A 134,142-nucleotide genomic window follows, 5' to 3' on the forward strand; every position below is an offset into this window, starting at 1 on the left:
AATTTTTAGATAAAGCTATCTCGTTAAAGCCAAGAACTTTACCTTTCATTAGTGACAATTGACTTCAGACAGTGAATTTTGTGACTTTTTAATGGCTACAATGATTTTAAACGGTGAACGACGACATTGATGTGAGATTTCAGGGTGGAGACAAACGGCGGAGGAGACATGTTACCAAGAGAAGAAGCTCCTGATAGATTGAATTGGAGAGACAACGGCTCCAGATCTTGTCAATAAGAACCGATGCGAGTTCGTGTTGTAGAAGAGGAAGATCGCAGCAGTGAAGAGCCAATCCGGCGGTTCTAATCGGAGAAGAAGGGTTGGCTACGGCGGCGGCGATGTGAGATTCCACAATTGATTTTTTCTCTTTAGTTGGAATAAAAGTTAAACCTATTGTTTGGTTAAACAAAAGGTAGAAGAGACAAATCACATGAAGAAAGTGTGTCAAAAGCAAGATTGTCTCTAGATGTAATTGTAAAGTGATAATGTGTCTCTAGATGTAAATTTCTCCTTTATGAGTTTGCTATTACAAGCAGAGCCACATTGCACTTGAGACACACATTATTAGGTGTGAAAGACATCAGTACCCTTTGACCAGAGATAGAACCAACTTACTTGCTAACTTGAGTTATCCAAACAATCGTCTCTCTCCTCTAATTTTCCCTTTACCAAATCGCGAACCCTGATTCTGCAGAAAGTTCCCAATTTTCAGATTCCAACAAGAAGACTAAGAACTCTAAGACATCCTCGGAGCTGGGTTTTCCTTCTCTGAATATCAGCCTCGCTCTCATCTCCATCCCTCCTCTCCTTTCGATGTTGCATCCCATTTAAATTGAATCTCAGATTGCTACGGTCCCTTAAGCTATCTCTTATTTCTTGCTACTCTAGTTTCATCTCCCCCAATTCGGCCTTGGGGATCCCGATCTCGAGTTTCTCTGAGCCTCTATACTCGTTGCAGGTCATCATCTCAATGCAAACTCTTAGCGTTTCAAATCTCTCTACTTGTGGTTGTTGTTGTTAGGTCTAACGTCTCAATTTTATTTTATTTCAGTTTCCTCTTGTTTTATGAAAGAGAGACATTTTATCTTAACTATTCTGGACTATTCAAAAAGATTCCATTTTTTCAACTCTGAATTGTTGGTCATTGTCTTAACAGAGACAAGTATATTACAAAATACTGAGACAAGGATTCCGGCAAGATTCCATTTGCATTACAACATGGTACATGGATTGCTTATTCTTCTCCTTTCCAACAAAGCCATGTCTCTGCTCTCAGATCTCGTCAACCTCAACCTCTCAGACACAACCAAGAAAATCATTGTTTAATACATATGGTTCATTCTCCCTTCTCTCTGTTTCTATCTCACGACGACTCTCATTATCTCTGTTTCTTGCTATTGTTGTGTTGATGATGTGGACGTGTACAGCTTAAAGCTTGTCCATTTTTTAGTTTTTTGTCTTCTGGGTATGTGATATTTCCATATGGGTTTTGATTGAACAGGTTCAGCGGATATGGCATGGACATTAGAAGCAAAGCCAGAGTAAACTGATAGTTTGTTTCATCCATACCCGAGAGAATTTGGGAGGTTTCTGCTCCTTCGAAGGCGTGATTAGATTCCATTGGGCTGCCGTGTGGTGGTCATATTGGCTCTAGTATCGCGTGTTCTTTGCATCCATGCTGCCGTAAACGCAACCTTGTCCACATATCTTTGTCCACACTACCTTAAAGTGAGACATCTATAGTGACCAAGCTGTTTTCTCTGTCGTTGTCTTGTCCATGGATAACTTCAAGAGATGTAGTAATCAAAGGATGGAGACGAGACTGTGTGACTAAATGAAACAGAGTCTCCCCTGTCACCGCCGTGGTTGTGGAGCCTCTCAATGCTGCGATTCAGATTCATCAATCATGTAAGCTCATTCAGAAGAAAGTTTCGAGTTTTTTGATATAGTTTTTTTTTAAGAAACCTTGTCCACAATACACCTTGTCCACATTACCTTGAAGAGATATTTCACTTGATTAACATCTTAATGAAGATGAAGAGAGGATTTTTATGGCTTACTACTAATACATCTTATACAGAAATGCTTCATTGAATAATTATTCTAATGTGTTAGAGATTGAGCAAGCTCAGTTTTGATTGTTTCAGTTGTTGCTTTGAAGAAGAGAGTAGAAAGCATCAGGAAGACAATCTTGCTCCCTTGACTGTGAAGAAAAGAAGGAGAAAACTATTACTTATAGTTCCATCAGAAGATCCTGATCAGAGGCTTGCACAAATGGGCACACTTGCATCTGCTTTAATAGCATTGGGTACTATCAAATACAGTGACGACTTAATTTATGTACATGTCCATTACAAAAGCTTGTCCACAACTTTAGGTTTTCAGTCCATGTATTCTCTATTTTCTATGTCCATGTCCACACAATTATTTTTACAAAATCTTGTCCACAACTTTCAGTTTTATATCCATGTATTCTCCGTATTCTATGTCCATGTCCACAATTTTTGTTTTTTATGTCGAAATGTATTAGCTAGTTTTTTTTATTATAAGCCGTTAGATTGACATTCTTTTTTTTATCGTGTGGCCTTTATTATAGCACAGAAAACAGAGAATACAAAGTCTTTCCATTTGTCTTAGTAAGGGTAAAATTGTCAACAAAATCTCTTGGTTTCTGTGATTGTGTGTCACAAGTAGAAAGTAACTTTAGATGTAAAGTAAATTCAAAATGTGACTCATTATGTAATCAACTCGAATAAAAATGTGCACCTGTATGCCAAAATTCATTTTACTTAGATTATACAATTATACCCTTGGATTAATCCAAATTTAACTTCTTCTTTTTTTGACAACATCGAAATTTAACTTAATTAAAATATAGAATATTTGTTAATTGTTTTGTTAATACAATTTTATAAAAAGAAAAGGTAAAATACAAAAAAAAACATATGGTTAACTTACTTTTCACTCTCTTCTCCTGTTTACTCTGCCGAAAGCTTCCTCTTCTCTTCAATGGTGATATCTTCTTCTTCACACTGTTAAAATATGTCATCGCTGTTCTCTATTCTTCTTTCCTGTTTTTTTTTTCTATGTTTCTTCTTCCTAGTATTTGTTCTTTGTCGTTTTGTTGCACTTCCATGGCAGTTCACCTTCGTTTTCTTCTACTAAGAGCATCTCCAAAAAGAAACTCTATTTTAAAGTTTCCAAAATTATATATTTGAAGTTTAAAGGTGTTCTACACCAAAAGCAAAACTTTAAATTCAACTTCAAAACTATTTGTATTTTATAATATGTTCCTTATATTTGTCATAACTAATTTGAATTCATAAAAATTTTGTAAATAACTAGCAGATATATAAACATATTACAACAATATTAATAAATAAAATATTCTATTAAAATATAAAAATTTAAATAAAAATAACTTAATTAATATTGAACTTCAAACAAAATACCATATTATTCTATAAAATGAGTTTCGAAATGCATATATGATCTAGTAGTGCATTTCGAAGTAAAAATAGCTCTCCTCATTTTTACTTTGTAGATTACGAGCTAAAAGTTGTTGAAATCGGGTGATATTGATACTTGTAAATACAATAGATCTGAACAAGAAAGTAAAAGAGAAACATAAAATATTGCTAAAAGACTAATTTCTTTTCAATGATATTAATACTCGTGAATATATTCGATATGAACAAGAAAAAATTGTACGAAAATACATCAAAAACAACAACAACAACAACCATCTTAAGTTACACAAAAAAAATTTGGACAATATTTGAAAATTTTGAAGGTTTCGGATCAAACTTACCTGACTATTAGTGTTGTTGTAATATTTAAATTTGTGTAATTGTTATGTCTTCATGTAACTTTTTAAATTTTTTTTGCTTAGTTTCTTTTGTATATTTTTGTTGTCTAAATCTAGTTTAAAATATTTTAAATCTTATTTTAAAGTTTTATTTAATTTTATGTGTAAGATTTAAAATCTGTATAAAAAAATTAAAATATTTATGAGATATATTTTTTTAAAGATTAAAACAATAAACGAATAAATATTTATGAATCATAAAAGTGGTGTATGATTGTAGGGACCAAAATGCAAATAAAATATGAAACTTCAAATTTGAAGTTTTGAGTAGTGAAACTCTATATTAGTGAAACTTCAAATATAGAGTTTCACTATTCAAAACTTCAAATTTGAAATTTTGAAGTTTCTTTTTTGAGAACAAAAAACTTCATATATGATGTTATAGAGTGTCTTTTGGAGATGCTCTGAATCATACTCCAAACCTTCAATTGCATCAAATTCATCTACCTCTCGATCAATATATGATTTTTTTTTTCTCATTCACTTAGAGCCCTATATTTAGATTGGTTTGATTTTCATATCTTTTAATGGACTGTTCACATTTTTTATGAGCTTATGAGTACTGATATTCACTGGATTATACGCTCAAACCAACCTTTAACTGATGATCATTGCTGGGTATGTGTGTCAACCTCCATGTTTCTTAAACGTAGAACATTAGTATCTTCTGTTTCTAGTTTACAAGTTAGTGAGTACATTGTTATACTTTGTTACAAAGCTCCAGAGTTGCTCCTTAATTGCTCAGAGTAAACAGCATCAATTGATATCTGGTCCGTAGGTTGTATTCTCGGTCAAACAATGACAAGAGAGCTTTTGTTTCCGGTTAAGAACTCTCTTTCTCTTACTGTGATTCTTTTTAAGGATTCTTTTTTTTTTTGAATGAATGTTAAATTTATTCACAAAAAAAAAGCCTTATTACAACTAGTGCATACTTTGTTGCAAATCAATTTGCATACTAAACCTCAAAAAGATAAGACTATAAGCTAATTACATTCATGTTTGAAACCAAAATTGCATTAGTAGCACCTCCATCCCTCTCCCTCCTTTCTTCTGCACCAAAGTGATTCTTAAGGATTCAAGCTTGGGGTTCTTAAGGAGTGACAACACAAGGAGATAAGGAGATACGTTAGACAGCTTCCACAGTACCCTGAGACAAAGTCAAGTTCAATCCTCAAGACAAAGTCAAGTTCAATCCTCAAGTTCAATAAACTCATCACAATGCTCGTTTTGTCTTGCTCTGTTTTCGTTATAGAATCTCTGATAAGTTATGATTATGTCTGTAATATGAAAGAACACAATGAGAAATTGAAAAAAAGGAACAGCCTTTGAGCTGTGTGCGCAAAACCAGTCGTCTTTTTATTTTCTTCTTTTTAGAGCTGCACACTGACTTTAATTTTCTAGACTTTTAAGTAAAATGAATATTCAAAATTATAGATTGATTAGAAACCTTGGACCTTTGTACTGAAAAAAACAAGTAAATAATCTGATGTCTAAGCAAACAAATCAATGAAAAGAAAGAGAGAGATAGACTGTGTGCTAACGATTCAATGAAAAAAAACTGAGAGAGAGAAGGAGACTCTGTGATTGATTGCAAGTTTTCTTAATGATGATGATGGGGTCTAAATGTGCCTAACCAAGATAGCTGAAGTGTTTGCTAGAAGAGGATTCAATGAAAAAAAAAACAGAGAGAGAGGAGGAGTCAGTCTTGCAGAACAGATAAGAGATACATAAGGTCTTTCCGTCCTGATGGTTAAATGCCTTGGGCAATTGTCATGGGTAATGGGTTCGAGAGAGGTTTCTATATTTTCTCAAATTTTAATTAATTAGATACAGTAAATATTATGCGATTTCCATATTTTCGTAATTTTTAAAACTAAAACATTGAAAATCAGAAGGATCCAAGGTGCAAAAGGAGCTCCTACTAGGCCTGACGGGGAAAGGTTGGTAGCCTTTAGCGCTATGGCATGTCTGCTTATGAAACTACCCGTCGAGACCTGCGAAAGATAAAGGAGAGATAGGAGCCAGTTGCCAAATTCTCTTCGCAAAGTTGATATACCATGGATTTGACCCATTTTCACCCATGGTATATAAGTATTTTACTATCTATATACTATATATTTCATCCTACTAGGTATGTTTTCAGGTTCAGAAGTATCTTGGAGTAAAGTAATGATTATGGAGCATTTAGGAGCTTAAATGAGATTTCATCCAAGCTGACCATTAGAGGTCTCGATACGAAGGAGAGACAATCGATCGATGCACATCCAGTGTCGTCGATCGATACAGAAGAGACGCCTCGACGATTGAAGATTATGATCGATCGATGTATATCCTGTACCATCGATCGATGTACATCCTGTACCATCGATCGATGCCGAGACGCGGACGCACGACCTAGTTGCAGCCGACTTTAAACCCAAGACTTCATCAAATTACAAGAATACCCCTGACGAGTTTTTAACCTAATAGATTATATACTTGCATAAGTGTTTAGAGGCAGGAGAGCTTTTCAGCCACCTTTTGTGTTTTCTTATTTTCAGTAAAGAGTTTTAGGAGAGAATATCATAGAGAGATTTGTGATTGGAACTCCATTTGATTCATCTATTCTATTCTATGCATTTTTCATTTACATTTTGTTTCATGAAATCCTTAGCTATGTCTGAGTAGTTCACTTGTTAGATTCAGGGTTCAAATAGGTTAGAGGGATTAGCCTCAACTATAGATTGCTAAGTTGTGGTATTTATTGATAGATTGATCTTAATGCTTGTTCTAGATTAGCTACCTAGAATATTGAATCTAGGAATCTGCATGAGTCAAGCAACCTTGACCATCCAGTCCTGAATCTAATATGTCAGACTAGACGATAGGAAAAAGGCTACCGCTGAACCAGGAAGCTAGTGTTCATTATCAACTTGCGGCTAGGGCTTAACTAGAAGCATCGATTGATACTGTCTTCTGATAATCGATCGATCTTGCGAAAGGTGTATCGATCGATGTCCCTATAGGACCATCGATCGACACTTTCTTGTGGTCAATAAACAACAGTTGAGATCCAAAATTTAGTTAGTTAACCAGTGAAACGTTGCCATTGCTGATCACTGTGTTAAAGGGTTGAGTTCTAACATATCATACAAGCAACTGATAGGCTTCTATAGGATTATAATCTCCAATACCTGAATAGAAACTTTGCATCTAATATCTTTCCAATAAGTTACACCCCCAATCATCTTGTTAGTCGAGCAATAGACTTGCTCATTTAGGATTGCTATTTACTTTTAAACCAATAAACAACAAAACCTTAGAATTAATAATCATCTAGATTTAATAGGTTCCCTAGCTCCTTGTGGATTCAATCCCTAAGTACTACAATTGAACCTCTTATTTGAGAGAGTAATTCACTCCTTAGGATAATTAGAGTGGTATCAAAAGTCACAGTCAAAAAAGATATTGAGGATTGATTCCTCATCTCCACATCGTTTGTAGTTGAGCTCTGAGCGAACGCCTCTAGTAGCAAGAAGAGATCCTACTGGGAGTGCATCTTTTGCAGCTCGCCATAGGAAGAACTAGATCTTAGGTGGTATATGGACCTCCCAAATCAGCTTCATCCAATTTGTTGCCGAGTCTCCAGTGTGGGGGACTTTCTTCCTCATCAACCGGTGCCCTGACTTGGTGGAGTAGATTACATTCTTCTCCCCCAGCCAAACTCGCTTGTCTGGTGGTTGAAGTGAGCTTGGGATGATCTGTCTGATGGTTTCCTCATAGAGAGGTAATTCTTGACGTATTTTAGTCAAGTCCCAGCTGTTTGTTGAGTGATCTAGGAGGTCAGCAACCTTTAGATGTTGAGCGCTGAGCGTAATGGGGCCAATTGGAGTTGCTACCTCTGTGCTAGACAGCCATGGGTCAGACCAGACAGCGATGTCCTGTCCGTTACCCACAACATAACCAAGACCCAGTTTCAGAGCCTCTTCCCCGCCATGATTCCATACCACCCATGAGATGAGTTGTTCTTGTTTGTGCTCTCCATAAAGGAGCATTCACGGAATTATTTCCCTTGAGAACTTGAGCTAGCAGTGAGGTTGGGTTAAGATTCTCCAGCCAAGCTTTGCTAAAAGCGAGTCATTCTAAGTTTCTATATCTTTAAAGCCCAGTCCTCCTAGCAATTGAAAATTAATAGTAAAAAAATTATTATTAATTAGAAGACTTCCAGAGATGTCTTCTGTCAGAAGACTTCTCTAAATGTATTCTCGATTTTTATTCAGTGTTTCTGGTCAAACATTTGATTACGAAAAAGAACTTCTATAAAAGTATTTTGTCATAACACTATACAGACTTCTTGCGATAGTGAGAAGACTTAATGTGACTGTTAGAAAACTTCTTCTAAGAAAAAGTCAAATATCTGCAAAACTAACATGTTTATCAGAGAAGACTTCACTAGAAGTCTTCTCTGGTATTTTTAAGAAAATTCAAATACAAAAGTAAGCAAATATTTTCAAAGGAAAACTTTTTAAGAAGTCTCCTGTAGAGTAGACTTCTTTAGAAGTATTCTTAGTAAATTTACGATTGCCAAATGACCTAAATGGAAGAATTCTTAAAAAAGTCTTCTTTGGAAGACTTCTGAGAATTCTATGAGAAGTCTTCTACGTCAGTGTTTATTAAACTTTCATTTTCTCCAAATTTAAAATAAATTTTATAAGATTTTCTTGTTAATTCATGTGTATTAGTCAATATTAAAGCTTCTGAATGAAATTCATAGCTTAATTGGTGATAATTATAAGGTTACTAATATTCATGTTTATTAATGTTTCTAGTTAATGAGAGAAGTCTTCTACGTTAGTTTTTGTAAACTTGTATTTTCAAGAGTGTTAAGTAACTTCAATATATGTGTTTTAACTTTCAAAAGTGTTAAGTAACTTCAGGAATATCAAGTCATGTGGTTTAATTTATCTTCTTAGATCATAAGATATACTTTTAACTTTCATGAGATTTAAAATTTCAACTTTCACTTGAAATTTCAATTTCTTGGTTAAATTTTATTTTCCCGCTTATTTTTATTTCCCATTTAATTCGCGAGAAATTTTCCGAGAAATCTTCAGGAGAAGTCTTCCGAGAAGTCTTATGAGAGAAGACTTCTGGAGAAGACCTCCAAAAAGTATTCTGAGAGAAAACTTACTGTGTTCTCTGGTTATGTTTTTAAAGAATTTTCTTAAAAAATCTTCTATGATTGATAATGTTGAAGGAAGATTTCCGAGAAGCCTAATGTGATTGATATTGCTAAAAGGTTTTTTGGTATGTTGTATCAATAACTTCAATAATGTCAAATAATGTTAGCTAAATAATATTGTAGACATAAATATATTTACCAAATTTCTTTCATTAACATCTCTTCAATTTTACAAAAGAATCCACAACTAAAAGAGTACACATACAAATCACAAAATATATCATAAACAAAATTATTACACATGGAGCAAGAGATCATTCCTCAACATAGATAAGCTTGAACTCCACTTAACATCATCCTTTTGTACCACTTTTGACAAGCAATCATGTATGTGAAGTCTTTCGGGAAGTCTTCCTGAATTAGGAAAACTTCAGAAGACTACAGAAGACTTCCTAGTCTTCCGGAGTCTGACTCAAATCTGAAAAACTTTCATATCTAAAAACGTTCAAATTGCTTCAAAATAGAGAAAAACTTCAAAAATAAGATTTTATGCTTGAATAATAAATAAAACATTCACATTAGATTGAATCTATAACTTTCTAGAATCTAATGTATAAAAAGCACAAAAATACATATCCAAAATTTATAGATCTACCTTCAAAGAAGTGGAAACTGAGAATCAAGTTTGGTGTTTTCAAGTATAAAGAGATTAGAGAGAGGTTGAAGAGTTTTAGAGTGAGAAACATTACATTTTTGTTGCAGTCATTTGAGAGGAAGTGAGAGAATATGCGAATTTTCTTAATATAAAGAGAAAAAAATCAATTAGGTTGAATATTTTCGGTTCAGAACACTTATTTGGAAAAAAAGTCTTTTAAACCCTAAATTTAGTATTCTTCTGAGAAGACTTCCCAAAAAATCTTCTAATCCATTACATGTTAGAAAATTTTCCCAAAAAGTCTTCTGAATCATAAAATCAAATAACTAACCTGATAGCAACAAACATTTCCTTAAATCTATACTATAGTAAAAGTTAAATAAGAGCTCCTCTCATGCTGTCCATGTCCTCAATAATAATCAACCAATAAGAGAAATCCTTTATGCCACGTCATCTATGCTTAGCCAATTCTTAAAAGAAATCGGTCCCCGGGCTTTTGGGATCTTCGATCTCCGTAAATCAGTTCTCTGCGCCTCATATACAGCCCAGGTGAAAAACACTTGACAAACCCTAATCCTCTAAAACGTCCATCTACTCACTCATTCCATTCAATCTGTCTTCTCAGTTTCATCTTCTTTGTAATTAATCAAACAGTTGAGTAATTTGTATTGAGAGGGAGAGAAACAGGCGATCGATTAGGGTTTGTGTTCATCGTAAATTTCTATAACAGTCGGAGGCATGAGCTCGACGGGGAATCTGATAACGTCAATCCAGGGCCTATCAGCGAGCTCCGGGGACTTATCCGCACTCCACCGTATTCTCAAAGGAGCTGAGGAGACGCTCCTAGCCGATTCGGATCTTGAACTCTCTACTCTCGAACAGCTCGAACCTTCGAAGCATTCTCTCGGCTACCTTTATCACCTTCCATCTCCGTTACCCATTCTCCTCTGCAATTAATCGTTCCTTACACCTCCCTCTGTTTCTCCTTCTTTATAAATGCTTTCTTCTGAGCTTACTACAAATCGAAAGTCGAAAGCCTCCTCTTAGTAATCTTAAGCCACAGCGATGAAATCCAACTGAAAGTCACCCGTTTAAACCGGAAATTTTCATGTCGCTTTGTATTTCACATCTCACCACGTCCATCTCGATCCGAATTACAATTCCGACTCATACATTTCTATGGGAGGCAAAAAAACGCAGCAAAAGAAGGAACCTTTATTGGACTGGAAATGCTCATCATTGACGAACAGGTTTGTGATTTTAACCCAAAATTTTCGTCACCTAATCAGTATTATAAACCCTGAATTATTTATCTCCTGACAGAGCACAATGATGCACGGGTCTGTACCATCAAGCAGTGTTCAAATACTTGCATCAAACCATGAAAGATTTACAGCCTTTGTGGACTGAAAGGTGATCTCTATGGTTAGCTGTATATGTATTTATATTATCTTTGAGTTCTATTGTTCGTCTGCGTTTTAGTTATCACTATTTACCCCCACGTTAAACTTATACTCTTTGTTAAAAAATGTTGTAGATTTTGTTGGCCACGTGAAGGTGGTGAATGGACAGCTCCCATCCTTGACGAAGTGGAAATAGCAAACACACGGCGTCTTATGATGAATGAATGTATGTGTTCTATTGACTCTCCCAACATCAGTATATAATATATGTATTTAGAAATACTGAATTCTAACGATTAGGAGATAAGAAACTGTTCAAAATCTGAATCATATCTACACAATCAGTTGTATTGAACCTAACCCTGGTAGTTATAATCTTTTGCAGGGTACCTGTTATGAAGCTGTACTTTTGGGACAAGACTGCAACAGATTTCTGCAAGAAATTCATATCCTATGAAAACACTCCCACCATGCTTTACCGACTGTTAACACAAAACGTCTTGGAGGTAATAATTCCTCTCTTTAGATAGCTAACTCACTGCTAATGTTTTTGCAGCATTTATTTTTTTGCATGTTTCGACCCTCTTCCTCTTTGTAGTCTATGCTTTCATTGGATCAAATTTCTTTGAATGATTATTGTTTCTCTATAGTATTAATTCCTCTCTTTAGCTTCTCTTGCATTGGTTTGTCTTAAGTTTTGATATCAATTTTGTGATTTTTATCATCTGCGATAAAGCTGAAAAGAAGTGGCGTACTTTAGCTACCTTTCCTTTGCTTATAATTATATTCTTTTAGTTGAGTATGAAACCAAGAATTTCAACTAATCTGTGGTTTGGTTCATGCTACATGTTTTTTTTGTTCTGAACTATTTTAGTTTGCTTGCTTAGGTTGTTCTATAAATCGTTTCCTTTCTGTAATTGTGCATTGTCTCAACACTTTCAAACACATGCTGAAAGAAGTAGCTATCTATGTACTCAGTAGGTTTGATGGTAACTTCTGTTAATTTTCAAAGGCGGAGCATTGCGCTTATGCATAAATGATTTACAAGTTTTTGGAGGTTCATGACATTGGAAAGACACATGCTTCGTACTATATAGTTTATGCTTTGCACATGGATTCTAAGGTGGAAAACGCCACTGAGATCTTCAGTCACAAAATATCTAGGTAATGTTCTTCATCATGGTCCTCATCGTAGTTTCACAGTCAGCTTTTGTCACATGGCATGATTTGATAGTGTTAAACTTTGTGCAGAAAGGCAAAGTCTATGGAAAAGTTGAATGATTCTTACAAAAATTCATGGTGAGAGCTATGAGAAGATCCAAACAGCTGATGAAGTAAGCTACTTAATGTTTCTACCTACCAGGAGGATCCAAAAGAGAATGACCTCTGTCAAGAAGTTGTGGCACTATATTGTCTAGGGGAGATAATCAATAGTGAGTCTCAAATTAACTTTTACTTTTGGAAATCAATAAGCTCTCTTACATGAAAATGACCTCTACAGATAAAAGAACGTTTGGATCAGAAGCCAAAAACCCAAAGCCGAAATTGTAAGTCATTCTGTATTTCTCTGTTTTTTAAATCTTCAAGCATATACAAATTTTACCAAAAAATCTAACTTATTTTGTAACTCCCTATGATATGTGCAGCTCATTCATGGCACCTTCTCCTGTGTACACTGACACTACATGCTTGGAGGTAGAACACAAATGATCAACAGGAACACCATTGTACGGATCCACTTGTGGGAGGAGAATGGTGGAGGATATTTTCCCCAGCTGCATTTGAACATAGAAGAGAGAAATAGATCAGGAGGGAGACGGTCCCGCCTACCGGCCGAATTCTCAAGTGTGCCAATACCAGCGGAGAAAATAAGTGTGAGACTGAGAGTCGGAATATTTTAGCACTTACGGATCATATCAATTTTCAAAGCTAGGATCATGCAAAAAAAGGAGTCGTAACTGAGCTATACACTCCTAGGAAATGGTATGTGGTCTAATTTAATTCTTCCCATAATCTTTTGATTAATCTTTAGCTTGCTATCTTATTTCCTAAGCTGATTTTTTTTGTTGTCTGGTTGTAATTAGCAGGTCCGCCACAAACAAATTGATCACCTTAAAGGATCATTGCTTCTGTTAGTCTTCCATAGTTGTATTTAGCCAAAAGTATGATTGTGTTTATCTTTCAACGTTTTCATTTTTTGAAACATAACTATGATACTAAAAATGTTTGTTTAAGTAGTTGTTTCTAAATAATTATTAGTATAAAACAGCGGTGGATATGAAACTATTTTACTAAATTCTTTTTCATGTTCCACCGTCTGTCTCACTTATCACTTATCAGTCGTACTCATGTATCTATAGTACTATTTTTTTTCATCTGATCACTTTTGTTTACTTTAAACTATTATAATTACTAACGTATTTCTATGGTTTTACCCGAGCATAAAAGTTTCAACTGTAAAAAAACATAACATTACTAAGGTATTTCTTTGTTAAAATACTTAACATTTTCTAATAATACATGTACAAATAATAAATACACCTATCAGAAAAATATACTAACAATATTTTTGATTAAAAACTCTACAACAACTTCAACTTAACTATTAGAATAAAGATAAAAATTGTCTGAATAAGCTGAGAACAGAAGGTTAATAGGCTTCAAAGTTAATTTATATAGTTTTTTTTGAATACTGCATTACTGACTATTATTTAACGTTCATATAACATAAGAGGTTTCATTATTTAGTTTGAATAAAGTATTGAGATTAAATCATCACATACTTGGGTGGAGTTTTAGCAAAAGCATGTCGTCGCTGTAGAAGAGGATATCTAAAAGCTTCCCGATGTTCCCCATCCTAGCAATAAAAACAAGTCAACTGTAGTTTAATAGCTTCCATAGTTTTTGGGGCTTTATTTGTATAAGAGAAACTTAGACACTGAAGCAAGAGAGGAATGAAAAAATGAATATGGTCCACTCAGCTATTTTTATAAATCAAGCATCTAAAATAGCAAGATATATAACAAAACACTACTATCAATTAGATTAAATATATGAACCACAAAACATTAAAAAAGACTTATGGTTCATATCAAACTCTATTATCAATTAGATTAAATGTAACAAAACACTAGCAAAGATAAAAATGAAAATTTAAACCAAAATAAACAGGAATAATGATTACTACATGCAACCAAAACACTAAAAATGATCACATAACAATTGAGGAAGAATATTTCCAGAAGTAGTTAGTATTTTTTTTTCTTGATTAACCTAAGGGTATCTCAGACGTATGAAATGGACCAGACTAATCTCAAAAAAAAAATGCAACCCACATAGAACCGGTATATATCCCCAAATAGTCTCAAATAGTTAATATACCTTTAAAGGAAGAAACAACAATTAATCAAACAATCAATGTTTTGTCCTAACAAACATGTCATATTATATGAAATACGACAATACCTCTATCAAGAAATTAGCCAGTCATAAGTTGAACATTTCAAATAATAAAAATAAAAAACAAAGAAATGTAAAAAATGAATCAAATATTATGTTAATAAAATTTAATATTATATATTGCATGCTTCTAATTCATTTCATGTTACAAATATATTAAAAATGGTTTCATATCTATTTCGGTATTCAAAAATTGATTTCACGTTATGGACATAATCTATAATGATATTTTAAGTGTACTATTGGAGAAATATTTTCTTTCTATTCATTTATTTATAATATATTTATATTTTTCAATTAAGAAGATCTAAGCCGCATCGAAAATAAAAAAAAATCATATTAGTTATACTAATTTTTTAATTAAATATAAAATAAAATGCAATTTTTCATAAACATAAAATGATTAACTTTGAAAATACATAAACCGCGCGTAGCGCGGTGAGAATCTCTAGTATATATAAAGTACTAAAACACTCCACTCATATATGTTGAAAACAATTCAATTTTAATAAATCCAAATTTACATCATATAGAAATGTCTATAATTACATGATTTCAGTTTTCCTGCAAAAATATATTGTTTATAAAATATATAAACTATTTTTTAAGATCTTATGCATGAGAAGACTTCCATTAGAAGACTCATTGGAAAGTCTTCTCATAAAAACTACACAAACCAAAGAAGACTTCACGAGGTTATATTCGTAAAAGTACATACAAATTTTTTTGTTTGGTCATCAGGAGATGCTTGTAACTTTACTAGTATTTTGGGTTATTTTTGCATTTGATTGAATTTATGGTAAACTTTTATATTTAACATCAAATTGTAGGTCATATTTGGAAATTTCTCTTTCATTTATCTTGTTGGATTTGATATTTATCCTTTATATACTATTTGAGAAGCATTTTAATATTTTTATTATGATGATGTGTTATCACTACAATGATTTTTAGAATCATTACAAAAATATGTTTATTATTACTAGAATAATTTCAATGCATATCATTCTTTATTTGGTCAAAAATCTTAACATATACTATATTTCTCATTAAACTAAATATATAATCAATTAGTTATCTACCAAAAAATCTTGCTCATTATTTCCTTAAATAAAATTATAGAACTATCTAATTTGATTAATATACGACGATTAATGATATTAAATAATAAAATATTTCATAACAAGTTTTGTATGTTATATTATTTTTTATTTAATTTGATATTCTTAAAACTAGATAAAATTTTACATTAATTATATAATATTTTATTTTTGAATTCTTAAAAACAACATTAAATTACTAAAATTGCTAAAAATTATATATCAAAACATTTGTGATCAATCATTTAAAAGTTATGCTATAAAAATACAAATGATCATAAATCCATATGAAGTTTCATTTAATAGATATCCAAAATAAAAAATAAAAATAAATCTATTTTTAGATTGTTTAAATTAAATTATATACCTATATTTATAAATATTTTAATTTAAAAATTTTGAATTATATATTATAGTTGAAATGATAAAAGTCAAACATTTATACAATCTTAACTTGATCAAATAATTAAAATATATTTACGCTATTTTGTTATTTAAAATAATTTAAAATATTTATATATATATATATGTATATTTATTATACTTTATAAATAGCTGCCATAACACGGTTTATTACATAGTTACATTTGTTTTGGTCGCTTCAAACCATTATCAGTCAAAATACGGTTTCCTTTTCTACTGAGTTTTGAATTGCTCTAAATTTTGACTTTGAATTTAATCAATTAGATTTAACAATGTTATTCAATCCAAGTTTATATGAATCCATTAAAGGCAGTATCTACCATATATTTCAATGCTCCCTACTTCGGTTTGAACCTCTGATTTGGGTTTTTAGTGGTCCCAATTTTATATGCCAATGCAAACACATAAAGAGATAAAATATCTATAATTCATGAACCTCTCTGTTCATCACTATAGACCTTGTGACCAGGATTATTAATTATTTTTGACAATATTTTCTTGATATAGGTCGTCCCGACGACCCAAAATTCCCTAAAATAAAAATATAAAGTATTTTCTATATATAATGTTGTATTGACTCACTTGTTGACGAAACCATTTGTGAATCAAACACACACAAACAAAAAAATCAATATACATCATTTATATCGACATGTCGGTCGTCTTTTCAAGTTTTCTTTTGTTCTTCACCATTATCATAAAGTCGGCCGATTCATCAGCTCTTCACAAAGATGAATGTAATACAAGAATCACCATTTTCTTAAAAAAATTTAGAAAAATCACAGGTAATTTGCAGATATTGTGGGTATAAGTATTAATTTTATTTTGGTTAAGAATTATGCAGTAAAAGCGCTTGGAGAGATAGCTAATACACTTGGTATCAAGACACTGAACCTACGGAACGGAGATCCTTGCCATTTAGGAATCCTTAAGTTTGATGATGCTCAGAATCCGGAGGGCACGAACAGCATTATTTGTGACTGTACCTTCAACGACAGCACGACATGCCATATTACAGAGTTGTGAGTTTCTTTTTCTAATGTATTTTTTTGTTTTCTTTTTCATCGAACCAAAGTATCTTGTGGTTATCAGGAAACTCAAGACCCTCAGTCTTCCTGGAAAACTTCCACCTGAGTTAGTCAAACTTCAGTATCTGCAATCTATGTGAGTTCTACGGCGAATCAAATTTATAAACAATCGATTAAAAGGAATCTAGATTTCAATGGTGACCTTATTCTAGAAAAATAATATTCTGCTGAATCATTTTTTCTCAAATAATACATCAATTATATTAAGAGAAAATTGTCAAAACGGAACAAAAAAACAACATAGTTGTCCCTATTGTATAAAACCATCACTAAGTTGTCCCTATAGTATAATATTTTTCATAATCCCAAAACTAACATTTCTTTAATCAAATTAAACATAAATTAAAGCTATTTTTAAAAAGTTTAATGGAAAAAGATAAAAAAATAAGGTAATCCCATAATGTTTTAGAAAGGAAAAAAATGTAAAAAAAAATTTAAAAAAAGAACACACGACACAAATCAAAAATATCCCGTAACCAAATTGCATTTGGTTTCTAAAATCCTCCAAAACTATTCTTTTAAAATCCTCTAAGGTAGAACTTGATTCCAATAACAGTAGTCTACCTCCTTTATCATCAGCCAAAAACCCATCTTGTGCTTGCACTAAATTCCCAAACACCACATATTGTATAGATATGCATCATAGAACAAGAATTTTTGAAAATCACAAGCCAAACTATGGAGAAATCATAGATTGATGAAGAAGAAAAGCCAAAATCATTTTTTTTTATTTTGACAAAGAAAATCGACCAGGACACATTTTAGAAAATTAAAATATTTTTAGAATATTTTCTTAACTGAAACTTCCTTAATTTTTGGAAAAACTGGTTTTTTTATCCGTAGAAGGCACTTTCTACACTGTGTAGAACTATGACAAAAATTCTGAATAGAAATTATAATTTTTACTTTTTGTAGATGTTCATGTTAAGTTTGGATTTCGCATACCCGGAATTTTAGAATACTTCATAAAAGTAGAAAATGCATTCAAAAGAAAAGTACCGATATTTACAATTAGTAGAATTCACATTCTTCATATTTAGAATTTTAATCATTTTTAGATTTTTTCTTCTAAAAAAAGTAGACGGACTTTTTTATTCTGGAATTCGTTTTCTACTAACCCATTTTCCGTAGAAGACGAATTCTACTTTTAGTGGAACGTAATTTTAAAATTTTATTTACAAAGTTTTTTAACCAAAACAAAATATGTGTTTGTGTATATAGGTGTTTTATTAATTGTTTATAGTTTTAATATTTTTTTGGATTCATAAATCTATTTATTTCATTAAATTTCAGAAATGAAAAGGGTAAAAGAGAGAATAAATGGACAAATATGGTTTTATACCATAGGGATAACTCTGTTGTTTTTTTGTTCCGTTTTGGCAATTTTCCATTATATTAAATAGATTGTCAAACTATTGACATATATGTTCACATTCATTCTTCTTCTTTCCTCGGGTAAATTTATATGAAAATTATTTAAGAAATATCGTATGGAAAATAAAATTTATATTATTGATCGAATTAATATTTTTGGCCCTTCAACAATTTTTTTAAAAAAATTTGTTAGCTACATAATTTGTTTACTAATGAACTGGTCCCATTCTTAAAAGTATTTTAGGATAAAACATTATTTATCACATAAAAACCTAATGTTTAGGCCGAAAAATCTCATGCCTACTATTTGGTTACAATGAAACTATGTCAGCTCGATTTTATATCATGATTTAGCAATTTAAAAGTTAATAATGGTTACGAGAAGTTTACGTTTACGTATCAATCTTATCTATCTTCGATATTTTTCTCATTTTTATATCATTTTGATTATTTGCTCGATATAAATATTAATTTTTGAGTTTATTCTCCTTTCTTTCTTTTATTTTAGCCTGAGATTTAGAAATTTTTTTAAGATTCAAAATTATTAAAGAGATACATACTTATGTTAAGATATGCGCCTTGTGTAGAATAAAAATTTTATATTTATTACTTATTTTATATTTTTGTATATTTTATGAAATAATAAAATAATAATTATATAATAAATAACTAAGAAATCAGTTATTATTATGTAATAAATTGACTTGCATATATAAATCGAATGACCGCTCTTGTTTATTCGCAATCATTTTAGATTAAATAAATCAAAACAATTAATCTTATCTATCGTATATGATATATAATTAAATTTAAACGACATGAAGTATATTTATATATATATTAACATAAGCACCTATTAAAATAAAATTATTTGTTTATATAATTTTATTATCATTTTATCTTATTATAAAAAAAAATTTAACACTGATCACAAAAGTTTATGTGAGACTTTTAATAGTTTTAGTAATTTATACTCGTTTTGAAAAATTAAAAATACACTATATACAAAAAAATCTAAATTTTAATATATGATTAATGTAATTGTGTAATTTATTTTAATAATAAAGAATTAAAACAAATAATAGAAAGTATAATGATTATTATCAAATCTTCATTATTTAAAATTATTAATTACTATATATATCATAATCACATTAGGTAATTCCGTAAGTTTTATTTAAGGAAATAATATATAATAAATTTTAATTTAATAAATGAATGGTCCATAATAGACATACTATATAATATAACATTCTCTAGCAATTTAATTTTTGACTAACAAAATTCTCAATTGATTTTTAAGGAGCCAAGTAAAAATTAACATTCCAATTATGTGACAACTCAGCATGACAGTTTTTTAATTAGTACAAACTACATGTTCTAAACTTTTTAAATGTTTCCTTATTAATATATAGGGGGTGTTAAACCATTGATCATTAATTTTTAACAAAATAATTTTAACAGTTTTAATAATTTTGTCGTTTCTAAAAATTTAAAATATAACATATACGAAAAAAAATCTATATTTTAATTTTATAGATAATTTTATTGTTTAATTTATTTTAATAATATAAAATTAAACAAAAACAATGAATGAGATATAAATTGTTATCAAATCTTTATTATTTAGATACATTAATTGTCATATATATATATTAGTGATATTTGGTAATTCTGTAGCTTTTATTTATGGAAATAAAAAAATATAATTGTACACTTTAATTAATTTTATGATTAGTTTAATGAAAAGTATAATATATACTTAATTGGACCAACATATTTTCTAAAGATTCCGAATTTTATTTTGGTGATGACATGTGGCTACACTTAAAAGTTATAATGTTTCTCAATTAATATATAAGTGATTTTATTTTATTTTTTGAAAAAAGTTAAACTCGGATCTATTAAAGACACAAACCTAACCTCCGGGTGGAGATACAACCCACGGATAGACCCTCACCTGGACACTCAAATGAGGCGAAAGCAATAGGCCATATCTGTGTAGCCAGCGGAATTCAAACCAAGATTCGCCGTATTAGATTTATTTCGCTCAAGCGCCACTGGACTACCACCGCCGGTTACTATCTAATTTTGATGAAGAACAAATTGACCAAAATTTATATAGTACATTACAGTTTTCATTTTCCGTCATCAAAATATCACCAGTACCAAGAATATTTTCATCATTAAAATAATAAATGTCAAAAATATATTTGAAATACTTAAGTACATTCATCGGTTAAAACTTGAGTAATTCAAATTCACTGTAAAATTATTCATGACACAAATATGGATTCTCCTAACATATTGTAAGAAACGAATAAGTTAATAATTAATCAATAAACGAAAAACTAAGTTAAAAATGCTATGGGTTTAAATTACTCTATTAAATGTATTATATAAGTGATATTTTAGAAAGACATCTTTTCTTTGTGATACATAATGAACATTTTTTTATAATATGGTATATCTCAAAAAGTTTCCATAAATGTTATAAATGCTGTAGAAAATGTTGATTCTTCTTTTAAAATTTTTTAATGTTGTACAATTAGAGTTTGATTATGATTGTTTACAATTTTAATTTTATTTAGATTGTAATTTGAGTTTGAGATTACTAAACAAAACCGTTAAACTCCAATTACTAATTATATTATGAAAACTTCTATATATTTTTAGACTGGTTCTAAAGGATTAGCATAAGAAACTAACTATGACATAACCATATAGTTTATATAGAAAATTTAGAAACATTTGCACAAACTCATTTTGCAAAGATGTCAGTTCGAAAACTAAAATCGAGAGAAATAAAAATAGTAAAAATAAGGTGAATTACATAGAACGAAGGTGAACAATATATTCTTATTCTTTAGCGAGAGACGATTGTATTTCTTCGTCATCGATCGGCTTCACCATTTGCATCTAATCCAATGCCAAATGCATAGATGGAAACCCATACAAAGAGGGTTACTCATTGCTCATAGTGGTGTGTTGAACTCCATGTGAATGGGTGGATGGACTTGGTTCCTTCCTAGAGATCCAAAGACCATGATTCCCGATTCCTGCTCTATAACAAAACCTCCATCCAAAGTAGACTGATCGTTTGTCCAAGATACATCCATTTGACACCTTGTTCTGTGTTACATATTCTTCTCTTCCCGGTTGGTTGATTGGGAATTCCCTCGTGTCTCTTGTCTTTAAAACTGTTAGTGCAACATTCCAAACCTAGGTCTCTTGAATAACCCTCTGTAATGTGAAAAGGCGAGATGTCTATTGATGAAAAGCTTATCATTTTTGGCTTTCCGTAAGTATGACAAAATCCTTGAGAATTTTGATAATATTTTTGCCGGTACGCCTTCTGCTGATTTTGTAAGTAGGAGGAAGTCAAAATTTCCATGGACGGAACCACTCAGGACTTGTTCTGGAACTGATGGAATATCCGATAATTCCCACGTCTGGAGGACACATGCATTAGAATAAGAAATGGTTTATGGATTTCTCATCACCTCCAAATCTGGGGTAAAGTGCGTTTATAATCTGATACAGCCTGTGAATAGGCTTTCTCCCATCACTCAAGCACAAAGTTCTATTGGTTAAAATAACAAGGCCTCATATTCAGTATCACCATCATGTGTATTTTATTGTCGAAATCACATTGAAATTGACCATTTCTTAGGTTCAGTCCATGCACCCGACCTTCAACATTCCATATGCGAACTCTCAGGAGCAGAGAATCAAAGCTTTAATGCTTCTGCCACCAAGGTGGACAACCCTTCCAATAAAGGTGAGTTTGACTCACTCGGCCATAGCAATCATATCAAACTTTGGGATCCAAATGATGCCATCATCAAGATAAAGTCGCCTTCTCGCTTGGTAGGAGCTTCCTCCTTGACTCATCATTCTGGTGTATTTACTCATCATGTAACACAAACATAGAATGACCACATACACACGAATCTACCGTGACAATTAAAAACGAAAAAATGAAGTGAGATTAGACTTTAGATCTTTCAATAACTCTACTGATGCCTATCAGAACCAGCAACAGAGATATATGAAGTAGATCTACAACCAGTTCCAGAGCAGACAAGTAAACCTCGAAAGAAACATTATCTTAACCGGGAACAGGTGGAACTACTCACCAGGGAGTAACAATCAACATATCATTTGTTAGAGAGGAGAAAAAAATTTCAGGCGGTGGAAAGTAAGGAGAAGGGGGTTTTTCGAGTGCTTCGGTTGCGGATTCTGAAGTAGCTTTCATGGCTCTTGTTGAGATTATGAATGATGGGACTCTTGTTTCTGGTGGATGGGATCAATCGGATCTTCAGATTCAGGCGATGAGGGGAGGATATTTTGGTAAGGAAGTTCAGGAGGTTATTGGAGGGGACGATGCTGGTTGTCTAAGGGAAAATAGGGGAGGGTTAGAAGTGGAGGGGGGGGGGGGGGTGGGGCTCAGCGGAAAAGGAATCATACTCAGCAATAGAAACTGATGCTTTGTCAGAAGAGATTCAACCAGAGTTTGAGATTAAAGATGGTGTTGCTGATGTCTCTATTCCGGAGGAGCTGTTGGTGGATGTTGATCCTCTATGGAAATTTTTTGTGGTGGGTATTATATGAATGATGTGCCTCACATAGGTTCCATTCATTCCACAGTGAACATGATTTGGGCTTTACCGGAGAAGGCTTCAAAGATTGATATTCAGTTTATTGGCAAGAAGACTGTGTTATTTAGAGTGGAGGATGCTCATGTTCGCAGCAGAATCATTAGAAGGAAGTTCTGGCATATCTCGGAAGTTCCCCTGATGTTGAATGAGTGGACTCCAGAGACAGCCAAAGCCCCACCGGATCTCTCAGCAATGCCACTATGGGTTGATTTACTTAAACTCAAAGAAGGGTCTTAGTTTTCTATCCAGGACGGTGGGCAAATTCATGAAGTTGCATCTCACTACTGAATATTGTGTTCGCCTTGATGTTGCAAGAGTCCTGGTTGAGGTTAATCTGGAGAAGCCACTGTCAAAGGAGATCTACTTTAAGGGCAAAGAAGGTCAGGATGTCACTGTTTGGGATGAGCTTCCCATTTCTCCCTCCTAGTTGTGGTGTTTGCTCTAAATGGGGTCATCATGAGAAGGATTGTCATCTGGAAATACCAGTGGAGATTCTGAAGAAGCCACAGGAGAAAGAACAGTAAGAGGTTACATGCGATAGAAATCAGAAAGTCGGTAAACTATCTGGCAAAGAGGTTGTTGCACAACTACTTAATGAACTAGAAAAGTTTCCAGTAACCTCTGTACTACAAGAAAGGGTTGTGAAGGATTTTGGGAAGGAGTTGAGGTTGTTTCTAAACAATCTTAGCTCTGGTGCGGAACCAGAGAAGTGGGTTACTATGGGAGGGCAGAGTCACAATAGCTCTCAGGGAACAAAACTTGTTGGAAAAGGTTGTCTCTCCAAATAGCTTTCACCTCCTTCAAGGTATACGTGAGGAAGGGGAAATTGTGGAGGATGAAGAAGTTATGGAGGACAAGATATATCAAGCTCCGCTGAATGAAGAGGAACAAATTCATGAACGGGAAGATATAGCTGGAAATAAAGAATGGGACATAATGCGGTACATAAAAGAAAAGGAAGAGGTCAGTCGATGATTGCGAATACTAGAGGATTGGTGAATGCAGTGATTAACAACCAAAGCAAGAAGCTTTCCTCTAGTAGGAACAGATGACATCAATCTTTGCATGTTATATGCGTGGATTCAATCAACCGCGCAAACACAATGCAGTAAAATATTGGGTTAAGGAGGAAAAAATAAATTTAGGTTTTTTGGTGGAAACGAGAGTTCATGATAATTTTCAAAAAGGTCTTTACTTATACTTTCTCAGGCTGGCAATATTTGCACAATTACAGCCATCATTGACTGGGAAGGATTTGAGTTTGCTGGTTTGAAGCTGTTGAAGTTGTGCCACTTATGGTTAGTGCACATATGATAACTTGTTGGGTGTGTTTAAAAGATACATATGATATATATCTCTCTTTGTTTATTTATGGTTCAAACTGTATGATGGAACATAAAGAGTTATGGAGGGAGATGGATCTTCCTTGAAGTTGTTGGAGATGTTGCTTGTTCAGATAGGTTCTGGCGCCCTGAAAATTCCAAGAAATTACTGGGTGGTTTCAGAGACACCAGTGAAGTTGAGAGAGACAAAGAGTTCTTTCTTATAATAGAAGGGAACACCTCATTTCGAAGGAAAGTAATCAAAGAAGAAGTAAGGCGTTTACCCGAGTTGGGCTTCTTCTTTGGTGAGGCATGACCTCTATGATTCATAAGCTTCTTGGATGCTTTGTGCCTTTGAGATCAAGGCATCTTGGAGTTATTTTATTCAGGTAGCCTTTTGGAATGTGTCCTTCAGACTGTTTCTTATCAGATGGCTTTGTTTTGTCGAGCTTTGTGCTGCTACTATAGGTGGCACAGCTACACACTGAACTGGATCAATCAGGTGTTTTTAATTGTTTTCAGTAATTGCTGGAGATATCTGAAAAATTGCTTTAATCTGTCATGCATCATAATCATGAGTATCTCCAAGCAAATCATTTTTATTAATCATCTCATCATTCATTTGTAAAAGCTAAGTCTCCACAGCCATTTTATCAACCTTGCTATCGCAACCTGTCAGTGGTTCCTCTAGGTCTAGCTCTAGACAGTATAATTTCTACATTCTAATTCGCTTTATCATCTTGACTAGAGGAGATTTCAACATACCTTGGATCAAAGTGTTTCTTGGATTGTGATGAGGAAGAGATTTAATCTCGAATAACCGTGCTGGTGTCACAAGCAGAGGAGACTCATGCGCGTGAGGTAAGTGTGTACGGGATAACTGATTTTCCTTTGAGATGTATGAGACTATCTTCCCCAGATTCACAGAGCAGATCTGCCAGCAGTAGCAATTTCTCATGTTTCCAGGCGCTTAAGACTGTCTAAAATTTTTTTTTAGCAAATCAAAGATTGTCTTATCCATTCCTCATTTTTCAGAAGGGAGAGGGAAGAGGGAGAGGACCATTAAAGGGGGGGGGGGGTGAATTTTGATCGTAAGTTTGGGAGGGTCCAGGACGCTAGACACGATCATCTGACTTGAAAGCTCTTGAAAAGTCGGTTCTTCCTCTGTTTTGTGGATATTCTAATATCTTCTCTTGATCACGGGCCTGCATGATCATATTCCAATTCTCTATGCATTAATACAAAAATCAAACCACAACACTAAAATATGATAAGCCAATCATATATCATTTGGAACAAAAACGGAATTCTGAAATTCTTCGATGTCTCAATGAAAAATCTTCCATAAACAACAAGCCAATAATATAAGAGCATGATTAATGGGAGGTTCTTAGGATGAGGTTCTTAGCAGAATATAAGAACCCGTCTCTTAACTTTTAACTAAAAAAGCTAAGAACCGATTCTTAAATAAGATTATTTAAGATATTTAAGAGTCGGTTCTTAGCTTTTTTAGTTAGAGACGGGTTCTTATATTCCGCTAAGAATCCCATCCTAAGAGCATGATTAACCCGGAGTTCTTAGGATGGGGTTCTTAGCGGAAGTTAAGAAACTGTTTCTTAACTTTTAACTAAAAGAACCAAGAACCGGTTCTTAAATAAGGACTTTAAGAACCGGTTCTTAATTTTTTTAGTTAAAAGTTAAGAAATAGTTTCTTAACTTCCGCTAAGAACTCCACTCTAAGAACCCCGGGTTAATCATGGTCTAAGAACCTCCCATTAATCATGCTCTAATAGCCTTATACCGAAACCTTTTGACCACCGAATCTCATTTGTACTTTTTATCAGATCATCTGGTAAACAAAGGAGTTACCTTTCTCTCCATTGATTTTTTCCCTGATTTGTGTCCCCTTGATCCATGACCGAGAACAGATCTGAAAAAACAAGATCTACCATTTGAACCAAAAATTTAGATCAAGGATTATAAGCCCTAATTACCAATGTTGTTGGGAGAGCATCTTTTTTTATTTAAGTAATTTAACTTTAAAAAATTTTCTGATTATTAATTCTTTAATAAATAAAATTCAAACTCAAGGTTTCCACGGTCTGGTGTTCTACTCTTTAAGAGATTCATAGATTATAATTTGAAATAGTCCTAAAGAAATCAACAAAATCTTTAGCAATGACTAAAGTTTCATGCGAGTTTTTGCTATTATTGGCAGAGATTTTTGCAGAAATTACCTTTCAGGAACAATCCCAATGGAGTGGGCTTCTTTGCCATACTTTTCTTCCATGTCAGCTCTCTCTCTCTCTCTCTCTCTCTCTCTCTCTCTCTCTCTCTCTCTCTCTCTCTCTCTCTCTCTCTCTCTCTCTCTCTCTCTCTCTCTCTCTCTCTCTCATGATTTGCTAGTAACTTTGAGTTTTCTGGCAGGTCGCTCTGCGCGAATCATTTGACTGGGCCTTTACCAGCTGGTTTACAAAACTTTAAGAGTCTGACGTTCCTGTACGTCTCAAATTGTTTCTTACACCTCTATCTTGTTTGGATTTACCCTCTGTATTAGTCTGATACTACACTAATGTGATACAGAGGAATTGAAGCCAACCAGTTCTCTGGTCCAATTCCTGATGAGCTTGGTAGTATGACCAACCTAACAAAACTGTAAGACAATCTTTGGCTTTGCAGACATCCAATCAGTTTCCAACACTGATATTTTTTGAAACTGTGTTTTTGCAGGCATCTTGCATCCAATCAATTTAATGGAAGCTTGCCAATCACTCTAGCTAGACTGGTGAACCTTAAGGATTTGTAAGTTGTTGCTTACTTTTGATTCGTAACTAAAGATGCTCAACTTTAATTAGTAAATTCGCTTAGGAGGAAGGAGTTGTGTTTATTGGCACGTATATTGAACTTTTTCTTGTTGTTCCTTCTTACGATGGATTGTTTGGTTGTGAACTTACTTTCCATTTAGAAATTCTCACTTCAGTTTATGAAAAGTTTTCGGAAGCTCTAAATTAGTTGTTTGTTTTCATTACTCAGTAGGGTAAGTGATAATAACTTCAGTGGTACCATCCCTGCATATATTGGCAACTGGTTTGGGGTTCAAAGGCTGTAAGCTCGTTCCTTCATTGCTTATTTTAGTTTCTCTTATAGTTTGTATTTACGCACAATCTAACTTGTGTTTATGATCAGCAGACATATACATGCAAGTGGACTGAAAGGGCCTATTCCTGAAGCAGTTGCCCGGTTAAAAAATCTTAATGAACTGTAATGAACCACTTTCAATAGATTTGCAAAAAAAAAAAAGACAACTGAAACAAGACTGATGTTTTGTTTTATGCGAATATATTCATATGCAGGAGAATTAGTGATACGACTGGGATAAACGTATTTCCAATTCTATCCAGCGGAGCCATCCAAACCCTGTACATATCTTCCACTTTTCTTATTGGTGCTTTAATTTTATTAATGTCAAACTAATTAGGTCTCTGTCCCTTTTCCAGGACTTTGAGGAATGTGGGTTTGTCTGGTCCAATTCCATCTTACATCTGGAGTATGCCAAACCTAAAGAATCTGTAAGTTATTTTTGATGACATGTGAAGAGCCTTTGTGTAAGATAGTAATTTGTCTAGCTTTTTATAATATCCTTTCCACATTTCTCTGCTAATGAGTTTGCATAAGACTGGATTCACGTACTAAAATGATATTTTTACAGTTACATATGCACATCTATGTGAACTTATAGACTCATGGGTAATAATATTAAGAAAGCATCGTAGAGAGAAAAAGACTTATAGACTATACGTATGAGACTAATATGCAAGTATGAGAGTATACTGGATATATACAATTATGCGTTACTAAATAATAATAGTAATATTATTACATGTTGTTTGCTGAAGTGATCTATCTTTTAACAAGTTGACTGGTGGAGTTCAAGAACTAGAAAAAGCACCCGCAAATACGTAAGTGCTACAATTTGAGATCTAGAGTTTTAAAGCATTGAACACCTTTTAATGTTGTTAATACCACAAAATCACGCTCGAGTAATATATTGTTTCAAAATTTTGTTTCAGCTATTTGACTGGAAACATGCTTTCGGGAAACGTTGGATCTGCTCTGTCAATCTACGAAGAAGCCAATATGTACAATTCAAAACTTCAATTGTTTGTATAGCTCGAAAAAGCTTTACATCATCATGCCAGCTAATCATTTTCTTGGTTTTTAATATTTGGTAAATCCTTAAAGTGATATCTCTTACAACAATTTCTCATGGTCTTCTACCTGCAAGGACAAAAGGTCTGAACACGATATATTGGTATATAAGATATATCTTCTATCGACTTGTTTATCACCTACCAATGTTAATTAAATGTTTAATTCCACTTTCTGTTGAATCAGTAACATTAACACATTCCGGAGCTCATATTTGAAGAACAATTTGTAAGTACATTCTTCTACTTTATCCTGCAACAATCCAGAAACAAGAATAGATATCTTGTGCTGATAAGATGCCTGATTACTATCATCTTCTTTTCCTAAAGAATTGGACTTCTTCCGTGCGCTGGTCCAATGAACTGCAAGAGATGTAAGTACCTATTGAGCCCGTATATGCTTATGATTTTTATAATATTCGTATCATATAAAACAAATCAGACGTGTCTAGTTTTTTTTTTGACGGTTACAGTCGTTATTAATTGTAGATCAGCGCTCACTACATATAAATTGTGGTGGAGAAAGTACAACGGTTACAAACACTTCGGGTAAAATCACTTATGAAGCTGATAACAGTGAAACAAAATCCGTGACAAATCAACACTTTCAAAACTGGGGAATCAGTAACACAGGTCTGTTGTCGAATGACATATACACCATTTCCACTAGTTTAACTCTACCTGGAGGCTCCCCTGATTTTTATAAGACTGCACGTCGATCTGCTATTTCTCTGGTTTACTATGCGTTTTGTTTGGAAAATGGAGCCTACAATGTGAAACTCCATTTTATGGAGATTCAGTTTACAGACGAAAAACTATACAGTCGTCTAGGCAGACGCATATTTGACGTCTATATTCAGGTAAAGCATCAAGTTTACTGAATATTTGTTTTCATTAATCAATTATGTCAGATTGGAAGTTTATTTCCATTAGTCTCTTTCCTCGTATGCTAGGGAGAATTGTTTTTAAGGGATTTTAACATAAAAGAGGAGGCTAATGGAACTCTAAAACCTGTTGTGAAAGAAGTGAGCTTGAACGTGACCGACCATGTGTTAGAGATTCAGTTATATTGGGCAGGGAAAGGGACAACTCTCATTCCCGAAAGAGGAAATTATGGTCCTCTTATATCTGCAATCTCTTTGTGTCACAGTAGTAAGTAACACACACTGCTTGAAACTCCAAATTATTTAACTGTCAAACGTGTTGTTTTACTCTGAAGTGGCCATAACTTCAGTTTTTAATTGGTTCCTGCCATCTAACGATAATCTTATCTTTTAAAAATTTTAGGCCGGGAGCCACAATGTGGAGGTTCAAAGACAAATAAAAATACTTTGTTTATACTTCTGTGGCTTGTTTTATGATGTAAATGTATATATACTTACATTTCTTTCATTTGCAGCGGAGATAACAAAGCACCACACTAAGAATACACTAATTTTTGGGGTAACGGGTGCCGTTGTAGCAATTACTATCTTGGCTTTTGGGTTATATGCTTTGAAAAGATGTAGAGGAGACAAGAACACGACAGAAAGAGGTAACAGAGTTCAAAGCGTATGTGAATCCATTCATCATATACCCTCATAGCATTGTTAATGATTTTCTCTTGGGAACCTGATCAAGTAGATCTGAAAGCCCAAGGTTTGCAAACTGTTTGCTTTACGTGGAGACAATTACAAACTGCAACAAACAATTTTGATCAAGCCAACAAACTTGGAGAAGGAGGTTTTGGAACCGTATTCAAAGTAAGCTAAAAACAGATATCTGAGTAAATAGGGCTGTTGTTGTTTTGGTTTATGATATCAGAAACTCAATGCAGGGAGAGCTGTCGGATGGAACTATCATAGCAGTCAAACAGCTTTCTTCTAACTCATGCCAAGGAAACCGTGAATTTGTGAATGAGATAGGAATGATCTCAGGGTTGAACCATCCAAACCTTGTCAAGCTTTATGGATGTTGTGTCGAGAAGAATCAATTGCTACTCGTGTATGAATACATGGAAAACAATTCTCTTGCGCTTGCGTTGTATGGTAAATAACAGTCATTCATCTTTTCTTTAATTTTAAGTCTATTCGAATTCTAGTGATGTCATTTCTAGTACAAATATGTTAACACATGTAATGTAATATCATTTTTTGGTTTACCATTTAATTGTAGGAAATAACTCTCAGACATTGGACTGGGAAACAAGACAAAAGATATGTGTTGGAATCGCAAGAGGGCTCGAATTCCTTCATGAAGGATCAATGATCAGAATGGTTCACCGTGACATAAAAACCACAAATGTCCTTCTAGACGCAGACCTAAATGCAAAGATATCTGACTTTGGATTGGCTAGGCTCCATGAAGAAGAACACAGTCACATTAGCACCAAAATTGCAGGAACCATGTAATTATAAAACATAAAGCAAAAAAAAAAAAAACCATACCATAGCCAAAGATATGTTTCATCCTGGGGTTGTTTTAATGCCGCAGTGGATATATGGCTCCGGAATATGCACTATGGGGTCAATTAACAGAGAAAGCAGACGTGTACAGTTTCGGGGTTGTGGCAATGGAAATTGTTAGTGGGAAGAGTAATGTTAAACCGCAGGGAAATGATGATCATGTCTCGCTTATCAATTGGGTAATCATTGAGCTTTTCTATCTCTTTAATCCATTATATTCACATTTTTATAGTTGAATATGTGTACTTGTGTTTCTATGAGTTTACTAACCCCTTCCTACATCAAATCTCAGGCGCTGGCTCTACACCAGACAGGAGACGCAATGGAGGTTGTAGATCCAGTGCTCCAAGGTGATTTCAACAGTAAAGAAGCAGTAAGGATGATCAAAGTTGCTCTTGTCTGCACAAATTCATCACCTGCCTTAAGACCAACTATGTTAGAGGCCGTGCAAATGCTCGAGGGAGAGATGGAAATAACACCGGTAATGTCAGATCACGGTTTATATGAACACAACTTGAGCATCTCAAAGATGAGGGTCACTACTACAATTGGTAGCTCGAGCACGTCAGGCGTGACAAATCAAACAGCAACCACAATGAAATCTGATGCTTCTGGTTGTGATCTCTATCCACTATACCCTGAATCCATGATCCTGAACTCCACATCAGATCTTTCTTCCTCATCACTATAATGTCAAAAGCTATGCACATTGCCTTATCTTTAAGAGAGAAAAAAGCTTGTGGAGTTTTCTTATTTATCATATCATTAAAGCTGTCTACAGCTTTACTATACTAGCTCAATTAAAATCGATCCAAAACCATTGGTATTTTTATGACTATATGTCGAACTCTTATTACTATACTAGATGTGGACCCGTGCATTTATTTGAGTTTTTAATTTCATGATCACATAAAAAGAATGAAAATCATTTTTCACATTCGTTCTTGAATTTTTCAGTATATATTGGTGACTTACTTTTGTAGTAATAACTAAGGTCGGCCCGGGCTACGCCCAGGTTTTTTGTTTAAATTTAAATTTTGATTATATATTTTGTATGTTTATTTAATATATAAATAGTACATTCTATTAAAAATATAAGTAGATATATTATTATAAAAAAAATTTAAGATTTTCATTGTTTTTTGTCTTACGAATTTTGAATTTCTATATCCAGTTTTTTTTTTTTTGTTATTGAAAATTATATAAGGTGATAAGCAAAATGAACAAAAGTTAATTAAATTTAAGTTATGGTGTTTAATTGGTTGGACTATAGATATATTTCATTTCACTTGCAACATTATAACTTTTTTTCCAATTACCAAGTAATTTAATGGACCCTTCCCCTTTAAATCTACAAAAAAAAATGTAAATTGTTTGGTTATATTTTTTAATTTTCAATTAGTTAGTTTTCCTGTTTTAATTTAATATTTTGTAGTATTTTTCAAGTGAATAATATTGTTTAAATGTTTTTTGTTCAATGTAGTTATTTGGTTTATATTTGAAAATAAATTTAAATTGTATGAAACCAAAAAAATTCTCAACTATAAAGATAATGAAGATAGATAGAAATTGTTTTTTTTGTTTGTCGTTGAACTCCAATAATTTTTAATTTGGGATGATGAATTTTTAAATATGTTTTTAATATTTCATGTGATCCTCATATATAATGAAGCACTGGCCTCAGGCATTTATTTATATATAAAATCGTTAACATCTCTATGAGTAGCTAAGTAACATATGAGACCAATGAAAATATTTATTTTTGAAGAAACTTAAAAAAATATGAAAACAATTGTTAATTACTAAAATTGTATAAAGAAATAAATGTTTTCACACTAAACTACAATAACTTTCTGTACCGTTGACAGTTTTAAAATTGTTTTTTCAGCTTCGGCAGCACTTCATGTTGGCACGGCCATGTATCGGGTTGTAAGGTATCCAATCTAGAAGAGCATACTCGAAGGAGATTCGTCTGTTTGTTACTTCACGACAATCCTTCACAATTGCTTCCAGCGGATAAGACTTGGCACTTGGTACATTTTTTTCCCGGTTTGGATGGATCATGTAAACTGAAGAAAAGTTCAAGAATGAGTAATAATCAAAGAAAACTAAAATAATCAAGAGAAGTTTGTGTAAAAGATCATTTTAGTTATGGAACAACACACGAATAAAGCAAGAAAGTAAGCTTATAAGAGGCAAGCTTCTCATTTATGTTTGGAACACTACAAATGTAGATTTTTGTAACCATTAGTTGTCCGATTTCAATGTCCTTACTGAAAAGGAAAAGCATACCAAGAGTGACTGCTAGATATGTCTTATTGTTTTAACATTTCATGCACTATATCATATATGAAAACATCACGTGCCAGTTTACAGTCATATTAACGACTCATCAAACATACACTTGTCTTGGCTTTTGTCAATTAATTTTATAGTGCATAGATAATTAGACGCTTAGAAAGAAAGCATGTATATAACTTGACAAAAAAAGAAGAAGCATGTATATATGGCAAATATTACCTTATTCAAAAAACGATGAGCATCAAGTAGTACTGACTCTAGGTTCAACATCGGCTCACCCATCCCCGTTCAGAACCACCTATGTCACCCTGTGCTCGAACACTTACTCGATAGCCAGCACCTAGACATTTAAATTTACAATTAAAAACTCAAGCCACATTTACACTGTACCAAGAAATCTTCTCACGGGTTTGGATGGTTCCAACAACTAAATCCAGTACAATGATACACTCTCTCTCTCTCTCTCTCTCGCTGACCTTGATACCAAGTGAATATATTTACAGTGTTACATTCACAGAGAAACTAAAATAACAAAATAAAAAATCTTATTATTTAGTACTACTCAATAGCAAGAAGAATAACTAAATACAATCAGACCTTTAACACCTCAAGACTAAGCACAACCTTGAAAAAGATACATATACTCCAAACAGAAATTGAGAATCTTATAAGATGGTAACCCAAGGGTCAGATTAATATCAGAGAGAGGAAGAGAGATTTGGATCTTACGGGGTCAGAGAGCCGTGAAAGATAGATCCTTTAGTTTTTTGATGCATAAACATACGTCTATTGCCAAACGTTCTTCTTCTGGTCTTCGACAGAGGAAAAATACAGCAGCCCACTGTCAAGAAAGTATTGGAGTGTTCGGAATGTGTTAGTAACTAAGCAAGCAGGCGTCATGAACAGACTCTAAGATCCTTGCATAATACAGACACTTTAGAATGTCTACTTACGCATATGTCTCTTCATCTTTCTCAAGTGTAAAGTCCTTAGAGAATGTTCTGGTTTACCTCTGTGATTAATGCAAGCTAGGGAATCACATCAACACAAAGAATTAAAAAATCATTGGGAAGTATAAATTAGCAAAAGAAAAAGCAAAAGGAACAATGACTTACCAATATCAAAGACACTTTAATATCCTTGGATGAAACCAAACACTTTCTTATCGTAGTGCTGCGTTGAATCAAAGGTGTTATTTATAGGAGAAGATTCATTCGGTAATCATGGAGGAGGGATAAAACATGAAGCCATAACTCTGGAACGTTTCAGATATGGAGAGGAAGCGGGAATGTCTCATCGTAGCCGTGCGAGAAGAGGAGAGACAAACTTCGTGTCTTTGCTTCAGCCATATTAGGGTTAGAGGCGAAATACACTTTATCGGCCGGATACACAATATATCTTAAATTATATATAATCTTAATAAAATATACTTATGTATTTAAGACAACAACCAACCTAAAATGCAAATAAGAAAATTAATCAAAATTAATATATTTACAAAAAATAAATATTATAGTTGAATTCAAATAAATAGACAGAATCTAATATGTCCAAATGACAACTAAATTGACTGTAAAAACAACAAAACCAATTAGATAAATATTTAATTAAAAGTAATATGATATAATTAATATAAATTATATATATACAAATTATAAATTAATTTTAAATTAAAAATAAATATTAATTAATTATTATATTATATTTATTTTATAAACATTTATGTCCGTGCATGAGCACGGGAAAATCACCTAGTGTCACAATATTAAAAAAAAAGATTATTATCAAGTAATATTTTGTAATTATCTTTTGATTAGGATTTAAAAATGGAAAATTACTATTAAATAATATTTATAATTACTTTTTCATAAAATTTGTTTTTAATATCTTAATATGTATTTTTTTTAATTATGAGATAAATTAACACATGTCACAATCTTAAATATATAATTGACATTTATCGCGATCATGTTAATTAGCAACTTTGAAAAACCAAGCTTTATATAATAAGATGGTTTTCTGAACCATTGTAAAAATAATTACAAATATTTTTAGAAATAAAAAAAGAAAATAATAATAATTACAAATATATATATATTTTTTAGAGAAATATATTATCAATATATTTTTTTTAAATCAGGGGTTTGAATAATAAAAACAAAAAATAGTAATATTTATCATTTATATTTACTACTCGGTGTAAATATGTAACTTTGAATCATTTCATAAGGTTTTTATTGTCTTGGTCTTCAATCTGTGATTAAACTTCTTGTTCTTTATTTAGTTTGTATAAAGGGAATTTTATAAACATACTTATGCTTTTGAAGAACAAGGGGTGCTTTTGATTTATCTAATATTCGTTCAAACATGTTTACATTGTTTGCAGTTGTTTGAGGAACTTTTTCTTGATTTTCTACCTATAACATAGCTGATGTTAGTACTGAATATACTAATTTATTTATTTAGAGAATATATAATAGAATTTACTAGATTTGATTTGCAGTTCTTATATTACTCAAATTATCCTAAGGAGTGACTTTTACTCTCTCAAATAAAATGTTCAGTTGTAGTACTTAGGGATCGAATCTACAAGGAGTTAGGACACACAATAAATCCTAATCAATAGTGATTAAGTTAGGTAAATTATGAAAACTGTAAATAAGCAAAGCGAACAAAGTAGTTGTTCAGTTGATTGGTTTGAGGTTTGTAAATAATTAAAAGAAAACGCTAGACCTAGGGTTTCAGGTAATCATGATTATAGGTATATAATACTCAGGTTGTCAATCTTAAAACTTGACTTCTTATGAGAAAGTATTCCAGCTTTCGCTGTTGAATCAATCCTATTGACTAAGTTCAATATCTCAACTGTTGCTTGTTGATATATATGGATCGAGCGTCGATCGATGCTATGGTAAAAAATCATCAAAACACACATAAAATATACCAAAAATCTATAAACAGTTTTCAAAATCTTTTTTAATCTCTCATAATTTTCATTGGATCTTCATTTTTTTACACTAGCCGAGATATACACTTGTTTTAATAACATTTCTACAAAAAAAATCATTAAAAATGGACGTAAGAAATACCCGAAAGCCCAAAACACATTTTTTGAAATCGTTTTAAATCTCTCGAATTTTTATCAAATCATATATTTTAAACACTGCCCATGATATACACGACACTTTAATGTTATTTTACAGATAAAATCATCTCAAACGAACAAGAATTACCTGTCTTAGGAGTTCCAAAATCGCCAATGGAGGTTGAAGAGGAGGAGAGAGTACGGAGAAGAAGAAGGACATGTGGACCAACTGAACTCTCTTTGGTTAAGGTTGTCTTGTAGGCCATGTAGGTAGTTGAATTGTGGTTATTTTATTTAATTGAAGAAAAAAATAGAGAAATGCTATTTTGGAGAGTACAAGGATGTTGCTAAAGAAAAAAAAGAGTACAAGGATAAAAGGTAGGAGAAATAGAGAGGGGGCAGTGAGAATTCATTTAGGGGGTACGAGATATATGGAGTTAATCTCCCTCACTCCCCCACCCAGCAGGCCGTAGTTAAACAATAAAATATTGGAAAGTACTCTAAATTACCCCCACTTCCAAAAATTCTATTCTCACTACCTCACCACTTATCTCACTATCCCCTCTCTTTTCCCTTTCCTTTCTTGCCATTTCTTTCTTTATTATATTTTCTCCTTCTTTTCAAATTCTGCGGGACCCATTATTACTTTTTATTTTTCTTTATTTTTAACTTTTTTAGTCATGGATCCTACCTTATTTTGTATACCAAACTGATTTTCTTTTTTTTTTAGTTTTTTTAGATTTTTTTAAGAGATTATTAATGATTAATATAACTAAAAATTATGAGAACAAACTTTTCACTAACATTTTCTGTTTATATTTAAATATTATTTTAAAATATAAAATAATAAAATAATTTATTTTAGTAATATTTTAATCAATAATTAATTTCAAAAATAAATTTAATAAAAATAATTCTGTTAATTATTTCCTAAAAATTAAACTTTAATCTATTGTATAAGAAATTTCTTATTGAATCAAAAATAATTTCAAAAATATTTGTATAAATCATTTCAATAATATTTCATAAATACAATTTAATAAAATATATATGGGAAATTGCCAAAAATAGCATTTTGAAGATACCACTTTTCATTTCTACCTTAATCAATTTTACCATTAAAATTTTAATTGGTAAAATACCTTTGTACCCTTCATTTCATAGATTTAACCTAGATCTATTTCTCCTCCAAATATTTATCACGATCTCCGGCGAACTCCACAATCTCCGGAAACCTTGGTGATCTACCGTGAACTCGGCGATCCCCGGCGAACTCTGGTTACCTCCAGCGAATTCGGCGAGATAACAACCACAATTTTATTTAGACAGCCGTCAAAATGGTGCTTCTTCGACAACACTGTGTGAGACTCTGAGCAAGACTGAGAGAGCGATAGTCATGGAGATTAGCGAGGAAGAAGAGGACTTCACATCTATTGAAACCATACCTCTTTAATCAAAGAACGATTCCGTTATCAGTCTCTCACCGAAAAAGTTCGTTCTTTCACTCTTTCTATCTCTTTGTCTCGCTACATTCACTCTCCCAAACGTTCAAGAAGATCAGAGCGATCCCGTCCGTCACCACCAATCGGTCACCACCTGGATCTTCAAGATCTGAATTCAACAAGAAGGCTTCTCAGATCGGTATACATATCCACAAAACGTCTCAGAAGACCGCGAGGCTCTCTAAATGTACGGTTCAGACTTTGATTTATTCTTTCATTCTTCGAATAGTGTATTTAGTCTTTAGGATATGTTTCGATTCTTACGAGATTGAGAGATAGTTTCTTGTATCTGCCTTGTAATGAATGAAGCTGGAAATGATGCCAGAGATATTGTAGTGACTGCAATTGAAACTTTAGTTGAATCGCAGTAGAATTAGGCTTTAGGATGTTTGGATCTAAAGAGATTGAGACATTGTTTCTAATAGCTGTCTTGCAATGAATGAAACTTGCAATGATTCCTGAAAACATTGTTTCTAATAGCTGTTGATGAATTGTAGTGGAAATAATCTTTAGGATCTGTTTGATTTTTTTGACCAAAAAAACAAAAAGGATCTGTTTGATTTCTAGCAAAACTGAGACAGTTTTCGACAACTATCTTGTAAGGAAAGAAGCTTGCAATGATTCTAGAATACTTATAGTGATTGCAACTGAAGTTAGTCTTACTTATGACATTAGCTGGTTATCACAGTGGCAAAAGAATCGTCCATTTTCAATCACCGGCTGTCTATATACGGGAGCTAACAGAGTTGATCAGGAATGATATCACGGGGCTGAACATGGCTCTCTCTGATCTGCAGACCCTTCAGAACATGGAGATCGCTGATGGGAGCTATTCACATGACAAATTTGGTCACTACAGAGCTGTTTGTGATGACTTGAAAACCAGACTTATGGGAGCTACAAAGCAGTTTGATCAAGATGTTCTTACTGTGAGATCAGAGGTTAGAGTTATAGATTTTTTGAATTTCTGACTTTAAAGAGTATCTAACTGAGATATGCTTTGTCTTCCTGCAGAACATGAAGCCTCATGAAAATTGGAAATAATTGTTTTAGCTAAAGCCTTTGTTGTCATCGCTAAAGAAAGCAAAAACCTTCAGTTCGCTTGGGATCTTAGCGCTCAGATCCGCAACTCTCAGCTGATTCTCTCCACTACCGCTGCTTCCAGACGTCCCGTGACGGTTCTTGACTCTGAACCCACTATCCGCGACATGGCTGTCTTGCGTTACCAATCTCAGCAGCTTCATTACAACAGCGCCACTATGATCATGAGGCTCAAGGCTACTATTCAGTCTTTGAAGAGCATATGAGTTCTGTTACTGAGAAGAGTGCTAAGTATGCTCAGATTGCTGCTGAGGAAGTGCCCAAGAGTCTTTACTGACTTGGTGTTCATCTCACTACTGAGTGGTTTCAGAACTCTGAGTTACAGGAGAAGCTTGCGGAGAGAAGCTATGCTGTGGCTTCTAAGATCACCGATAACAGTCTTTACCATTTCTGTGTGTTTTCTGATAACATTGTTGCTACTTCGGTTGTGGTTAACTCCATTGCTCTCAACTCCAAGGCCCCTGAGAAAGTCGTCTTTCATCTTGTCACTAACGATATCAACTACGCTGCGACGAAGTCATGGTTTACTATGAACATGGACAACCTCAGAGGAGTCACTGTTGATGTTCAGAAGTTTGAGGATTTCAAATGGCTTAATGCTTCTTATGTCCCCGTCCTCAAGCAGCTCCAAGATTGATACACAAAGTTACTATTTCCTGGATACAACGACGATGTACGCACACCGATCAAGTTCAGAAACCCCAATCTCAATGCTCAATTATACTTTTTTATAATGGCTTATAAAAGAAACTGTAAAAGTGATTTTCTTTAATAAGCAAAGAAATGATGGAAAGTTGGTTAATTTGGTGATTTATAAACTCTTATAAATAGATTTATAAATCTTGTAAATTAGTTTATAAACACTTATAAATAAATGTATAAACTCTTATAAATAGCTTATAAGTTCTTGTAAATAATTTTATAAACCTTTATAAATAGTTATATAAATATTTATATGGTTTTAGAAACCTTTATAATTTTTTATAAACCCTATATAAACTCTTCAAAACCCATTAAAACCTTTTATAAACCCTTACAAATCTTATATAAATTTTTTATAAACTTATTTAAACCATTTATAAAACCTTATAAATTCTATATAAAATCTTTATAAACACCTGTAAGTGATTTTTCAAACCCTTTATATATTCTTATAAACCATTATAAACATTTTAAACATTTTGTGATGACTTGAAAACAAAACTTATGGGAGCTACAAAGCAGTTTCAAGAGATTCTTGCTGTGAGATCAGAGATTAGATTTGTAGTATTTGAGTTTCTGACATTAGAGAGTATCTAATTGAGATATGCTTTGTCTTCCTGCAGAACATGAAGCCTCATGAAAATTGGAAACAACCGTTTTCCACAAACAAAAAAAAATAACGCAGCAGTAGATCATTCCTTAGAGTAATGCAAGATTTGTACCTGAGCTTCTTCTTTTGGAGATGAAATGTTTAAATTCTTTTAGGAGTTATGATAGTTAGAGGTGATCTTCCAGTAGAATGTGGAAGGGGGAGATTAGCTAATATACAAGAAGAGATTATAGTTGTTTGCAAAGTTGCTAGTGTACGTGATTTTGGCGACTCAGGTTATTTGAATTGCTTGTCAATGGTCTTCCAGCTCGAGCTGAGATCACATATGCTGCAAATGATTTATATAGTGTTATAAACCGTTTATATAATTTTATAAATGATTTATAAACCTTATAAATGATTTATAAAACATTATAAATGATTTATAAAAACTTATAAATGATTTATAAACAATTACAATTCATTTATAAACAATGTAATGATGTGGGAATCATGATAACTTTGACTCCAATGGTTTTTAGTAAGAAAATAAATGTTTATAAGATTCTATAAAACATTTGCTAACTTTATAAAATCAATAACTTACAAAATAATTTATAAAAGTTTTTATAAATTATAAACATTTATGGTTTCTAAATGAACATTTGTTTATAAATCATTTTATAAAGGTTTATAAATTAGTTTATCAGGCATGATTCATAAACTAATTTATAAATGATTTATGGTTTCTTTTTAATTTAAATTAATTCATATTAAGGTTTATAAATTAGTTTATGGTTTCTTTTTAATTTAAATTACCCAAATTAGTTTATAAATTACCCAAATTAGTTTATGAATCATGCCTGATAAATGATTTATAAGTCTTTATAAATCGTTTTATCTGAGTTCATAAATATTTATAAATCATTTATAAGAGTTTAGAATTCAGTTATAATAATTTATAAATCATTTTATAAAGGTTTATAAATTAGTTATAAATATTTAGAAAGTAAGGGTTCTTCTGGCTTTCCTTCGACTCTATATAAATATTAAGACATAAGGGTTCTTAAGTAAGTGATGTTACAAAGTATGTACCCAAAGCAATCAAAAGAGGTTTGGTGTTAAGCCAATTTACACTATATTATATACCCTGAAAATGAAACATGCTCTCCTGGTTTAGCTCCAGCAGGTGGTAGCAATGGTTCCACCACTGAGTGGTCTTCATTTGAAGCACAAAAAACCTGTAGCAAAGAAACCATTAACAAAAAAGAAGCGCAAGTGTGAAAAGCTTACAATACTTTGATCGTTGATTAACTGGATTGATGCAGATAGAAGAAAGTCTTACCATCCTCCTGACATAACATCTCGTTGCTATTCAGGTTTGACATTTGTGATGAGCGCAACAAGCCGGTTCCTCGTCATCATAACAAATCAACCAAGGAACAACAGATAAGTAAGCTTTTAAGTTTCAAGAACATGACCATTATATCGAATGATAAACCAAAACTATACGCATACAACCAAAGATTCTTTTATTTTTAGTAAATTAAGACATCACTATACCATACTACACTCACACAACACCTACCAAAACATACAAGTAAAGCGACGTATCCATAAGCACTTCAAATTCACAAAGCTTTATACAAAGAAGAGTATACACAAACATATACATACCAATACATGACCATTCTTTTGTTGGCTTTTGTATTGAATCTGAACGAGAGCATGTATACAATTAAACACAGATAAATAAAAGCATCAACAATCTTAAGAGAATGAGTAATAGAGTACCTCTCTTGGGCCATAAACAGTTGCAATTACTTTTTAATTACCCATCTAGAAAACAGCAGAATTAGACAAGAACAACAACAAAAGTTTGAGTTTTAATTCATGCAAGTGCCAAATTAGAACTGAGATGAAAGATAGGAATAAGATCCATGTTTACCAAAATTGTTTGTGAGATTGGGGCTGATCTCAATCAAAGCTTCTAGTAACAAAATGAATACTCTTCTAGTATTCTTCCATCGATGGCTATGGCGGAAGGGAAACAGTGGTAACAGCCTTCAATCGCTTCAAGAACCAAAGTTTTTGGATTCGATGAGGATCATATCGCTCATGGAAGCTTCGGTTTTGATTGAATCGCTTCTTCGAGCTGTTAAGTTTTGAATCTCGTAAAGGATTCAATATTGTAGAGGTTTTGAATTGGGATTCTCTGCAATCTCTTTCGTCGCCGCTGCGTGAGACAAAGAGACGGCAGATCTAGACGGTGACTCCGAGAGAAGATATATTTCAAAAAGAGATAAGAATCGATGATTGAAGAGAAGATAAGGTAAGGATAGTATTGTCTTTTGTTCATTAATGAAAGTGGTATTTGTGAAAATGTCCCTTGATTTATGGTAAAATTGAATTGTGGTATCAAACAAAGTGTATAAGTAAAATTTCCCCTATATGTATTTCAATATTTCTTTAATCAACAATTAGTTTCAAAAATAATTTTGATAAGATATTTATATAAAATCGGGTCAAATAAATATATTTCAAAATAACAAATTTAAATTAAACATGTATTTCAATAATTAATTTCGAAATAAATATAATAAAATACTTATATAAATTATTTTCCGTAATTTAAGTTTTTATATCTTTTCTATAGACTTCAAATGAAATAAGATATTTCATATTGTTTACTATTTTTATATTTATTATTGAATTAGCAATCTATATAACTTATAAATAATATTATCTTTGTTTTATAAAAGTAATTTTGACACTTTTTTCTTGTTTTTTAAAGAGTGTCATTTAAGAATTCCAGTTCCGTTATATTTATTTTAACTTTAATATTATATACAATAAAATTAGATTTTATAAATTATTTTATTTATCTTAAAAAATTTTGATTAAATAAATTATTTCATATTTAATCAACAGTTAATTTCAGAAATATCTAAAAATATTATTACAAAAAATATTTCAAAAATGCAAATTTAATAAAAATGTATTTCAATAATACTTTAACCAAGAATTAATTTCAAAAATAAATTAAATAAAATACATATATAAATTATTTTCTTATACTAAAATTTTAAGAATAGTGGAATTTTTAAAGAAATATATAAATAATATTTAAAGAAAATTATTTATATTTCCCTAAATTTAACATTGTTTTGAGGAAAAAAAATATTAAAATGGTGTTAGACGATAATATGGGTTGTGTAGAACGTTCTTGGTCGTTTAAAAACACCTAAACTGATGAAAAACTAAAGTTTTAGGTGTATTGATATAAAATAAATACGAAAATGATGTTTAAAGACGATTTTGTATATTTCTGCTTATTTGCACTCTTTCGAAGCAAAATAATACACTACGGTGGTGGGAACAACACCCTCGTGATGGGTTAAAAATGTTAAATCGATGAAAATTAAAATTCTATGAATTACTGGAATTACTAGTACTACTAAATGAACTACTAGGTACTATTGTGAACTATCTTAAACTACCTTAAAATACTTTGAATTACTATGTATTATGCATGTTTATAAGAATCTTAATTTTCGTCTTATTGTTTATTTTTAGAAGATGTATATCATATATTACGTGATAATATGTCCATATTAGGGTTTATTTGTCAAATTAGACTAAAATACTCTTAATTTCTCAAGTTGATAGAAAACTTCTCATTTCTATAGAAAACATTCTTATACTTCTATACTAATGTCTTGATGGGAATGTCATAATGAGATGAATAACAGAAAATCTATTTTTTAAAACTCTTTTCTGGCAGTATGTTATATACAATCTAAAACTGTCTAAATACATTGGTATTACTAATAAATTTGTCTTTTTGATGTTGTATTACTAAAAAATGTTGTATTTTGCAAAAGTATTACGAAGAATATTACTACTACTTTGAGTACTACTTAGTGTAAATATTCAAACATGTATTATCTCCTTTTCAACATGTTTTAGACGTGTTTTTTTATTGAAACATGTACATATCATCTTACATAAGTTATAAGAACCTTAACTTTTGTTTTATTTTTTATTTTTAGAAGATGTATCTCATATATTATGTGATTATACGTCTATAATTGTGTTTATTTGTCAAATTAACATAAAATACTCTTAATATCTTGAACTGATAGATAACTTCTCGCTTTCATAGAAAACATCCTTATATTTTTATACTAACGTCCTGTTGGGAATGCCATAATAAGAATAAATAACAAATTAAAATAAATTATTTATATAAATTATTTTTCTTAAACTAATATTGTTTATTCCTTTCAGGCATTTGTTTGGTTTAATAATACTTAACAAACCTAGTATTATTTTAATAATTTTAATTTGTACCTAAGAAATCCAATAATCCAATTTTTTTTTGTACATAATAATACCTAGTATTCAATTCAATTAGCCCAAACCTGTTTCAATCTCGTAAAACTTTATAAAACCAAAATATTAAATTTTACACATTCAAAATACAAATAAAAAGCATAAGAAAACTGCCTTTGCCCACAAAATCATTCCCTATCACATCCCCTCCAAACTACTTATGCACAGAGTTCCACCTACACACTGTAACATACAAGCCAAGGAACATGATTAATAATTGAATACAGAACATATCCAAATCCAGATGAGCCACCAAGACATACGCTAACCACCAAGCCTTCACATATAAAATCCAGAGTATTAAAAAGTAGATGAGGTAATGAGTAAGTAACTAAATGCTATGAAAGTAAGTAATACCTTCAGCTAATGTATCTAAAGCAAGATCAGAAAAAATGCTTTCAAGGGGTCCATTAACAACTCTGTAACAGGAAGAAAGAATAAAATCAACAGAAGTCGTGCATAGTAATATTGTTACATGGGATGCCTCTTTTCCCTATTCTAGTATCTCTCTTAATTATACGAATACCACTCCATAATCTTTTCAATGCTCTGGTAGTAAGCGCTGTCTTCAATCCATTTCATGGTGCTTCTGATCCACACAGACAACAAAAGAAAATTCATCAAACAAAATCCAAAAAGGCACATTAACATAATTTAAAATGGACTTTTTGCAGAATTGTCCTACAACTTAAAGTCAAACACAAAACTAACCTCCCTTTTTTTGAAAATTGGTTTTGCCCTATTCACCCCACAAGTTCATATAATTTACGAAATGCCATCAATTTTTTTTTTCTTTTCGAAAATGGCATTTTTACTCTCTCACCCTCATCATCTTCAAGTAATTACAAGATTGCCATTGTCATCAATACCACAACAACCATGAACAACCAATTTGAAGCTCTTAATGCTCCCAAAATCGATTTACCCTTCTTCTTTTTCCATTCTTGTGAACTAAACACAACATATCTCTCACTTTCTCTCCACAATAAGCTAAAAAAAAACCCAAGATTTTGATTCTAAATTTTTTATGGTTCATAGAGTCATAGAAGCTAACGATTCTGGGTGGATTACTTTCGTTTGTGATTCTGTGTGCTTGGAGAAGCCTTATGTATGCTAAGGAACATATCTCACCAATTTAAGGTATGATATCGAGTTTTTTTCCATATCTGTTCGTCAGACGACTTACTTGGGAAGTCGTCTGGCTGTAGACGACTTACCTGGAAGTCATCTGGTCAACGCAGAGTTTATTTTTGCAATTGACTTTGAAATCTGTAACCTGAGACGACTGAAAGTTAAGTCATCTGTTTTTGTTTGGTTTCAAAAAAATTTCCAAATAACCTAGACGACTTACATTTCAGTCGTCATAGGTTAGTTTTGCATTTGACTGGATAATTTCAGAAGTTTGACTTCCCCAGACGACTTACATTTCAGTCGTCTGGCGAAAATTAAAATAATAATATTTTTTTAAAAGTAAACGGCTTACAATTAAGTAGTCATAGGTTAGTTTTGCAATTGAAAAAAAAAACTTCAAGATTTAATTATACACAGACGACTTATAATTCAGTCGTCCACGAGACGACTTACTTGTAAGTCGTCCAGGATTTTTTTCCGAGATTCTGGTCAAACCTCGTAAATCCTGGACGCCTTACATTTCAGTCGTCTCGTGTACGACTGAATTATAAGTCGTCTGTATATAATTAAATCTTGCAGTTTTTTTTTTCAATTGCAAAACTAACCTATGACGACTTAACTGTAAGCCGTCTACTTTCAAAAAAAAATTATTATTTTAGTTTTCACTAGACGACTGAAATGTAAGTCGTCCAGAAAAGTCAAACTTCTGAAATAATCCAGTCAAATGCAAAACTAACCTATAACGACTGAAATGTAAGTCGTCTAGCTTTTTTGGAGTTTTTTTTAACCAAACAATAGTAGACGACTTATTTTTCAGTCGTCCGAAATAACAGATTTGAAAGTCAATTGCAAAAATAACCTCTGCGTTGACCAGGCGACGTATAGTTTAGTCGTCTGGACAACTTAGATTGAAGTCGTCCGCATCTTCTCCGCTAGTTTTTAAGTCTTGTACGTTAGTTTTTGAATAATTTGTATTTTTAAGAGTGATAAGTAACTTCAAGATATGTAAAACTCATATTTACAAAATATGTTCTCTCCCTTAGTTTTACTAAATTTGACTAAGTTTTTCAACGCAAACTTATAAAAAATATGATATGCTTTGACTAGTTACTATTGTTTGTTTCCATCTCTTAAGTATTATTGTTATAGACAATAATGATGACTATTGTTATGAGTTGGAAGAAGAGTTAAAATGCTTCTTAAAATGTTGTATCAATATGAAGCTACCAACATTCTTGTTTATTAAGATGAGAAAAAGGCCATTGGAGTTTATTATTGCATATGAGAGATCCAAAGATAAGAAAAAAGCTACTGAAGTCTATTATTTCATTGATTTGTAAATGTGTAAACACATTGTTAGCACATTTAATACATCTTTGAAAACATTATTACTGATTTTACAAAAAATTCACAACTAAAAGAGTAGACATGCAATTCACAAAACAGACCACAAACAAAACTATTATAGATCATTCCTCTACAAACACAAGCTTGGATTCCACTTGAGTAGACAAGACCAGACGACGTTTAAGAAGTCCAGACGACTTCTAAGAAGTCCAGACGACTTCCAGGAAGTTCAGACGACTTTGTTAGAAGACTTTTAGGAAGTTCAGACGACTTCCAGACGACTTTACAGGAAGTCCAGACGACTTTTAGGAAGTCCAGACGACTTTTAGGAAGTCCAGACGACTTTTAGGAAGTCCAGACGACTTCCAGGAAGTCCAGACGACTTTGTCAGAAGACTTCCAAGAAGTCCAGACGACTTCCAGGCGACTTCCAGACGACTAAAAGGTAAGTCGTCCCAGAAGTCTTCCAGATCTGAAAAACATGCATATTAAATCCAGATTTAAAAAACCTGCATATCCAAAAACGTTCAAATGGCTTAAAAACAGAAAAAATAAGTGGAAGATAAGATAAATCTACCTTTACAGAACACACAAAAATACATATCTAAAAATAATAGATCTACCTTTAAATTATTGGAAGATGAGTACCATCTAATTAAAAACCTGCAAAAAAGATAGATTAGTAAGAAAGACATGAGACAAAACTGAAAAATTCATATAAAGTTTGGTGTTTTCAAGTCAAACAGATTAGAGTGGGTTTGGAGAGTTTAAGTTTGGGAAAAAAGTAAGAACTTTATACAACAAGAAGTTACCAAATGAAGAAAAATCAGACATAAGAACGTACCAAAACGCTCAGATCTATTATGAAAGGGAGACTTCGTCAGAAGACTTCCATGAAGTCCAGACGAATTTGTCAGAAGACTTCCAAGAAGTCCAGACGACTTCCAGACGACTTCCAGACGACTTCCAGACGACTAACAGGTAAGTCGTCCCAGAAGTCTTCCAGATCTGAAAAACCTGCATATCAAATCCAGATCTGAAAAACCTGCATATACAAAAACGTTCAAATGACTTAAAAATAGAGAAAATGAGTGGAAGATTAGATAAATCTACATTTATAGAACACATAAAAATACATATCTAAAATTAATAGATCTACCTTTAAATTAGTGGAAGATGAGTACCATTTGATTAAAAACCTGCAAAAGAGATAAGATTATTAAGAAATACATGAGACAAAACTGAAAAATTCATATAAAGTTTGGTGTTTTCAAGTCAAAGAGATTAGAGAGAGGTTGGAGAGTTTTAGAATGATGAACATTACATTTTTGTTGCAGCCATTTGAGAGGAGGAGAGAGAATGTGTAAATTTTTCTTTATATAGGGAGACAAAAAAATTCAATTAGGTTAAATATTTTTGACTCAGACGACTTTCTGGACGACTTACATTTCAGTCGTCTGGTGAAGAAATTAAAACAGACGACTTACATGTAAGTCGTCCAGAAGAGTTTAATATTTTTAGCGGGAAATTAAATATTTTTAGCGGGAAACTAAAATAGAAGACTTTCCAGACGACTTACTTGTAAGTCGTCTGGTTTAAATTATTTAAGCGGGAAAATAATTTGTTAAAAAATTTTAGGCGGGAATATTTGGACGACTTACATGTAAGTCGTCTGTTTTAATTTCTTCACCAGACGACTGAAATGTAAGTCGTCCGAGTAAAATGATCTGGTTAGGTTAAAACGTACATTGGTAAAATTAAAGGTTCGGTACGATGTGGACGACTGAAATATACGTCGTCCGAGTAAATTATTCAACAGACGACTGAAATATAAGTCGTCCACACCCTAAACATAACCCCTAAACTTAATTATCTAATTAAACACTTCATAAAATCAAATCAAACTTGAAAAGTGTTTACTATACACAGAAATAAACACATATAGGTGAAAACTAATTTTTGAAAAAAAAACATTTTAGTTTTCCAAAATCTAACCCTAACAATACATACAATACTACAACATATGTTTGCCAAACTCCTAAACCAAAGTATTTCATGATTCACACTTCCACTCATCTATCTTCAAAACAAATCAATTTTATCATATCTTAATTTATATCACTTAAAACTGTTTATAATTACTTGATTTTTATTTTTCACGCATCAAAATATTTTTTACAAGATTTATAAATTATTTTTAAAATAAACTGGTACCAGACGACTTACACTTCAGTCGTCCAGACGACTTCCAACATCTCAGACGACTCAGACGATTTACTGGGGCTATATTCGTAAAAATGACTTCTGTTTTTTTGTTTGGTCACAAGGGGCTGAGCTGTAATTTCACTAGGCTTTTAGGTTAGTTTTGCATTTGATTCAAGTTTGGGTATAGGTTTGGAGTTAAAATCAAGTTGTGGGTTAGTTTTGGCAAAAACCCCATTTAAAATTACCTGAGTGAGAAGAGTTATCAGACCTTGGGGGATTTCGACGGATTAGAAAAGAAGTTAAGAGTAAAAAGGAGTTTGTTCAGTTCAAGCACGAGAAAGGATACGAGGTCTTCCATTGCACTTGACTCCTTTGCTATCTTCTTGAATTGAAGACTCTCGTGGCTCAACGCTACGCCGCCGACAACGACGAACGACTCTCTGCTGTGGACCCCGTCCTCTCCCTCTTGGCTTCCCCACGAGAATTGCGACTGCCCTCACATCAAGCATAGCCGATCGTCCTTCGCTACGATTGAGTCATCGGAATTGGAACCAGAATTAAGACGGAGTTATGGAGGTGAACGATTTTCTCGGCGTAGTGAAGAGAAAAAAAAACTCAAAAAATAAAGAAAATAGAATCTCAAAAAAGCGTGAAAGATCTGTATGTTTCGGGTTTGGATTTAGATAATCCTTAGATGTCTTTTACTCGTGTTTTGGTTTAAAAAATACTAGATTCTGACCCGTCCTTCAAATGGCGGGTATATTTTTTGTTTACGGTTTTTTTGTGAAATTTAATATTTGTATTTATGTTATTTTTTGTAATCATATTTGTGTTTAATATTAATTTAATATCATTTTGGTAACTATATTAAATATGTCAAGTTGCATAAATGTACACTTCTATCATATGCATATCATAAATTATTTTCACTTTATTCTTAAAGTTTGTAACATAATATATTTTCTTATTAGTTACCTTACATAACTAATCAAGAATATTTCGTATCCAAAAAACTCGACTCAGAATCGACTTGAAAATAAAAGTTTCATACTCTATTAGACCTGATGTATATATTCGAACAGTTCTTAAAGTTTATATCGCATACCTAATATCAAATCCAACCAGTACCGTAAACCGAAGAATTTTTTTGAAAAATATTTGAAACTATATATTTTTAACATATTCTGTTATATATATATATATATGCGTTAATATGTTCTTCACTAACTGTAAGTAAAATCACATTTACTAAATATTTTTAATCGAATAACCTATTTTAAACTCGTTAAACTAAAACTGTCACCTTCACCATCTAGAGTAACAATTAAGCGGAGAACACCATCAATGGATGGATGGCGAGGTTTCATATTGACTATCATAAGATCTTTTCCTATAACGGGTCTCTTCATAAGTATATATTTTTATAAATAATACTTCAATAATAATATCAACTTAAATAGTGATCTTAAATTTACTCCAAAAAATATACTCTGTTTTTTGTTATAGTTTTCATAGATTGTGCTTGCTTTTCGAATTTCTCATTTTAGCATATATATTTTTTGCATGCATATATACAAACTATATAGTATAGCCTTTCAAGGATAATCATAATGTGCCGCTTCTTAAATAAGTTATAATATTTTGTTTGTATATTGGCCATATAATTAGATACCAGAGTTCGATATTTGTTGTTTGTTGCCATAAACCTAGCCTATAAAATAGAAGTTTGAGTGGTTATGGAAGGTGGTTATGTTTTTTTTAATAGGAAAGTGGTTACGTTTTTTTAGATACAGTTATATTTTATGTTATACATTTATATTTTAGATGCAGTTATATTTTTAATTTGGGCATAATTTTTTATTAATTGGTCACACTGCTGTTTTAATAGAATACTAGATTTTGACCCGCCCTTTCATAGGGCGGATATATATTTTATTTTTATCTTTTTAGAAATTTAATTTTCATATTTGTATTTTTTTTGTAATCATATTTGTGTTTTTCTTTGTAATCATATTTGTTTATAATTTTTAATCAAATATATTTTATAAGATAATAGCAATTTAAAACTTGATTTGGCATACATTCAGTTCTTTGTAATCATATGCTCGTATACCCGTTTCTTTGTAATTATATTTGTCAATTTTAGATCTCGATCCGCAGGTATAATGTTGGTTTGTAATTGTTTTTGTATTTTATGTTTCTATAAATACCTAACAATATTTTTCTGTAATTTAAAAGATACCCATGCTATATCACCTATTTAAAAGATTTAGGAGTCGACTATATATTTAAATTAATGAAAATCTTGAATTTTTAAGTAGCACGTATCAGTTTAATAATACTTCGATTAATCAAGTTTTTGGATATTTTTTTGTTGCTAACTCGATGTTTTAGTTATGTATATATTCTAAAAGTTATTAGTAGTTTTATCTAAACATAAAATCTGCTATGTTTATATCGAAGATTCGATATGTAATAGATATTGGTGATTTTCATTAATAATCTGATTACAACCGTTAAGTCAACGTATATTATTAAAAAGTTTAGATCGTAATGCTATATTAAAATATTATTAGGTGAAAAAATAAAACATAGGCTTTATAAACGCATTAGAACTCTAGTCAAAAGAAAGTAATCTGACATAAACCGTGAAGTAATATATGTATTCACTCTTCTATTTGCCTATGTTATTATCAAGTGTTAATATCAAAATACGATCAGGAAATAATTAATTAAGAAAAGTGGTTTCTTTCTGTTACAAAAAAAAAAAGAAAAGTGGTTTCCTAGAATCAATACTATTAAAAGAGAAGGAGTTTTAATAAATCTACTTAAAAATGTTGTTTGGACTATTTCATTAATTTACCTAGACCAACTAAATAATCTTTCTAAATATCTCCTAATAATGTATTAGCTCCTATATGTAAGATTCTGATCTAGAGTATCATTAATATCCTTAGAATATTATCTATAAAAATCTACGATAATATATTTAGAATATCATTTTTATTTTGTATTACCTTTATTTTACCAAGTCATATGGTTAACATATAATATACTATTAATTCATGTGAATCATACTGTCTATATTATAAACGATGACCAATACATCACCAAAACCAAAATTATATTCAGACATATTCATATAATAATTTATGTATTTAGACCTAATTTTGAAAATTTTAGGTTCGGGTTGGTTCCTTTCCGGTACAAATCCATAATTCAAATATATATGAAACACATGTACTTTTTGGATACATAACGGGTCCAGATCGGTTTGGATATCTAATACCCGAAAAAGACTTGAAATACCCCAAATCCAAAAAATATTTGAAAAACCAAAAAACACACAACACAAAGACATACCCGAATACTCAAACAAATATCCAAAATATTCAAATATCCAAAAAGATCCAAAATTTTACATGAAATCTGATCCGAAAAACCAAAAAATACCCAATATTATATTTTAAATTTTGAAATTGTACCTGAAACCCGAAACTATAACCGAAAATACAAACCTGATAACTAAAATTATTCGTTGAAAATCTCAAATATAACTAATGTACACAAAATATTTTGGATATTTTTGGATACACGATCGGGTCTCGGGTAAGACATGGACTCGACAAACACTTGCGGGTCCAAAAAAATATCCAATAGTTATTGCTCTGGACCCGGACCAGACCCAAATCTGTATTTTTTTTTAGTCGGTTTCGGTTCAGTTTTTGGTTCTGATTAAAATGCTCAAGCATAAGAGAGAATTACATAAAAGTGTATACATACAAAATCTCAAACAAACAAATTCATAAATTATATAATTTTTTAAAAAAATTCTTCTTCAATATAATACAACTTTTAAATAATATATAATAGTTAGAATCTACTTTTTTATTTCAAAAAAATTATAATCCAAAATAATCCGCGCTTTCGAAGCGCGGGTCAAAATCTAGTTATGAAATTAAAATGAAACTGTGGACCGTTAGTTAATTGAGAGAAATTGGTCCCTAGAATCATGGAATTAAGATGGAGGTTAATAGTAAAATGATAAGAGGGCTTTTAAATAAAAAAGTTAGATAGTTGGAGTAAACATATATCAATAGGTCATGTTCCTAATTTAATAGTATTGATAGTTTTTTAAAGTTATATTATTAGAATGTTTTTGTATTCTAATTAGGAAGTTAAATTTTTTGTTTTATAAAAAGAGAGATGATATGATTTTGTAAATTTAATAAAACCCGCTAAAACTCAGAATCCGACCTACCAGTTAAACCATTGGCTAGTTAAACCATTGGTTGAACCAATACATAACTTTCAATTATCATTTTTAGTTATATTATTAGAATCTGTTTGTAGTATAAATAGGAAGTTAAATTTTTAGTTTTATAAAAAAAAAGATGATATGATATGATTTGTAGATTATGAATCTATTAACAAAACTAATTGTTTGATTTGGATTAGTTTATTTTTATTATCAGTTATCTATTATAATTTTATGATAGTCCACTGTATATATATGTTGTAAATATAATAAAAGAAAATCCACAAGAAACCTGTGTAACTAATTGGTATGAAAAAATATTTTATATTATTTTCTATCACCAAGTAATACAGCATATTTGTTATTATCCTCTTTATGACAGTTCTATTAAGATAGCATCGTTAGCGTTTTACAATGATCATAAAACGTTATAAATTATTTCAACCCCGGTTGCGGATGGTTGTAGATAAATAAATGTAAATATATTTTCTAAATGTATTTTAAATTTTAAATTTAAATATTATAAATAAAAATATCATAAAATTCATTTTATATTTTAATTTATAGTCACTAACAATATTATAATTTATATTACAAAAAATTTAAACCAGGAATATCCAGTATAATTTGAAGTAAATATTTCTGTTGCTGAAGATATGTAATTTAAATAGTGTAATCCAATTTTTTAAGGTTATTAGATATATCATAGTTTTCAGGTTTCTTAACGATATAAAAAAAAAACAAAGCCTATATTAAAGTTCATAACCCAGTTTGGTTTAATCAATTTACGGGTTAGCTGTATAAATATGGATGATATGCTTTTTTGAAAATAATAATAATATGATGATATAGCATTACATACTATATTCTATAGAGGGATGTAGACTTGTAAGAAATGTATGTTACGGAACTAATGTCAGTCGACAGTATTACTTATTAGCTATCGTTAGTGGGTTCCTACTATTAAGGAATTAAAGTAGTGGTTACAAAATATATATTTAGATACAGTTAGAAATTATTATGGTTTATTTTTATAAGTATATATTAGAGAAATTGTACTTGATATACATGAAAATAAGATTATTTAGCTGTTTGGTAATGTACTGTTCGAAAGACAGGGAGCTAGACTATGTAGATGTCACTTTAATAATGACCATTTGCACGCAATTGAATATATCTAAGATTGCAAAGAATCGTTCTTCTCCATTATAGCTCACAATACTAAAATAACAACAGCTTTATTACGGAGTCTACGAAGAGAGTTCTTGATCCATTACAGGAAGCTGATTCTTGTAGTTATGGTTTCTGCGCGGCTTGTTGAGTGTCCTGATGTACCTGAAGAACCATACATGCACCAAATTCCGGAGATGATGTTTGCCGCTGGCGAAGAACCCGTTGGTGTTCGAGTTCTTACTTATCAATCATCCAGTGTTTTAAAACGCATATTTAATGCGTTAGACGAAGAGGAACTCGATATTATTAGGCGATCTTCATTTGGAAAGTTGATCGAGATTGCAGACAAACCCGTATTTTCCGGAAGATTCGCGCAATATTTGTTATCAAGGCAGCTGAAAACAAAGAAGAAGCACAAAGCTTGGTTCCGATTTGCAGGTAAACCGGTTAGGTTTTCAATGAGAGAATTTGCGATTGTGACGGGACTACCGTGTGGTAAATTCCCGCAGAAATCCAAGATGAAGTTAAAGGCAACAATAGCCGAGCAACCGTATTGGCCATGTTTATTTAGAAAAGTAGAGGTTGTGACAGTCTCATCTGTCATTAAGATGCTTTACCGCAAAACGGTTAAGGACAGGGACATCCATATCAAATATGCTTGCTTGGCGTTTCTTGAATCAGTTCTTCTTCCAACAATCCTTAATATGAAGATATGTAGAGAGCATGTTGAAGCTATTAAAGATCTTGAAGCGTTTTTTGCGTTTCCTTGGGGAAGGGTAGCATTTGATATGCTCATGGGTAGTATCAAAGAGAGAGATGAGATAGCTTTGTCCAAAAACACTATCGCAGTAAAAAGATTTGTTCTTGCATTACAGCTTGTTATGGTTGCAGCGGTTCCGGCGTTGACAGAGGCTGTGCAAGATTCATGTTCTTCCTCTGATTCTGATAGTGAAGATATTGATGGACCTGGGTGCGATATTTTTACAAAGAAACGGACCCTGAACCCGGCACATGCATGCAATGTGGACAAGAGAAATGATGTAAGTGATTTTTTCTCACTCTATTAGTTGACTTTGTTGTCTATGTCTAGTTTAAACTTGCCATTTCCCATATATCTTTTATGAGTTCCTATTTCATATTTGGCTACATCTGGATTGTCGTACCAGGACTAAATTTAAATATTTTTGATTTGTTTAAGGTTATTGTTGATAGCATCTTGGTTGAAGATCCGCTACGACCAATTGATGAGGCTAATTTAGTTCGGTCTGATGAAGAGCACGATTCAAGAGTAGATAACATGTCAGAGTGCATCAGGCGTAACTATCAGTTCAATAATTCGTATTTCCACTGTGGGCTTAGAAATATTGATGTGCTCGTTTGTGATTAAATTTAAAATCAGCTGGAAGGTGTAAACGATCAAAGAAGGTTATTTCTCCTTCGTCTGACGTTGAGGAAAGTTACATTGTTGACCTTGTGTTGGAGACAATCAAACCTCAGATCGATATTATTGAATGCAACATTACGGTAGCTTCGTCGCGGCTCGACGCAATAGAGGGGAATGTTCGTGTACAAGTTGAGGCGTTGTTGGGTAAGTTTAAGGAAGAAATGCTTTCATCTGTTAAGGATATCGTTTCTGCTCTTTGGAAAGACCACATTGCTGCTCATAACGCCGGGGGAAATAGTCAACCCTCATCTCCGACAAATGTAACCGTTCCCGCATGTCATACGAGCCATGTTGCCGATGCAAATGCCAAGACTATCCAAAACGTTCTTCGTGACATTAGTCAATACTCTACCCCTCCCCGCTCGAATCATATAAGCGAGGTACCAATTATGTGTATATAACTTGTTTAGATATTTGTATAAATGATAATTCCATGTGTTCTCAACATTATATCTTTTTATATTTATATTCAGGCCGAGAATCCTACACCAACGAAGAAAGACCATGTTGAATCTGGGTATGTATGTGGGACTCCGGTAATTCAGTCATGTGCCCAATCAGCTAATAGTGAGAATCGATCTAGGCAAAATTTGTTCCAACAAATTTTGGTAAGATGTTTGTACAGTTTTTGGATATTACAACTGACCCATATTATAAGCATTAATAGTTCTTATTTCCAGTCCAAAGTTTATATCTGAACATACATTTTTTTATTCCAAAGGAGACTCGGAATAAGCACCACCAAAACATGTCGGATGAACCTTCATTTTTATTCCCTTGGTCTAACTCAGGAAGAACAGATTCATGGAGACAGCCCCATATACGGAAAAAATGATCATGAACTTGAGCATTTGTCTATCAACAATGTTGCTGACAATATCGAAGGAAGTATATTGTCCTGGAGAAGTAAGAGGCAAAAGACGGTTACAACAGGTCTTGTAGAGGACTACCTCTGTGGGCCTCATTTGATGTCAAGGGCTAGAGAATCTCACAGGTGCCTATTTGCAACACTTGATATCTCTGAGATGGGCAGGAAGTTCGCTAATGAGATCCTAGGACCCTTCTCTGGATGGTTTGGATAGATCCTTGCATAAACGAATCAAAGACTCAAGTTTATCAAGGCTGTGGATCGAATGGTGACACAAGAGGCTGCGGAAAGGCTCCTTGATACTCCTAGGCTTAGATCGGATATGACACACCTTTCTAAAGCCCTTGGGCGTTGGATATTACACACCAACAGACTGGATACTACACACCAGACACTCTCTTAACTCGTGAAAGCAAGGGAGAAGAAGACACAAGGTTTAAACAAAAGATAACTTAGATTAGAATGAGGGTTTGTGATACACTTAAATAGAGAGATCCTTGTACATGCACAAGGTCTCGAAAACATAAGAAAACATAAAGGAAAAGGCTCCACACGGTTTCAAAGTAATAACACAACACTTAGACTAAAACATAATATAAGATAGGTGATGAAGTCGGTCCAAGATGCCTTAGGCCGAGTTGCATCCAAGATACATCAACTAGGAATGTGTAAGTGAACTTGATACCTCATTAAAAACCTTGATTAGAAAACCCAGTGGGACAAAACTAATCAAGGGAAAAAGAGTATACCAAGCCACTTGCCTAGATGATGATCAGCTTGATGGTAAGATCACATGAATGGTGATGAGTGTGTCTTGGTGGCTCAAGCTTCTACCAAGACAGTCTTCTTGCTCCTTAGAGATCTTCAGTATGTTTCCAACAGCTTCCTTGAGTCTCCTTGTCATTGCACGAGTTATAGGACCTGTGGGAATGGCTAGGACAGCTTCCTCTTCAGCTAGTGTATCTTCAGTCTCTCCTTCTTCATCTTTATCAACTAGCTGGTCCATGATCATATCATCCCCTCCCACTTGAAAAGTATTTGTCCTCAAATCTGGCTCATCTTGCAAATCCAGTTTGTAGGCATTGTTGCTGATCTTCCTTATGACCTCAAAAGGTCCATCAATCCGCGGCATCAGCTTGGACTTCCTTTCATTGGGAAATCTCTCTTTCCTTAGGTGAATCCAGACCTGATCACCCACTTCAAAGACCATCTCACGCCTTCCTTTGTTAGCATGCTTAACATACTGTTTGGTTGTTGCCTCAATGTTGAGCCTAGCCTGCTCGTGGAGTTGTTTCACCATCTCTGCCTTCTTTTTGCCATCAACGCTGACCCTTTCACACTCAGGTAAAGGGATTAAATCCAAAGGAGAGTTGGGATTGAACCCATAAACAATCTCAAAAGGAGAAAACTTAGAAGTAGAATGCACAGCATGATTGTATGCAAATTCACAATGAGGCAAATAGTCTTCCCATGATTTCAAGTTTTTCTTTATGAATGCACGCAAGAGTGTTCCAAGAGTCCTATTAACTACTTCAGTTTGTCCATCAGTTTGTGGGTGACAAGTAGTAGAAAACAAGAGTTTAGTACCTAACTTAGACCAAAGAGTCTTCCAAAAATAACTAAGAAACTTAGTATCTCTATCAGAAACAATAGTCTTAGGCATGCCATGTATGCGCACAATCTCTTTAAAGAACAAGTTAGCAATATGCAATGCATCATCAGTTTTGTGACAAGCTATGAAATGTGCCATCTTTGAGAACCTATCCACAACCACAAAGATAGAATCCTTTCCAGTCCTAGTTCTAGGCAAGCCAACAATGAAATCCATAGATATGTCATTCCAAGGATGATAAGGTATAGGGAGAGGAGTATACAAACCGTGAGACTGAACCTTAGACTTGGCTTGCTTGCAAGTTGCACATCTCTCACATAGTTTCTCCACATCTCTTTTCATCCGAGGCCAAAAGAAGTGATCCTGCAAAGTTTTAAGAGCCTTTGCAATACCAAAGTGACCCATGAGACTTCCTCCATGAGATTCCCTAACAAACAAGTCTCTCAAAGAACAGTTAGGCACACACAATCGATTATCATAGAAAAGAAAACCATCATGTCTAAAGTAGTGTCCCACAGCAAATTTCTCACAAGAGTTGTAAGCCTCTTTAAAATCAGGATCATTCTCATACATTCCTTTAATCTGCTCAAATCCTAATAGCTTAGCATCAAGAGTGTTCAAGAGAACATACCTTCGGGATAGTGCATCAGCAACTATGTTTTCCTTACCTTGTTTATACTTGATGACATAAGGAAATGTCTCAATGAACTCAACCCACCTTGCGTGTCTCTTGCTGAGTTTGTGCTGTCCTTTGAGGTATTTGAGAGACTCATGATCTGTGTGTATGACGAACTCTTTAGGCCAGAGATAGTGTTGCCAAGTCTGCAAGGCTCTCACCAAGGCATACAGTTCTTTATCATAAGTTGCATAGTTGAGGGTAGCTCCTCCAAGCTTCTCACTGAAGTATGCAATGGGTCTCTTCTCCTGCATCAATACAGCACCAATTCCAATTCCTGAAGCATCACATTCTATTTCAAAAGTTTTATTAAAATCAGGAAGTATAAGAAGAGGGGCATGAGTAAGCTTCTCTTTAAGGCATTGGAAAGCAAGTTCTTGCGCTTCTCCCCACTTGAATCCGACTTCTTTCTTAATTACTTCAGTCAAAGGAGATGCTATGGTGCTGAAGTCTTTCACAAAGCGCCTATAGAAGCCAGCAAGTCCATGGAAGCTCCTCACTTCACTCACTGTCTTAGGAATTGGCCATTCTTGTATAGCTCTTACTTTCTCCGGATCAACTTTAACCCCATCTGCACCCACAATAAAGCCTAAAAAGACCAAGTTATCTGTGCAGAATGTACATTTCTTAAGATTTGCATAAAGTCTTTCTTTCCTCAACACATCAAGAACAGTCTTAAGATGATCTATATGCTCCTCTAGACTCTGACTGTAGATTAGGATATCATCAAAATAAACTACCACAAACAAACCTATAAAGGACCTAAGCACATGGTTCATCAATCTCATGAAAGTACTAGGTACATTAGTCAATCCAAAGGGCATAACTAACCACTCATATAACCCATGCTTAGTCTTAAAGGCAGTTTTCCACTCATCTCCTTCTTTCATCCTAATCTGATGGTATCCACTCTTTAAATCTATCTTAGAAAAGATGCATGAACCATGTAATTCATCAAGCATATCATCTAATCTAGGAATAGGATGGCGATACTTCACTGTTATATTGTTGATGGCTCTGCAATCAACACACATGCGCCAGCTTCCATCTTTCTTGGACACAAGCAGGACTGGAACAGCACAAGGACTCATGCTCTCTCAGATATGTCCTTTCTCCATCAGTTCCTCCACTTGCCTTTGTAGTTCTTTGGTCTCCACCGGATTGGTTCTGTATGCTGGCCTATTGGGAAGTGTAGAACCGGGCACAAAATCAATTTGGTGCTCAATCTCTCGCACTGGTGGTAGTCCATTGGGACTATCTTCTGGAAAAACATCTTGATATTCCTGTAAAAGAGTAACAAGTTCACTCGGATACTCCGGTGCAATATTAGTAGTAGTCAAGAGTGATTCCTTATAGATAAACAAAAGAATAGGGAGGTTAGAGCAGAGAGATCTTTTAACATCACCAGACTTGGCATAGAAGTTTAGTTGCTTTGTTGATTCAGCGGGAAGATCAATCTCTTTCTTCTTTTGTAGCTGGAGCTGATCAACCTGAACTTCCTTAGGAGTCATAGGCACAAGAACTGTCTTTCTCCCTTTAAACTCAAAAGTGTGCTTGTTGGCATACCCATCATGTATCACACGTCTATCTGATTGCCACGGCCTTCCAAGGAGAATGTGTCCAGCTTCCATAGGCAACACATCACAAAGAATCTCATCTTCATATTTACCAATGGCTAAGGGAACCATAACCTGAGTAGATACTCTCATCTCGCCCTCTTCATTGAGCCATTGGAGCCTATATGGTTTAGGATGCTTCTGGACCCTCAAACCCAACTTTTTAACCATAGTCTCACTCGCAACGTTGACACAACTGCCTCCATCCACAATAAGACTACAGACCTTTCCTTGCACTAGACATCTAGTATAGAAGAGATTCTCTCTTTGCTCCATCTCTTCGGTCTTGCTTTGAAGACTCAAGGTTCTTCTAGCAACTAGCAACCTTCCAGCAACCGGGTTGGCAACATACTCCTCTTCTGAACTGTGATCTTCTTCGGCCTCTGTCTCCTCATCAGCAGATTCGTATTCTCCATTGGCATGAAGGATCATCACACGTTTGTTGGTGCACTCATTAGCATAGTGCCCACATCCTTGGCACTTAAAACACTTCACATCTCTTGCACGCGAGCTTGTAGCTTCCACTTTACCCTTATCTTTGTTGTAGATGCTACTAGACCTGGATTCTTCTTTTGGCTGTGGCTTGCTCTCCTTTTGATAGCTCGGTTTATCTTCCTTAGAGGTCTGGTATCTACTGGAACCATAGCTGCCACGCGCATAACTTCTTCTCTTAACTTGTTGCTCCACCAAGATAGCTTTGTGTAGCATCTCCTCTATCTCCAGGTAGTGTTGCATCTCCACTCTATCTTGTATCTCACGGTTGAGTCCACCAAGAAATCGTGCCATAGTAGCTTCACTGTCCTCAGATACACAAGCTCTTAGCATAAGCAACTCCATCTCTTGAAAGTATTCCTCTACAGACTTTGTTCCTTGTGTGAGTAGTCTTAGCTTTTGATGAAGATCACGGTGATAATGACTTGGTACAAACCTCTTGCGCATCACAGCTTTCATCTCTGCCCATGTTTCAATGGGGAATTCACCATTGCGCCTCTTGTTTGTAACCAACTGATCCCACCAGCTCAATGCATAATCATTGAACTCGGTAGCAGCTACTTGAATCTTCTTAGTCTCTGAGTAATGCTGACAGTTGAAAACGAGTTCGATCTTCTTCTCCCACTCAAGATAGGCATCTGGATCAGCTTTACCATGAAAAGGAGGGATCTTAAGCTTTAATCCTGATAGCTCATTGCGTCTATGCCTTCGGCCCTCATGATCATGTCGAGATCTTCTACTGCTATGTCTTGAACCGGAGCTATGGCTACTTCTCTCATAGAAGTTATCAGTCTCTTCTGATCCAGCATGCTCACGCTGACCTTGTCTGTTTCTTCTTTGCTCACGTCTTTGGCCAGATGCTTGTCCTTGCCCATCATTCGGTCTCTGATCATACTTCTCTTCCAGCAACTTCACCATCGCTTCCATCACTTGTTTGGTGATTGCTTCTTGCAACAACTTATTCCTTCGCACAAAGGTTTCATCATCCTCCTCAGACCCCATTGCTTCCTGATACACGAAAAACTTAAACCAGTAAGTAGTTCAAAAGAATTCAGAACTCAAGATTCAAATAAGGAAACAAAGTATTCAAACAAAGCGGCAAATGAAGATACTTGAGCAACACGCGACGATTTGAATTCTATCACTTTCGAAATTGAAACAATAACATATCAGATTCAACGGATGATGAAATGAGATAATCAAATCCTGATCTATGATTCTAACAACAGATCGAGTCATAATATTACAAGAAACTTTCGGATCAAGCAAAATGTTAACGTAATCGACAAGAATGTGAAAGGTTTTTTTGTTTAAAACTTGATCGAAATTCTTAGATCTATCAATATGAGACACGAAACAATCAGATCTAGCAATCCTGATAATGAAACAAGCAGATCAAGTGAGAATAAACACACAAGAACCGATTGATCAAAAAAAATATGAATCGACAAAGAGTAGATCTTATGAACAATCAAAAGAGAAATCGAAACTCCCCTTCCAGAGTGCTCTGATACCACTTAATGAGATCCTAGGACCCTTCTCTGGATGGTTTGGATAGATCCTTGCATAAACGAATCAAAGACTCAAGTTTATCAAGGCTGTGGATCGAATGGTGACACAAGAGGCTGCGGAAAGGCTCCTTGATACTCCTAGGCTTAGATCGGATATGACACACCTTTCTAAAGCCCTTGGGCGTTGGATATTACACACCAACATACTGGATACTACACACCAGACACTCTCTTAACTCGTGAAAGCAAGGGAGAAGAAGACACAAGGTTTAAACAAAAGATAACTTAGATTAGAATGAGGGTTTGTGATACACTTAAATAGAGAGATCCTTGTACATGCACAAGGTCTCGAAAACATAAGAAAACATAAAGGAAAAGGCTCCACACGGTTTCAAAGTAATAACACAACACTTAGACTAAAACATAATATAAGATAGGTGATGAAGTCGGTCCAAGATGCCTTAGGCCGAGTTGCATCCAAGATACATCAACTAGGAATGTGTAAGTGAACTTGATACCTCATTAAAAACCTTGATTAGAAAACCCAGTGGGACAAAACTAATCAAGGGAAAAAGAGTATACCAAGCCACTTGCCTAGATGATGATCAGCTTGATGGTAAGATCACATGAATGGTGATGAGTGTGTCTTGGTGGCTCAAGCTTCTACCAAGACAGTCTTCTTGCTCCTTAGAGATCTTCAGTATGTTTCCAACAGCTTCCTTGAGTCTCCTTGTCATTGCACGAGTTATAGGACCTGTGGGAATGGCTAGGACAGCTTCCTCTTCAGCTAGTGTATCTTCAGTCTCTCCTTCTTCATCTTTATCAACTAGCTGGTCCATGATCATATCATTCGCTAATCTGGAAACCAAACTGAAGTCTAATTTGTAAGTTTGTTACCTTGTTGCAATGTTGTAAGCTTGGGAAATTTCATGTTTTACTATATTTTTCTCTGCGTTTGGTGTTTCAGTGTGATCAACGTCTCTCGATTAGCAGTGTCTAGAAGGGAAATTAATCTCGTTGTTGAGAGACTATGCAATTACTCTGCTAAGGTATTTCTAGATTATAGCACAATTCAACTAGTTTATCCGGTAGTATTTTTGTTCATTGTTATGTTTGCAGGTTGTTGATATTCTTATTAGAGTTTTACGTTCGGTTATTATGCATCAGTTAACTTCGGAAGGTTCACAGAGTGCAGCGTTTCTTGATACCAAGTTTGTGGCTGCTATTATCATGAACTTTCCCAAGTTCCTTAAGAGTAAAAATAAAGACACTTTCTTATTCCCAAAAGCATTGACTGGTATTTTACCTACGAAAGAAGTTCCAAAGGTCAATCCAACAAAGTTTTACTTTCCGTTTAATGTTGGGAACAAACATTGGGTTGGTATTTGTTTTGATGCTGTATGTGGGACTGTCACCATTCTCGATTCCGGTTTGGCATTGCACAAGGAAAAGGCTATGGGGAAGATTATTTCTCCTGTTGTGCAGATGTTACCGTATCTTGCTAGATATGCATGTCTCGAAATAGGAAGTGATCCAGTTATTCAGTGTTATGATGTTGCTAGGCCAAAATATGTCGCCCAGTTCAAAAATGAAGCCAATTCCGATTAATGGCTGTGCTATTTATGGCGAGTCATGCTCTATATGGACTTGAAGCGTGTAAGAATATTGGTGCTGATGTGCTTGAAGAGGAAGGTAAGAGTGCAGCGATACTGGCTTATGAGTTCAAGGAGAAGTTATAGTTATGTTTGGTGCTGAAGTATCTGTTATATTATGTATATTACCTCTTTAATTAATGTACTGAGTTGGCCTTGTAGTTGGTAGACTTGTATTCGATCTGTTTCAGGTGTCTGTTCTTCTTTGCTTTTTCAAACTCTGTTATGTTGTTGTAATACTTTCCATGTTGTATATTTGTCATTGTTAGATTGTTACTTTCTGCTATACAATTGCTAAATGTTGGAAAACAATTAGTATTTCCGATTACTATATATATACGGAAATAATTTTTCGTTACTTTTCGTAGGTGTATCCGGTTTTAATAATTGTTTGTATGAGCTTACATATCCACGCAATAAATATCATTGCTTGCGTAAAAAGTTTAAGCCAATTTAGTCAGCCAGTTATATTAGTATTGTAAGCTCATGTTAGTATTGTTGTCGCAACCACGGCAACTAGTGTTTTGGATGTTTACAAGTAGCGCACGCATATTGAAAATAGTGTGAGTTGTCTTATCTTTCCTATACATGTCACTATTATGTGTCCGGTCTATCAAGTATTGAATATCATCATCATACCTATAGTAGAGTAGGCAGCTATTTTGTTCAATTATTTTCAGGAATGAATTATTGGTTGATCTTATCTACAGTCATGATAGCCCACTACGCCTATAAATTTTGATATGCGTTTATAAGTTATCGGCAATTTAGATAAGGTGAGAAAGAAGCTTCCCCTTTTAGTTATCTTGGTTTATCTTTTTTGTTACATCATAATATATTATCCTTGTTTTGTAATTGAATTCGTATTTCGTAGATGACAACTCCACTGCGTGTAAGTTTATATCACGGCGCGTGGCGTCGTGACGACGATGAACATTGGAGTTTCCATAGGAAGCCAAGTGACCTCGGCTATACGGTTTTGGTCAAGCCAACTGAGATGGTCGAAGATTTGGAGTGCATGATTCGTGAGCGCTATAAATTGAAGCCTGAGACACCCATGGTTATGGCATATCACCCACCCGACTGGATGCTTGAACCTGTGGGAACTCGTACCCCGCCTATTACATTGACAACAACCTCCCAAGTTGCAACCATGATGTCCATCCGTTCTTGGTGGTCGGAACTAAAGCTATGTGTTTCTTCGGGTGCTGAAAATGTTGTTCATTACCAGTTTCTTACCAAAACAACTTTCTCTATCAGAGGTGCAACCTTTGTATTCAAAGGTTAGCTACATATAATTTTTATATTTATACATTCTTTCGCAAAATTTTGTAAGACTGATATTATAATAATCTATGTGGCAGGTTATGAGGACAAAAAGCTTGTTGCAAGCAAGGAGGTTCTTGAGGAGATCTTTACCGAGCAAGAAGTGGTCCCAATATACAGGGCTCACTTTGAAATTGAAAAGGCAAAAGAAGAGGTAAGAGCTGCGCACGGTTTGCCCTCGACGACTACGGAAGCTGAAGGTTTTGTAAATTATTATGTGTGTATATTGATATATAGGTTTCATTTATTTGCTAAGTGGTTAGTATATTTTGTTAGGTTCTGGCTCTTCTCCCTCTGGATCACAAGCCTAAAATTATCGGTGGTGAATAAGTGTGGAAGCATTCCAGAAGAATAAGCATGCGACGGTGGTCAGCCAATGCAAGTTGTATTTCCTTGTGTTTGTTATCTCAATAATTTATGTTTGTGGTTGTTCAACTTGTTGAATTTTCTTTGTTTTTATGTTGGTGTGTTTGCAAAAATAATTTTATCAATGCTTGTTGTATTTCTGTAACATATATGAAATCCGTATTTAATATGATTTGAGTATCGAATGTAGTATTATTTGTTCAAAATTTAATCTGCACTGCATCGACATAGTATATACGAGTAAGTGGAGTAAATTTATTTTTTATTTATATCTTGTATCTAGATAGAAACACATATGTCATTGCATCATAACTAAGAAATAATTCCAAAACCTTTTTACAATTACCGCATCAAGAAAACTATATACATATTTGGGTCCTTTTAGTAGATATGTGTTGTTGTTATCTACATAGTATACTAGTGTGGTTTGCTATTTTACATACTAACTTACTCTCTCTTCATTTGGTCAGTTCTCATCGGATATTACAAAAGCCGGATATGAACATGATGTATATGGATATATCTCGGTCTAAATTCATATGTATATGGATATATCTCGTTAAAGTTCATGTTAGATTGGCGATAATAGTCGATGTTTGTTTTACTATGTTGTCATGTAATCTGGTTCAATGAAACCGAAATTAAGGACAGTTACTATATCATGTCGTCTTCAACGCTGGTGAGCACATTAGAAATAGAAATTGGCTTTTATCTATTTCATAATCTCGAGAACAAGTACAAACCTGCCTCAAACATAATATGGATAGAAATATTTTACATTTCCATGCACTACTTTATTTATTCATTGACAATCCACCATTCTTATCAAACACCTTCAATATCCAAGACTAGCCAACTTCGACGTTTTTCCACTTTCTTTTTATATCGCAACTTTGCATGTTACTTTGTTATGACTAAAGCCCTTGCAACGGCTACACACATGTCTCTTCCTTGAAGTTTTCATCTACCAAGACAAAATTGTTGTTAATGGTTAATCAATTCTAAAAAGATTCAACGTAAAGTTGCTCACCCTTATTTCTCTAGTGGACAATATCCAACTTTTGCGAGGTCTGCCTGGAGGGCGACGACTTGTGGGAGGATATATTTGCATGGATTGAAACTCACCATCGGTAGCTTGGCAACTTGCATTGACATCGCTGCTAATAGGTAGTATATTTCTGGCATATGCAGCAGCTAGAGTGTCAATAGTGTAAAACTCAGAGACAAGAGATTCAATACTTTTTTTTTCTTTGATCGCAGCAGCAATGGCATGGGCGCAAGGTATGAGGAACGTCTGGAATGAGAAACAGCTGCAAGATTTTGTGTGTAGGTTAACGTGGTATGATATAGCGTCTTTGTCTTTCACATCGAACTCACTAGCGCTAATCCGGCAAACAAGCATCCCTCCGCTCATCTCAAAGTTTTCTTCAATAATCCCTTTCACACGTGGAGTTAACTTACCATTAGGATATTGTGTTACATCACGTCTTTGTGCAAACCATTTCATCATTTTTGATCGGATGTACTCGACTAAATGCATGATCGGATACTTTCTTGCATTTTGAAGAACAGAATCCCATGTCCCTGCTACATTGCTTGTCATGAGGTTGTAGCGATTTCTAGAGAAATGTGACCGGACCCAGTGCTCTAAACCAATATCTAATAGGTATTAAGCACATGAAGCGTTGATGTTCTTTATTTCATTGAATGTTGTGTAAAATTCACTGAGTTGAAATGCCCTCGCCGCCTTGCCCACCAAGTAACCGAGATGTTTGTTTTTGAAATACGTTTGGATGTTGAGTTTCAGATGTAAGATACATGCACAATGCTTTGCTGCTGGATACACCTTCAATCACATAGATTTTGCAAACATATTAGTAGGAAATGCCTTGAAAACAAAAAGTTAAGAAAATAAAATATTACGCTTGATGTTACTGAAGTTAATTTATTGACATACATATATAAATTATAAATTATACCTTCGATATTGCATTGTAAATGGAAGAGTGTCTGTCCGATATGAATACAACATTATCTTCGTTTGGAATGAATTGCAATAGCATTTTTAGAAACCACTCCCACGCATTGTCATTTTCTCCGTCAACAATTCCCACCGCAATAGAGAAAACCTGGTAATTACCATCCTGAGCTGAAGCGGTGAGTAGGCAACCAGCATATTTCCCTTTCAAATGAGCTCCATCAATGATAATTACATTACGCATATGCTTGAATCCATCGATACTTGCACCAAGAGCAAGAAACATGTACTTGAACCTATGACCAACTCCAGGATCGTAAATTGTATGGATTTTGGCTAAAGTCCCTGGATTTGCAAGTACTAGGCGCTGGAGATAATCAGGAAGCATTGTATATGATGTTGCACATGAGCCTTTCGCATAGTCGAGTGCAACCTCGCGAGACCGTCATGCTTTCCAATAAGATATCCTAACATCGTGATCTCCTAGCATTAGTTGAATAATCTCATTTGGACATGGTCCACTACCTTGGCCAGCAAATCTTGTCTTTATTATCTCTCCAACGACGGTATGTGTCGCGTGTTCTTCATATCCTGCGTTGTAGATTTTATTAGTCATGTCTTTTGATCTTTTCTGAATACTATATGGACGACAAGAATTGGTAAATATGTGTTTACTCTTACTAAGTAATTATAGTTCATTTGTATATATGATCTTACTCTTGAATAGTTACAAATTTTGTAGCCATAAAAATTATTTATATTATCGGTACTTATAATTTCGAGTATGTTTAGTTATATATTTGTATTCTGCTTGGGAAGAAATCGGTTATTATGGATACTTATAAAGTTTGTTACTATGTTAGCTATTTCTATTGTCATAAAAACATTGTCAAGTGATGTCCGCATTGCATGATTGGTTGTATACCTGCACGTTCGTCGACGGAACATGTATGCTGCAAATTTAGTTTGCGAACTTCGTAGTTTTCTACATTCTTCATTTTTACTGCATATATCCTCCAATTGCAAGTTAAACTTATGCACCGAAGGACCATTCCATCTGGTGAATAACGTGAGTTTTTAAACCAGAATTTACGTCTCAACGTGTATGATGCCATTTGTTGTTTGAAATCACCTCTACTTGTAAAAACCTTTCCCTCATATAATTCCTCAGAATTATTAATTTCGTTTCCTACAAATCCGTATTTGATCCGTCCTTTAGTTACGTTACACGTAAATATATAAGATAACATATTTCACATTCATATTTCACATTACAACGTTCCACAAACATTGTAGTTTCGCATCGCTAGAGTTGAAACAAGCCAAAAAACGATATTCATGTGCCCAACTATTTCACAACAAACATAGACAACTTATTTAGTTTTATAGCTTTTAAACATACAGTTCATTAAAAGAAGGGACGAAACCCACCACTGCCCTCTTCGGATTCAGAGCACGAGTCATCGACGGCTTCAACCTCTCCATTGCCAGTTTTCTTATTTCCAAGAGTAAGGGTAAGATCAAGGCTAGGTTCTGCATTGTTGGTGTTGTCTTCAGAAGCCGGTGCAATATCAAATTCCAAGGAACCAGGTCCATTTATTTTATCCAATACGGTCGTGGAATCACCTATATATTTCAGAAAAATAGAACCCGTAATTATAACAGTACGATGCTTCACAAATTTTTCAAATTTAGTACATATGTTATTATACCTTGCATAGCAGTCTGTCAATTGTTTGCTAGTTCCCTAACAATTGTTGACAAATCTTGAGTTGGAGGGGCGGACACTATGTTGTTGTTCCCGTTTAAACCGTCGGAAGAACCTGTGGTGGAGCCATCATCATCGTTGATAATGATTATTGTAGCTGGTCGGGGCGCATGGATCCTTCTATTTGGAGCAAGTGGCAAACCTATAGCGCCCTGGGTTTGGTATGGTGACTGTGTATAGTACACTTCATAGTTATTTTCATCGGGGGAAATACCATCCCAGTATTTTTCATTCTGCGTCATGTCTCTCCAAACATTTATTGGTTCCACTTCCAAAGGGGTTGATTGGTTCACAAGAGATGCATCTTGACCATTTGGTAGTGCATATCGCAGCTCCTCGATAGTCATTGGCTCACCATATAGCACTAGGAAAAAATGTTATCATTAGCGGTTGATATAATGATGAATGACAATAAACTTAAAATTAGTATATAAACCGGTTAAACATGTTTTAATTTTCAAAATTTTTTCACAAATCAGTCACGAGACACCTTGAAGTATTTCATAACTCACTAGTATAAATTTATATTACTCTTCATACTCTGCATTACTATATTATTTAACATCTAAATAGTACTACTAGTTATAGACGTTTAATTGGTACTACTATAAGATAACAAAATAAAGTCATGTATACCTTCATCATTTGGATCGAAGTAGATGTGTTCTTTGGGTGAAATTGTACCGGCTTCTGCCATAGAGATAACATCGTCGACGGTTAACTGTGGGAATTCTGCTGGGTCTTCTGCTTCGCCATTGTGATCAGCTGTTCCATATACCATTTCTATCTCAAGAGCAACACGAAAGACAATGAGGAGTTGAGGCTCATTGAACATTATTTTCAATACGTGTTTGCTACAATCGATCGGATGCCCTCCAACCAAATCTACCAATAATTGATATAAAATCTGTTACTTCTTTAGTTATGTTTCTAATTTATATATTACTGGAGTTGTAGAGACTCACCGAGTATAGCTTGGCGATGTTAAGCTTCTGTTACGCCCTCCTCAAGGTAAGTTGTATCACCTATACTGAAAGGTGATCGACGAAAGAACTGGTACCTTGCAACTAGTTCAGGTCCACTAGTTACATAGAGCACAGCCTCAGACATGTAGTCCCTTACACTTGCCAGAATCTCAACATCTTTGTCGCATGATAACGTGATCGACAGCGTTCGTGGACCATCATGGGCCAGCATCCGGTCGGGGAGTTGATAAGGCAACGGGAGTAAGAATCCCAAGATTTAACCTTATACGAATCAACTCGACCAGACCATCAAAGGATTCATTATTGTTGATTATGATGGCTTCACCGGTATAACAAGAACTTTCTTCAAACGACCATTCTCCGGTAGAATTCTTACTCCAAAGCCCGATAACGAGCTTCATCAACCTTCCCATCTGCATTAAATAACAAATAAAATGTGAGAAACTTCCATGTACTTGTGCATTTAAATCGTAACTATAGTGAAGAGGTAAATCTTTTTTCTCTGATATTAAATGATAAACCCTAGAAATAGTCAAACATAAAAAATTGTTACCTTATTTGAAGACTATCTCCGGAATGGAACAAACTAAACTGGATTTGATAGTTTTTTCCTTATATCGAAAGGAAGATCTGGGAGCATGTATTTATAGCAATAATTGGAGGAGAAGGTGGTGTTACTTACACCATATCCAGATATACGCAAGCGTATTCTGCACCACCTACCTAGTTCTAGGCATCATCATTCTTTCATAGGTTTTGAAAATATCTCTGACATGTGCAATATTTAATTACTTTACTACATTCTCGAACTCTTCTTTCCAACATTTCGGTCCATCGGTTGGTTTAAAGCAATTGGTTTGGTTAGTTTAATTTACTGCACAAATATGCGTATACCAACTTGGTTTGTCATTGTTCTTATTAATTGGATGAAATGAAAACCGGTTTGTTACCTTTTTGCAATTGCTTTGCGTTAAACCGGCATGGTTTTCATATTGTCGCGTTTCACCACCCAAGTGTTGTACAGTAAAAAAACATTTTTTATCTTCCCTACCAGATACTGTTCTTCCTCATCGACGTACCATCTGTTTCGATTGTTTTATTTTCCAAAAAAAAAATTTTGCTTGCTTTGTTCCGAATTGTTGTTCTTTTCCGATTCAGTACGATCTTCTTTGAATAAAACAAACATTGCCTTTTTATTGTCAATTAACTTTTCGGGACAAAATGTTAAAATATTTCAATGTTGTTTCAGTTACCTATATTTCTCATGCCTCGTGTGCTTATTTTCGAAACCTTTGAATATAAGTGAGACAAATTGTCATGTCTTCTGACAGCACCTGACAGTGTTATCTATATTCGATATGCCTATGATAGCATTGCAGTCTATCTATACAACTTGGGTTTACTACGGGACATGAGTGTAATTTCGCTTCCGCCTTACGATCCGATTACTTAAAAACATATGTTTCTGCATGGTTTGCTAATTATCTTCTGTTTCGTGTTTTTTCAGCCAATTTGCCCTATATATTATAGGATTATTTTTTGGACTAAACCTATATCAATAGATCATGTTTCTTATTTAATAGTATTGATTCAAAAAAAAAATTTTTTTAGAACTGGGGCATACTAGAATTTTTGAGTAAGGTACTAGGGCATTTTAGAATAAAGTCCAAAAATATTGTACATACAAAACTAGAGTCAAAGTCTAACATCTGCTAGATTAGCGAGGAAGAAGTTTAGTGTATGAAGAAAGGATCGAATTGTCAATAGAGACGAAGAAATCGATAGGTATTGAAAAAAGGGATGACGGAGAGTTCCTCCAACGGCCGCCGCAACGGAAACGACGAGACCAGCGCCGCCGTAAATCGTCGAGATCCGATCTTGCAATTCTTAGACAAGATTCGTCTCTCCGGGGATGCCATGGAGGATAATGAAGGTGAAGAATCGCCGACGGAGCTTAACGCAATTAACAGCGCAGGCGGGTTTGTGATCGTCTCTCCCGATAAGCTTTCCGTCAAGTACACGAACGCGAATCTCCACGGTTACGACGTCGGCGTTGCTCAAGCTAATAAACCTGCTCCCGTCAAGTGTCTTACTTACTACTTCGAGATTTTTGTCAAGGATGCTGGTGTTAAAGGGAAAGTCGCTATTGGTTTCACTAAGGAGGGCTTTATAATGCGGAGACAACCTGGGTAAACCTTTTAGTATTTGAAAAATGATGCCTTTGATACAAGTTATGTTTATTATAGAATTTGAGCTTATGTGGCTTTCTATCATGCGGATGATGGGTCTGATTTGTTATTAATGGTAGATGGGAAGTGAATAGCTGTGGCTATCATGGGGACGATGGAAATATATACCGAGGTAAGGGAACAGGTGAAGCCTTTGGTCCAACTTATACGACAGGTGATACTGTTGGTGGTGGTATAAACTACGCTTCCCAGGAGTTCTTTTTCACGTAAGAACTAACTAATTCGATTCCATTTTTCCTGTTGCCCTTTGCCTTATTTGGTTACTCTCTCATGCCAGTAAAAACGGAGCTTTAGTTGGGAAAATCCCTAAGGACATAAAGGGTCACCTATTCCCTACTGTAGCTGTACATAGCCAAAATGAGGAGTATGTTCTCAGTTTCTGTAAACGGGTTCAGTGCAGGAGTAGAAGTACTTACGCTATGCATTTCTTTCGAATTTTTGCAGGGTTTCTGTCAATTTTGGGAAGCAGAAGTTTGTTTTCGATGTTAAGGTAAGAGAAAAGTCCTACTAAAACCTTATTAGTAGAGTCTCTAGGTCCTACCTTTTATAAAGGTGAGGTTGGTGTAATCAGGAGTAAAACTACTGTAGTACAAATCTACTCCAGTGGTTCTCTTCGTACAAATTGCTCTGATATTTGCTATTTACATGCATCTGCTACTTTTACTGTGTGATCAAACCTCTTGGACCCGAGAATTATACGTATATAGATATAAATCTTCCCCCTTTCGCTCTATGCATTATGTATATGTTCGAAATAAAGTTTTGACGAAGGCTTGCCTTGTTTATGTATTATCAGGGATATGAAACATCAGCGAGGAATAAGCAACAAATGGCTATCGAAAAAATATTCATACCTCCAAATATCGGTTATGGGTAAGAGAGTACACTCCTCAACTTTGTTACCTAAGTTGAAAAAATATGTTTTTTTTACTAGAATAAGCAACAAATGGCTTTCTGCTTTATTTTATTTTTTATTTTTTTGAAACAACTTTCTGCCTTATCTGAACTTATATTTTTCTTTATTATTAGGCTTGTAAAGTCCTACTTATTACACTATGGGTATGAGGAGACACTCAATGCTTTCAACCTTGCTACTAAAACTACAGTCCCTCCAATTCTTATAGCTGAAGAGAATGCTATTGACGAGGATGATTTGCATCAGAGAAAAACTCTTAGAAAGGTATTGAACGAGTTTTACTGTGCCTAAAATTTTCCTGGTTATAGTTCAACAAAAAAAGATTTCTAAATTTACGAATTATTGCTTTGTTTGGCTGGTTTTGACCGGTCCATACTTTATTTGCTATAGCTTGTGAGGAATGGTGACATTGATGCTGCTCTGGCTAATCTCCAAGATTGGTATCCCCAAATTGTACAGGTGAACTGAGATGTTCTGTCAGTTCGTTTATTTTGTATTGCTAAGATAATCACTTTGCAGGATTTGAGATATCAACTCTAACCTAGCTGTACTTACTGCAGGACGATAAATCTGTAGTTTGTTTCCTCCTTCACTGTCAAAGGTTTATTGAGTTTGTACGGGTATGCTCTTGGTTCCCTTATACATCTTGTTTTCACATTTTTAAGACTTTTCACAACAAGTTTTTCTGTCTTATAAGAAACATCGAGTTTGTTCTCTAATTTGTGGTTCTGAAAAACAGGTAGGAAAACTTGCAGAAGGTGTGAAGTATGGCAGACTCGAGTTAGCCAAATTTGTTGGGTTACCCGAGTTTCAAGATATAATCGAGGTACTGGTGACTCCCTTCAACTTTATTCCTTTTGCCTCTTTCAAGCAAGATCTGGTTCAAATGCAGAGAGATTTTATATTGCTGGTCTCTTACGTCGATTTCCATGTTGATTATTCAGGACTGCTTTGCTTTGCTTGTTTATCCAAAGCCCGTGGAATCACCGGTGGGGTACTTCCTAGAAGACTCCCAGAGGGAACTAGTTGCTGATGCAGTGAATGCAGCGATTTTGTCAAACAAGAAAGATGGGTGTCACTTGCATTCCCATCTGGAGATGCTGCTGAGACAGCTAACAGTTTGCTGTTTGGAAAGGCGGTCAATGAATGGAGACCAAGGCGAAACATTCCGGCTTCACCATGTTCTTAATAACAACAGTACAAGAAGATGAATTCGGATTAGCCGCGCATTTTGCTTTTGAAAACTCTGCTTTGTTTCTTTGGTTGTTTTCATCCTTACGTGGCTCTTGTTCATACCTGTGATATTATTCTGAACTTTCCTATTCTGTAAAGAGAAAGTTTTAAGAATAAATCTTGCAATTTCAAGTGTTTAATCATGCAATCCAAAGTGTAGATGTTTCAGACGAAGTTTGTTCAACACAATGTGAGCTTCTGATTGTGTTTATGATTCTATTTTTTCAATAATACAAGATATTGTTATAACCTTTAACTAGATTTTGATCCGCGCTTTCAAAGCGCGGGTTTTTTTTGTTTTTTTTTCAATTGACAAATATTTAGTAAATGTTACATTTTCATATATTTGTGTTTTATTTTATAAAAGACTTAAAAATTTTATCTTTATTTATCGTATTTCATTTTAAATGACTATTTATGTTCAAAAAATTAAACTTTATTTTTTAATGAATTAAGTTGGTATAACTCTGATAAATTAATTTTATCATGGGGTTAATATTTTAATTAAAAAATTATATACTTTTAATAAAGATTTATATTTTTCAATAAAAAAATTCAATTATTTTTATGAATGCTTAAATTATATTAAGAAAATAAAAAAATAATAATTAAAAATAGTTGAAAAAAAATTATTTGAACTTGGACTCAATGGCCCAAAAAAAAAAAAAGTGAGAATTGAATCTGATTTTTTAATAGGCCCAAATGGCCCAAGAGAGATTTGATTTGGGTTGGATCCAAAAATAATGACCCAATATAGATTTGTTATTAATATTATTTAATTGCCCTTAATGAAACATGCAATGTTAGTGAAGGAAACATGCCCCTAAGGTAATTATGACAATAGGATACTGCTTTAATAGTATAGATTTGAGAAATGGTTATGTCAAAAAAGCACACATCTTTCTTGCCTAGAACGAATATTCTCTTATTTGTTAAGATTTACAGAAACTTAACAGTTCAACTTAAATGTTATAAACAGAAGAGATGCAACAAAGTTACATTTACCCAAATCTCCTCCTTGAAATAAAAATGCAACACTAAATACTTTATTTTGTCCATTTCGATTACGAATATACATTTTCTTTTATTGATTCTTTAAAAAGTTTCACCTTATTGTACAAAATTTTTACAGCTAAAGTACATAAATCTAATTTTTCTAGATCAAGTTTCGAAATTTCGAAAAGATCATCACCATTCATAGATTAAACCAAAAAGAAAAATACATGTATATATATATATATATATATATGTATATCAATCCTAAAACCTTAATTTTCTTCCTTAGGTTTGCATCTGCACCTCTTCTGCTGCTCCGTCAACTCCTGAATCCATACAAAACAACATAAAATGATCAAATTGTTTTTAATAGTTTTGTGTTACTTATCATCCTTCCCATGCTTTTTTTCTCTCGAAATATTTCCCTCATTTCATATGCTAAATTTATGCCAATATGTATGTAGATAACCTGGATCTGGCTTTCAAGAGCTTTCACATACTGCAAAGCTTCGTCTAACATGTCTGCAGTGTTGGTTTGCTGCACACCAAAAAGGAACCAAATCAGAAACCATCTCTCAAACGTTTGATTTCATAATGTATAATAAGGAGGCAGCTAATTATAAGATATCATACAAAGAATATGCGGAAAAAATGGCTGCACAACCATAGTTTATGGACTATGCCATATCTTAGACGTTTCATTTTGCTTTACGGCTAAGCTTAGTAGGAAGAAGACTACCTTATCCATGTTAGGAACAAGTTCTTGCAGCCTCCTGATCCGGTCACTTATCCGCGTTCTCCTCACCTGAAAAAACGAAAAGAGAAATTCGTAACAACAAAACAAAAACAGCACAAATGATTGAATGAAACTTTTAAGTAAATACCCGCTCAGCAATGCTACGAGGATGAGTTGCACATCCGCGTTTAGCACGAACCCTAAAAGGAACCGAGTCCTCAAGAAGCTTATCCTCCATCATCCCTGATACACCACCACTCATTTGCTCTTCTTTCTACTCACGGAACAAAAGTGATGAGTTAATTATCAAAATCCGAGTGTCCATTCCATATGAATATATCACATCTCACACAACCACACTTCAGAAACTACTCGAGTTACAAGATCGTCTTATAAATTATCGATACATAACTAACACGAGTAGTTGATACAAAACAAAGATTAACAATGTGGCCTGTGTTTTGTTTTTTTGTTTGTCATCTATAAATAGAAGCTTTATGCAGCATGGCTTTGAAAAAAGAAAGAAAAGAAAACTGCAACTTGCTGGGTTTTGTTTCAAATAAATACAAGTTGTCAAAATTAGACAAGACTGATCTTTAATATTTTTCTTGTCTTCACGGCTAATAAGAAAATTAGAACTGGCGAAGAAAGCTTACCAACTGAGAAGAGAACTCCCTCGACCGTTTACTCGCCGGAGAAATGTCATCGTTCGGCGGCGGCAAGTAGTCGTAGTTAGCGGGAATCCCGAAATTTGAGAAAAACCCATCACTCCCAGCAGCAGAGCCACCGAGAAAATTCGCAGGAGAGCTGTTCTGGCGGTGAAAGCCACCTTGGTTAGTGTACAATCCCTGCTCAACAGCACTCGGGAACTCAAACAAGTCACGACTCGTTATTCCGGACGAGTTTCCGGTGAGAAGCTCAGTTAAACAGAGGTCAGGTTTCAAATCATCTTCTTCATCATCCTGGAGTAGGGTTTCAATCCAATTCGCCGGAGCTGAACGGATCCGAGACAACCCACCTCGACTCACCTCACCACCTCCTCCTTTTCCGCCGCCGTTGTCAGTGGACTGCATCGGATTTTCACCGGCGACTTGCTTGGTCGGTGACTCGCTTTTTATCGCGCTTTTTCAGTGGATACAATTAGACAATGCCACAAAGGTCTTCTCTTTCTCGCATTTTCTCTCTCTTTTTCTCTTTATTTTTATATTTTATTTCAACCCCTATATATTAAAAAAAAAAGTAACTTCAGTGAAGTCTGGTGACGTATCGCTCATTAGTGAAGTTTCAAAAAAATAATTATAATTTGATTGGTTAATTATTTTTCATTTTTATTTATTTAAATTAGATCTAAAAATTTAAGATAAATATAACAACATTTAACATCATTTGCCATATAATCTAAAGAATATTACAAATAACAATTTATAGTAACTAATTCTCGAAATTATAGAAAGATTAATAATGTTTTATTTATTATTTTTAATATTTATAAACTATAAAATATAATGAACGGATTTTTATATAAGATAATTATAATAGTTTTATACTCTACTTGATGAATTGTATTCGAATATAATTATATAATAAATATTTTAAATATTACAAAATCCAAACATGTTTATTAATGTGATTTTTAAATTATTTATCGTTGTTTACAGAATAAATTTATCAGAATTTTAAAATTATTTATATAATGTTATAAATTATTTATACAAATATAAATCTTACTATATATTGATTGAGAAGTCACATAAATGATTTTTTTATTACGTGTTGATCATAAATGAACTCTTCAAATTGCTATAATTTTATTGACCGATGATTTTTAATTTTATTTATTATAATTATATCTAAAAGGAAAAGATAATTCAATTACCACTTTCCAAATAATCTACATAATATTAGAAATAGTTATTTATGGTAACTAATTGTTGAAATTATGAAAGAGTAATAATGCGATCAATTTTTCATATATTTATAAATTACATAAAATAATAAACAAAAATGTTTACTTGAATTGATATAATGATTTTATATTCGTATAGAAAGAATTATATTTGTATATAAAGTATCATAATAACTATTAATGTCTAATAATTCAATGCATGCTTTATAAATCATTTATAAAACTATAAATATATTTATAAAATTATTTATATTGGCTTATCAGATGTTTTAAATTATTATAAGAGGTTCTAAGTCATTTATAGAAGCTTATACATTAATTTATAAAATGTATTATGAAAATTTATCCTCTTATTACAATATTTTGAATTTTTTCATTTTTAATGTAAAATTACTCAACTATGTTTACTTAGTGTAGAAACCCCTAAACTAAAGATTTACTGGTAGTAATGGTAATTATGACTTGTTAAAGTTTAATTCATTAAATAAAGTTAGTTTAGGAGGTTTTTCGTTAAATACTTAGTTTGAGGGTTTTTACCCAAAACAAACTTAGTTGAGAGGTTTTAAGTTAAAATTCATTATTCTTTCCTTATTATTTATTATTTAAATCCTTATAGTGAGATTTGTTTTATCAAAAACCAGTTACAATCAACTGACGAGATATTTTCTTTCCTAATATCATGCATTTAATATTTAAATACATATATAACAAGATTTGAGCTACCAAAATTATGTATATATTATAACCAAAATATCTTAAAAGTTTATTAAAAAATATTCTATCTCATAGCTGAATTAAAATTTATTAGAGGATATTCTATCTCATAGCTTCTCTTGAAAACTAGGTCATTTAGAAACTTAAACTAATTTGCTATATAAATATCACGTCACCTCCATTAGTTTCACGCATCTATCTTTTAAGTTTTCATATGTTTTTGATCGTTCTAATTTAAATTCTACTTTTGTGATCTTGCACAGGTGTATGATAATCAATAAGTAACTCATAGACGGGAACACCATTACTGGTAATTTTATGGGAGATTCTTCTTCTCCGTTTATTTTTGTTCTCTTCCTCTCCATGTTGTATCTCTATCTATATTTTTGCTTCAGTAGTGATTCAACTAACAAAAAGAGACGACTCTGTTTATCTAGGAACTGATCATCCCTTTCGAAAAAGGTAATTTTTTTTTATAAAGTTAAATCACTTATCAAGAATATAATATAAGATGTGTACGCTAATCAAGTGTAATTTATTTATTGTGCGTGATCCTCTTCGGTACGTCTGAGAACCAAAGGTAATCTCAAAGCTTTTTAAAAACTTTGAAACTCATTGACGTTGTCATATCAATTACATAATTTGTTATCTTTTGGGGATTGTCTACATCTTTAAATATTTTTGTTAGAATTACCTCTTTTTTGACTCAAGGCTTAGAGAAGGAAACCGTAAATCATCTCTGCTGTTACAATGAAACCAATGATAATAAATCTCAGGTAATTCAGATCTCTTTTTTATATTTCATGGCTGATTTTTTTATTGGGGTTATGCGTGAAATATTTATTTTTTTTCTCAATTATACTTTTCTGATGTTTTAAGATTAGTGTTAAATGTGATCGTTTTAAGCATAATGCATTTTCAGAACACACCTCCATGATAAACACTTCTATGTAAATTGTGTCAATTATGTTAGTGATTTTGCATCTGAGTATTGTGACTGATGTTCCAAGAGAGAAAGCGTATCATATCAAACCGAGATTGTTGGGAAAGGTAATTGGTTTATAGATGTAATTGGATAATTGACATTTAAAAGATATATTTTATTAGATAGTACCAAGCAGTCCTTTTAAACCTTTTGAACTCTAACTTTTTGAACTAACAGAATAATCATGTTTAACCTATAAAGCAGTTCAAAGAGTTATGTATCTAAAGGATACGCTTTATCAGATATAAATGATACGCTTTATTAGATAGTACCAAACAATCCTTTTAAACTCAAACAATACCATGTTCTGAGTTGTACACATTGTATTGACCTTTTTTTTCCTTGCGGTGTGTATTCAAATAGCAGTAGTGAAGTGAAGATATGAAGTAATATCAACCAAAATTAAGAAAAGTCTTTTAAAAGCAGAGATAATCACATGGGACTCTCTTGAACATGGCAAACAACCAACAATTTTGCCAGACCCGAATTTCTTAAACAGGTTTACTACTTTCTTTTTCTTTTTATTTAGTTTCACCTGATGAGAAGTTTGAATCACAAACTCTTGACATTTTAAAATTTATATTATTTGTTTGTGTAATGGTGCAGAAGTTTCAATGAGACCGGCTTATCGTTCTTCCAAGAAAGTAAAGGACTATGACAAGCTTGAAGCTGAAGTGAAGAAGAATAGAATGATGATAAGCTTGAAGGAGACGCTGCTTTGAACAAGTTCTTCCGTGAGATATAATTGAATTCTGATGAGGATATGAGGAGTACTAGAGCAAATCATTTGTGAGTATCTATCTATCTATATTCCTATTTAGTTTTTCTTCTCTCATGGAGACTACAAATGTTTTTGGCATTTTGATTGACTCTTTTGCAGTTTTGCACAATCAACAGGTGGAATCTAATGGGAGAGTGCTTTCAATAGACTGGAAAGATGTTGGTGCTAAGAAAATCTAGAGCACTCTTCATGATGATCTGACGCTCAAGACATGGGAAATATGATCTTATATGATGTGTGGGTTTTACCTTAATCTAGACAGAACTCGAAGCCTTGGTCTTAAGGTCTGGTTTCTATACTTTATGGACTCAAGGTACTTTGTATTTTCCATAACTCATATTGTTTATACGAAACACTGAAATTTTTAATCTAAACGTTCTAATGTATTTTTTGTTATATGAATATAGTACAAATATTAATATGTAACATCGAATCTTTCATACTAACCACATACATGTAACATAAGTATTTTATAGTTGTAAATATGTAATTATCAATTTAATATTAATGTTAATGCCCGCATATGCGTGCGGGCGGTCCCCCTAGTAGATATTATTGAAGAAGTGATTTTCTACATACAATCACTTTCATAAACATGACTATTAATGACATCAACAATTATATTTCATGTTGATTTATATTTAATATTGATTTATATAATTTGCTATTAATGACATGGCTATTAATGACATGGACAAATGCAAATATAATTTAAATATGATTTAATGTTAACTACGTGATCGGCCTGCACCCTGTGCGGGCATAAAAAAATTCAAAATATGGAATAATAGTGTATAGTTTTAGAAGTAACGGATTTTACATCATAATACCACCGTCTTTGGGAGAAAGCATCAGCCATGGAGAAAAGCTGGTACTCAATATTTTACATGGACGAGAGGGAACAAAGTAACTTCAGTATCAAGAGGCAGCTATTGTGTGTATGTATAATTGCAACGTCCCAAAATAATTTGTGTGTTTAAGAAGATACTTTCATTCAAAATATGAAATAAATAGTGTATAGTTTTAGAAGTAACAGATTTTATATTATCATTAATTAGAATTGTATTGTATATGTGTTGTAATTCTTTATTATAGGTGAATAATATTATTTTTCCATAAATAATATCAAAAATTTTATGTAGACATATTAAATAAAATATAATAAAATTCAAAATATTATCCATAAATAATATAAATTATGAAGTACAATTCTCGGTAAAGAAAACAAAATCCATTAGAAACCTGCAAACAAATTTCTTAAATTTTGTAAGCAATTGGACGGGTTAACATTATTTGATAGATTTCTAAATTTCTAAATTTTATTGAAAAAAAAATAATATTAAATTGACATACCGTCATCGAAATAGTCAGAAAATAATATTAAATTGACAGATTGATACTCCAACATTACTTTCACAACATTGTTAGCATGGATTGATAGTAAAAACCACCTAAAAAAAAACAGAACATCCAAGCTTAGACGCTAAAGTGAAGATTAGAGTTCAGAAACCGACATCTTCGTCAAAGTATAATAGAGATCGATCCATGACCTGCACGTTTTTTTTAATGTCTTCAAAATATACGTATAATCCTTTCTTGCCAAACAAATTTTCCTTATCAAATTCTTACCATGTTGCTATCTATTCCTTGCGCAAGTAAATATGATATTTATTGGAAAACACTTTATGACAATATAATTCTATAATATCTTCTTTTACATTGTTTTATGATTTATTATGAATTTTTTGGAAGTTTAACATATAAGGTTAACCTTATTTGAACACCTTAGATATATAATTCTATACTATTTTCTAGTGATTGGTTTTCAAATTTAACATTTTAAAGAATAAATTGGCTATAATGTGGAAACAAAAATAGATTAAAGGAGCTGTTTACAAAAAAAGAATCAAATAACAGCTCATAATTCATGCTCATAACTATAAAACCAAAAACAGAGACAATGGAAAAAATAATGAAATTTGAAGAAAACGAAAACAAATCATTTCTTAAACTCTTCCATTTTCACGTGCATAATGGACTTCAACTTTCTTCCTTTCTTTTGGATTACCATAACCGCTTAAATACTCAGTCCTCTTCCGACTCATAATCATTAAAAATCACAACATGTGGCTGCACAAAACAATTATTTGGTTAGAACATATACTGCGTATAAATAATTGTGAGTTATAACTATAAACAAATATTACATGTGGATCAAAGTGTTGAATTATGACTGCATCATCAATCACTAAATCAACAACATATGCTGAATTTTGTTCTTTTTGACCATAATCTCCGATAGTGATCTTAAATAGAAGTTTCCTCCCAATTAAATCAGTTAGAGATTGAGGTAGAAAATGTTGATTTTCCTGTAAAAAAATTTAAATAATTATACAAAAATATATAGAAATGAAATATTCTTTAATATATATTAGAAATGAAGGAAATACCTGAGCAGCCTCTTGGACTAACTCAGACGCAAGTCTCCTAATGAGCTTCTTTCCAATATTGTTGAAAAGCAAAAACTTGGCTTCTCCTTTTGATTCATCAGAGATACGTACAACCAAGTAATAACTAAAAAATAAACAATTTTAATTAGTTTCAGAACATATAATAATATGAGATTAGAAAGGTAGCAAGATTAATGTTTATAAAAGGCCATACCAATGAATAGCATGTTGAACATCCTTTTTGCATGTTTTGTAGTTGTATAGAGGGTTCTGTTGAAGATGTTGCACGTTTCCCTCAAAACCATCTACTTGTCTGACCATTTTTCTTTTGCAAAAATTGCAGGCAGTGTAATACCATGGTTTTTTCAAATCAATAGCTTCAATTTTAGCAACAACCACGCACGTTCCAGCCTATTTTGATTAAAATTGTAGTGAAATCATATTTGAATTAGTATGATAAAAAAAATGAAAACGATTGGGAAAATGAAAAAAATAAAATATTTACCAGCCTTGCTTCAATAATTTCAGAAATTGTTTTCTTCATGCTTTCCATTGCTTCAAGAATACTGTGTTTTGACAAAGATAAAAATCAACCTTCATACTCGATTTGTATAACCTAGTGATAACATAATAATACAGAAGATAGAGAGTGGAGATTGTAACATCTTTGGCGAAATATGATCTATAGAATGTCGAGTATGTAAAATTTATTTATAAGAGCATATGAGATACCTAGGTCAAGTAAATTTCTTGTTCGAGCAACAAAATATTCTTATTCGTATGAATAAGGACATGAGTAGTGATGAAGTAAATTTTTAACTTTTATTAGGTTTTATTAAGAAAGAAATCTCGGATGTCGTTATTCAAATGCTTGAATGCATTTCCATAAGAAAGAAATCTCGGATATATGAATAAAATTATTTCCATTTTGATTGTTTGAGACAAAAAATATACAAATGCATAAGACCAAAAATGACTTCTCTTGGTGATATCAGGAAGCATGCAAAAAAGCTATGAATAACTTTCGTAATAAAATGACACCACCGGTAAACCACAACCTTTTTGGCCTTGCATGTGTCCTCCATCATCATGTACTATCACATCATTTTCAAACAACCATCTTTATAAGTATCGTCCTCCAACTTCCAACATTACTTTCACATCATTGTTAGCATCGATTCATAGTAAAAACCACCTAAAAAAACAGAGCATCCAAGCTTAGACACTTCCAACATTACTTTCATAATAAGTTAGTTTGAATATTTATTTTCCGCAATAAATATTGAAATAGATTAAAGAAAGATATTAACTCTACACTATCATAAGCTGGTTTGCATTTAATATATAAGAACTTGCGCAAGTAATGCATATTTAAAATAAGGTAAGTTATTAAAAACGAATTAACCATTTAGAAAGATTTAAAAGTCAATTAATGTGATACTAACTTGCGCAAGAAATGCTTATTCTCAATAAGACAACTTTATATTGTCGACAATATAAAAATAAATGACGTTTCTATATTTATTTTTTCACAATAAATATTGAAATAAATTAAAGAAAGTTATCCCCCTATTAACTATTTCACCGGGGATTTTATATTGTAATAAGGTAAGTCATTACAAACGAATTAAGAATTTAGAAACATTTAGGTAAATTGACATTTAAAATTTCAATAAATGTGATAATAATTTGGGCAAGAAATGTTTTCTCTAAATAAGGTAACTTACATTTAAACTATTCATAAGTTACTTTGCAACTTGCTCAAGTAATACAAAAATCCCCTTGTAATTTTAAATAAATTAATTAATTTATTACAAAAATATGTTTTTCTTTTCAAAATCGATAATAGGTTTGAGCTTTTCTAAATAGACTATGAAATCTATATTTTATAGTAAATCCTACAGATACATTGGCCCAAGAAAATTGAACGCTTCAAATTGGTCTAACAACTATCTAGGAAAAGTCACTGGTATATCCCCAGCTTCAAACAACTACATATTTGATATGAACCATTTCTCAATCAATCTTTTGCAAAGGAAAGAATATACCTCCAAAGGTGCATGAAGCTTGAATCTACCCAGCGTCAGAATATATACCGAGTTTGAGACCCTTTGAATGAACATAATCAGCAAGAAGCTTAATCCCTTGGGGGAAGGTTTCAGGATGTGGAACCAATTGTCCCTGAGAATTCAACATTTTACAGAAGAACACACACTCCTTAGGACATCATGAGCTCACTACAAATTAGTACTTTGAAGATCAAACAGAAACTCTCTAGTACAAGTATTATTACCTTTGAATCACGTAACAAATTGGACCAACAATCATCTGCAACAAAACAAAAACTTGTGAAACATGAATCAGTTACAGATAAAAAAGTAATGACGAGTCAGGTTCAAAGGGGACAGCAGTACCAATATTGACATGTATGTATCCTAAAATCAGCCAGGCCAGAGGAGACCAAAGCAATAGCTGTTTAATTGAAGTTTTAAAAAAATCATTAACTACAATGAACACACAATAACAAAAAGTAATCATCATATGAAACATTTGAGAGTAGCTTTTTACCAGTTTCCTTAATGACAGTTTCATTGATATTGCAAGCAAAGAAGTTCCAGCTATTCCATCTGTCAGATTATAACAAAACACACACACAAAGTCTAATAAGAGAGACACCACTCAAAAGTTATAAACTTTACACCACGACAGAGACAAAAAGGTTGTTCCTTTTTTTACATATCAAAACCCGAACTAATAAGAAACTAATCCCATTTGAGGAGTACGAGTGAGGCCATTGTTGAGCTGCAATCGACCGTACATAGAAGTATCGTAAATGGAATTGAACGATTTGCTGAAAACCAATCCATTAGTATTGCTCTGCTGCAACAAGGGGGGCGCTTTGACTCTTCCATGGTTTTGTAATACGTGTTGTACTCTTTTTCCTTATCCATGGTTTTGTCCCACTGGATTTTCTTGGAAAGGTTTTAATGAGGCAACATCCAAAGCGTATTACGAACTCTTATGGTTATAACATTCAAGGAGGAGTGTTATGAACCGATTTGTGAATGCCATAACCAAATAGGCATATTTTCTTTCTAATTAGACAGTTTCCTTTTCCTTATATGCTTAGGATTTTCTTTTCCTAATCACTTTAGGATTTGTATACTTTCCATTTATCTATGACGGTCTACTTTAATTCCCTATATATATAAAGGCCTTCATAATTATGAGAAATATAGAATCTCTTTCTCCCATTAGTTTACAACAATAATCGAAAACTATAATTTTTTTATTATTTTTTTATTTTTTTATTTTTGTTATTATTATTTTTTTTATTTTTATATATCTAGTGTATTAGGGTCCTTTTACCTATTAAATTAAATATTTTGGTCATTTTCTTCTTCGTGATCTATTTTTGTGATCAAAACTTGAAAATGATCTATTTAAGAGAATTGCCCAAGAATTAAAACTAACAAAAAAAAAACAAAAATAGCTAAAAAACAAAAAATGGAAACGTCTCCCTTAGAAAAGGATTAGAACGTGATCTTGTTTTATCAATTTGGTTTTGAGAATTCTTTTGAAGTTTGATAATAGGAAGTGTGAAGATCGCGTCAATCTTTAACCGATTAGAACTTCTCTTCTACGGAGCACACCGTCGATCTGTTTACCCAGTGTTCACCGCACCACCACCGTTAACTAGGTGTGTGGCCGCTATACTTCACCGGAGCTGGGATTGAACCAGCAATCTACTATCTTCAACGAATGATCTCACACTCGAGTCACCGTCTCTACAGCTCAATCTCACGGACTCTCTCTCTTGTTAATCTCGCATCAACTGATCTAACAACTCCTAATCAGCTCTGCTTATTAACTCTTAACTACAGCTAACAGCCTCTTATAACTCGAGTTAGTTAACCTTAACACGTGTACATGACACACGCGTATCTCCTAGCTAAAGAGAGAGAGAGAGATCCGGTTTATTCTCAATTACAAGCTTAAACCATTCTAAACCAAGTCTAATCTAAGCTAAGCAATTGAACCTAAACCGATGCAAGACTTGTCTATAACCAACAAATCTCCTCCTTAGACAAGTTCGTCTTCATATCACTTACTTGGATATAGCTTCCTGTCTTCTCAACCTGAATCCTTCACCTGACCCTTCTCGAGCTCTCCACCGAGCTCCTCCCTAAGCCCTTTACCGGACTTAGCTCAAAGACAGTATCTCTAGTCTTTAGTAACTCAAAGCATCTTCAATGCTTCCCTCATCTTGAACACTGGTAGAACCTTGGTAAATATATCTGCAGGATTGTTTGCTGTAGCAATCTTCAATACTTGGACTTCTCCAACTTTGATCAAATCTCTGATGAAGTGATACTTCGTGGCCATTTGCTTGGTTCGCTCGTGATATACAGCATTCTTCGATAGTGCAATAGCACTTTGACTGTCACAAAATATCTCCACTGAGTCTTGAGGAAAACCCAACTCCTCAGCGAACCGTTTCAACCAAACTCCTTCCTTAACAGCTTCAGATAAGGCTATGTACTCCGCTTCTGTAGTGGAAAGAGCTACTACCTTCTGTAATGATGATCTCCAGCTAACTGGATTGCCTCCGGCTGTAAACACCATGCCTGTAGTCGACTTGGCATTATCCAAGTCACCACCGTAGTCAGAATCACAATAACCTTTCACAACAAAATCACCCTTGCTCTTGAAGCTCAATCGCGTATCCACAGAACCCTTTATGTATCTCAGAGCCCACTTCACCGCCTGCCAGTGCTCCTTAATCGGCTTAGTCATAAACCTACTAATAACCCCGACTACATGAGCCAAATCCGGACGCGTCCCAACCATGGAATACATAATGCTGCCAACTGCGTTCTGATACGGAATCCTCTTCATATACTCCTCCTGAGACTGTAGTTCTTTATCAGTTGCTGCTTTTAGACTAAAGTGAGCACCCAACGGAGTAGCTACTTCTTTACACTGATCCATTTCGAACTTTCCCAAGACCTTCCACAAGTAACCCTCTTGGGATACACTTAATTCTCCCTTCTCTCTGTTCCTTGTGATCTCCATTCCCAAAATCTTCTTGGCATCTCCCAGATCCTTCATGTCGAACTCAGCACTCAACACTTTCTTCAGCTTTTGAACTTCTGTCTTGTTCACTGACACTATGAGAATGTCGTCCACGTAAAGAAGCATGTAGATGAATTCCCCTTGACTGTTTGTCTTAAAGTAGACGCATGGATCATACTCACTTCTCACATACTCCTTTGCTCTTACGAAGTCGTCAAACCTCTTATTCCACTGTCGTGGGCTTTGTTTCAACCCATACAGAGATCTCTTGAGTCTGCATACTCTGTTTGGAAACTTCTTGTCTATGAACCCCTCAGGTTGCTCCATGACTATAAACTCCTCCAAGTTTCCATGCAGAAATGCCGTCTTGACGTCCATTTGCTGCAGTTCCATGTCAAAGTGAGCAACTGCGGATAGCACAAACCTGATTGATACGTGTTTTACGACCGGAGCAAAGATCTCTTGGTAATCTATTCCTTCCTTTTGGGAATAGCCTTTCGCAACTAAACGTGCTTTGTATCTCGGTGGTTCTACTCCTGCAATCCCTGCCTTTCTTTTGAATAACCACCTACACCCTATTTCCCTCTGATCTTTTGGTCTTTCTATTAGCTCCCATGTATCGTTTGCTTCCAAAGATGTCATCTCATCTTGAGCTGCTTCTGTCCACTTGTCGTTGTCTGGATCGGACATAGCCTCTTTAAATGAGTTTGGTTCAGTTGTTGTATCTTCAGACATGAGACAAACGAACCCTGCAAACTGATCTTCACCATCTGTTACTTCACATTCATAATCCATCAGCCTTGGTGGTTGTCTTGTCTGCCTCCTGACTCTGTCTCTAGCCAGCTGATAATCACTGAGGTCGCTACTACTCTGTTCTGTTTCTTCATGTTCTGACTGTGAAGTTCCTGCCGGAGATGTCATCTCTAAATCATCCTCTTTGAGTTGCTTCAGGTCAATAAGCACAGAGTTAGTCTTTGAAGCTTCGTCTTCAAACTTTCCTGTACTCACATCTTTATAGACTTGTTCTTCTCTGAACACTACATTCCGGCTGATCACTACTTTCTGTTCCTCCAGTAGCCACACCTTGTATCCCTTAACTCCATCTGGATAACCCGTAAATACCCCTTTCTTGGCCCTTGGTAATAGCTTGCCTTTTGTGGAGTGAACATACGCCAAGCAGCCAAATCTCTTAAGATTACTGAGGTCTGGGGTGGATGATGTCCACATCTCTTCTGGTATCTTGAACTCCAGAGCAGATGAAGGTGACCTATTTATTAGATACACGGCGGTTGATGCTGCTTCAGCCCAAAATTTCAGTTCTAAGCCACTCTCACTCAACATGCTTCTGACTTTATTCATGATCGTCCTATTGAGTCTCTCGGCCACGCCGTTTTGTTGTGGCGTGTAGGTACACGTTCTGTGCCTTACAATACCATTCTCCTTGCAGAATCCATCGAACTGTCGGTTGCAGAACTCCAAGCCGTTGTCAGTTCTCAACCTCTTGACCTTTCTTTCGCTTTGTGTCTCGACCATCTTCTTCCAGTTAACGAAGCTCTGAAAGGCTTCATCTTTAAACCTTAGGAAGTATAACCACACCTTTCTTGTGCGATCATCTGTAAATGAGATAAAGTACTGGCTTTGGTTGAGGCTCGGTGGCACGTTTGGTGAGCTCCATAGATCCGAGTGGACATAGTCCAATCTTTCTTTGGTGACATGCTTAGCCTGACTGAAACTGACTTTATGAGTCTTTCCAATTACACAAGCTTCACAAAACTTCAGGTCTTCAACTATGCTCTTACCAAAGTAGCCGTTCTTCTTTAACACTTCCATTCCCTTTTGTCCCAAGTGCCCAAGCCTGCTGTGCCATAGGCGTGTGTCGTCCATAGCCTTATCAGTAGCCGCTACTGAGCTTGTTTCTCCTTTGACGGAACATAGAGTCTTGGCCTTTGCCTCAAGAATATACAATGACTGTCTTCTAATACCCTTCATGAATACTGTGCATCCCTTGATGACCTTAAGGACACCATTAGCCGCTTTGAACTCACATCCTTTCTCCTCGAGTGTTCCCATTGAGATCAGGTTCCTTGAGATCTCAGGCATGAATCTGACCTCACTAAGCAGGAAGGTAGTGCCATCTTGGTTCTTGAACCTCACTGATCCCATACCTTTGACTTCAGCTACCGTATTATTCGCCATTCTCACTCTCCCACATGTAGACTCCTGCAGGTCAATAAACACATCTCTCCTTGGTGTCATATGGAAAGAACACCCTGTGTCCAATACCCACTCATCCCTGTCTGCAGTTAATGAGTTTGCTTCTGCTACTAGGAGGCCAACAAGATCCTTTGCATCATCTTTAACCAATGATGCCTCTCCCCTGTCTTGAGTCGACTTTTGATCTTTGTTCTTGTCAAGCCATTTGTAGCATTGCTTCTTGAAGTAACCCTCTTTTCCGCAGATCCAACACAGACGCTTTCCTTCCTTGCTCTTAGACCTCGATCTCCCGTTGCTCTTGCCTGAGCAGTAGCTCCTGTTTCTACTGTCAGCTCTACCCCTTACGTAGTTACCCTCCCCATTTAGCTTCGTAGTAGAGGTTTCCTTATACTCCATCTCCTTAGACTTAGCCGCACTAGCGACCTCATCAACTCTTATGGCCTCTCTACTATACTTTAAAGTTTCCTTGAGGGAGTCATATCTGCTTGGTAACGCATTGAGAAGAAGTATGGCTTGTACTTCTTCTGGAATCTCTATGTTGAGATTGTTGAGGTCTGCAATGAGTTTGAGGAAGTCATCAACATTCTGATCAATGGTTCTGGAATCTTGCATCCGAAATGAGTACACCTTGAGTTGAGCGTGCACTCGATTAGGTAGCGTCTTGGCCATGTACAACTTGTCGAGCAGCTCCCACGCCTCCGAAGCAGTCTTGACCTTGTCAAGCTTCCTAAGAACATGATCTCCAACACTCATGAAGATTATGTTCATCGCCTTCTCATCTCTTTCCAATCTTGAAACTTCGTCAAGTTCATGCTTCTTCTTCGATTCTTCATCCTCATCATCCGTCTTTGTAGTCACTAAAGCTTGTGACGTCGGAGACAGAACGTCTTTTAATCCTTGGACGCTCAGGTTTGCCAGCATCCTCTTCTTCCAGATTCCGAAGTCTCCAGTGCCGTCGAACATCGTAATCTGTATTTGCATCTTCATCTTGTGAGTCGCCATCACCAGATTCACCGCTTAGCAGATCTTGCTTTCCGGTTTGCGCACTCGGAGCCGCCGATCTTGAACTTCGTAGACTTTGACTGAACTTGATAACCTCAGCTCTGATACCAATTTGTGAAGATCGCGTCAATCTTTAACCGATTAGAACTTCTCTTCTACGGAGCACACCGTCGATCTGTTTACCCGGTGTTCACCGCACCATCACCGTTAACTAGGTGTGTGGCCGCTATACTTCACCGGAGCTGGGATTGAACCAGCAATCTACTATCTTCAACGAATGATCTCACACTCGAGTCACCATCTCTACAGCTCAATCTCACGGACTCTCTCTCTTGTTAATCTCGCATCAACTGATCTAACAACTCCTAATCAGCTCTGCTTATTAACTCTTAACTACAGCTAACAGACTCTTATAACTCGAGTTAGTTAACCTTAACACGTGTACATGACACACGCGTATCTCCTAGCTAAAGAGAGAGAGATCCGGTTTATTCTAAATTACAAGCTTAAACCATTCTAAACCAAGTCTAATCTAAGCTAAGCAATTGAACCTAAACCGATGCAAGACTTGTCTATAACCAACAGGAAGCTGCTCCCAAGTAATCTATAGCCTGAATTACAGCCTCGAGCTACGTTTTGCATCCGTATGTTACTCTACTTTCTTTTATCCTCTTTCAAGTTAAGAACTCACAGATATATAGCATCTGATAATACTCATGGCTTGCAACAACTGAACAGAAACTGTTACTGTTTTGTTAACCCTCAAAATACGTACAAACTCTTGTGGGAACCGAAATTCGCACTGTCGATTTCCGTTTAAATAAGAAAACTAAGAAAACCCTAGTTTCCCAGAGGACCCGGATATCTGTTAATTACCACACGTCAAGCAATCAGAACACGAGAATAACAACGATAAAAATAAGAAATCGAAAAGAGAGCAAAGTAGATCTTATTCCGAATCTGCGTATGAGCGTTACAACAAGGTATAAGCCTGGGCTCGAGAGCTGTCGGCGAGATTCCTAGTTCTAGCAACCCTAAGACGGCTAAACCTAATTGAGTCGCAGCTCGAAATAACAAAAACGGAAAGTTGCCTAAATCGCTCTAAGTGCTAAGTTTGCTCTGAAAAAGTTCTCCCCTCTGCTCCTCGCCTAGGACTCCTTATATACTAGCTCCAAGGTCGGTTTACGCTTTTACTCTTCTGCCCTTAAGCCGTCATAGCATAAAAATGGAGATATTCCATTTTTCCCGATCTTCACAATTATCTTCAAAACTTCCGTATTTATCCGCGGAAACTTGACATTTATCCTTCCTCGTGGGCCAAGCGCGAACCATGCTGTGGTTCACGGGCTTTTGGTTAGGAAAAATCGTAGGATGGGCCTCGAGTCGTGTTTTAGGTCCCTTTGGGCCGTCTTCCGACTCGACACGTTTACTACGAGTTTTCCGCGGTTTCTAATCCGCGAAGTTTGATCGATGAATTAGAATAGCGGGAAACATAGACTGAGCTTGCTACGGTCTTCGGGAGATAGCATTCGAAGGTTTGACGAGAATGCAAGGACTGGTGTCGTATCGATGTTCGGAAAGGTTCAATCGCTACACAGCGACCGAACTTTGGCTCGAGCCCGGTCGCGATGTAGCGACCGAGCGAAACGAGTGCTCGGTCGCTACGTAGCGACCGAGCTTCGGCTTGAGCTCGGTCGCTACGTAGCGACCGAGCTTTGGCTCGAGCTCGGTCGCTACGTAGCGACCGAGCTTTGGCTCGAGCTCGGTCGCTACGTAGCGACCGAGCTTTGGCTCGAGCTCGGTCGCTACGTAGCGACCGAGCGGGACGATCGCTCGGTCGCTACGTAGCGACCGAGCGGGACGATCGCTACGTAGCGACCGAGCGGGACGAGCGCTCGGTCGCTACGTAGCGACCGAGCTTTGGTTCGAGCTCGGTCGCTACGTAGCGACCGAGCGGAACGATCGCTACGTAGCGACCGAGCGGGACGATCGTTCGGTCGCTACGTAGCGACCGAGCCTTGGCTTGAGTTCGGTCGCTACGTAGCGACCGAGCGGGACGATCGCTCGGTCGCTACGTAGCGACCGAGCGGGACGGACGTTCAGTCGCTGCGTAACGACCTGTTTCGAGCTTTCGTCGGACGTCTCGATTCTTTCTTCCGCCAAGCTTTTTCGTAAGGAAGAATCTATTTCGAAAAGTACTCTTCGGAGAAACTCTTATTTTCTTCTTCGGACGTTTTGAATGTTAAATTTGTCGTAACCGTTTTTGACCCCAACAGTTAGCCCCCCAGCCCGTTAGAGTTGTGACTCTAGCGGGCGGATAGATGACTTTGACAAGGTTAAGTGTATTGGACGAAATTTACAGTTAAAACTCCGCGGAAAAAAGTTGTCGAGGCGACATTCCGAACCCATACTTCTATAAGTAGTGAGCTCTTGTCATTCATTTTCTTCACACCTTTCCTCCTTCATTTTCTTCAAAAACCTCTCTAGTTTCATAACTTTCCTTTCAACATGTCTTCCTCCCAAGGTGATAAGAAGGATTCCGACGTCGAGATGGGTGAGGCCACTTCTCCGGCTCCGGTTCCAACTTCTCCGGCGGAAGTGCCGGCTTGTGTTGCCGGTCATCTTTCTTTCCGAGAGAAACTAGTTCGTCGCCAAGCCGAGAAAGAATTGGCTCAGACTGGCTCCGAGTTTCCGTCTTCCTCCGCGCAGGTCGTTGCCCCGTGTCATGGGACCGGCGTCGCGGCTCCTCCCCCGCAAGTCCTACCTGCGGGATCTTCCACGACTCCGATCCTCGTCGAGGACAAAGAGAAGGCCGCTGACTCTATGCCTCCGCCTCCAGCCAGAAAAGAAATCGTTCTGGCATTGCGTGCTCCTAGCGCTGTCCAGGCTACTCAGCCTAAGAGTCGGAAGAGGAAACTGGCCAAGAGCGGTGACGGGGAGACTTCGCAGCGAGGTGGGTCGAGCCTAGCATCGGGACTTCGCGGAAAGGTTTGTTTCTTGTTTGAATTCTCGATCGTCTTTCGTGCATTCTTTTCATGGACTTAGTCTTAAGAATTTTTACCGTTCGCAGTTCATATCGTTGATCGATGGGATGATCAGCGAATGTGGTTCTGAGACCAGTCGTCTTTCCGGGGAGTTGGTGGAGCTTCAGGGCAGATGGTCCGAAACCGAGGCTATGTTGACGGCTGTCGAGGACTCTCACTCTGCGAAAGTGTCGAAGCTCGAGGTTGCGATAGGAGAGCTTGAGAGGGACCTCGGGAAGACGGCGAGTTCCTTGCTTAAGGAAAAGAAAACCAGGAAGGCCAAATCCTCGGAGGTGCGTCGACTCCAGCGTCAGATCGAGAGTGACGCTGGACTAGCGCGCCGCGGGATCCAAGAGGCTACGGATGCCCTTCGTGCGGAGTTTCAGGCTCGCTTGGCGAAGATTTCTGCTTCCCTGGGTTCCCTCGAGTGTATCCGGAGCAGGGATTTCGCTTTGGCGACGATTGAGGGCGGGATGGCCGTGGTTCGGTCGTTCCAAAGTGAGACTCCCCCGACCTTGGAGGCCGAAGAGGCCCGACTGTCCGGCTGCAAGGGAGATATGGCGGCCGAGGATGGCGATTTCGGTCTCATCCTGGCCGACCTAAAATCCGCTTGCTTCCTTCCGACGTGTCCAGAAGACCCAGAGGGGAAAGATCCGATGGTCGGAGAGAACGGAAGCGACGCGGCTCCAGGCTCGGACGAGGCGGCGGGTGAAGAGGGAGCGTAAGTTCTGAGGGTGACTTGGGTTAGATCTCTTGCGAGAGATTTTTTTTTTTTTTTATGTCTTTATGCTTCGGCCTTGAACGGCCTTGTTTGTATATCGGGACTGGCCGTGTGTGGCTTTGAATCCCTGCCGCTCCGCGGCTTTATGGTATGATAATCGGATAACGTTTTTATGAATTTGTGAATAGTGGGGAGGAAGGTGATGAGTTGTCGTCTCATATCCTTCTTCGATTGTGAAATGTTTTATTCGAGACCTGTTTCGAGAGTTCTTCCGCGAGATGTGAACTCTGCGGGGGCGCTGAAGGTATCGAACGTAAACATAGAGGCGTGGTTTAAGAATCTCTTATCTTTCGATATCATGCCTTTGAGATGTTAGAGACCAGTGCGCTGGGTTTAGGGCAAGACCTAGGTTTACTTTCGGTTTAAGGATTGTGCGGTGACTAACCGGCTATCGTTTTTCCTGTCGCGATTTCTTCCTGATTCGTATCGATGTAAAGTCCGCGAAAAGTTCTCGGCTTATACGACTTGTTTGATACGAATCGAGCATCTCTCCGGAGACCGGAAGTGCTAGACCAAAATTTCGGATTTCTTTTATAGCGCTATTATCCTTGTGTCGGATGTAAGAGAGTCATCTCCATGAGATGGCTATGTCTGTTTAGGACGTTTGTGAGTTCGATGTGATCAGCATCGGACTTGGTGGCGTGTGCCGTTGTTTTGATTAATTTGCGCAAAATAAATGTTAATGTGTGCATATATGTGTCTTTTTGCGGAGATTTCGTTTGCTCGGAAGAAACCAATTTTGAGGCATCTTTTGCGACGTCTCGCGATGCTAAAGGTTCGATTCTCCCAAGCGGCCGACCAATTTCCGAAGACCTCGTTGCGATTTCGCGGGTGAGGATGTTTTGATAAGTCGAAAACACCAAAAGTGCGGTAAGAAGTTTTTCGATTTTTTGGGAGTATACGAGTATACGTACCCACTCCCCCCCCTTTTTAATAAGGGAGGACAGCTGAATTTGCCTTTCGGCAAACTGCCTACGTACTCCTTGCGGAGATCAAGCCGTCTCGTAGTTCAGTGATTGCGAGTTGGTTCGTTTAGTGATAGTATTTTTTGAGATGCATCGCATTCCAGGTTCTAGGGATTTTTATGCCCTGCATGTTGGCTATTTCGTAAGAACCTGGTCGGACGACTTTTTCGATTTTATAGGGACCTTCCCAGTTTGCTCCGAGTTTTCCCGCGTTTCGTTCAGCGGTGTTTTGGAAGACTTTGCGAAGGACCAGATCTCCCTGATTGAACCTTCGGTTCCGTACGTTGGAGTTATAGTATCTCGCAGCGGCGTGCTGGTAGTTTTGAATTCGGATGAGCGCTCGATCCCGGCGTTCGTTAATGAGGTCGAGATCGTCCAAGAGCATAGCATTGTTGAGTTCCTCTCGTTCGGGTAAGAACCTTCTTCGAACACCGGGAAATTCTACTTCCGCGGGAATCATGCACTCCGCGCCGTATACCAAGGCGAAGGGAGTTTCTCCCGTTGCTCGCCTTGGGGTGGTACGGTGAGACCAGAGGACTCCCTCGAGTTCGTCGGCCCATCTACCTTTTTTGGCCTCCAAGCGTTTCTTCAGTCCGTCGAGAATGGTCTTGTTGATTGTTTCAGCCTGTCCGTTGCACTGCGGATATCTGGGAGTTGACTTGTTGAGTCGTATCTTCCACTTTTCGCAGAATGCCTCGAATCGGGTGGAAATAAATTGAGACCCGTTATCGGTTACGATTTCGTAAGGAACTCCATGCCTACAGATGATGTTTTTCCATACGAAATTCTCGACTTGGACGTCTTTTATACTCGCGTACGAGTCCGCCTCTACCCATTTTGAGAAGAAATCGGTAAGGACTAGAAGGAAACGCTTTTGCTTTGAATTATGCAGAGGTCCGACAATATCCATGGCCCAGCGCATAAAGGGATAAGGCGACGTGATGGAGGAAAGAACTTCGGCGGGTTGTCGGATAGTTGGCGCATGCCTTTGGCATTTTTCGCATTTTCGTGCGAATTTTTCGCAATCTCCGATCATTGTTGGCCAATAGTACCCGTGGCGTTTGATTTTCACGGCTAGTGATCTTCCGCCGGAATGGTTGCCGCATGAGCCGGAATGTATTTCCTCCATTACTTTCCTCGCCTTTTCTCCTTCCAGGCACGTCAGGAGCGGTCCGGAGAATCTCCACTTGTAGATTTCGCCGTCCACTGTTACGTAGCGTGCGGCCTGTGTTCGGATCTTGCGAGCTGACCATTTTTCGGCGGGCAGTTGCCCGTCGATAATGTAGTCTCGAATCGTCTGAAGCCATGGGGTATCACAACCGTAATCGGATTGCTCCGATGGTGGTGGTATCGTAATCTCTTCTTCCTCGTCGTCTTGACCCTCTATGAGATTGACAACGACTGGGGGTCCGATACTCGGATGTTCGATGAACTCGACCGGAATTACCCTTTTGAGTCCTGGATCGGAACTTGATGCTAAGGCCGCGAGGGCGTCCGCCTGGACATTCTCGGAACGGGGGATCCGGGTAAGGGCGAAACAGTCGAAGTCTTGAGCTAGACCTTGGACCAGTTTGAGGTACGCGTCCATCCGTTCGTCTCTGGCTTCATATTCTCCGCTGAATTGACTGGCCACTAACTGGGAGTCGCAGTAAGCGTGGAGATTGCGTATTTTTAAGCCGTGAGCCAAACGTAGACCTGCGATCAATGCTTCGTATTCGGCCTCGTTGTTTGAGGCATGGAATTCCAGTCTGAACGATTGTTCCAGGATCTCGCTTGTTGGAGATGTGAGACGGATCCCGATACCCGATCCTTGCTTGGATGAAGATCCGTCGACGTGGAGGAGCCAGGTGGAATTTGGTTCCTCGTTGGTTATTGCTCCCGTTGGAAGTTCGACCAAAAAGTCCGCGAGCACCTGTGATTTTGCGCTCGTCCTTGGTCGGTATTCGATGTCATACTCGCTCAACTCGACCGCCCACTTCGCCAATCGGCCTGATTGACTTGGGCTATGCAAAATTGTCCGTAAGGGAAAAGTCGTGAGGATAACAATCGTGTGGGATTGGAAATATGGTCGTAGTTTTCGGGCCGATGTTACGACCGCGCATGCCAATTTTTCCATCAACGGATACCTAGATTCGGCATCCAGCAAGGTTTTGCTTATGTAAAAAATAGGTTTCTGCTCCCCGCGTTCTTCCCTGATCAGGACTCCGCTTACGGCTGTTGCCGATACCGCGATGTACAAGAACAAAGGCTCTCCTTCCACGGGTTTTGCGAGGACTGGAGGAGTAGCTAAATAACGCTTCAGCTGTTGGAAGGCGTTTTCGCACTCTTCCGTCCATTCGAATTTTTTATTTCCTCGCAGGACGTCGTAGAAGGGCAGGCACTTATCTGTTGATCGTGAGATAAATCGGTTAAGTGCTGCGATTCTGCCGGTCAGTCTTTGGACTTCCCGTTTATTCTTCGGCGAAGCCATCTCGATTAGAGCGTTGATCTGTTTTGGATTTGCTTCGATACCGCGGTTGGTGACCAAGTAGCCGAGGAATTCTCCTGATGCCACGGCGAATCTGCATTTCGTCGGGTTGAGCTTCATGTTATGGGAGTTTAGTTGTGCGAAGCATTCTTCGAGATGTGACACGTGATCCCTTGCTTTGAGGGATTTGACAAGCATGTCGTCGATATAAACTTCCATCGTTTTTCCGAGTTGTTTGGAGAACATTCGGTTCACGAGTCGTTGGTAAGTTGCTCCAGCGTTTTTGAGGCCGAAGGGCATTACCTCATAGCAATAGGTTCCGCGATCGGTAATGAACGCAGTCTTCTCACGATCGTCGGGATTCATCCTAATTTGATTATAGCCTGAGAAAGCGTCCATGAAGGATAGGAGTTCGTTGCCCGCCGTTGCTTCTACCAATCGATCGATATGTGGTAGAGGGAAGCTATCCTTTGGACATGCCTTGTTTAGGTCGGTAAAATCTACGCAAACTCGCCACTTCCCGTTTTTCTTTTTGACTACTACGGGGTTGGCGAGCCAGTCGGGGTATCTTACTTCCGTTATCGACCCAACTTTAAGCAGTTTTTCGACCTCATCGTTTACTGCGGTAGCACGTTCGGGTCCCAGCTTCCGTCTTTTCTGTTTGACGGGTTTGAATGTTGGGTCGATGTTCAGCTCGTGACATGTTATGTTAATGTCGATTCCTGGCATATCTTCCGCAGCCCACGCGAAAGTATTAAGGTTCTTTTTAAGACAGGTTATGAGTTCTGTCTTTAAAGGCTCGTGGAGATTGGCTCCGATCTCGACGCAGCGTTCTGGGAAGGCTTCGTCGAGACAGATCGTTACCACGGGTTCACAAGTTGGCTCGCGTTTTTCATCTAGAGCTGCGAAGATACGAGATTGCCAGAAGAATTCCGCTGAATCCTGACTTCGCGTATCTTTGCTGGAGGTCTCTTTCTCCGCTTTCTTAGGAGTAATTTCGAGGATCGGTCTCTTTCGTTTTAGTTCCGCGGCGAAACAAACCTGAGAAACTCTTGGATTTCCCCAGATTACCTCGACTCCGTTAGGGGTCGGGAACTTGAGGCAAAGATGGTAGGTTGATGGGATTGCGCGCATGGTGTTCAGCCATGGCGTCCCCATGATAACGTTGTAAGATGCGGGGCGGTCGACGACTAGAAACTCTGTGATGTTTGTCACGGTTCCGGCTTTGACAGCGAGTCTAATCGATCCGTAGGCCATGGTCGTTTCCCCCGAAAGCCCTAGCAGTGGGCTTGGGCATTTTGCGATCTCGGATTGACTGATCCCCATCTTTTCAAGAGTGTCTTTGAAGATGATATCGGCCGAGCTTCCGGTATCGATTAGTACTCTAGCGACGTCGATATCTCGAATTGTCAACTCGATAACAAGGAGATCGTTCCGAGGTTTGGCTCGATCGACCGTTTCTCCCCCCCTGAATGAGATGACATTCGCGCACGTCGAATCTCGCATGTCTTTCCTGATCGTTGAGTGGTTTTTGCGGGTTAGATTGATCCGTAAGTCCCCCTCCTTCTAGCGCCAAACTGTGGGAACCGAAATTCGCACTGTCGATTTCCGTTTAAATAAGGAAACTAAGAAAACCCTAGTTTCCCAGAGGACCCGGATATCTGTTAATTACCACACGTCAAGCAATCAGAACACGAGAATAACAACGATAAAAATAAGAAATCGAAAAGAGAGCAAAGTAGATCTTATTCCGAATCTGCGTATGAGCGTTACAACAAGGTATAAGCCTGGGCTCGAGAGCTGTCGGCGAGATTCCTAGTTCTAGCAACCCTAAGACGGCTAAACCTAATTGAGTCGCAGCTCGAAATAACAAAAACGGAAAGTTGCCTAAATCGCTCTAAGTGCTAAGTTTGCTCTGAAAAAGTTCTCCCCTCTGCTCCTCGCCTAGGACTCCTTATATACTAGCTCCAAGGTCGGTTTACGCTTTTACTCTTCTGCCCTTAAGCCGTCATAGCATAAAAATGGAGATATTCCATTTTTCCCGATCTTCACAATTATCTTCAAAACTTCCGTATTTATCCGCGGAAACTTGACATTTATCCTTCCTCGTGGGCCAAGCGCGAACCATGCTGTGGTTCACGGGCTTTTGGTTAGGAAAAATCGTAGGATGGGCCTCGAGTCGTGTTTTAGGTCCCTTTGGGCCGTCTTCCGACTCGACACGTTTACTACGAGTTTTCCGCGGTTTCTAATCCGCGAAGTTTGATCGATGAATTAGAATAGCGGGAAACATAGACTGAGCTTGCTACGGTCTTCGGGAGATAGCATTCGAAGGTTTGACGAGAATGCAAGGACTGGTGTCGTATCGATGTTCGGAAAGGTTCAATCGCTACACAGCGACCGAACTTTGGCTCGAGCCCGGTCGCTATGTAGCGACCGAGCGAAACGAGTGCTCGGTCGCTACGTAGCGACCGAGCTTCGGCTTGAGCTCGGTCGCTACGTAGCGACCGAGCTTTGGCTCGAGCTCGGTCGCTACGTAGCGACCGAGCGGGACGATCGCTCGGTCGCTACGTAGCGACCGAGCTTGGCTGAGCTCGGTCGCTACGTAGCGACCGAGCGGGACGATCGCTCGGTCGCTACGTAGCGACCGAGCTTTGGCCGAGCTCGGTCGCTACGTAGCGACCGAGCACTCGTTTCGCTCGGTCGCTACATCGCGACCGGGCTCGAGCTTTGGTTCGAGCTCGGTCGCTACGTAGCGACCGAGCTTTGGCTCGAGCTCGGTCGCTACGTAGCGACCGAGCGGGACGATCGCTCGGTCGCTACGTAGCGAACGAGCTCAAGCCGAAGCTCGGTCGCTACGTAGCGGCCGAGCACTCGTTTCGCTCGGTCGCTACATCGCGACCGGGCTCGAGCTTTGGTTCGAGCTCGGTCGCTACGTAGCGACCGAGCGGGACGATCGTTCGGTCGCTACGTAGCGACCGAGCCTTGGCTTGAGTTCGGTCGCTACGTAGCGACCGAGCGGGACGATCGCTCGGTCGCTACGTAGCGACCGAGCGGGACGGACGTTCAGTCGCTGCGTAACGACCTGTTTCGAGCTTTCGTCGGACGTCTCGATTCTTTCTTCCGCCAAGCTTTTTCGTAAGGAAGAATCTATTTCGAAAAGTACTCTTCGGAGAAACTCTTATTTTCTTCTTCGGACGTTTTGAATGTTAAATTTGTCGTAACCGTTTTTGACCCCAACAACTCTCCCATGACTTGCTTCTCAAAAAAAAAACCTGCAGCAATTTTTGAAATACAAGCATATGCCACAATAGTAAACTAAGAGGGATCATGCTGGTCGCCATAGGTTAGTATCTCCGCGATTGATCTCAGTGGCTGGCAACAAAGTCCTTCAAAAATGGTAAACAGAGATCAAATCCAAACAAGTACAAAGCAATAAGTCCTAAGTCAAAGTTGCCACTGACCTTATTGGTAACGTTCACTTTCTGAATTTTCCTCAACTGGTCAGTCAGATGCCTATACACACACATATGTTAATGAAGTGAGGCCAGAGTAAAATGCAGAAATAAACAAGATACAAGTTTTTCTCTTTTCGAATTCACTAGAACAAGAAAGTCTTACACCAATCTTTTCTATTACAAGAATCTTTTAGGATTACCCCAATCCTAAGCTAAAACTCACCCTAGAGCCTAGACTTTTATTTATTAGAATCTTCCCGATCCCGAGCTAAACTCACCCTAGAGCCTAGACTTTTGTTTATCAGAATCTTCCCGACCCCGAGCTAAACTCCTCTTGAATCTAGACTTCAATCTTCCAACTCCTCGGAAGTACTTCACCAACTACGTCAGCCCCTAACGGAGAGCAGTGACACCAAAGGCTTGATCACACAAGCACAAAACAATGATCTCTTCACTTTTTCTTTTTTCAGAGACAACTCTCATCATAGAAGCACGTCCTCCATGTATACATAACCAGAACTTGCTCTCCAAGTTCTTCTAAAAGCAACTTAAGCAACTTTCCTTTTTCTCTCAAGGAATAACTCTCTTGCCTTTTCCTCTTCAAGTAATATCCTTTACACTTAATGTAAATCTTCCAATAAACATATTGCTTCTTCTCCAAGCTTAACAAACCCACAGACATCACAACATACGAACTTCAACCAAGTCCATCTTCATGACACACACATGTACTACCTCCTGTAGTACTTCACGAACTGATACAGAATATACATCTTCAACATACACAAAAAAACACTTGTGCTTCATCATCTGGTGGAATCAAGGAACAAGTACTGTCGTACAATAAGATCTCAATGAAATTTCGAAAACAAGTCATTCTCCAATAGTGAAGGTAGACCCTTTGATCAACAAAAGTTTTAAAACTTGTGCTTCATCATCTGGTAGAATCAAGAGACAAATACTGTCAGTGGCGGACCCATAAATGTTTTTACCTGGGTCATAGCTCAAATTCATTTCATACAATAAGCCCAATTAAAACAAATAATGATTTTATATCAAATAAAAAAAAACAATTACGTGTGCTTGCGGAGGTTCGAACTCGGAAAGTAGGGTCAGTGGGTTCAATCCGTAACCAACTGAGCCAATATTTAATACAAAAATAAGCTTACAAATAAAAATTGTATTTTTAACCTGTGTCATTTGCACCCTCATTCTTCTATGTAGGTCCGCCTTTGAATACTGTCGTTCTAATCATTTTCTAACATCGACGTCTCCTTTTTTTTTAGCTATTTCCCTTTTTTTTTATTAGTTTTAATTCCTTCCTTATTTACTAATCCTAGATGGTAATTTAATTGGTGTTAATAATAGAGGTGAATTTGAGAGTTAACCATAGGGGTGAACCTAAGTTTTGTCCGATCAGTTTGGTTATTTATGAAATTTAATTAAATTTTAGTTTTTTTTTTTTTGTTGGCACTGTCCTGTTCCTCAGTTCAGGATAAATTTGCCTAGATTTATACAGTATCTTGTACATGAATTCATATTAAAATTATTTATTGAATTCCCTAAATTATATACTTAAAACTCACTTTTAATGTGCTTTTTCAAACAAAAATTTTGATATGCAAAAACAAACACATAATTAAAATGAATGGTAGAAACGATCTAGGTCGTAATCTAAAACGTTTTTAGTGCTAGAGTTGTGTATCATTCGCATACTTGATCATGTCAAAAATATATGCAGATTCTCAAGGTGAGAAATAGTATAAGCACGAGGATTATGAACTTTCTCACGTTTGTAACGACCAATTCCACAACTTGTGTCCAAAATCTCATATGATCCTGAACCGTAGTTTGATTTACAAAAACAAAAGTAAAAGTTCTAGCTTTGTTTGTCACTTTACATCAACAGTAACACCAAAAAGGAAAAAGAAATGTACAACGGGGGAAGGAAGAAAAACCAATGATAACGATGAGATCTGTTCACCTTGTTACTCGTCGAATGACGACGAGTCATCGAATGACGTCCAGAAAATGCTGAGAGTGGCTCACCCAAGGGGAAGCAGAAAGCAGCCTAAACGTTAAATGACATCGTGAAACACTGAGAGTGGTTCACCCAAACGGGGGCAGAGAGCAGCTAGAAAGAGTCATCGAACGACGCCTACAAAGAAGGAAATCCAAGGAATATGACCAAATCAATATCTGTGGATGATCAACAGCAGGAGTGGACTAATCATGTCCTAGTATGCATAAGAAAACGCTAACCCCGTGAAGCGAGAGAAGAATCACCTCATCCTGGAGAACTCCTGCTATCTAAATAACCGATTCCTGCTCCAAACCTAGGTCAATTCCTGCCTATGGACCAATATGGGTCAAAGATCACCTGAGATCATGTCAACCCATACTCTCCAAGCCCAGGGACGGAGAAGTACTGTCGCTTTACCCGAAAAAATAAAAGCGCACAGGGAGTGCCGTCCTGGTACAAAGAGCAAAAATATTGCTCCATACGGCAGAGGTACAAAGGTCATTGGCAAGGCAGACAGAGGAGCTCGCCAACATCCGGGAACCTCCATGTTTCAGAAGGGTGAGAACCAGTTCCACAAACTCCGGGTTTCTAGGGGACGAAGCCCACAAACCACCATGTTTCAGGAGGATAAATTCCAGAACCTCCGGGCCTCAGGAGGATATCTCCGTAATCGACGGATTTCGAGAAGATACATTCAACATGGAGTGACTTGAGACCAGCTAAGAGTACCAGAAACTGCAGGACCACACATCCAACAAAGGTTCTATTACCACGAAGCTGTCCTATCGATCTTGAAGGTATTCCGAATGGCCCCACGGAAGCAACCGGCGTAATCTCGACAACGGCCCACATCCAATCAACATTGAGAGTGGTCCATCTCCAGAGGACAGAGTGCGATGTTGTATTAAGTCAATAAAGACTCTGTGTTCGAGACAGCAAAACAAAGATTCACCTCCGCGTGCAATATCTACAGATCCTCCCGTGTCATAGCATTAATTCCTCGAAACCTCCAGGAAAAATCTACAGGTCCAACAAGATCAGAACATGAAGCCCTTGAGAGCCTTAGATTCCAGAGAAGAATCGTTAGGGACTACAAGTTCCTACACGATGTACATCGATACCTCAGGGTAGTACGACGAAGAATCGGCCTCCACGCCTCAACAAAGGGTCTTGTTCCTCCCGAAGAAGGAATGAGAAAAATCGCGGTCTTCACTCGATTACTATCTAGTACGGAACTTCTCCATCCTAAAGTCAGGGTGTAGGTTCTTCAGAAGATCATTCTCCAGCCGATATCCAATCATGGGGCACATAAGCAAGAAGTAAATCGATAATTCGCTTTCGTGCCCCGGTCATGTGCCACTCGGACCCAGGAAATATGTAGCAATGTGCCCGTTTTACTGCATCATGTAGCAGAAGTTATGCCCGTTTTATTGAAGAGTGGTTAGTTTGCCTCGCGAGAGGAAGCTGTCAAGGAGATGCATGACTGTAAATCGATGAAAGAGCATTGCCATCGATCGACAGTGATGCCAGAACGTGGGCCAACCATATTTCAAGACCGACTGAATCCCATAAGCCACACAAAGTTACCAAAATACCCATGGACGACCAGAAACCCTATTTATGTATTTCTAAGCCATTGTTGACGGCTACAAGCTTTTCTATTATCCTATTCTATTGTTTTGTCTTAAGTTTGGAGAGAAAATCAATTCTCCTTTAGAGATTGATTGGAACTCCATTGGTTTTATCATTGATTTCTTATCTATTATATTATTCAGATTATAATTTATGTTATTGCTTCTATGTCTGAGTAATCATCTTGTTAGGTTTAGGGATTTGATGAGCTTAATGTCAAACTGATAATAAATTAGGATTGCTAGATTATCTATAGATCTCTACACCAGGGTGATTTGTAATACTAGGATCTGGAATAGTTAGAATAGCATGACAGTGTGACTAATTATTTGAACCTAGAATCATAGGATAGTTGAGAGGCACGAAAGTGCAATCAATTAACGGAACCCGAACTCTGCTGGATTAGATACCTAGGCGCATACGAGAGTTGGTATAGGAATCTAGTTGAACTTAATCGATTAGGTCGTTAATGCTTGTCTGAGGAAGCATCGATCGACGCTCAGGCCATAGCATTGATCGATGCTCGCTCCAAGTCAATAAGCGACAGCTGAGACTGGACCTAGACATCTGATTCGCAATTGCATGCGAAAGCTGGATTGCTTACTTACTAAAATCGAGTTCTAGAATTGAATCTGTAAGCCATTAGCATCCTTGAATTGTAGCTTTATATCTCTTGATTGATAAATTCCTAGGTCTAGCTATTTCTCCCAATTGTTTACAACCTCAATCAACCAATCGAACAACTACTTTGTTCACCTTGCTTTAATATAATTTACTGCTTTAATATTGATTGCCTAGATTAATCTTAATATCTGTAGTCTACTGTGTCCCCATGCTCTATGTGGATTCGATCCCTAAGGACTACAATTGAACCTCTTATTTGAGAGCGTAAAATCACTCCTTATGGTAATTTGAGTGATATCAAATTTGGCGTCGTTACCGGGGAGCAAGGATTCGCCAATGGACTTGATTAATAGGTTTTGTCTAGGTTTTATTTACTGTCATTGTTACTTACATAAAAAAAAACTTCTTGTCTTTCAGGTACATGCCTTTCAGTACCAGAAGAAGCAAGGAGAAATTATTTTTCTTCTCAGACCCAACACGTTTGGAACGCTCGATCCACAAAGAGAAATGCGCATCATTGATCGACACCACCTCTACTACGTCGATCGACACCACCTCTACTACATCGATTGACACTTGTGACAGAGCAACGATCGACAGTTCAACTAGAACATCGATCGATACCAATCCGCAAGCAGACATGGTCGCGACACTTGTGCTACAGAGGGATGAGAATGGAGACCTGCATGACTGTGGAGGTCATATGTGTAATGCAGCAGATCAGAAGATAGATGGACAAGGGACTGCAATCCTTGAGCCATATGCTGCCACCGAGGGTGCTAAAGTTCCTCTTCAAAGATCGTTAGCAGATTTGACCAGGCCTAGTTAGTTTTACACCAACAGGTTTGTGATTCAACCTCTACAAATCCAGGGATTTGAAATACGCCCCACACACTTCTCTCATGTGGGTCAGCACCCTTATCGTTATTTTAATGATGAAAATCCCTCAGATCATATTGAGACACTCGAGGAGTCTGTGTCTGGCATCCAGAAGGATGAAGCAACCAAAGACTACATCACCTACAAGCTGTTCAAATATTCTCTCTCTGGGAATGCTAAAAAGTGACTGAGATGCCTACCACCAGGATCTCTCACTCCATGGAATGATGTCAGGACTGCGTTTATGACTGAATTTTTAGATGATACAAGGACTGAAGAGATGAGAGATAAAATTTGGACATTCTCTCAAGGACCTATAGAAGCTTTCAAAAGCTCTTGGGGGAGGTTTAGGAGATACCAAAGGGACTGTCCACATCATGGTTTTACAGAGATTCGGTTGTTGAAGAAGTTCTGCAAGGGTATTGATGTGCGATATCATATGATGTTGGATACTGCAAGCGAATGAAACTTCGAGATAAGGACGCCAGAGGAAGCTAAGAGATTGATTGAGAACTTGATATCTAGCAACAGTTCCAAAAATCTGGATATGCACATGATAAAATCAGCTGCAATGAATAGTGACAAGATCGTTGAGACTGAGATTGGTTCTGTACATGAAGTCTCGTTGATAGAACATGCTATAGAGAATGATGAAGATCAGGGCTATTAATGTCATCTCAAATAATGACTTTGGAGAAGTGCTCGAGTAGGAGAAGCTGGAAAAAGATACCTTTCTAGTCGAAAGCTCCATGTCCATAGGCAGCACATACTAGTGTCGAAATAATTTATTTTAGACAAATATGAAACTTTTTATTGGTTATTATTTTAGTGGTGAATGCACAGGTTAGGAAACAATTTATTTTAGACAAATATGAAAAAATGATATATGTAATGTATCAATTACATTTTATTTTTGTCTTTGGATGGATACAAGTTGTTATGGTTGAAATCTCTAACCAAAAGAATATTATTGCTTTTTTAAGTGTACGTCAAAATAAAATAATTATAGTTGTATAAACCAGAAGAATTAAAATTAATTCTAAAATATTTATTAAGTGCGTAAATGAATACCAATGTTTCGGACTTTCTGCGCGCGCCCACCAGAATTGGAATTTTCTAGTCAATTCAACAGACCTGTTAAACCCCATCTCAGCCGTCACACGATCTTCTCCACTCATCTCAACCGTCGATTCTCTTTTACCCCGACCCACGCGACCTGTCAACAAAAATCTACAAAAGGTCCATCTTCAAAATTTCCCGGAAAATCCCTAGAAACCTCCAACGAACCATCGTTGAACTTCAGACCAAATCATTTTCTCCAATTTAATATATATAAACACTTAATATTTCATCTACCAACCCAAGTAGATGAAAAAATGGCGAGCTTGAGCACGAGTTTGCTCGGGATAAGACGAATGTCCAAGGCACAAGAGAAGACGAAAAACACAGTGTTGTGTAAGAAGCACCCAAAGCACAGGCAATCACCTGGTGTATGCTCTCTCTGTCTCAACGAGAGGCTCTCTATGTTCATCAAAGCAACTTCATCTTCTACTTATTCTTATTTACGTTTACGAAAAGCCCCTCACATCATATACTCTTCCTCAACGACTTCTCTCTCCTCCTCATCATCTGTCTCTTCTTGCCCTTCTCCTCTTGTGGATCGCCGATGCTACTTGTTAATGGCCGGAGGCAGCGGCCGAGAAAAAGGGAGTTTATGTATGACGAAAAGCCGATCAGTAGCACATAAAGTGGATGATGAGAAAAGAAAGAAGAAGGAGACGAGAGGTGGTTTCTTTTTTCGGTTTGGTGGATTCAAGAAGAGAGAACAAGAGAGAATTGTAGATAATTAGATCTGATGGTTATTGATTTTTTATTTTTTAAAAAGAATTTATCATGTGTTCCTGATTGTTTCATTCATTATAATTAATGGTGACGTAATGAAAGACTAGAGCTTAGTTTTGTGTCTTGGGCGACATCCGATAAAATTGAGCGTTTTGAGATTTTTGTATTCAGTATGTGCAGGTATGAGTGTTACAAACATGGGGCAATGAAAATGGAACAATATTTGACACGGCATGAATTTAATCTCTTAGTAAAACGGTTTTTTTTTAATATCCTTAGTAAAAAAAGTTTTTATTTGTCAAATAACCAAAAAAAAATATAGAAATTAGATTGACAGAAAGAAGGTAGAGAGAGAGAGAAAAATAAACCAGGGAACGAATAGTTTTAGGTAGTTAGTAAATTTGACCCAAAAAAAGGTAGTTAGTAAATTTATGTTATTTTTTGTTTTTGTTTTTTTTTTACGTCAAAAGGTCATTCTATTACTCAAACTTGAGGACCAAACCAAAATAGAACAATCAATAAAATGTAACTCCTTAAAAATCTAGCAGTTTTAGCTAAAAGGTCTGAAATTTGATTGCGAACGTGAATGATGTTAAAATCTAGAAAGCATATATGTAGTGGCTCTATCCTTTCCAATTTCGTCGCAAAGTTTGGCCAGGCATGAGGTTCATTTATCATTGCAATCAGCTTCTTACAGTCTATCCCAAAGCTCTGGCATGTTGAATGTTGAAGCATGTTCTCCATTGCCCATCGCAGTGCTTCTACCTCCGAATGCAAGGCTGATTCTCGTCGAGAGAAGTTTCTTGTCCCATAAGTTGAATGTTCCCACCACTGTCCATCCAGACCCATCCACATCCACTAAATCGAGCAGAGGCTGTACAAAATCCATCTAACAAGCAAATATTACCCAAGCTTATGACTTGGGGATCCTCAGTATTGCTATCTTGTACTACTGGTTGTACCACTTCGTTCGCATCAAACCAGACTTGACCTTCACTTTCTGCATGTCGAACTAGCTCCAAAGGATCTTTGTCTATCCCCCTATAAAGTTTGTCATTCCTAACCTTCCAAATATACCAGATTATCCAGGGATAAGGATCATTGTCTCGTTCTGTCTCGTTCTGGCTCGATAATGTTGTTTTTCCTCCAGAATAGGTAATCCATATTTGTGTAGACGCTTGGTAGTGGAAATATATATGGGCTTGTTGGAGTCGATGATAAGGACCAAGCTTGTAGAGCTGGCGGGCATTCAAATATGGCATGGGTTACAGATTCTTCTAGTTTCCGACATCTTGGGAAGTAGTTATCACACCTCATATTGCGTCTTGTTAAGTTTCTCGTTACCGCCACATGAACGGTTAACAATTGCCATATAAGATGACATATCTTCGTAGGTGCCTTTAACTTCCAAGCAAAGGATTGAAGCTTTGTGATACTCGGCTCCAAGACCTCCTTCTCCTCCGCTGCCTTTAATAAATTCTGAGCCACCTAATATCCAGATTTAACCGTGTATTTACCATTCCTTGTGTAGTTCCAGCATAACGTATCCCGACGATGAGTTGAGCTTATGGCCAAACTCCTTATAAGAGGTATGTCATCAAGATTGACATAGTTTTCCAATAGACCAACATCCCAATCCTTCGATACCTGATTAATGAGATCGCTAACTCTCAGATTAGGATGCATAACTGGCGCTGCAAGGATAGCTTGTCTCGCAGGGGTTGTTGGAATCCACGGATCCTCCCACACCTTAACTTCATACCCTGAATGTATTTTTTGTCTAATTCCCAGTAATAACAACTTCCTTGCAGCAGAAATGCTAGTCCACACATACGATGGGCTGCTAGCAGAGTTTACTCTCAATGGTGAACTCAATCTATAGTATCTTCCTCTCAAGACCCGGGCAACCAAGGAGTCAGGAAATTGAACAAGCCTCCATAATTGTTTTGCCAATAGTGTCACACTGAACTCATGGATCATACAAAACTCAATCCCACCCTCCTCTCTTGGTAAACATACTTTTTACCATTTCGCCTAGTGTATTCCTCTTTTTGGTGGATTTGAACTCCACCAGAACTGAGCAATGACACTTGCTAGGTTTTCACATATCTCCAAAGGGAGCAGGAAAGTAGACATAACGTAAGTTGGAAGAGCAAGCAGAATGGATTGAATCAGCACTTCCTTCCTTCCTTTTGAGAGCCATCTTCCTGTCCATCCATTCACTCTATGCATCAACTTATCCTTGAGGAAGGCAAAAAGTTTGCACTTGGAACCACTTATGTCTTCTGGGATACCTAGGTAAGTTCTCATTCCTCCTTCGTTTTGTATTCCAAGTGCATCTTTAATCTCTTGTCTAATATTTGCATTAATCCGCTTACCAAAGAGTAAGGACGATTTATCAAAGTTGATACATTGACTTGATGCTTTACCATACTTCCTGACTACTTTCATTACTTCTTCACATTCATGGGGCTCCGCCTTACAGAAGAAAAGGCTATCACCAGCAAAGAGAAGGTGGGATACCGAAGGACACGCGCGTGTGACGCGCATCCCCGTTATCTTCCCTTGGCTCTCTGCATGATTGAGAAGGCTAGCGAGCGATTCTGTGCATAGATTAAAAATGAAAGGAGACAAAGGATGTCCTTGGCGTAGGCCTCTACCAGGAGCAATATTTCCTCTTGGATTACCATTCATGAGTACCTTATATTTCACCGACGTAATACATCGTATTATCCAGGTAATCCATGTCTCTGAAAAACTCATCTTACTCATGACAGCTTCAATAAACGACCATTCCATCATGTCATATGCTTTGCTCATGTCCGTTTTAATGGCCATCCTTTTATTGCGTCCACTTGGTTTAGTTCTCAGAGCGTGGAACATTTCTTGAACAATCATAATGTTGTCTGAAATCTGTCTTCCAGCAACAAAAGCTGACTGTGTTTCTGATATCAAGCCTGGTTGCACTTTCTTCAATCTCTGGCATAAGACCTTAGAGATTATCTTGTAGCTAACATTACACAAGCTAATGGGTCTAAATTGAGCCATTTCATTCGGCTTTGTCGTCTTTGGGATGAAACATATATTTGTATCATTCAGTCCATTCGCCACCATCCCCTCAAAAAGAAATTTATTAACGATAAGAGTTAAATCCTCCTTTACAATCTCCCAAAATTTCTGATAGAAAAGCGCAGTCATCCAATCTTGTCCTGGGGCTTTATCTGGATTCATCGCAAAAAGCACTAATTTGACCTTCCATTGAGTGACTTGAGCTATAAGGTTGTCGTTCAATGCCCCAGTGATCGTCGTAGGGACTTGAGCTAGTGCCTCTTCAATGTCTTCAGGGTTAGATGATTCAAAGATCTGCCTAAAGTAACTAGTAGCAATGGCTACTAATCCTTCTTCATCCTCAATTATATTTCCATTTGCATCCAAGAGCTGCATGATTTTATTCCTCGCTCTTCTTTGCTTTGTTAAGGCATGAAAGAATTTTGTATTTCTGTCACCTTCTCTCAGCCAAAACACTCGACTCTTCTGTTTCCAGAACATTTCTTCTGCTTTAAGAGCATCAGAAAGTTCCTTCAACGCTGCTGCAATTGAGATTCAACGCTGCTGCAATTTTCTCAATTGTAGCATTATCATCTGCGTACAAACCCTCCACCTTTTTTTTAAGCTCCTCCACTAATTTCGCCGAGTTAACATTATGTTGTTTCCTCCATTCGCTCAAAGCTTTTCGGAAGCTAGAAATGTGTTACATAATAGTCGCATTGGGAGGGAAATAAGGAGATTTCCATTCCTCTAGAATGACTTGCCTTAGCTCCTCATTATCCAGCCATCTTTTATCAGACTTGAAATTTTTTGATCTCTTCATTGGCTTTATAAAAATGTCTGCAAGAATCGGATGATGGTCCGATCCTCATAACCTCATATACTTCACAGTCGAGTGAGAAAACTTCTCATGCCAATCCGCATTTCCTATTGCTCTGTCTAAATGACATCGAACAGTTGTTATTCCTGCTCTCTTTCCTACCCATGAGAGCATGTTCCCCGAGAAAGGAAACTCTATCATCCCACAATCATTAAGCATCTGCCTAAAGGGCATGAATGAACTATCAGAACGTTGTCTCCCTCCTTCCTTCTCATTGTGACCCGTAATTTCATTAAAATCCCCTATCATGAACCAAGGTCCAGTTCTTGTTGTTGAGAAACGCGTGAGACGTTCCCAAACTTGATCTCGTCTTTCTAGTACAGGATCCCCATAAACAAACGTCATATAGACTTTTATTCCATTAGTGACTGCCTCAATGTCAATCATACGGTTATTCAAAAATAAAACATTAACTTGAAATTCATCCATAAAAAATAAACCTAAACCTCTGCTGAGTCCAAGTGGCTCAACAGTATACAAATGATCAAATCCTAAGTCGGCCTGAATGTTTTGCAACAACAGCCTTCTGTTCTTCGTCTCAGAAAGGAACACAAGTCCTGGGCGATGCTTCTGACACATCTTCGTAAGGCGTCGAATTGTGAGGTCGTTCCCAATCCCTCGACAGTTCCAACTGAGTGTCTTCATGGATAAGTTTTTGGGATTTTTTTGGACCCCTCCAACTCAGTGAACTTGTGAGAACTTGTTCTAGCTTTCTTGGAATTGCTATGTCGGAGGCGATGATGTTCGGTTTCCCCCAAAGAAGGTAAACCAATGGATGTAGAGCGTTTCCTTGGAGATCCTCGACGAAGGAATTCTGCTTTTCTAATTGGCATTCCACGTGGAATACCATGGCGTTAAGGACCTTTGTTTGACGATCTGGCCTTACTACCTTTTGCCATTGCATTTGAACTTGATGCGGTGTGATGAGGCTCTTCCATTTCTTTGAGTTCCTCTCCAAGTAAATCCTCGTCTTGATCATCTATCATCTACGTCCATACTTGCATCATGAAGTTGAGCCCCCACACCTGATCCTCCAATACCCATGTCAGGCAAAGCTTCTATAATTTGACCTTTATTCAAATCATTATTATGAATATGAGGGAAATCAGTAGCACGTGTCTCTTTCTCCACAGGAGAGAAATCAAAGCACGTGTAGAACTTTTACTTCGGAACGTAACGTTGACATTATCATCATTATTCACGTGATATGGTGACACAATGGTGCTTGCTAGCTTCTTGCCAGTACCTCGAGGAGCATCTTCATGACCAGAAGACTCTCCAGCCATATGTAATGATAAATTTCTGTCCTGGTAGGTGGCTTCATGAGACCGAGATCCATTACTTCAAGATCAGTTGAAGTGTTACTGCTGCTACACCCCACACGGCTAATCTTTTCTTTCCATATTTGTGGCTTCATGGTTTGATAGGGTACATACCGCTGACTGTGGCCTGACCCAGAGTCAGACAAACAATTGTCTCCTGGCCTGCGCAATGGTCTCTCCACCAAACGCTCATGACGACGATCACTGTAGTCATGCTCAGCTCGGGAGCGACTCTCACAATAGCTGCGAGAGTATGCAGCAGTCGTTGATTTAAAAGCTTCATATTTATGTTACTTTTTGTTATTTGACCTAATTTCTCTAATAAAAATTGATTGAGTTATAGGGAAAAGAGAACATTCAGAACATATTCATGCTATTTTTTCTTTGAACACATGAAAATACATTTCGATATTGGATTGTACAGAATTTACTATACACCTGGTATATTAGTATATTAAAATTCAACTTTTATGTTTTGCAGTATAAGTAAAAAATGCACGTGATTTTAAGAGTTATGTTTAGATTATAACTGTTAAGCCCCGCTCCCCTAGCGTCCGACCGGGGTTGCTGAACGGATGTTATGGACACGTGTCTATTCATTTTAGACAACCCGACGTGTCTTATTACTGGTCCCGAAAGTCGACGGATGCAATCCTTCTGTGAAATACCAATCCACCCATATCCACATATTTCTACTTATAATCATGCATACATGGGAAATGAAAATGGAGGGGATGAGCAATTGAGATTACTCAGGGAAGTGAATGTAGACCAGCCTTCCCTCATGTCACTCTACACTACTCGATGCGGGAAAGAGGGCTGGCTAGCCACTACAATCAAACAATGCCACTTATAATTTCCTAATATTCATTATTGGTACATATCTATCAACCTGACGATCATTCATTGCACGAACTCAGCCATTTCTATCATAAACTCAACCGACCCGACTGACTCGACAACTCAACTCCAAGTAACATATACGTATGGACCTACGGCTCGCTTCACAGACATCCCATCTCGTGACGGCCCACCCTGGGAGATCTTACGTCAACATTTGTCTCCCAGCTCTTAGATATCTATCTAAGTTGCAGCTCGTTGGCCCCTTCCGGCTCTGTGTGCCACCCCAGTCATAATAGCCATAATTGTTTCCGACTCGATCTTAGGTTCCATCACATTTTCTATCCCGCCTTTTGCGGTCACCGAATTTACACAGTCTTTCTCATTACTTCCCGTGGGTACCTCATGTTAGGCTACTGTCCTCTTACGCTTAGGTTCCGTCTCATTCACTAGATGCCACCCATTCTCGGTGTCATAATCAATACTCTTCACATTCTCATTCATAACATTTGATACCAATTGTACATCTCATTTACATCCATCTATCAATCACATGTGATATCAATTGTAATATTTGCTATTACCCTAGGTGTGCAGTTCTTTCTAGCAACCTAGATTTCACTGAACAATCATCACATAGATCATAGCAACCAATCACACAAGCAATTATTCATAATCATTCATCCACATCAACACATGGAAGTCCATTAAGTCCTTTAAAATAGTGTGAAGGTTCTTATGCAACATCATCCATTCATCACACCCTAGCAATCATCATGATCTAGCAACCTAACTTCAAACATGGTCTAATAAGACCTAAATCCAACGTAGAGGAGTATAGAGATCATTTGAATCACCTCACCTTAGCCTAGATCTGGCCACCACCACACCACGTGGCCACCAGCACAACCCGCGGCTACTAGGCAAGGAGAGAGAAAGTACACGGTGAGGAGAAAGAGAGAGAGAGAGAGAAGCAGCGCGAAGAGAGAGAAAGACTTGATGGCCAGGGTTTTGGTCTCTGGGAATTTCCTGCAGAGCTCCGCTTCAGATTTGTAAATGAGACAAAAGAGAAGGGGAGCAGCTCTATTTATAAGAAATTGCAGGGAACCCTTGGTCTTTTTCCCAAAAGGGCCCTACAGAAGCTCATTCCCTCATAAAACTTTTTGGGCCAGGGTTCGGGCCGTTACAATTCTTCCTCTATTAATTGAAATTCATCCCCAAATTCCAAGCCCCAGACTTCAAACTTAACGGCCAAAAATGGATTCACACAATCACACATTAATCAAGGGACACATACAAGGCAAAAACAACTTTGCTCGGGATCTTTTAAAACCAAAGAATGAATATAATAAATGAAATGGAGTAGGACAACAATAGTTTAGAAAGCTCAAGGCGTCTGTACAATCACAGAATGCCTACATAAATGGAAAAACACCAAAGCCAACAATCAAATAATGAAACAAATAGAAAAGCATGTTTCCTACTCCTATGAAATGATCATAAGGCCTCAGCTAGCCATAATGATGTGGAGAGACACGATCGGCCTCTGATCCAGGACCAACCACCCTGGCACAACCAGCTGCAGGCTCCGGGTCGTCATCTTCTGGCTATGGGTCCTCCTCTGGATCATCATAGGGAGCATTTTGAACATCATCATCCATCTTCGCGAACCACTCCTCCGCGGCTATCGCTTGCCCTGCTATCCTCTTTACCAGCGCGAATTACAGAGGGCCAGGGCACCATCTAGCTTGTCCTGAATGTCCTTGCGGAGCCCCGCCTTAAACAGCCGGCACCACTCTTCCACAGGCTTTGGTTTGCACCTTTTTGCTGTATCCAGGAACTCTTCCAGGTAATCTACCACCGTGTGTGGCTTTTGAACCTTCTGAACCAAGACATCACACCTACACGGCTCCGGGCTCCCGTTGGAGGTGTCTTCATATGGGACCGATGACTTTCGCGGACGTCCCTGTTTCTTCTTAGGCGGCTCCCCAAGAGGCGGCACTGGAACCCACTCCATACCGGGCTCCGGCTTCTCATTCTTTGGACGGCCCTCTCCTCGCTTGGCTGGTATCACCTCTGGCTCAGACTCAGATGACTCTGGAAGGAACTAAAGATTCTCACGCATCGAGTCCTCCACCGAATCACACTGTGGGGTCTTGCGCTTGGTCCTCATCAATGGATGCCCCATGCAGGTACCACCTTCCCCATTATGGTGCGCCTAGGCTGGACATCTCTCGAAAACGACCGCCCTAGTCCACCTAGCTCATGACTGTCACCATGGTCTTCACCGGCTGACGACGACATCCTGTAAGTGAAGATCCGATCAGAACCATAATACAAGTACATATAGTGGGTGGTTTTGTAAACATTTCACAACTTTTTGGATGCTATAAATTTTTGCAACACTTTTTCTTTAAACCCGATTATTTTTGAAAACGTCAGAAATGCTGACCCCTTTGGATAGTACTTAGGCTTGGGAAAAATTAACCGGAACTGAAAAACCAAACCGTACCGAACCGACATTATCCGATCAGAAACCAAACTAGAAAATATAATAACCCGAACAGTTCCTATCTTAAAATATTATGGGTAACCGGACCGAAACTGAACCGAATTGATAACTGAATGGGTACTTTTGGGTACCCAAAATATAATTAATACATATTTAAATGATGTTATAAATCCAAAAAATATTTTGTTACATTTGAACTAAATACTAAAAAAATCATATTTCATTAGTTATAGTTTTAAAATTAAACAATATTTTATAAACTTTAACGTTCTAAAAAAAATGTATATTTCAAGTATTTTCTGGGTTATTCGGATACTTTTTATTTGGGTAGTTTGGTTACTTTTGGGTAAATTGAGTACAAAAGTAACCAGAACCGAATCAGACCCGATAATGTTTGGGTAGTTACCGGTTCCTGATGTAATTATCCGATCTGAACCGAAACCGAACCGATCCGAACCAATTTTTGGGCGGCTCCTGTTTGGTTACCTGAAGTCCAAAACCGAAAAATCCGAAACCCAAATTAACCAGACCGAAACCGAACCAAAACCGAATGTCCAGGGCTAATAGTACTAATGGATCTTAACCTGGATCTTCAGGCATGCATTGATATAAAAAGATTTGAATTTTGTCTTACGTGCATACAAGTGATGGGAAACTAAATCCAAGGGCTAAGTAAGGAATCTTTACTGACTATCCTGAAGGAATTAAAGGATACAAGATATGGATTCTGGAAGATCATAAATGCATCATAAGTCGAAATGTGAATTTAGAGAAGAGGTTGTGTTCATGACCTTGAAACATGAAAGTGAAGACAGCTCAATATTAGACAGTCAAACTTTTACCATCAAGGTTTCTAGCTGTTGAAATGCCAAGTCCTCGTGAATAAGAAGAACCAATAAATTTAGGACAATGTCCTAGTGAGGATAACAATGAAAATGTTGAAGTCCAAGGTGAGTCGGCTACCGGTGGGAGGATACCAACTAGCCAGACAGAGAAAGGAGAAGTACAAGACTGTCAGCTAGACTAGTTGACTACGACTGGAGATGTCTGATGAAGAAAATGAATTTGCCTAACTATTGTGTCTTATTGTAGAAGATGGAGGTAAAGAACCATCTTCTTATCAAGAAGCAATGGAAGATGAAGACAGTGACAAGTGGACCGAAGCAGCAAATGAAGAAATGATGTCATTGAAGAAGAATAAGAGACATGGGATCTAATTGACAGACCCAAGAGTCAGAGGGCTGTTGGATATTCAAGAGAAAACTTTGGATACCAGGCGTTGAACCTCCTAGATACAAAGCGAGGTCAGTTACCAAGGGTTATTCGCAGAAGGATGGGATAGACTACAAAAAAATCTTTGCACCAGTGGTCAAACACATATCTATAAGATACATCTTGTCTGCAGTGGTTCACTATGATATGGAGCTGCAACATATAGACGTAAAAACAGCCTTTCTGTATGGTCATTTTGGAATATATTGTAATGGAGCAGCCTGAAGGATTCGATGATAAGAAGTATCCTGAAAAGGTATATTTGCTAAAAGGGTCACTCTATGGTTTAAAACAATCACCACGTCAGTGGAACATAAGATTCGATGATTTTATGATCAAGACCTAGTATAGTAGAAGCGAGTATAATCATTGTGTATACTAGAAAGAGGTGGATCAAGACTCATGGGTATATTCGATGCTTTATGTGGATGATGAACGAATTGCATTACGGAGCAAGAGTGACGTTCAGAAGCTCAAGGAGTTACTCAAAAGCGAGTTTATGATGAAAAACATAGGCAATGGTAAGAAAGTACTGGGAATGGAGATTGAGAGGAATAGACAGAAGGGTTGTTTGTGGATCTCTCAAGAAGGATATCTAAGGAGGGCTGTCTCCAATTTTCATATGGATCAAGCCAAGTCTGTGGCCACATCGATGGGTGCTCATTTCAGTTTGAAGTCAGCTGCAGGCAAGGAGTTTCAGTAAGAGTTTGAAGAGATGAAAGATGTTCCTTATCAAAGTGCAGTTGGAAATATAATGTACTCCATGATATGAACTAGGCCTGACTTGGCTTATCCAATTGGATTGGTTATTCGTTTTATGAGCAAGCTACTGAAGAAACACTAGAAAGCGGTTAAATGGATTCTCAGATATCTTCAAGGAACGCTGAATAAACGGTTATGTTTCAAGAATAGTGGGGAGTTTGTAGTTAAAGAGTATTTTGATTAGGATTATGGTGGAGACAGGGATAACATAAATTCAGTAAATGGCATAGTATTTACTGCAGGAGGCAACACTATCAGTTGGAGGTCTCAGCTTCAAAAGGTGGTAGCGCTTTCAACAACAGAGGCCGAGTACATATCATTGTCTGAATCCATCCGAGAAGGGATTTGGCTGAAAGGTTTTGCTAAAGAACTAGGTTTTCTTCCAGACTCGGTGGAGATATATTGTGACTCTCAAAGCACTATTGCTTTGTCTAAGAATGCGGTTTTTCACGAGAGGATGAACACTACAAGAAAACACAAGTTTGGCGATGAAACTTAACGAAGAAAACTAATCCTCGTAAATTTACGTCGACTTTACGAGGTACTTACGAGGAAATATAAAATAAGTATTAATTCCTCGTAAAATAACGACGAAATGATTTCATCGTAAAGTCGATGTAATGTCACGTGGCTTTTACGAGGAATACGCTTTCCTCGTAAACTCGACGTAAATGTAGCGTGTACGTTACGAGGAAATATTTTACGTCTACTTAGCGAGGAAATTTTAAATACACCAACTTTATAGTTGTAACACGTTTTTTTTCGGCCACCTAACTAAATTTCGTCGTAAACTCCTAGGAAAATTACAACTACCAGATTCAAAAATTTCCTATAAATATGGATGTTTGAACATCATGTTAAACACACCAACAAGAAAACAAAATGTCGGGCTCCGGGAATATTTTCGAGTTGTGGAGGTGGATGTATATGCATAGAGATGCTAATGGGAGAGTGACGAAAAAAAATACCTTGTGGGGCTGGAGACATTTATGCATCAAGCAGATTCCACACTGCTCGCCCAAGAAAGTGGTAAGATGTTATGTTCTTGTCGGAAATGCAACAATTCGAAATTGGCAAATCGTGAAAATGTTTGGAAGCATTTAATAAATAGAGGTTTCACGCCAAATTACTATATCTGGTTTCAACATAGAGAATGTTATAGTTATGATCAGAATGAAGCTAGTAGTAGTAATAGCAATTTTCAGGAAGAACCGGTTGATCATCATTTGCATAACGAACATAGTTACCATCGGGAGGAGCATATGGTAGATTATGATAGGGTTCATGAAATGGTAGCTGATGCATTCGTAGCTCATGATGAAGATGAAGAACCTAATATAGATGCAAAAAAGTTTTATGAAATGTTAAATGCGGCGAATCAGCCACTTTACAGTGGTTGTAGAGAATGTCTCTCAAAATTGTAGTTAGCTGCTAGAATGATGAATATTAAAACTGATCACAATCTACCTGAAAGTTGCATGAATAAATGGTCAGACTTGTTTAAAGATTATTTGTCGGAAGACAATGTGTTTGCTGATTCTTATTATGAGATTCAGAAACTGGTTTATAGTCTTAGGTTGCCTTCGGAGCTAATTGATGTTTGCATCGACACTTGCATGATCTACTAGGGAGATGATGAGAAGTTAGAAGAATGTCGATTTTGCAAGAAGCCACAATTCAAGCCGTAAGGATGTGGTACCTACCAATTACAAACAAATTGAAAAGATTGTACCAATCAGAGTAGACTGCTGGAAAGATGAGATGGCATGCCGAGCATACTCAGACAGATGGTGAGATGACTCATCCATCATATGCAAGAGCCTGGAAACATATTAACAAAGTACATCCGGATTTCGCTACCAATAGCCGGAATGTGTATCTCGGATTATGCACAGATGGATTTAGTCCATTCGGAATGTCAGGCAGACAATATTCATTGTGACCAGTCTTTCTTACGCCATACAACCTGCCACCAGAGATGTGCATGCAATGGGAGTTGCCATACAACATGGTTTGAATCATCCAAAAAGGTCTCTGAATGTTTTCCTACAACCACTGATAAAAGAGTTGAATGATTTGTGGTCAACAGGGGTGAGGACGTATGACTGCTCAACGAAGACGAATTTTACGATGCGAGTGATGCTTTTGTGGACCATAAGTGACTTTCTTGCCTATGGGATATTGTCTAGATGGACTACACATAGGAGATTAGCTTGTCCATATTGTAATGGAACGACAGATGCGTTTCAACTGAAGAATGGTAGGAAGACAAGTTGATTCGATTGTCACCGTCGATTTCTTCCCATTAGCCATCCGTACCGAAGAAACAAGAAATTGTTTAGGCACAAAAGGGTTATGAGAGACACTCCTTCTCCATATCTAACTGGAGAACAAATTGAAGCGTAAATCGACTAATATGGAGCTAACGAAACAGTTCGTTGTGGTGGTAATTGACATGTCCCTCGTAATACCTGATTCTTACGATGTTCATCACAACTAGCACAAGAAGAGTATATTTTGGGAGTTGCCATATTGGAAGGATCTTCTTCTGCGCCACAACCTCGATGTGATGCATATAGAGAAAAATTTCTTTGAGAACATCATGAATACAATATTGAATATCGCAGGGAAGACAAAAGACAACATAAAATCGAGGTTGGACTTGCCGGATATTTGCTCAAGACGTGAGTTACATATAAAAATCAATGGACAAGTGACCGTTACGATATTCAGATTATTTTCAGAAAATAAAGTCGGTGTTGTTCAACTGGGTGGCATAAGAAGTGAAGTTCCCCGATGGGAATGTTTCAAATCTCTCTAGATGTGTTGAAAAGGGTCAAAAGTTCTTCAGGATGAAGAGTCATGATTGTCATGTCTTTATGCAACGACTACTTCCCTTTGCATTTGCATAGCTACTTCCAACAAACGTAAATGAAGCACTTGCAGGTAGTATATTATAACGCAGTAATTTTATAATGGTTTAGATTGCAATAATATATGACTAATAATGTGTGTAATTTTTGGAATATACAAGGCATTGGAGCATTTTTCAGGGATCTGAGCACACACACTCTTAAAGAAGAAGTCGTGCAACAGCTTCAAGAGAACATTCTCATCTTATTGTGCAACTTAGAGAAGATATTTCCTCAGGGATTTTTTGACGTCATCGATCATCTAGCTGTCCACCTCCCATACGAGGCATTGCTTTGTAGACTTATACATTACGGATGGATGTTTCAGTATGAGCGAGCCATGAAATATTTGAAGGGAAAAGCAAAGAACCTCGCAAAAGTTGAAGGTTCTATAATTGCTGGAAGTTTCATGGAAGAAACTTCTCACTTCACATCGTGCTATTTTGTGTTAAAAGTACGTACCCGGAAAAGAGCTCCAAGAAGATATGAGGATGGTGGTGTCGCACGAACATATGCAGTTGCTGGTGTTCTAGACATCTTTAGCCAGATTGGGCAACTCGGTGGAAAATCAAAAGCGGTTTGGTGGTCGAGTGAAGAAGATGCTCATAGTGCACACACTTATATTCTACTCAATTGCGAAGATCCATTGATGCGTTATTTTGAAAGGTAACATATATGGACACTTTTAAACACATATAAGTTTAGATTATATAATTACCAAAAATTAATTAATATAAAATGTGATTTTACAGTCTGTTTGTTTCTCAAGTCGAAGAAACATTCCCAGGTATATCCACAAGTGACGTAGACAAAAGGAAAGATCAACACTTTATTAAGTGGCTGAAAAATCAGGTATTAACTCAAACTCTTAATTTTTTCAGGTCGATCAAACTCTTTTTTCATACATGATCTGTATTTCAACGTTCTCTTTATTTTTGCAGGTTGATTATGACGACGATGCAGATTATCCTAATTGGTTACAGGAAGTAATTCAATCTCCACTTGTAAAGGTCACCACATCACAGATGTATTTCACTCGAGGTACTTTTCACACATATGAGTATGGTAACCAGCGGGCGACCAGTAACTATGGAATATGTGTGAAAGAGGAAACAGATTTCTACGGGATCTTGACGGAGATTATTGAAGTCGAATTCTCAGGGATATTGAAGCTGAAATGCGTCCTCTTCGAATGTGAATGGTTCGACCCCGTCTTCAACAGAGGTGTTCGGTTTAACAAATTTGGTGTAGTGGATGTCAATGGTGGATGAAGGTACAACCAAATTATTTTCTTGCCATACATGAGCAAAATAAATTAATTTCTACATTTTCTTTATTCTTTGCAGGTACAACAAATTTGAGCCTTTCATCTTAACTTCACAAACAGACCAAGTTAGCTTCCTTCCATACCCTCAGATGAGAGAATCGAGAATAAATTGGTTAGCTGTGATCAAAGTTACACCTCGAGGACGAATCATCAGTGGAGAAGAACCACCATTGCAAGAAGAACATATAAATGAAGTCGAAGAACCTGAACAAGAAATTGATGACATCCTTCTCATTGATCCGCATAATCATGAGTACGAGGATGTTACCGACGATGCCACTGACAAAGCTTTTGAAGACGAGTTTAATGAAAATGATGCTGTTTCTAGTGATGACGAGAATGTTGATGTATCCGATTGATGTATTTGTTTTTAATAAGATTGATTTTCAGACTTAATGCATGAAAAACTATTTATATAATTTGATTTTGTGTAAGGTTATGGGAGTTTGTATTATAAATAAGAGATTAATTGAGATTATAAGTTGAGGAATTGTGGTTTTAGAATTTCGGGTTTGGAATGGAAAGAATAGATTGAGGTTAAAGGGAAGATGGGTTTGGGGTTTGAAATATATATGAAGTAGAAGATAAGGAAGATGGGGTTTGGGGTTTGGGGATTGGAGTTTTGGATTTTAGGGATTTAAACATAATCCTCGTAATGTCCTCGTAACATAACGAGGAAATAACGCCGAAGTTAAAAAATAAAGAGCGCTGGACTCGTTAATTTCATGTAAGCCTAAATCGTCGTAAACACCTCGTAACCGGAGAACGGGGCCTTGCTATTTCCTCGTAGAATAAAAACAAGCGGCCTCGCTAATTCCTCGTAAATTAACGACCAATTTGCCGTTGTAAAATGAAAAAAGAAGAGAAGAAAGATACTGGAATCACAGGTGGGAAGAAACAAGGCGAGACCTACGTAAGTCTAGCCCACATGTGTTCCAGTATTTTCTTCTACTTCTTTTTTTTCAAATATTTCTAATTTGGGAAGCAAACTGGTGAGTAATTGTTTCTGATTTGAGAAGCAAATCGGTGAGTTTATGTTTGATTTGAGAAGCAAACTGGTGCATATTTATAGGAAATTGTGAAAGGTTTTACGACCAATTAGCTTCGTCTCATTCCTCGTAAGTAAAAACGCGGGCCTCGCTAATTCCTCGTAAATGAACGAGGAAGTTATGAGGAAACTCAACAAGGGCCTCGCGAGTTCCTCGTTAAAGGGAAGATGGGTTTGGGGTTTGGAATATATGAAGTAGCAGATAAGGAAGATGGGGTTTGGGGTTCGGAATATATGAAGTAGCAGATAAGGAAAATGGGGTTTGGGGTTTGGAATATATGAAGTAGAAGATAAGGAAGATGGGGTTTGGGATTTTGGATTTTAGGGATTTAAACATAATCCTCGCTATTTCCTCGTAAAATAACGATGGAATAACGACGAATCCTTAAAACATAAAGAACGCAGGACTCGTTAATTCCACATAAGCACAATTTGTCGTAAAAACGTCGTAATAGGAAAACGCGGGCCTCGCTAATTCTTCGTACACAAAAACGGGGGCCTCGCTAGTTCCTCGTAACTTTACGAAGAAATTACGACGACTACTAATTTCTTATATATACACGCGAGCTTCTCACTTCCATTTTGTCTCCACTTCCTCTCTCTTTCGTAGCAATGGTATGTACTCTCTCTATTTCCTCTCTTATTTGATTAGTTTAGGATAGATTAGGTGGTTAGTGTAGGGAATTTATATAGGTTTACTGATTTTATATTAATTAGTGTTGATTAGGTGGTTAATGTAGGGAATTTAGCTACGTTTATAGAATTTGTTATTTATAGAATTTGTTAATTACTGTTAATGTTATTTTTAAAAATTAATTTTTTTTCAGACGGTTCGAAGGAACAGACTTAGTCTCTATTACAGAGAAATGTTCGGTGAGCCTTGTAGTCGTTTAGACCCGTCTTCTTCAGCTCCCGGTTCTTCGGATCCGGCGACTGTCCCCGAGACTCAGTCTTCTCAGAGAGTCTCTCGGTCGCCTTCTTCTAGTGCCTCATGTGCCTCCTCTGATGGCTCCTCCTGTGCCTCCTCCGATGGCTCCTCCGATGCCTGCCGAGATTCATCCCGATTTGATGGTGCCTCCGAGTGCTCTTTACTTGCAGTACACTGCCGAGGACCTTCTCCGTCTGCCAGGCAGAGAAGGTTTACCAGTCATAGACCCCGACCGACCGGACGGAACTTTGCGGTATGTTACATTAATTATTATTTTTAATTCTTTTAAAATTCTTTTATACCATTAATAAATAATTTATTCTTTAAAATTTTTTTTTCAGGTTTGGGATTGACGGATGTCTAGCATCGGACGTAACCGACACGATCAAAGGTTACTTCTTCATGGCACATCGGAACTGGAAAAAGACGCTGATCTACGTCAGAAAGACGTGGTTCAAAATTTACGCTGTAAGTTACTATTAATTAATTATATATACTTTAATTTTTTCATGATTTATATTTTTTAAACTAATTATTAATTTAATTTTTTTTTACAGCAAAAATATCATTGGTCTATGGGGGTCAATGAGAGGGTGCGGAAAGCGTTTTACGCGAAGGCGAAAGTTCGCTTGTTGGACACGGTCTCCAACTGGAAGAGTGACTGGATCGTGAAGGGGTATGAGTGTGACAAATCCGCTGAGCTCACCACGGATGTGTGGGATGGCCTTATCCGTTATTGGCGGGATCCTGACGCCATTAGAATCGTCCAGTCTTGCTCTGCCTCCCGTAACACGGTAGATGAGCACGGCTACGGGCCGATGTTTCACTCTACGGGCCAAAAACCCCACGCCGGTGTCCGTTTCGAAATGGTAATTAATTAATTAATTTTTTATATATATATATATATATATATATATATTCTAACTTTCTTAAAAGTTTTTTAGGCCAAAGAGACGGGACAATTCCCGTCTCTTTTGCAACTTTACGAGAGGTCCCACAAGAACAAGACAGGTCAATTTCTAGATGGCAAGTCCGAGCAAATCTTCAACGACTTGGTTGCTCAGGTTGACGACCGCCAGACCCAGCTGACCCAGCAGTCCACCGACGGATTACCCGTCACCTTATCCACACTTGAAGTGGATAAGATTTACGAGGAGGTAAATTTTTTAAAATTTTAATTTTTTTTTATTATTCATTTAATTTAACTTTAAATTTTTACTAACAATATTTATTTTTTGTTTTTAAGGTTGTCCCTAAGAAAAAGGGACGTACGTTGGGGACTGGTTCCGTCAACGATGTTCCTAGACCGACATCGTCTTATATTCAGACACGGGAAGATGAAGTTACTCAGCTGCATAGAGAGTCCACTCAGCTGCGTAATGAGTTGGACTCGACACGATCTGCGTTCGCAGCTCGTGTGGGTGGAGTCGAGGGCTTCTTGAACGTTATAGCGGCCACAAATCCGGAATGGGAGTCCTTGTTGAGGAACATACGACGACAAAATTCCATTCCAGGCGAGTCATCATCCGACACACATGCCGAGGCAGATGTAGAGAGGAGGAGTGATGAATTCTACTGGGCGATGAACGACTCTTAGTTTTTTTTCGGTTGTTGTATTATAAATTCAAAAATTATTTATATATAAAATAATTTTGTATTGATTTTTTTTTTAAAAAAATTAATTTTATTAATAAATTAAATAGTTTTAATTATTTTTTAAATTATATTTTTAAATTCTGTAAAATTAGAAAACGAAGTAAATTTATAGCTAATTTACGACTTATTTACGTGGAAAATGTAAGAAGAAATGACGAGGAAGGTTAAACGAGTATTTTACGAGGAAATACTTTCGAGGTATTTACGTGTACTTTACGAGGAAATACTTTCGAGATAAATACATATAGTTTACGAGGAACTCTTTTCGAGGTATTTACGAAGAAACATAGTGACATTCTTACGTGGAATATTTACGTGGTTTTTACGACGAAATGATGTACTTCATCTGTACGACGAAAATTTTTCCTCGCTAAATTACGACAAATTAGCGAGGAAACATGTGTTACGATGAACGAGTAACGACGAAACGTTTTTCCTCGCTAATTCCTCGTAAAGCCTCATTTACGACAAACTCACGAGGAATACCGCCGTCGTTAAACTTGTGTTTTCTTGTAGTGGAAGCACATGGTTATGAGTATCATTTTGGAAGAGACATAATCAGAAAAGGAAAAGTTAAAGTATTAAAGATACCTACAGCTTACAATCCTGCAGACATTTTCACAGAAGTATTGCGAGTTTATAATTTGAGAGAAGCATTGAAGATGCTTCAGATTGGTAAAGAATAAAGAGTGACCTAAGGGCATCCGGTAAAGGATGTAGGAGGATTCAGTAAAGCATTATGGTGTTCGATTTTTTAATGCAAGGAGGTTGTAGAGGTTGATCTAGGCCTAAGGTGGAGCATTGAAGTATTATGGTCACTAGATCAAGCATTATGATGGTGTACGAGTACGAAGATTCTAAGCGAAATGATTACCTGAGTATTAGCTAAGTGTTGAAGAGACTCTAAATGAGTCAGAAGGTTTGTAATACACTAAGATTTGGCTGATACACGTGTCTTTATCTCTCAGGCTAAGCGTGTGTTTCCCACGTGTGTATATGACCGGTATGTAAGGTCATTAGCTTTACTCTTGAGCTGATTAGGATAATCATCTTGTTAGTTCATCAGCCGAGAGAGAGAGATCGTAAGAGACTGTATCATCCAACTCCAAGTGTAACGGAGCTCGCTTGTGAGCAGTTTAGTGTACTGCTGGTTCAATCCAAGATTTGGTGAGATATAGCGGTCCTTCTTCGTTAACGGAGGGGTGCGGTGAACAATGGGTTAACAAATCCTGTATATTCATTTTTGTCTTATGATCAAGAATCGATTCAAGTAGATAGAAAGATAAGGTCAAGATTCATTCTATCTTTCACATCAAGGCTTTTGATTTAATTATTGGAATAACATAAGAGAGATAAATAAATATATATATATATATATATATATATATATATATATATATATATATTTATTTATTTATTTATATTTATTTATATATGAATAATAAGTAATAGAGGAAGACAAATGTAATGAAAATATTTGTGTTTCATTACTATTTGATGGATTAGGCCCATCAAATAAACACATTATTTGTGAATTATTATTTGAAGGCATACTATAATCATACCCGTGTCTTGATCAGTATAAGAATAATTTAATTTTGTATTGTTCTTCACTTTTTCTATTAGTAGATAACCGAAGGTACGTTTATAAGACGTTGGCTTAGTTGTATATGACGACGTCGGTTTAGTTTAAGTACTTCGGTGCACTTTATTAAGTAGCATATAAATCATTGTAACATTTTTGAAAAAGTCCAAAAGTTAATGATAAAAATAGGATCCTAAATTAATAGATTAGATTATAAAAACACTTGATTTTTATTTGTGGTTGAAGGGTCGAACATGTGTTAGAAATATTCTCTTTAAAAGCACGTTGGAAGCTTGCGATTCCGTTTTGGAATCACGCTTCCATTCGTTATTCTTGGGTTCACCTCCTAGGGTGAATCTCTAAGTTCACCAACCAATATGATTTCATTATTTCAAATTCGATATCTTTTAAAAAAAGAAATAAAATATTGTCAAGTCATATTATGTTTTTAAAATAAAAAGAAAAAAAATAGTAGTTACAAAAAAAAAATTTATTTTAAAAAATATTGTTAACGTCGTCAGCAAAACACTAAACCCTAAATCCTAATCCCTAAACCCTAAATCCGAAACTCTAAACCTTTGGGAAAATCCTAAACCCTTGGGTAAATCCGAAATCCTTAGGTAAACCCTAAACCCTTGGATAAATCATAAATTCTAAATCAAAAGCACTAAACACTAAAATCCTAAACCCTTGAGTGTTTTAGTGTTTAGTGTTTTTGATTTAGAGTTTATGATTTATCCAAGGGTTTAGGGTTTAGGCATTAGGATTTAGGGTTTAGTTTTTTTCTGATGACGTTAAAAATATTTTTTTGTAATTACTACTATTTTTTTATTTTAAAAACATAATATAACTTGACAATATTTTGTTTCCTTTTATAAAAAATATCAAATTTGAAATAACATAATTCTATTGGATGGTGAACCTACCCTAGGGGTGAACCCAAGAATAAGTATTACGACGCATTGGTTCGGAAATAAAGGAAAAGAAGAATAACCGCTCGTTATTTTACCGGAGGCAGAAGAACACTAGTAAAAACATTTTGACATAGCCACGGTGTTGTCACAGAAAAATCCTGGCTAAATCAAAATGATCACGTTTTAGCCTAGATTTAGAAATAGCGGTGATAAAAGAAAGGGAATTTGCACTAGATAACAAAAAAAAAATATAAATTAGCTAACAGGTAATGGTACTGTATAAATTATGGTAATACCAAGAGTGCCCCTAATATACGACCTGTTACACTTTACACGTGAGCTGAAGACACTGTTTATTACCACAAATGCAAAGAAACTGAGGAGAGAAAGAGAGAGAGTGTGATAATAATGCAAAGAATCAAGAATGCTCAACTACTATTTTTCTTTCCTGCAAAAACCCAAAGCGCTTAGATACATTTTATATGTTAAAAGATCGTCTCGTTTTAAAAAGTTAAACTCATTCTCTAGTTGTGTCTAAAATTTATAGAATTTATAACCGGTTATAGGTCTGATGTTTTGGTTTTATAGAATTTATAACCGGTTACTGATTCCAATATGAACTTCATGCAACATATGTGTCTAATATAGGATCGCAATAAATTATTGCTCCTAAATCCGGTTTCAATATGTATGTACGCCAACTATGTCAAATTATAACCGGTTTCCCCTAATATACGACTTGTTACACGTTACACGTGAGCTGAACACACTGTTAATTACCACAAATGCAAAGAACTGAGGAGAGAAAGAGAGAGAGAGAGTGTGATAATAATGCAAAGAATCAAGAATGTTCAACTACTATTTTTCTTTCCTGCAAAAATCCAAAGCGCTTAGATACATTTTATATGTTAAAAGATCGTCTCGTTCTAAAAAGTTAAACTCATTCTCTAGTTGTGTCTAAAATTTATAGAATTTATAACCAGTTATAGGTCTGATGTTTCGGTTTTATAGAATTTATAACCGGTTACTGATTCCAATATGAACTTCATGCAACATATGTGTCTAATATAGGATCGCAATAAATTATTGCTCCTAAATCCGGTTTCAATATGTATGTACGCCAACTATGTCAAATTATAACCGGTTGCCCCTAATATACGACCTGTTACATGTTACACGTGAGCTGAACACACTGTTAATTACCACAAATGCAAAGAACTGAGGAGAGAAAGAGAGAGAGAGAGTGTGATAATAATGCAAAGAATCAAGAATGTTCAACTACTATTTTTCTTTCCTGCAAAAATCCAAAGCGCTTAGATACATTTTATATGTTAAAAGATCATCTCGTTCTAAAAAGTTAAACTCATTCTCTAGTTGTGTCTAAAATTTATAGAATTTATAACCAGTTATAGGTCTGATGTTTCGGTTTTATAGAATTTATAACCGGTTACTGATTCCAATATGAACTTCATGCAACATATGTGTCTAATATAGGATCGCAATAAATTATTGCTCCTAAATCCGGTTTCAATATTTATGTACGCCAACTATGTCAAATTATAACTGGTTGCTCCTAATATACGACCTGTTACACGTTACACGTGAGCTGAACACACTGTTAATTACCACAAATGCAAAGAACTGAGGAGAGAAAGAGAGAGAGAGAGAGTGTGATAATAATGCAAAGAATCAAGAATGTTCAACTAATATTTTTATTTCCTGCAAAAACCCAAAGCACTTAATTACATTTTATATGTTAAAAGATCGTCTCGTTCTAAAAAGTTAAACTCATTCTCTAGTTGTGTCTAAAATTTATAGAATTTATAACCGGTTATGGATCTGATGTTTCGGTTTTATAGAATTTATAACCGGTTACTGATTCCAATATGAACTTCATGCAGCATATGTGTCTAATATAGGATCGCAATAAATTATTGCTCCTAAATCCGGTTTCAATATGTATGTACGTCAACTATGTCAAATTATAACCGGTTTTCTACATATATTGCTCTTCCTCTCCACTTGCAATCAAAATACATTTTGTTCTTCAACCTCGGTAACAGGTAAACATTTTCGTCTCAGTTCGAGGAGAATATTGGCAACACAGCACAATTGTTACATGGTTATGCAAATATTTAAAAATAATGCATAGATCTGCAATTACCACAAGAAATTTGTATATTCAGCTAAATAGGCCTAAAAGAAAAGTGTGGTCAAAACCATATAGTTTTTTCTAGCCACAAACCTATAGCCACACATTTTTCCAACCAAAAATCGTGGCTATTTTCTTTAGAGCCACAATTTCTACCTCTGTAGCCATGATTTTTCTGTGGTTATGCTGTCTTTTTGTCAAAACTTTTTAGTATTAGAAGGAAAGTATGACCCGATGACCAAAAAACAAGAACATAAGACTGGTTTCCTACTTTAAACAGGAAGAATGATTTCATCAATTAAGTATCCTCAACACTACTCAAAATTTAATATTTCTAAGTTATTTTAAGTTTTTGTGTCGAGCATAACTAATTAAAGATTTATAAATTAGTGTTATAAAGTAATATATAATGATTTATAAATTAGTTTTAAAGGTTTACAAATTGATTATAAGAGTTTTAATTAAACAATGAATGAATGATAATAAAAGTTTAAAAATGTAACTATTTTTAGAGACAAAACCCTTTAATTATTTTTGAATAGGAAGAAAACCATTCAAATAAGTTTTAATATTGAAAACAATCAGATTTATTTCTTTAATGTATACTACCCTCTGTCTAAAATACCAAGACAAAAGGTGACAAACATTAACGCGATTTTCTTCTTCAAACTTTTAGCTGAAAGGTTGTTTTATGATTCATTTTTAGTTCAGGGGTTTTATTACGAAAAATCCTAAATTAAATAAATCAACATGATATAATTAGCTTAAAAATGTATGTAAGTGTTG

General features: G+C 36.1%; 6 protein-coding genes and 5 long non-coding RNA genes across 23 annotated transcripts; 6 read left to right on the plus strand and 5 right to left on the minus strand.

Annotated features, from left to right (window-relative positions):
* Positions 1-636: 636 nt before the first annotated feature.
* Positions 637-2,570, plus strand: LOC125609209. Its single transcript, XR_007339614.1, has 4 exons — positions 637-958; positions 1,157-1,334; positions 1,502-1,908; positions 2,148-2,570. It is a non-coding gene; the product is annotated as an uncharacterized LOC125609209 (long non-coding RNA).
* Positions 2,571-16,567: 13,997 nt separating this feature from the next.
* Positions 16,568-32,004, plus strand: LOC106451831 (probable LRR receptor-like serine/threonine-protein kinase At1g29720). 12 transcript variants are annotated; one of them, XM_048780334.1, is made up of 25 exons: positions 16,568-16,806; positions 16,914-17,091; positions 17,162-17,233; positions 26,733-26,804; positions 26,942-27,013; positions 27,098-27,169; positions 27,245-27,316; positions 27,548-27,619; positions 27,701-27,775; positions 27,868-27,933; positions 28,012-28,083; positions 28,411-28,473; positions 28,585-28,653; positions 28,757-28,807; positions 28,910-28,951; positions 29,053-29,096; positions 29,206-29,582; positions 29,676-29,874; positions 30,010-30,030; positions 30,122-30,256; positions 30,343-30,464; positions 30,539-30,749; positions 30,877-31,108; positions 31,195-31,345; positions 31,459-32,004. In XM_048780334.1, the coding sequence occupies exons 1-25, from the start codon at positions 16,722-16,724 to the stop codon at positions 31,855-31,857; spliced, it is 3,024 nt and encodes a 1,007-aa protein (XP_048636291.1). In that variant the 5' UTR covers positions 16,568-16,721; the 3' UTR covers positions 31,858-32,004. The 12 variants fall into 12 exon arrangements, with proteins under 12 accessions (XP_048636291.1, XP_048636298.1, XP_048636295.1 ...); XM_048780341.1 differs by having other exon boundaries at positions 30,361-30,464; XM_048780338.1 differs by having other exon boundaries at positions 29,212-29,582.
* A 5,755-nt stretch (positions 32,005-37,759) lies between these two features.
* On the plus strand, positions 37,760-40,072 carry LOC106345188. The gene is made up of 3 exons (XR_001270225.3): positions 37,760-38,241; positions 38,743-38,995; positions 39,069-40,072. It is a non-coding gene; the product is annotated as an uncharacterized LOC106345188 (long non-coding RNA).
* A 1,384-nt stretch (positions 40,073-41,456) lies between these two features.
* LOC125609210 lies at positions 41,457-42,730 on the minus strand. The gene is made up of 2 exons (XR_007339615.1): positions 41,792-42,730; positions 41,457-41,687 (listed from the first exon to the last, which is right to left on the minus strand). It is a non-coding gene; the product is annotated as an uncharacterized LOC125609210 (long non-coding RNA).
* A 2,129-nt stretch (positions 42,731-44,859) lies between these two features.
* On the minus strand, positions 44,860-45,313 carry LOC125609211. Its single transcript, XR_007339616.1, has 2 exons — positions 45,199-45,313; positions 44,860-45,024 (listed from the first exon to the last, which is right to left on the minus strand). It is a non-coding gene; the product is annotated as an uncharacterized LOC125609211 (long non-coding RNA).
* A 22,136-nt stretch (positions 45,314-67,449) lies between these two features.
* On the minus strand, positions 67,450-68,883 carry LOC106453867. Its single transcript, XM_013896069.1, has 4 exons — positions 68,497-68,883; positions 68,336-68,363; positions 67,643-68,176; positions 67,450-67,481 (listed from the first exon to the last, which is right to left on the minus strand). Exons 1-4 carry the CDS (start codon positions 68,881-68,883, stop codon positions 67,450-67,452), a joined length of 981 nt encoding a protein of 326 aa, XP_013751523.1.
* A 4,058-nt stretch (positions 68,884-72,941) lies between these two features.
* On the plus strand, positions 72,942-75,795 carry LOC106451830 (ran-binding protein M homolog). Its single transcript, XM_013893806.3, has 10 exons — positions 72,942-73,438; positions 73,558-73,704; positions 73,776-73,862; positions 73,943-73,988; positions 74,295-74,371; positions 74,528-74,678; positions 74,805-74,873; positions 74,975-75,034; positions 75,154-75,240; positions 75,359-75,795. Exons 1-10 carry the CDS (start codon positions 73,050-73,052, stop codon positions 75,623-75,625), a joined length of 1,380 nt encoding a protein of 459 aa, XP_013749260.2. The 5' UTR covers positions 72,942-73,049; the 3' UTR covers positions 75,626-75,795.
* Positions 75,796-76,711: 916 nt separating this feature from the next.
* Positions 76,712-78,571, minus strand: LOC106451829 (transcription factor bHLH80). Its single transcript, XM_013893805.3, has 6 exons — positions 78,036-78,571; positions 77,528-77,653; positions 77,383-77,448; positions 77,113-77,181; positions 76,895-76,969; positions 76,712-76,788 (listed from the first exon to the last, which is right to left on the minus strand). The coding sequence occupies exons 1-5, from the start codon at positions 78,450-78,452 to the stop codon at positions 76,916-76,918; spliced, it is 732 nt and encodes a 243-aa protein (XP_013749259.1). The 5' UTR covers positions 78,453-78,571; the 3' UTR covers positions 76,712-76,788; positions 76,895-76,915.
* A 2,766-nt stretch (positions 78,572-81,337) lies between these two features.
* LOC125609212 lies at positions 81,338-82,444 on the plus strand. Its single transcript, XR_007339617.1, has 3 exons — positions 81,338-81,483; positions 81,591-81,773; positions 81,865-82,444. It is a non-coding gene; the product is annotated as an uncharacterized LOC125609212 (long non-coding RNA).
* Positions 82,445-82,994: 550 nt separating this feature from the next.
* LOC106345187 (alpha-galactosidase 3-like) lies at positions 82,995-88,345 on the minus strand. Of its 2 annotated transcripts, XR_002664762.2 has the most exons (6): positions 86,784-88,345; positions 86,630-86,687; positions 86,509-86,543; positions 86,264-86,396; positions 83,973-85,410; positions 82,995-83,895 (listed from the first exon to the last, which is right to left on the minus strand). XR_002664762.2 is itself a non-coding variant. In XM_048780346.1 (4 exons), exons 1-4 carry the CDS (start codon positions 86,805-86,807, stop codon positions 86,289-86,291), a joined length of 225 nt encoding a protein of 74 aa, XP_048636303.1. In that variant the 5' UTR covers positions 86,808-88,336; the 3' UTR covers positions 85,437-86,288. The 2 variants fall into 2 exon arrangements, 1 of the variants encoding a protein (XP_048636303.1); XM_048780346.1 differs by lacking the exons at positions 82,995-83,895; positions 83,973-85,410 and having other exon boundaries at positions 85,437-86,396; positions 86,784-88,336.
* A 20,901-nt stretch (positions 88,346-109,246) lies between these two features.
* On the plus strand, positions 109,247-110,364 carry LOC106345186. The gene has a single exon (XM_013784430.3). The coding sequence runs from the start codon at positions 109,430-109,432 to the stop codon at positions 110,204-110,206; it is 777 nt and encodes a 258-aa protein (XP_013639884.2). The 5' UTR covers positions 109,247-109,429; the 3' UTR covers positions 110,207-110,364.
* The last annotated feature ends 23,778 nt before the right edge of the window (positions 110,365-134,142 follow it).

Source organism: Brassica napus, chromosome A5, assembly GCF_020379485.1.
Source record: "Brassica napus cultivar Da-Ae chromosome A5, Da-Ae, whole genome shotgun sequence".
Lineage (NCBI taxonomy): Eukaryota > Viridiplantae > Streptophyta > Magnoliopsida > Brassicales > Brassicaceae > Brassica > Brassica napus.

Bases quoted from the DNA above. Each gene is read 5' to 3' on its own strand.
- LOC106451831 (XM_048780334.1), top strand. From the start codon at position 16,722: ATGTCGGTCGTCTTTTCAAGTTTTCTTTTGTTCTTCACCATTATCATA. The intron at 16,807-16,913 runs GTAATACAAGAA...AGAATTATGCAG, and splicing joins AGCTCTTCACAAAGATGAAT to TAAAAGCGCTTGGAGAGATA. The intron at 28,952-29,052 runs GTAAGTACATTC...CTTTTCCTAAAG, and splicing joins TCATATTTGAAGAACAATTT to AATTGGACTTCTTCCGTGCG.
- LOC106453867 (XM_013896069.1), bottom strand. From the start codon at position 68,883: ATGCTTCCTGATTATCTCCAGCGCCTAGTACTTGCAAATCCAGGGACT. The intron at 68,364-68,496 runs GTATAATTTATA...ATGTGATTGAAG, and splicing joins TTTACAATGCAATATCGAAG to GTGTATCCAGCAGCAAAGCA. The intron at 68,177-68,335 runs GTATCTTACATC...AATACCTATTAG, and splicing joins AGCAGCAAAGCATTGTGCAT to ATATTGGTTTAGAGCACTGG.
- LOC106451830 (XM_013893806.3), top strand. From the start codon at position 73,050: ATGACGGAGAGTTCCTCCAACGGCCGCCGCAACGGAAACGACGAGACC. The intron at 73,863-73,942 runs GTATGTTCTCAG...GAATTTTTGCAG, and splicing joins GTACATAGCCAAAATGAGGA to GGTTTCTGTCAATTTTGGGA. The intron at 74,372-74,527 runs GTAAGAGAGTAC...CTTTATTATTAG, and splicing joins CCTCCAAATATCGGTTATGG to GCTTGTAAAGTCCTACTTAT.
- LOC106451829 (XM_013893805.3), bottom strand. From the start codon at position 78,452: ATGCAGTCCACTGACAACGGCGGCGGAAAAGGAGGAGGTGGTGAGGTG. The intron at 77,654-78,035 runs GTAAGCTTTCTT...TTCCGTGAGTAG, and splicing joins GGGAGTTCTCTTCTCAGTTG to AAAGAAGAGCAAATGAGTGG. The intron at 77,449-77,527 runs GTATTTACTTAA...TCGTTTTTTCAG, and splicing joins CTCGTAGCATTGCTGAGCGG to GTGAGGAGAACGCGGATAAG.
- LOC106345187 (XM_048780346.1), bottom strand. From the start codon at position 86,807: ATGAAACTGTCATTAAGGAAACTG. The intron at 86,688-86,783 runs GTAAAAAGCTAC...TCAATTAAACAG, and splicing joins AACTGTCATTAAGGAAACTG to CTATTGCTTTGGTCTCCTCT. The intron at 86,544-86,629 runs GTACTGCTGTCC...GTTTTGTTGCAG, and splicing joins ATACATACATGTCAATATTG to ATGATTGTTGGTCCAATTTG.
- LOC106345186 (XM_013784430.3), top strand. From the start codon at position 109,430: ATGTTTCGGACTTTCTGCGCGCGCCCACCAGAATTGGAATTTTCTAGT.